This window comes from Aricia agestis, chromosome 13 (assembly GCF_905147365.1).
Source record: "Aricia agestis chromosome 13, ilAriAges1.1, whole genome shotgun sequence".
NCBI lineage: Eukaryota > Metazoa > Arthropoda > Insecta > Lepidoptera > Lycaenidae > Aricia > Aricia agestis.
In genome coordinates, this window is record NC_056418.1 from 15,625,671 (window position 1) to 15,769,849 (window position 144,179).

The following is a 144,179-nucleotide window of genomic DNA, read 5'->3' on the forward strand; positions in this document are numbered from 1 at the left end:
ATGAAGCCACTCACGGAAAATTAGCTTGTTAGTAATAAAAAAAAATGTTCTAGGGCTCCCGTACTATAAGTTTTAGGGTGTATGGCAGTGGGAAGCAGCTGTCAAAATGTCCGGCACTGGAAGACGAGATTCCTCCACTTACCGCGAAGAATAAAAGCGATGAAATTGAGCTTTACTTTTTACTTTTTTTTATTTTCAGAACTGGATACCTCCTAAAGTAACCGCGACCGAAACTCCATACTTACCGGTCGTTCTTACCTCTGTAAAGGCAACAAACAGGTAAACTTTCAGCTTTTATAAAATGAGGAAAGTCTAGCCGTCGCAGACTCTTGGTCCTTAACAAAAGTTATTTGTTTCTCGGCAACGGCTAAAAGAATTTTTATGAAATTTTTTAGCTTTCTTTGGGGTTTTAGGGAAATGCGATCCAGCTAAATCTTATCTCTAGAAAACCGTTTATTTTTGAGTTATTTAATTTGTTCATTTTTTAAGCCCGAGCACAATTTCGGGTTTTATATGTATTTATTCTACATATAAGCCACAATGGTTATGTGGTTCCGTAATAACGGTAGTTGGTAATCGGTATGCAATATACATGAACCGCCCGCCATTACAGGTTTCTCGCATTAAGATAATAATTTCCCGGTATAATATTCTGTGGTTTGTGGACTATTAGTCGAATTCGACATTTACTGTACCAGACTATTATATATTTTACTAATAGTATTTACTATCTCATGATAATTACTGATAAGTAATAATGGTTTCAGATAATGGTTCATTGGCGTAATTTAACTCACGCGCCGAACTCGCCGCATTTTACAAAACCTTCGCACGCACAGCAGCTGTCCCCTTGAAGATCAAATAAACGTCAATTTTACTCTGCCCAAAATGAAGTGTTGGAATCGAAATATTAGTCAGATTAATAAAAGTCAATTTTCATGATTTTTTGTTTTAATACTGCACCAGACCGATCATCTTCTCCAAATGGCTAATAGAATATCAAACACCCTCATTAATATGTTCACATAATTGTGATAATGGGCAGACCACACTGTAGACTCTAGGCCGTGTGAGCAATGAAAGCTCAGCGATGTTTTTTTTAGAAATCTGCGAGTTGCCAATCGAGGATCCCAATTTGTGTAAGTTTATCTTAATATACGAATATACGGCAAGTGCCAAGTTTCATACTTAGAAATTAGTTAAAATCAAGAATTTGGAAAATTATTGTTTGTTTCCTTTGTGCTTCTCGTCCTATCGCCTGAGTATTTTATTTTAGTGCTACCCTAATAGAAACAAATCAAAAACATTTCATTCCGTAGCTTTAAAAAGATATAACATAAAATGAAAACAAAATTGTACGAAATATTTTGCAGTTCGCTATTGAAATCTCCGGATCGCGAAAGTTCTGGCCGGCACGGCGACTGAAAGTTTGACTATAGGCTGTTAACTTTGCTTCGAAAGTAATAAAAAGTTGCCCAACTGAAAGTAGTTTTGCAGCTGCAAATAGATGTCAGGGCTGTGACATGCGACTCAACGTGCCAAGTCTTTGAACAGAACAACAAGGCTCTTTTGAATCATGAGAAACACCGCCATCTTGTAAACTGTAACTTGAGAGACAGTTTTTAGGGTTCCGTAGTCAACAAGGAACACTTATAGTTTCGGTCTGTCCGTCTGTCTGTCCGTCTGTCTGTCTATCCGCGGTTTTTCTCAGATACTATTAATAGGACCTACAAAGCTGTAATTTGGCATGAATACACATATTAAATATGCCGACAAAATGGTACATATAAAATCTTAAAAAATATATTTTTTTTACCTCCTCTACCTCCCCTACACATCAAGCGGGGATGGATATTTTCGCGCCCACCCCATCGTGTGAGGTGTCGTTGGATAGGTTTTTTTAAAAATATTATGGGTATTGATAGATCATTAATTTCTGATTTAGGGATCCATTTGTGAAATATTAAGTTTTAAAGTGGAAAAAATCATTAGAGTCCAGTGTGCCCTTCTCCAGCCAAACGGTTATTTCTGGACATGTGAAAAAATTCATGGGAGTAGAAAATATGCTGAATTTAAAAGGAAAACTATCACGGCTAAGAAGACTTCATAAGTTATTGAGTAATAGTCGATCAACTAAAAACTGTATTCGGCGAAGTACGTACTAAAGATAGAAGAATAAAGGAACTTTTCGTTCAAATCTCTTTAAAAGTAACTGAGATGATGTTAGTAGTGTAAAACACGTTATAAATGTACATTCATTGACCATACAAAATTTTTCAACAACTATCGGTACTACGGAACCCTATATTGCGCGTGGCCCGACACTTACTTGGCCGGTTTTTTACGCTGATGTCAATTTTGTGATTAAAAAATATATATTTGGCGTCCACATTGCATATTGTGTTAAGTTGGCTTTCCGATCTTTACTGCAAACAACACAAAGCGAGATCGCTTGCCGTGTAGATTCGAAACGGTACTTTCAAGTGTTCATAATCCATTACGATTTAGGTATTTTAGTAACCAGGACGTGGCCTTTGCCTATTCTTGCTTGAAATAGTACAATAATTGTAATTTTATAAGAAAAACATGAAAACTCAGTGAGGAAAACTTGACCATCGATTCTTTATTTTATATTTATAGGTACATACATCCTATAACATAAAGGACAATTCCTGGAGGCAATTATTTAGATGTATGCAAATGTACCGAATCTTCCTCAATATATCCGCGTTTCCTGCAGCCATGCGTGTGTAACGGCCAGAAATGAGAAGAGTGTACACTGTACACTAGCGAACGGGGGCGACTAACCCAAAATTGCCGATTTTATAATTCATTTTTATACTTCAAAATAAGCCCCGAATTGTATCATTTTCTGAACCTAGTATTACTATTATTATTATTATAAAAGTGAGTGTGAAGAGAGAAGGATGATGTTTGATTTTTTGGGTTAGTCGCCCTCTTAAGGGTCCCACATATTATGGATCCGGTCGGACTGACAGGCCGACATGTTCATGTACAGGTTCAAAAATCAACTGTATGAGGCGTAAATGCTTAGAGCACATGGCGAATTTTTGATGTTTCGATGACACAAACGTGCGTTTGCATCGATACAATCGCGAAACGGTTGCTAGCTGTAAGCTGTGTGCCCTGCATGATTTTTTTAATTAATCGCGATGCAAACTCGATAGAAACGCGCTTCAGCAACGGCACCAAAATACAGAGTTTGTATCGCTATAGAAGCGCGTTTCGAATGTGAATAGCGTGGGTAGTTCAAGCGTTAATCGCGACTCATTCGCGCGTTGAGCAAAACCCTTAACTTACGGCGACTTTTTGCATTTCTACAAAAAGTCGTCATAAGTTAAGGGTTTAACCTATGTTCAAAGTTCATCAAATGTCATCGGATCTCAGAATGAGTAGCCATTTTATCAGAAAATTACCAGTGAGCACTCCCCCTAACTTCTATTACATGTAGTGTCCGACTGAAACTGATTTTTCAGCCGAAACCGAAACCGAAACTTGGTAAAACATTTAAAATTACGATTATATTTTACTGAAATTTATTGATTTCTAACATAAATTACAACTTGTTAAACTAAAGAAAAAGTACCACATTGAATTATTTACTTTTTGCAACATTTCTTATAATGAATATTATTATTAATCTTAGACTCGAATATGTTGACTAAAAACTTTTTTGTACTATATTCCATCTTTTTATACGATTCCAAGTAGGTGCGATTTCACCAAAGAAATTGAACGCGCTTAGCGCACGCTTAACCGGTTCTTAACGTAACGCACACTTAATCACATTTCACCAACATGAACTAAACACGTTCACAGCAAATCCGATTTTTATCTTCTGAACGCCCAATATACAAGTTTTAACTTCATAAAACACATTTAAGTCCTGTCAGTGTAGTGTCATGACAGATCGAAAAAAAATTTGACGAAAAAAATGTTAGGATGACAGTTTCCACAGATGCGTTTGGTTAGCTTACTTATCGTTTCTTGCTATTTTGTTAAAAAAGAAACAACGTGACAAGGCTCCAAGTCCAAGATGATAAAAAACATATAAAAATTATCGCGTGACGTAACGAAAACTTAGATTTATTAATCGCGATTAAAAGGACAATGTAAAATTCATTTGAAACAAAACGAGATTTACGTCGCCGTATAAACGCGTTCATTGTTCAATGAGAACTTAGTTTAATAAAACGAAGTTTTAAGTGTGATTTGTAAAATTTCCCTTAATGTATTACAACGAATGATTACCCTAAGAAACAAGAGCAGAAGTTATTTCAATTCATTTTATTTAGGTGCGATTTCACCTAAGAAATAGAATGCGCTTAGTGCATACTAAATCGGTTCTAAACGTATAAACGCGTTTATAGCACCAAATTGCATTTCACCAACATAACGAGTTTTATCTTCAGAACGTCCAATGATGTACGGATAAACTTCATAAAAGCCGTTAAAGTCCTGTCAGTGTAGTGTCATGGCGAATCAAAAATCATTGACGAAAGACAGCTTTGGTAGATGCGTTTGGTTAGTTTATGTATCGTTTCTTCTTCGTTAATAAAATAACGTAACTAGACTCTAAAATGATAAAACCATGTAAAATCATCCCGTAGCGTCACATAAACTTAGATTTATTAATCGTGATTAAGAGAAGATTATAAAATCCATTTCAAACAAAACAAGATTTATATGCGTTTAATGAGAACTAAGTTTTATAAAACGAAGATGTGTGATTGGTAAAATCCTTCCTTAGACATTAACGATGTACTACTGAAAACACAATCAATTGCAGTATATTATTTTTATGGGAATCATGGACACGACCGCGGTCGAAGTTCAAAACGAAATTACTAAGCAAACTTGCAGTAGGCGTCACATTTTTTTTTGCTCCAGAAGGCGTTTTGCCGCTAAACCTGAAAAACATACTGAGGGCCGCAAGAGTAAAGCTTACGGAGAAGTGGGCTAGATAAGATTCTAGCAGGATAGGAACGGTCTAAAAGATTGCGTGTCCATAGTTAAAAGTTAATTTGAGATATTTAAGTAAAACGCGTGGTAATAGGAAAAGAGTGAGGCGATATGATTTACTAGATAAATTTCGCAAGATATATCCTAATATATCCTATAATCTCACAGTCAAACAAAATACTCAATATAATTAATTTATCATAGCATTTACTACATCGTTTGTTTGGGAAATATTGTTAAAATAGCACGTAATTTGCCAACAGTTATGTATATTAAATAAGCCTGCGTTTGTTGTAGAAATAAAATTCAATAATATAATTTCGATAACAATCAGTTCAGACAATTTAATGAAAATAAAACGAAGTGCTAATTTTTAATTTGGGACAAATCTGGAAAACATAATCTCAAAACACGATTAAATAGATGGTACTGGACTGAGCCGGGGCCTCGCTGGCAAGCAAGCATGAGTTAACTGCGAAGTTTACCGAACGACGCATGAGATTCGGCGGGACCGAAAGTTTCGGCTATATTTTGGCCGAAACCGAAACTAAGGCCGAAACTAGATTTTTTGGCCGAAACTGGCCGAAACCGAAACCGAAAGTTCGGTCGGTCACTAATTACATGTTTGGCAGCCTGCCACTAATACCAGATAATATATACAGCGGAGTTTTTCAAATCAATTACTCCACATCGAAATACTGTGGTCATACTGGATGTTATTACGTTGGATTTTCTACTTCACTACATTTACTTATCTTAACATCTATTGGTTTATTATTCTATGCTGTTATTTTTTTCTTTATTCAGAATAAAGTTAATAATTTACTACAACAACGTCCGTTAAGACACGACGTTGTTCGTAGAGTCCACATCCTGAGGATGCTCCGGTGTTGGGGCGAAACGCGCGTCGAGGTTTTCAACCTGCATGGTGGTGAGGGGCCTTGCACGGATTTGCCAACATTATTGCTTGTGTGGTGGTGGTGTTTGCAAGTTCTTGCATGCGAGTGTACGCATAGGCAGTGTGGGAGGAGGGAGGTGCTGTACGCATGCCTATGCGTACACTCACTCATTTACTTAAAGGTGGAAGTTGTTTTCGCGGAATATTGCTAAAAATAATAACAAACTAAATTTAAACTATGGATTTCCGCAAAGTAACGCCTGATTCCATTAACTATTTTGGCCTGATGTTGAAGGAAACTTGGTTTTCGTTGATAGGTGACATTTTACAAGTTGGCTGCGTGACATTTTACAAGTTGGCTGCATGACATTTTACAAGTTGGCTGCGTGGCATATTGTGTGGGCATCGCGCCTTGTTGGTATACCTTCACCAGAATATGAAGGATGCCATTAAAACTGCTCATAAAATATTTTATATGCTGCTCACTGATTTAATATATGTATGATGTTTTATGTATATAGACCGTAAAGCGATCCTTTATGACCGTATGTTTATTTTATTAAATGAAAAATACTCGTGTGGTCCATACGAGGTTTGTGACGCTTCAACGAACAATCAGGTTAATGTTTTTAGGGTTCCGTACCCAAAGGGTAAAAACGGGACCCTAAAACCTTATTACTAAGACTTCGATGTCTGTTCGTCTGTCTGTCCTTAAACTGTCTCGAGGCTTAAAATTAATATTAAAGGGGGGCTCCCATACAACAAACGTGATTTTTTGGCCTTTTTTGCTCCTAATCCATAATGGCAACAGGTACTCACTTGGATTATTCACAAAATCCTCAAATATATGTAAGTTTGTACTTTAATAAATAATTAATAATAATAATAATATAAAATAAATATTTAAGGGGGGCTCCCATATAAAAAACACAATTTTTTGTCTACTTCGGTGCGCGAGTCCGACTCGCATTTGACCAATTATTTATTGACATTATGTGCTGAAACCATATTATTATTAACCTAGAGTCTAGACCATTATTCGTAAGTTCTCGACAGGCCCTGTGACACTCCCTTGACACCCCTCATTTTTTTATTATTTTCAAAGGCTCTACTTATTTCAAGAATCTTAACGGAAAAAATAATGAACAAGCGAATGTACAGCGGTCAGCAAAGACCTTACTATTAATATACCAAAGATATTATTTACCTTTACATCGAGTAACCTTCCTTGTCTATGGCCGGTTATTGAAATATCTTTAAGATGTCCGTAAAAAATTTTTCATTGTGTACAAAAACCCTCAAAACGGAGATGAAGGATCACAACAGGGCTGAGATTAAAAACGTAATAAATATTGTAACGACAAAGTTGTTTAATCAGTCCCCACTCCAATTTGTTCCCGGCTCCCGCTGTTTGACCGTCGCGTGGGATTGGCTAAGATTATTCATTTGTAAATTGTACATAATATTTGACGTAATTTGTAGATATAGAACTGTGGTAAATGCACATTGATAGTGCCGAAATATGTATGCAAATGTGCACTTAAATGGATTGTTATGCACCAAAAGAGCCTTTTATATTACATAAATATTTAAATAAAATAAAATAAAAATAATGTTTGTTACTAATGAATAATTTATATATTAGTAATGGATAAGTTATTTTATCAAAATAAACATTTCACAAATAAAACTTTATCAGTACTGAAAAGTAATCTATAAAATCTATGAGTAATCTATATATATAAAAATCAATTGCTGTTCGTTAGTCTCGCTAAAACTCGAGAACGGCTGAACGGATTTATCTTATCTTGGTCTTGAATTATTCGTGGAGGTCTAGGGAAGGTTTAAAAGGTGAGAAAAATTCGAATAATTGCCGGGAAAATCCTCAAAACAGCATTTTTCTATTTCCCATACAAACGTTTTCTAAATAAAATGGAGAGTCAATTTGTAATTTATTACCGCTGCATAAAGTTCAAATTCGCGTGCGCGTTGGAGGACCTAATATCGCGTTCTGAAACTCAACAAAAGTGAAAGTGAATCGCGAACGCGACAAAATTGCATAGTCTCAAAATACATAGTACATAAATAAACACAATTTTAGCTAACTTCAGTTGTTACTCTGTCCGATTATTTTTTTATTTTAGCTAACTTAAGTTGTTACTCTGTCCGATTATTTTTTTAATAAGACTATATAGAAATCGAAAGATAAATCTATATATATAAAAATCAATTGCTGTTCGTTAGTCTCGCTAAAACTCGAGAACGGCTGAACGGATTTATCTTATCTTGGCCAATTTTGATGAAATTTTTTGTGTGTGTTCGTGGAGATTCGAGAATGGTTTAGAATTACAGTTTGGTCTACTGGAAAATGTTTTTTCAATTAATTTCTTATTTATAAGGAGTTGTTGATTTTGGAATGTTTTACATTAGATCCGGCGGACGGCGCTATCATCGCATTCAATATTATTCTATTTCAATTTTAGTTTGTCCTGACAGATGGTGCTACGATTAATTTGAAAAAAAATTTGTTATTCAATTCATGTGCTGATTAAAATATTAAATAAATAACACATAGGCTACAATTTTAACCGACTTTCAAAATGGGGGAGGTGTTATGTTCGTTTTCTTATATTCAACGATTACTCCGCCGTTGGTTAACCGATTTTCAAAATTTTTCTTTTGGTATATAGGGTATCATCCCAATTTGGTATTATATTCAGAAAAGTGATGATCTGATGAAGGATCCATAAGTAATCGAGGGAACTCCTCAAAACTTATAGGGAAACATATGGTGACTTCGGTTTCGTGAGAAGTATTCTAAGCATATGCTACCAACAAGTAAGATTTTGCACCGAGATATACCTGGTATACTGTGGTTCGGAAGGTGCTGAGAGAATTCCTGATTCTTTATAGATACAAGTTTGGGAGTTTCGGCGTTGTTTTAAGAACAGAAAGCATATGCTACTATGCAAATTACATTCTTCATCATCATCATCATCATCATCACTACCATATCATAGTCTTTTAGATCGAGACTCGAGTTTGTCAAGCGATAATTAAAAAAAATCTATATCTACCTAATATTATAAACCTGAAGAGTATGTTTGCTTGAACGCGTCAATCTCAGAAACTACAGGTCCGATTTAAAAACTTATCTCAGTGTTAGATAGATCATTTATCGAGTAAGACTCATCATTTATCGAGAAGGTTATATTATATTATTACTCTAAGACTAATACGACAGAAGAAACTCAGGAAAATGTGGGAAAAACGGGGGAAATATTTTTTATGGGAAAATGTACCTACGGATTCTGTAAAATTTCTAATTTACGCGGGCGAAGCCGCGCGGGACATCTAGTGTAGGTAAGTATATAATTCTTCATCGTACATGGCAGGCATGGATGATGGACTTGGCAGTTTATCTAGTTTCTATTGTGTAGGCTGACATCCTTTAAGCAAATGACATTATTGGCCAACGCGGGGATCCTCATTCATCATGCACGGCGTTGATGGATGGTATTATGTGAATATCCTTACTCTGAACACGCAAAAAATAACGTCTTAATTATCTTACCGTCTATCTTTTTGTGGCTAAAAAGTGTTAAAATATTTTTTTATGTTTTTTTTTAATAGAGCATAATGGCCTAAGGCCTGGAAAATTTAACACTTGAAAGCGATACCTACTAGCCAACTTAAATGTTTTTCATAATCTAGTATTTTATTTGGAAACCAGAAATCGATTAAAAAAAGCTTCGTCTTTCATCGATTATAGGGATTATTACGAAAAGGTCAGAGCAGAGGGCGCTACTAGCAAATACAGTAAAAAAAAGTTTTGTTCGACGTTTGACAACGTTTCTGTCAAAAAACGCCCTCTGCTTTGATCTTTGCATAATATTCCCTATTCATGGCATAAAAATATGATACCTACGATCCACAATTTAGCTTTATCCAACTAGGCTATTCATTAAAAAATATCTACAGTCCTCTTTACTACGTATACCAATTACATAGATGTTGTTAACATTAAATGACCCTAAACGACATAATATTATCAGTACGTACAGGCTGTTATTAGAAGTTCAGCCAATTTATACTAATGAGTGTCATAATTTCCAATATATTCGACACCGAAGGGCGGGCGGCGCCACCCTGGCGAGCGTCCCTCTTCGGAATGAAACAGCCTAAATTCAAGCAGAAAGTTTCAGAAGGAATTTGTATCACTGTGACATTTACAAAGATAAAGCAAAGTCAGTCATTTTATTTTCAAACTTGGTATTGTACAATCATAGAAGTTGATTCCTAGGCAGATGGGGGACCTACGTAGTTTGGTCACGTTACGTCAAACCCAGCCGACAGATCACAATTAACATTGAATTGACAAGATCCGACCAAATGACGTTGGTCTGTCAACTGCCTAGGAATCAATTTCCTCGATGGTACAATACTCTTTTATCAGCAAGTCTACAATGATGCCTACCACTGGTTCAGGAACTAACCGGACGAAAAGAGCCGGTGCAGCCTTAGAAACTCGCTAGCACATTTGCATAGTGATGTTTGCTATGAGTAGCCTACGCTATATTATAGTACCTAATTAAGTTCTATCCGGTTTTCCCAACGAATAGTACGACCGAATCGACTGGCCTTCCCGTATATGGGGATGAGACCTGTATAATTAAAACTTTTTGATCGGGACTTAACACGATATTCAAGTACTTTTTCTCGACGTTTCGGCCGTGTTGCAACCATAAAGTTAATATACCTAGCGGAATAGAGAAACAAAGGCCTGAGCAAGAGAGATGTCACTATCAGTAACACTGCGTGGTAAAAAGAGACGTGTGATACATGACAGCAGCATTCTTTTTTTGACGTCCAGTCGGCACGTGCCGCACGTAGACAATTTAATCTCATAGAAATCATGTTCAGTCATGCTTGTGTAAGTGTATACGTACACATATTTTTACGCACAAATGAAACCAATTTCGGTTACGTATGACATCACGAGGTTCGAGATTGTTGCTCTATTCCGCTAGGTATATTTACTTCATGGTTGCAACAGCCGTGATCACGATGGTAGTGAGAGTGGTGAGTAGGTATCAGTAGCATTACTACTTGAATATCGCGTTAAGAGGATACACCAGGGGCTACAGAAATGAAAAAAAAGCACGTGTAATATCTATAGCTGTCTCCCTTACCTCAAGCCTATACCGCAGAACGCGATAGAGACAACTGCAGAAAATCCAGAAAATCAACGATTCGTTGTCCTCTGATTCCTTCTCCAAAACTTAACCGATTTAAGTACTTTTTTCATTAAAGATTAAAAAAAGCCTTATCTGTGTTCCTATGTTTTGCTTTTTTTTGTATAATCTAGCCAAATCTGTTTTCTCCACGTTTGAACACAGCGGAAAATCTGGCCATTTTTTTGGGTTTTTGAACGTTCATATCTTATTTAATAATTAAATTATGAAAAAAAAGAAAACATAGGGACATCGTATTAGTGGCCGTAGATATTCAGGAAAAAAATTATAACTCTAAACTATTATACTAGCATTATCCAGGGAGGAAACAGGGGACAACGTTTGTATGGAAAAAAGGGCGGTGTGGACTCCTCTTAAGTCCCGATTAAAAAGTTTTAATTATAATGAAACGTGAAAGTTCAAAAATGAGACCTATATACTTTGGATTTTCAATGCCTGTAACATGAATGACAGAAAATCCAAAAAATAAATAGCCCATAAGAATCAACTAACAAGCTTAATATGTATCACCCTCCAGGGGGGTGAGTCAAAATCTTTTCGTTTTCGCTTCGTTATAGAATCGCCGATAAAAATGTATGGAATTGACAAGCGTTCGTTAATATGACGTTGACGTTCGACTCGTCTTATGTCAATTCCATACATTTTGATCGGCGATTCTATAACGAAGCGAAAACGAAAATGTTTCGGCTAAATGACGCACTAATTGTGCTTTATGACGGGATTTGCATATCATTACTGCCGTCTCATTACCGCTCTAGCCAATACCGCGTAATCATGCTAATTATGAAATATCAGCTAATTTTGTAGGTTACGTTAAAACTTACGGCCGATGGTTTTATTAAATGTTTAGAGCCTGTTTCACCCTGTATGGAGGTGCACACAATAAACAATTTAGTAGTATCGGTTGGTACTACTAATATATATTCTGTGGTATCAGCCAAAAATAATGTTTGATAGGCTACAAAAACTCAAATTTGGTCAAACTAAAACCCACCTAAAAGTCTGTATTCTGCGGAGCTCTAAGGCGCGCACCATCGCGTCGGCGCTAATAGGCCAAGATAATAATATGGTATGAAATTCTAGAAAGCTTTTTTGAATAACGGGCAGCGGTCTGTGCTGACAGTTCTTAAATTTTGGTGTCAGCGCTGACGGTCAGCGCGTGATCAGCGATACGGTGCACTATAATTACTGACCTCCATTATACAAGTAAGCTGGACTTATGATACCCTTTGAAATGACAGCTATTTTTTGTGCCTATTTGAAGCGGAATCAGCGCCCCCAATGCGGGGGAAGAGAACTAAATCTGACGTAAAAATGGCGTTTGAAAGTCACCATATTGGCGCTGATAGCAGTAGTGGGAGTACTCGGAACTAATACTAGTCTCTACAACCAATAGCGATTAAGCGGCCAATTGCAAGTTAAGTCAGATTAAGTTCTCTTCCCCCGCATTGGGGGCGCTGATTCCGCATCAAATAGGCACAAAAACAGTTGAGTATCATAAGTCGTACTTGTATAATGGAGGTCAGTGACGCCAGAGTAGACAGAATGATAGAGTATGCCGACTTAGAACTTATGTTGAAATTTTTTAATTTGACGCATTATGACGAAAATCGTCGCTAGGGTTTTTAACTTGTTAACTACGAATTTAAAAATATGACATATTCGATGGACGTGTTCCTCTTTGGTCGTATTGTTGTTTGTGTTTTGGCACATGCGATTAAAATTGTCAGAATCCAATTTTGAAATCTTTATTTTAAATATTTAAAAATAAATTATATCAGCCAGCGCGAGGCACATTCCGTTCATAATCCTAGTGAAACCGGACGAATTTGACAGATATTGAAACCTGTCCTTTTCTTTGCAGTCGAACTACTGGTCGTTATGTCTATTGTGGTGACGCGCAGATGTTTATTTTCTAAATTTAAATGGATTTGACAGATTTCAATTGCGTGAGACGTCATGCAAATATTATGTCAATTCATTTCTAAGGACGCGTTGCGGCCTGAATTGACCCTAACGATCGAATTAAAAAGTAATTGCTTGCCATCAGACGATCCGCTTGCCAGTTTCACCCGTTCGTAAAAAATAAGACTCTAGCCTCTACATAAACTTGATAAAATGGTTTCCGCGTAATTCGTCCCTGGAGGCAGTATAAACAAAATATGATATTATAAAATTTTAATATCAATAAGGGACGGGCCTGATGAAAGGGGCCGGTAATTTTGCAGCCTAAAACTCCTAAAGCTTTTAATAACGAAACCAATATTGTCAGATGTAATTATAAAGAAATAATAAGGCATTTATAAAAAGAACGTGAAACTTTTGTGTATGTACCTGCATAATTGTATATTTCTATTTCACTCGAGTGTGCGACGCGCAGAAGGTTGTGTTTATTGAAGTAATTAGAAAAAAAAAGTGTGGCACTCGGGAACTGCCGCGGTAAAGCTATTGCATATTTTTTTTATCGACTTATACAATTATAATTTGCAAACGTCTATACGTGCAACTATTTGCACGCACACAAACACCGTGCTGAAGTTTGGCAACGTCGCGTCGCACCAACTGGCACGGTGTGTTAGGTTTTTTCGTTACCGAATTTTTTTCGGTCACCGCGCTCAAAGCCCGCGATAACCTATTTTTGAAGCCATTATAATAACAAATGTAATGGCTTAAAAATTGAAAGTCTATAAAAAAGTATTCTCTGCTTCTGAGGTTTTATTGGCAATAATTACGTTTATATGTTTATTAGCGGCAGCGATTTTATTAATCGATTATTAAAAAAAAAATTAGGATACGCCCAATTATAAGCGTTATCTTTTACTTTTAAAATCAAAAATGAAAACGATATCTTGAAAAAATAAGACAGTTTTCAGCCTAGCCCCGCAAAAAAGCGGTTTGGGAAATCCAGTCTTATAACTTTATTAGCGGCAGCGATTTAATCGTAAATTAATGGATTAACGAAGCCAATCAAAAGCATCAGTCAATAGCCTAGATAAGCTCAATAGCCGAGAAACGGAGCTTTTAAGTTCGTGATGATACTGACTCGATAACAAGTTGAGGTGCAGGCCGCAAGCTGCAGGTCCTAGTTCAGAACTTATTGATTGAAGCGAAAAGTTCGACGGTCTGAATTGTGAAATATGTAGGTTTTGTGGTTTGTCTTGGGAATGATGGATAGATATAGACAATGTACAGAGGGTTCCTTGAAGTATAAACGCTGAAACAAAGCAAAGTGAACTTTAGGGTGTGCATGTGTCCCTTGTATAGGGTTTACTGTGAAATTAGCATCGTCAAAATAGTTACTTTCGACTTCTGTGTTTCTGCCCAGATGTCAGAAAATTGCCCTTATGCATTCACTGCTACTTTCTCAATCCATTCTTTAGTCTATGGAATAAGGAGAAAGTTGAAAAATACTTTCATCCTATCTTTTGGTTGCAGAATATAGGTAGTTGGATTCTTTTCGGTACCTATTCTCACGATTTTAAATTTATACATCTATTTCAGAAATTTACTTAGTATGTTTTAAAAATCAAAGCGTAATCAAAGAGTAGTTCAACAAAAAAATTTTTTTTGACAAATGGAAATATCTTACCTAAATAAGTTTTATAACAAAACATTTTTTTTTGTTTTGCAATAATTCAAAAGTTATTTCAAAATAAAAATTGGCCGACTTCGGCTTCGGCACTAAGCCGAGCGCGTGTGACGTCATAATGTTTTTTTCACCACAGAATAAAAAAAAAACAGTAGTACTAACATACCACGAATTGTATAACAAACGAATGTTTTTAATGGATGCGTACGTCTTCCAAACCCAAAGTTATATTATTAAAACTGGAAACCAAAACACACCTTCAGTACTTAAAATAGATTTTGTTTTACAATAAACAAAACGGGCACTTAAAACATTTCTTGCCTCGAAAGTGGTAGCTGACAGAGATAGAAAGGATTTCATACTTTGACTTGATGGTCCTAAAATATGGATGGTTTTATTAAATAGGACAGTGTTACTCATAAATTATATAATTAATAAGTAATAACCTATCAATGTACAAAAAATCAGCTCGTTAGGGTTCCGTAATCCGTTATAGGGTTCGGTAATTAACAAAACTTGGTTGACTTGGAGAGGTTATTTTCTGATGCTAGTAACATATTTTACGATGAAAAGCGTAATCATTTGTTACCAAAAAATGCTGAAAAGCTTTTATCCATCACAACTTACCACTGATCAATTTTAACTACTAGTTAAAATTGATCAGTGGTAAGTGTTGTAATTTGGAAATAAATACATAATTTTGAGTAATATAACGTGTTTATTTACATGATTTGGTATTCGGTATTCAGCCGAATAGTACGTATAATTCGGCAAGCAATAGCAAAAACAGAAGCCGAATAGTTGCCGAATATTCGTGAAATCTTAAGTCTAAACACACCATGCCGAAGTTCGGCAAGATTAAGCTTGTAATGTATTTGAAATTACCGATGACACACATGCCGAAATCACGTCGCGTTATAGCGTACAACCGAACTTCCGTTGAGCGTAAGTTCGGCAGCGATTCAGCGGTAATATTTTTTTTTTCGGCGTCAATTCGGCGGCCTTTCAGACACTGAATACTCGGACAAAGTTAAGCAACTGAATTTCCTCATAATTATTGTGTCATATCAGCCGAATGCGTCGGAACGTAATATCGGTCACGGAACTTCGGTCGCGTATCTTCGGCATGGTGTGTTTAGAGACTAAGTCCAAAATTATCCAAAATGATAGTAAATCAAGAAATGACAAAGTCCGTTTCTTATAAAAAAGAAAATTGTATTCTCAAACGTCAAACATTTCATCAAAACAAACTTCTGTTGTTTGGTAGAAAACGAATGGGGTCTTAAAAGTAGGTTGCATTAATGTTGCATTTTAAATACTAGAATCATGGTATTAAAATCCTGAATTCCCAATATTAAAATCTAGTGCAAATTGAAACATTAAAAAGACTTTAAAAATGTAAGGTTGAACTAAAAGCATTTTCTCTGGAGCGAGTGAAGGTAAAGCTAACTCTTTAGTAATTAATTGAAACATATCTAGGTGTCTGGGATCTAGACTTCGCTAATGTTTCTTCAGTGTTTTTAATTTAAAGCGGGAATTTATAATGTGTCTGATATTTATAAAGTATTTTAATGAATGCAGGACAGGTAAACGTGGACTTTTTAATTTAATCAAGGAAGTCTTTGATCTAAAGGAAATAATAATTTAATCGATTCATTCGCCGTAAGAGTTTTTATTTAGATCAAATAAGAAAATATTTTAAATTAGATATTACGTTAGTAATTATCCGACTACAGCAAACTAGGGAAGATAATGATTTTAGCCGTCTATGTATGTATTCCACCATGGCATCTAAACTATAATTACAATTTTACCAATAACTAATAAGGTAGCAATAGAATCGGTTGCAAACAGGTGATCAGGCCACATTATATCCAAGCATATTTAAAACTATATTTTACGTAAATTGAACCGGCTACCTCCGAGCCATATGCCAAGCTCTTAACCACTGAACCATATTCTATAGAGGCGTTAATTGCAACGGTCGTTAGCGTCCTCTACAAACAGATCTCTAGTGAATAATGTTCTATTCTTGCGTATTCATCACCGTTGATTAATATTTTATCTATGCAATGCAATATTAGTTTAATCCTAACACTAGGGTCGTATGTTCTTAAGACCCCGAAAGGGTCGATTAAATATTTAATTCACGAATAACTTAAACACTTATAGCTAACGCGAGTAGGCCCTGGGTTGGGTTCACATCGCCGAAGGGCGTAACTTACAATTTGGAAACGGGTTTTTTTTTGCATAAATAGAGGCTTCTTTAGGACCATGAATATGATTTAAAATCAATAAAATGTGGACTCTTTATGTAGCTAGATATTAAACTGACAAAAATTAGTAATTGCTCTTGATATGTTGTCAAATGTTAGTTACAACATCCATTCGTGTCTGTTTACGTGTGCGTGAAAATGATGTTCCTACGTACATTTATCTTAGAGCTCAAAATGTCAACGTGCCGATAAGTGCAGACTGAATGTGACACATGAAAAAAAGGATTCTGCACTTCAAATCACACATCTCTTTCTACCACGCAGTGTTACTGATAGTGACATCTCGCTTGCTCAGTTTTTTGTTTCTCTATTCCGCTAGGTATTAACTTTATGGCTATGATATTGCCTAATATGTAATTTCTAATATTTTCTATACATTAAATATTATTCAACTTCAGCAATATTCAATAATAATGCTAATATTAACGCGCTAAGTAACACGTGCAAAGAAATCCGACGCAATTCTGAGACAAACTTACTTGTGATATATTGCCGAAGTTTGTCATGTCCTTGTCTTACTTAGAACGCGTTGTGTACTTTATTACGTACACATCATACTATCGTACAAAAATGTATTTTACGTAAAGGAAATGCTAAGAAAAGACAATTCGATTCGCACTGCCGGAATAAGTGTAGCGCGTAGCACCTCTGTAGATATGCGTTGAATAGGTATAATAGCTCCCACACCGGTTTCGGTGACGGTAGCCGGTTTCATTGAAACCAGGCCAGCTACGCAGGAGTAATTTTATAATGCCCAAGTGTATGCGCAGTACACAAGAGCACTCAATGATTTCTTAGGTTTACGCGAGTATCATTCATTATATTACAAGGTTCAAACACTTACGGATTTTGTCGCAGAGCACTTTGATTAATCCCAACGTTTCGGCTACTTTACTGCGGCCGTGGTCACGGGTGGACTGAGGTGACAGGCGTCTTTTATTGAAGTTCTTCAACTACCCGAAGATTCATCAATTTTTGTTTGCGTTCCGATCTACGCTAAAAAATAAATTAAAAATATATTATTTGATATCAAAATGTAACGCTTGAGGTCTCATGATGACGCGCAATTCGATCTTTCAATACGCTATTACAAATAACAATCTTGTAGATCGATTGATGATTGAGAGGGTGGGTCTTCGCGGGGAAAATATAGGAAAAAAATAGGGATATCGAGCAAACTGTCTGTCGAACCTCCACCTTCGCGTCAATTTACAACAAATAGGGACCTCGAGCGTAGGGCTGTCACACGTGTTTCATCTCTTATATATAAAAATGGATTTTCAAATGTGTTAGTCGCGCTAAAACTCGAAAACGGCTGAACGGATTGGGCTGATTTTAGTCTTAAAATATTCGTAGATGCCCGGGGAAGGTTTTAAAGTGACACGAAGTTCACCGGGACAGCTATCTTATATATAAAAATGGATTTTCAAATGTGTTAGTCGCGCTAAAACTCGAAAACGGCTGAACGGATTTGACTGATTTTAGTCTTAAAATATTCGTAGAAGCCCAGGGAAGGTTTTAAAGTGACACGAAGTTCACCGGGACAGCTAGTCTTATATATAAAAATGGATTTTCAAATGTGCTAGTCGCGCTAAAACTTGAAAACGGCTGAACGGATTTGGCTGATTTTAGTCTTAAAATATTCGTAGAAGCCCAGGGAAGGTTTTAAAGAACACGAAGTTTACCGGGACAGCTAGTCTTATATATAAAAATGGATATTTAAATATGTTAGTCGCGCTAAAACTCGAAAACGGCTAAACGGATTGGGCTGATTTTAGTCTTAAAATATTCGTAGAAGTCCAGGGAAGGTTTTAAAGTGACACGAAGTTCACCGGGACAGCTAGTCTTATATATAAAAATGGATTTTTAAATGTGTTAGTCGCGCTAAAACTCGAAAACGGCTGAACGGACTGGGCTGAATTTAGTCTTCAATTATTCGTAGAAGTCCAGGGAAGGTTTTAAAGTGACACGAAGTTCACCGGGACAGCTAGTATAATAAAAAAGTGGATTTTCAAATGTGTTAGTCGCGCTAAAACTTCAAAACGGCTAAACGGATTGGGCTGATTTTAGTCTTAAAATGTTCGGGAAGGTTTTAAAGTGACATGAAGTTCACCGGGACAGCTACTAATTGAATTAAAAATATATAACCAAACATAGTCTCCTTTTGTAGGGTTCCGTACCCAAAGGGTAAAAACGGGACCCTATTACTAAGACTTCGTTGTCCGTCCGTTTTTCCGTCTGTCTGTCTGTCTGTATGTCGCCAGGCTGTATCTCAAGAGCCGCTATAGCTGGACTTCTAAAATTTTTACAGATTATGTATATCTGTTGCCACTATAACAACAAATACTAAAAACAAAATAATATTAATATTTAACACTGTATTTTTAGGTATTACACTTGATAGTAAATTACAGTGGGGTCCTCACATTGTTAATCTTGCAGGTAGGCTCAGTTCTGCAGCATATGCAGTCAGAAAAATTAGGGAAATTTCTGACGAAGACACGGCACGATTAGTATATTTTAGTTATTTTTATAGTAGATGTCATATGGAATCCTTTTATGGGGAAACGCTGCTGACATTAATGCAATATTTTGTGCTGCAGAAGCGAGCCATACGTTTTATTTATAAAATGTCTTCTTTAGAATCTCTGAAAGATAAATTTAAAGAAATTGGTATTCTAACTGTTGCTTCTCAATACATTTTGGATAATGTAATATATGTTAGAAAAAATATAAGTAAATTTAAAGTTAAAAGTGACATTCACCCTAGGAATACTAGAAATAAGCACAAGCTAGATATGCCGGTGATCAGACTCAGTAAAGTCAGTAAATCTTTTAAAGGGCGCCGCCTTTACAACAAAATCGCAGAAAACGTTCAAAATCTTTGCATTAATAAATTTAAAAAAGTAGTTAAAGAACGTTTGTGTGCCCAAGCCTATTATAAGGTCAATGATTTCATAAACGATGGCACACCTTGGGAGTAGGATGGCTTCTTGCAAGGCTACTTCTTCATTATTATAGGACTTACAATTATGTATGTGGATATTGTATATAATATTTAGTTACAAAATTGTAAACTTTATTTTAAAAGATTAATTTTTTCTCACTTTTTTTGGTAAAAAAGTGGGCCCCATGCGAGTTTCTTACGCCGGTTCTTCTCGCCGGGTTAGTTCCCGAACCGGTGGTAGGCATCATGTAGGACATTCTGAAAACATTTATTTTAAATTTATTCAGAAATAAAACAATTTTGATTTTGATATTGTAACGAATGAAAAAGCTATGCTATGTAGCAATAAGGTCGCGTTTGTGTGCTCTCGCCATTTTATGTCCTTTTATTTTATGTATGTTGTTATTGTAACTGTGATTGTGCACAATAAAGTATTCATTCATTCATTCAAAGTGTGTTGGAAAAAAATTGAAAAGAATACCTTACCTTAAGTCACATAAAGAGGAACATAATTGACACCTTTTCAACCAGCATGTTAAACAAGGCTAAGGAAAATGGACGATATTTTTGGCCAACCCTAATAAATTTATCACATTTTCTTCGACAAACACTCTCAGAGATATAAAATTCTGATTAGACCGTACTCAAAGCCTAGATTCCTACAACTAGAACAATGGATATTTTCTTTAAATGATGTTGTGTAATACGTGAATGTAAAAAACAAAGATTTCCAGAAAAGCGAAATACCACTTACTGATTAAGTGGAAATCTTGGTAACTATAACACCTACAGGCTACATACTTGGAGTTAGACAAGTTGATCCCTTATAATAGGCTTCTAAAATATGATGCCATCAATTTCGTCGCGCTGAAATATTATGTTTATCGCGCGGTAACCGTACCTGTTTACGCAAGAAAAACTATCATTGTCTTTTTTGGAACGAAGTTCCTTATCGCGCGTTCGGCGTTAATCTGAAGGCTAGACAGAACGATATTTGACCTTGATTTGACCTCGACACTTTTTAATCAGTACCTGCTTGTTAGGGACAGAGGGCGTTGATAGTAAGTATTCCTGTGCGTCAACTAGATGGCGTTTTTTTAGATAAACAGCAAGGCGTTGTTAGTGTTCCTGGGCGTCAATAGATGGGGTTTTTTTTTTAGAAGGTTCGAGTATGTACTTGCGCACTTCATGCCATCTAGTATTGAGTAGGGGATTTATGTTGCCTGTGCTCACTCGGTAAGTTTCGCTGGTTTGTCGCTAGATGGCACCACGTGTCCGTATACCATGTACCGTAACAATAACTTCGTTCCAATCGGGTGTTCCTTGACACCTCTCAAGTTTTTATCTTTATACCTTTCACCTAAAACGGTTAAGCCGATTAAGCGTGAAGACATAATAGACATATAGATGCACTTTCGCATAATTTTAGTAAACATAGACAACCCGCTAAAAATAGTAAAATTCCGATTGTAATTTTGAAAGTTGAACATACTAGGGCAAATCCAGCGCAACAGCTAGTTTATTATAGCATGCAACTTTGTACTATACATTATACATTCATGGTATATACCCTAAGACATTTTCATCCCTCTGTGAGCCCTAATGAGTGTGACATTAACATTAGGGCATAAATCTTGCCATTGAATAAATAATTACTACCGAACTCTGAACTTCACCCCGTAAGGCTTTGCTTCGGTAAAGTTATGTAAATAATCAGCACCGAAGACTTTTGGACTTTTCTTTGAATAAGCGATTTATTAGCTGGTTTTCTGATTAGTTTTGTCCACACTGTGCCTTTTTCTGTTCGTCAAGGGCATGCGTTATAGCGCAGTCAACTGCGAACGTGAAGCATGCCCGCGACGCATGCCCTCTGACCGTATCCAAAAACAAAAATGACAATGTTGGCGTTGCGTTCGTTGACGCATTCAGTTATTTAATGACAAGGAAGATGACGAAAATTTAAAACGAAAGCGCATAGTGTGGACATAGCTTTTGAGATACTTACCACCGTACTCAGAGACATTTAATGACAATTAAACTTCAATCCCATCAAAAACATCCTGTAAAAAAACCAAGTCTCGCAACTCAGTTTTTAGACCGTAAAAATTTATGAGATCCATGCAATACCAAGTCGGCTAATTTATTCAGTCCCTACCTAGGGGACCTTCTGTCTCAAGTTAGTACGTAAGTTATTATCATAAATCAATATTAAAAATCTTTTACGTTTTAAATAAATAGATCGACTTGGATATCGCATGATTAGATTGTTTAGTATAACACTATAAAATATCACACAGCACTACGGGCCTGCATCAATCGCATGGAGCGCAATAGATTAAACAATCTAATAATATAAAAATTATGTATTTAAATTGTAAGATACATTGTGTTTTCATGCGATGTCCAAATCGATCTATTTATTTTAAACGTAAAAGATTTTTAATATTGATTTATGATAATAACTTACGTACTAACTTGAGACAGAAGGTCCCCTAGGTAGGGACTGAATAAATTATAACCGACTTGGTATTGCATAGATCTCATAAATTTTTACGGTCTAAAAACTGAGTTGCGAGACTTGGTTTTTTTACAGGATGTTTTTGATGGGATCTCACTTCTTTTTGTAGAGTCCTACTTTTCTCCTTTTTGGTACCTTTTACTACTATAAATATTAAATATCAATAACGATTTTTATAAGAAACAAATAAAACTTACAATTATTAATAATAATATAATCATTTTGTATACAGTATTACTATACTACTTGCCTTTCATGACTATCTAATATTATTATATAAATGCGAAAGTGTATTTGTTTGTTTGATTGTCCTTTCTTCACGGCCTAGCGAAGCAACCAATCGACTTGATTTTTGACGTAGACTTAGTTGAAAGGATGAAGTCACATAGGCTACTTTTGGTTTTGGAAAAACGTCAGGTTTCCAAAGGAGGTTTACAAGCATATTCGTATTTTACGCGATTTTTGAATTCCACGCGAGCGAATCCTCAGACAAAAGCTAGTGCTTCATATATATAAATATTAAATACCTATGTCCAACTATTACTCCTTCGAAAATACGTACGGAAATATCGATGGTACCGGTACAATGATTCATAAATTGCAATAATTGTGACTTAGTAATCTTATGTACTTGTATAGTGTAATTGGATTACAAAGTTATTCACGAAGTTAGAGAAAGAAGAAGAAAACCGGACAGTAATTATTATGAAATGTTTATTAGGTTTTCTCTTAATTAAGACACTAAACACTAGCTAATTATCTCTATACCGACGATAAACCGGAGATATTGATGGTACGGGTACAATGATTTATAAACCGCAAATGTAACTTTGTAATCCTATACATTTATATGGGATTACAAAGTTATTTACGAAGTGAGTGTATCTAGAAAACTAGACATAAAATTTGAAATATTTGATTTTTTCCTTGATGTAGACACTAAACACTATTTATATTCTAAGTTTAAAGGTTCTATGTCTGCTAGAAGTGCCTTAGACTTTTGGTGATCGGTCAGTCAGTCAGTCAGTCAGTCAGTGACAAAATTAAGAAACTTTAACAAGTTACAGCTCTTAAACTACTGGTGCAAATTAAATAAAATTTTAAATATACCGTGTTTATACAATGCTTGCTTAGCAACTGAAAATTCAGGCTTGTTGGTTTATCCACAATGAAGTTATAAGGGGTCAAAAAGAGCCTGAATTGGTTCGAGAAAAGGATAGTACGGCCGTGCCGCTTTTTTGCTCGACTTGCACTGCCGTGCCCCCAGATTTAATGAAGATTTTGACAGATAATGTATGGGGCTTATAATAATATATGGCAGAATCTTCATTTTATACGTGGGACAGCCATGCTTCGGCACGAATGGGCCGGCTCAACCGGAGAAATACCACGTTCTTACAGAAAACCGGCGTGAAACAGCGCTTGCGCTGTTTCACGCCGAGTGAGTTTACCGGAGGCCCGATCTCTTACCCTATTCACTTCCCTACCTTCCCCTATTCCCTTCCCTTCCCTACCCTCCCCTACTACCCTATTCCCTCGTAAAGGCCGGCAACGCACCTGCAGCTCATCTGATGCTGCGATTGTCCATGGCCGACGGAAGTTGCTTTCCATCAGGTTACCCGTTTGCTCGTTTGCCCCCTTATTTCATTTAAAAAAATTACAATTAATTAATAAAAAATTGTCTCTGAGTACAGGAGTAAGACATAAGCAAGACGCCTCCGCCCTCCGTAGTCCAGAGGTGTAAAAGGCTCATAACGTAAAAACAATCATAATAAACTAATTGGTTATCACATCCTTGATCAAAAATTAAGAAACATATTTTTTTCTTTAATTCATAAAGGTCATACAATATCATAAAGAATAAGTCGCCCTAGAAACTTATTATAATACCATAAGTTGCAAATAATATTATTTGATTGAGTTTCAGTGTTTTGTTTATATTTAGATATTGAATACAACGTCGTTCAATCTAAATGACTTCTTAGTTGAATCATTATTTGGAACTTTGATCAAGTCCTTATTAGATTTGAACGGAGATTATTCAATTCACTTTAGTGACTGGTTTTGGTGAAATTCAATCAAATCCAAATGGCTCATGTCGTTGCGGCTTAAATAAACAGGATTAAGTCTGTCAGAGTGTAAATATGTGGGATATTTTAACAGTATCACACATAGAATATTGCTGACATAAATGCTGTGTGTATTGAGTCTTGATTATATTATAATTTGGAATTGACAGACTTTAATGTAACTTGCATGACATAACACTATATCTGTTAACACAATACAGACAATATGCATCTCAATTCTCACGGCATCTAATTGGGGTCATAGTTGTCTGGAATCTGAATTGACCTTTAGTGCCCTAAATTTTAAGATTCCAGACTGCAACGACGCGTAGATGCATTTAAAATATGGATTTGACAGATTCGCAAGACGTATCACACAATTGAAATCTGTCAAATCCATACCTTATGCCGCGCCGCGCCTCGCCTCATCGCGTTGTGGGAGGATCGCACCTGGAGGCAATTAAAAGAATTACAACATTATAATATTTTATTTTATTTTATTTTATATATTATATCATTACATTGTAACCGTGTTTACCAAATGGAAATATTATGTTACCTACTTATTTCCATTGGTGTGAAAAATAGTGCCCAGCTGACGGTGGTTTTTTTTTAATTTAATACTCATCCCCCCCCTAACGGTGTCAGGGCTTGTTGTTAACAATTAAGTTTTTGCAACATTATAAATCAATTTACATTAAAAATTGAATACATTACATTCAAATATTAAATTCTTATAAAATTATTCCAATTAAACTAACTAACGATTAATAATTAACAATTCAAATAAATAACATTCCGATTAGAAATTATCAATGTCAAAATTAAAAACAATAAAAATACAGCACAACATTTAACTACCCTAATATCACAGCTTAAGAATCACAATAACATACTCGAATTTCTCTTATTAGTAGCACACACTATTCTCTTACAAGAAGAGAGAAACAAATCCCTCTTTTTCCCCTCCAGGATGGCAGGCAGATTCTCACCCGTCACCGATGTGCCCAATCTTTGCTCAGTATCATATCTATTGCTAGCAAAAATTGGATACTCGAGTAACAGGTGAGGAACCGTCTCCTCAACTCCTGGCTGACACAGGCACGACGGATCCTCCTTCAACTTGAATCTGTACAAGTAGAAGGCGAATCCGCCGTGTCCAGTCAGAATCTGTGTGGTGTGATGTGTGATGTCTATCTTTTTGACTATCTTGTATGCAGTGGCAGCGCTTGGGAAAAAGAGCTTCGTGATTCCGGCCGTCCCTCCTACTTCATAACTCCTGTCCCATTCCTCAATCGTATCCTCTCTCAAGATACGCTTGACGAATCAAACAGGACACAGATCGTAGTCAGGTTTCCTTCTCAATCCCAGCGCGGCCTCCTTGGCTAGTTCGTCAACCCTCTCATTCCCCCTTAACCCTGCGTGCGCCTTAATCCAAAACAGGGATACCTCCCGCCTCTGCAAGGCAGCTTTTCGGAGGGCCGCCCTTGTTTGCACTGCCAGGGGATGAGGGGAACTAAGGGTATACGTGGGAGAGCCATGCTTCGGCACGAATGGGCTGGCTCGACCGGAGAAATACCACGTTCTCACAGAAAACCGGCGTGAAACAGCGCTTGCGCTGTGTTTCGCCGAGTGAGTGAGTTTACCGGAGGCCCAATTCCCTTCCCTATCCTCCCCTATTCCCTTCCCTTCCCATCCCTACCCTCCCCTATTACCCTATTCCCTCTTAAAAGGCCGGCAACGCACCTGCAGCTCTTCTGGTGCTGCGAGTGTCCATGGGCGACGGAAGTTGCTTTCCATCAGGTGACCCGTTTGCTCGTTTGCCCCCTTCTTTCATAAAAAAAAAAAAAGGTGACAGCTGACGGTAGTTAGAGTGCTGACTAATGACGTCATTTGTCTCACATCGATACTTTGACGGGTTAATTCAGACGAGGCGAGCCGAGGCGCGGCGTGGAATAAATTTGTATGCATTTAACAGATTTCAATTGCGTGAGAAGTCTTGCGAATCTGTCAAATCCATATAAATTTAGAAATGCATCTACGCGTCGCATTGCGGTCTTAATCAACCCTAAAGGTACTTTGGAAGTTACTCACAAGTTGGAACCGAGCGACACGCGACAACTGCAGACGACGTGTCGCCGCGACACTACTGGTTTGTATGTATTTCTATGAAATACCCTCCGCAGCTAGCGACACGCAGCGAGCGACACTTATTCATAGAAATACATAATTATATTATAGAAACCAGTAGACAAGTGACGCGACGACACGTCGCGTCGTCTGCAGTTGTCGCGTGTCGCTCGGTTTCAACTTGTACCTTAACTAAATTAATATTCCGAGCGGTTTTTGACCATGGCTAAATTAAAAAATATTATGAAAGAATATTCTAGTAACTCTTTAGGTTTAGGTAGCCTTTAAGTGAGCATATTTCCTTTTCAAATTGTAATTCACATGTGAAGACTTGTAATTGGTTCTGAATTGTAATTTTATCTCACTATTACTTAATTTTAATGAACTGTAAGTCTTCCTAACAAATAAAATAAAATAATTATTATTATGATACCTTATAAAGTGCTCAATTCTCATACAGGAATGTTAGTATCATTTTATAATACACCAAGGAAAAAACATGTAAATAATCACACAATCGAAAGCACGCAATAAAACAGGCGAAATTTATGGGATCTGATTCGCAAACAAAATGGCTGTGTTTAAGGGCGAAGAGAAAAAGTAAGAGCCAAGATTAAGGGAACGGCCCGTGATTACATCCCTTTGTTTATCCAGCGACCAGCGGTAGTTAACATTGATAGCTTTCTGAAGTAATCTTTAGTTTCTGGATGATTTCTGTATATTACAGTTACGAGGGATATTACCGTTTATATGAGATAAATCCCTTTTTTTTTTTTAAATAAAGGGGCAAACGAGCAAACGGGTCACCTGATGGAAAGCAACTTCCGTCGCCCATTGACACTCGCAGCATCAGAAGAGCTGCAAGTGCGTTGCCGGCCTTATAAGAGGGAATAGGGTAATAGGGGAGGGTAGGGAAGGGAAGGGAAGGGAATAGGGGAGGGTAGGGAAGGGAATAGGGTAGGGGATTGGGCCTCCGGTAAACTCACTCACTCGGCGAAACACAGCGCAAGCGCTGTTTCACGCCGATTTTCTGTATTGGTATTTCTCCGGTCAAGCCGGCCCATTCGTGCTGAAGCATGGCTCTCCCAATATCATCTCCTTATAGTCTATACTGACATCACGAAAGCAAAAAGTGTGTTATTAAGTTTGTCTGTTACCTCGTTTTGCAAGCTCAATTTTTCCTTGCATTTATTTACACTCAGTAAATGCCTCGACATAAAAGAGACACGTTCGATATTTTATAACAAACTAAAATACTTATAAATTCATCAAAAAGTTTTCGCCTATGTCCTCAATTGATGCCCTTTGACATTTCCACTATCGTTATAACAGTTTTTCTTGCGGAAATACATACGGTTCGCACGTGAACATTATGGACTCAGGACGAACACCTTTACCCTTAAACCATTGCACCGATCCAAGTGGAACTTTCCGGAAAAGGGTCATAGGAATATATTGCGAAAAAATGTACGCGTTTTTAATATTTTCGGATACTTTTGTATATTTTATGTTTTATGATAATATTATACTTAAATAGAAATTAATTTAAGATTTCGTTAATCGCGCTAAAACTCGAGAACGGCCGCACCGATTTGGCTAATTTTAGTCTTGAAATATTTGTGGAAGTCCAGGCAAGATTAAGGGGGAATTGATACGAAGTTAACCGGGTTATCCATACTAATATTATAAATGCGAAAGTGTGTCCGTCTGTCTCTGTTAGGTAACAGAGAGACAGTTCATAGGTTTGGGCTGAACTTTAATATGGAGATATTTTGAGTCCCGGGAAATTATATTATAGGTTATTTTTTATCCCGAAAAAATGTACGGTTCCAGGAGTTGCGGTCGTTGTCTAGTAATAAATAACACCACAATCTAAACTCTAAACCAGGGGTCGGCAAGTAGTTTTAGGTGGGGTCCGGATACCGTGAGAAAATTTTAACGAGATCCAGAAAAATTAAGTCCTATGTAGCTTTAAAATATTATTTTAATTAATACATGTATACGTAAACCTTATCTATGTATTAATAATTGATACTTGGTATAAAAACATTGCAATATTCCGCGGTCCGAGATGCGACCTTTGCTGCTCTAAACTGTAACAAAGCAATTTCTAGCCCCAACCTGAGTTATCCAAATAGTTACTTTAACCGTAATGAAGCATTCTCCTCTAGCCTCACTCAACACCTAACTCAAGTGGGGAGTGTTTTCATCAAGCCTTTGATCCACAGTGCCAGTGTAATTTGCATAATCGAATGTTCCATTTCACAGGCGGAGGTTTCAATATTACGTCAGAGTTTAAGTACAAACTAGCTAGGATTTAAGTGTGATGAGAAACTATTAGATCACTGGTCGACATTTGAGGGAAGAATTGGCGAAGGAGTTATCTACCATTGGATGTTGGCACCAGCGCCGCTCACTCACAGGCGAATTGAAATAAAAAACGACGGGACCTGCGATACCAGGATAGGTAAGGGTTTATCTAACTTAAAATGACTCGCCCCACTACTTCACTAACTTACGAAAATAAAAATGTTGTACTGAAAAATACGATTTATGTTACGTCATTTAGGTTAATAATTATTAAATGCTCATTTTGTGCGTTTCGGTATCGTTATCGTTTGCACGAATCTTGTCAGATCGGCCTGCAGCAGTCCAACTGAAACGATTGTCGTTTAATATTATGAGGGCCTATAACAGAACGCCGTATTGGCGTAATAGTAGTCCTAGGACTGTTTTAATTTTTTTTAAAACCGGTAGAGCAACAACTTTATTCGAAATGCATAATATTTAATATTCAAAAATTATATGTACGATCCCCTCTATGGAAAATACGTGAAAAAGCACCAACGATCGTCGCTTAGGTAACAAAGCCGCGTAAGTCAAGTTTGAAAAGTTTTCAGGAGAGACCAAAAACTTCGTATTTTATGAAATACGAAGTTTTTTCTCTTTCTCTCTCTCCTGAAAACTTTCAGGAATCATTTTAAATGAAATATTTTAAACTAGATGACGCCCGCAACTCCGTTGCACCAAAATTAGTTTATCGCGTGGGAACCGCACATTTTACCGGGATGAAAAGTATCCTATGTCCTTTCCCGGGACTCAAAGTATAGCTCTATTACCAAATTTCAGCAAAATCGGTTCAGCGGTTTGAGCGTGAAGAGGACAGACGGACAGATAGACACACTTTCACATATTAGTTTAAAATAAATAAAATTAAATGAAATGTCTTTAAATGACAAACAATTATTTTAAATGAAATGTCAAACGATTGTATAACAAAATATACGCAATTTTTGTCTCTCCTGAAATTTTTCAAATTTCACTTACGCGGTATTGTTACCTGAGCGACGCGACGGAAAAGCATAATTCAGGATATTATATGGATTCCAATTGAATAAAGCACGTACTGACTCCGCAATGAAGATAAGTGGAAAGACATGTTCCGAGCTCAGAGACCCTGCCAGTGTTTTGTCTCAATTTGAATAAGTTCTATTGATTTCAATGTTATCCGCCTTTTATGGTTCTACCCGCATTATAGGGGTAAAATCCCATTGTTTTTTATGGTTTTGAACCATTTAGATCGGCGTATATCAATGAAACTAATGGGGCTGACCCATATACGTAAGTATAATATAGGGTGAATAATTTTATAATGTTTTCAGATTTTGCAGAATACATCCCTGAAAATATTTTTTTCTAAATTAATTAACTTTCTCTAAATTCTTTCTTCATAATTCAAATTGGTTGGATATAGCATAAATGTAGAGGTGAAAAGTGTCGTCAAATGTAAATGTTATAAAAAATGTCAAATATTAATTAATAACAAGTAGAATAAAGTTATAAAGAAGAAAACAACAAAATCGACCCCTACAAGGATTTTAATTTATTAAACGCCTTTCCAAAATTTCCCTTCGCATGTCTATATAAAAGATTAGGGCATTTGCTCTCAGAAGACATTTGACGTGGGAGAGCCATGCTTCGGCCCGAATGGGCCAGCTCGACCGGAGAAATACCACGTCCTCACAGAAAACCGGCGTGAAACAGCGCTTGCGCTGTGTTTCGCCGAGTGAGTGAGTTTACCGGAGGCCCAATCCCCTACCCTTTTCTCTTCCCTACCCTCCTCTATTTCCTTCCTCACCCTCCCCTGTAATTCCCTTCCCTACCCTCCCCTGTTACCCCTTAAAAGGCCGGCAACGCACCTGCAGCTCTTCTGATGCTGCGAGTGTCCATGGGCGACGGAAGTTGCTTTCCATCAGGTGACCCGTTTGCTCGTTTGCCCCCTTATTTCATAAAAAAAAAAAAAAAGAAATATTGAAGGCTGGAGATGAGGTGAACTCCCAGATGGCTGTTAGTTTAGGCGACCTTTCCTTCGCACTCGACAAAAACCCACGGCCGAGTGAAGGGCACTCAAACTACACTCAAACCTGAGAGCCAGCTGACAATTTGATTTACGAAACTGGTGTGACATTCGCTCGCGTAAGGGTTGTATTATATTATATTAATGTGGGAAGGGAGCAAATTAATGTTATAAATAGGAAAGTGTGTGCCGCCGTACTCAAAGACATTTAAAAAACGGTTAACCTTTAATATACAGAAGATAAAGATTAAAAAAAAACATATAAAGAAGAGTGATAGATAATATATTGGCTATGGGGCTCATGTTAAAATTTTGAATTAATTACATAGAAGTTATTAATGTTCCACTCTGAGTGCGGCAGCTGTTACTCTCTGTTGTTAACAGGTACAAAATGTTATATCTTAAGAAAAGAGCGTATTCCCTCTTAAAAGGCCGGCAACGCACCTGCAGCTCTTCTGATGTTGCGAGTGTCCATGGGCGACTGTAGTTGCTTACCATCAGGTGACCCGTTTGCTCGTTTGCCCCTTATTTAATTTAAAAAAAAAAACGGGTTTTGTGCTAAAAACATATTTCTGTGGAACCCTACGGAAAAAGCAAGGTAATTTAAGAAATTATATTTTTTTTGCATCCGTTCACAAAATGGCGCACCTTTAGCATACTTTTAGGTTAATTGTTGCAAGATAATATGCAAACTGCTGAAGAGTAGATAGCAGAAAGAGTTAGCAGCTACGTATTCGTCGCAGAATGTTAAATGAAGGCGTCATAATACATAGTTACAAGCAATAAGAGGCATTTTAAGGAAAAATAGCATAAGGTACTCAAAATCACACCTACTCCAGAAGAAATAGATACTTACTCGATCTAAGAAATATTCGCATAGAGCTGAAATTTTTTACAGACGTTGATTACAATGGTAAGGTTTGTAATGATACGTGTACTGCGGGTGTCTTTTTAAAATAACTAGCTATTTGACCGAGCTTTGCTCGGTATTCGATAAAACACGAATAAAATGACATTTTCTAAAAATGATTCCTAGCTAGATCGATTTATCGCCCCTGAAAACCCCTATATACTAAATTTCATGAAAATCGTTGGAGCCGATTCCGAGATTCCAATTATATATATATACAAGAATTGCTCGTTTAAAGATATAAGATTATCCAAATAATTTATTACGTCGTTACAAATAAAGTTTCAAAATTCGCAAGTTTATTGTTGCACCCTTTGTGCAAAAAATGTCACTCAAGGAGAAATGTGAGAAATTTTCACGTTTTTGTCATATCTACACGGTAAAGTAACATTGTAGGGCTATATTAGATACTGTAACGAATGCTTAGCTGCTAGCTGTTTCTGCTTAACCCATTGATATATAGATGAAACAGTTGCAGTTTATGTAAGAATTCCGCACGTGTCGCGCTAGAAAACACAATTTAAGTAAGAAATATTTCAATACTTGTTAAGTATAATATTATAAGAAGTTCTTACAATATACAAAATATATAATTACCAATTAATATTTTGTAAAGTGTACCTAATGTCCTAATACCTAAATTAAAAATGCTACAGAAGGTACATAAAATCAAACAATAATATTAACATAATTAATTCTACTTCGTACACTACATTACTTCGATTTATTGCCATCAACGATATTCATATTTTGTAGGCATATGGCGGACCTACGTTATTCGGTCGGCCTATGGCTAAGTCGATGCTAGTTATGATCTCGATGTAACCCGACCAAATTACGTAAATTAACCACCTATCTATAAAACGATATCTCTGTCCCTTCATCAACCATGTTTTAGGATAACTTAAATATTAACAGAACGAAATGCAAATGAATACAATGGGACAATTATCGATAAAATTGGATTAGATAATTATTTTTAATTAATACTTAGCTCTCAAAAGATGAAAGTCCATCTTGAAAATCGTGAACATTAAGGTTTATTATACCGATTTTGCACCAGTCTTATAACATTTTATGATACTTATTATGTTTTCTTTCGTATTATAATTTACAATGTTTGTATTAACTAGCCTACAATAATTTTATAATGTAATATATAAAAATAAGTCGGGTTTTCCTTCCGGACGCTATAACTCGAGAACGCACGAACCGATTTCCACGGTTTTGCATTCGTTGGAAAGGTCTCAGGCTCCGTGAGGTCTGAAGAAAAAAAATTAGAAAAAACTTCAAGAGAAAAGCAGCTGAAAACAAGGAAAATCCTTTTTATGGCAAAACAACGTTTGCCGGGACAGCTAGTTTAGTATAATACGAGCTTTTGCCCGCGGCTTCGCTCCCGTTAAGAAGTATTATTATATACAAACTTTCATCCCCTATTTCCACCCCTTGGAGGTGGGATTGATCAAAATCCTTTCTTAGCGGATGCCTACGTCATAATATCTACCTGCATGCCAAATTTCAGCCCGATCGGTCCAGTGGTTTGGGCTGTGCGTTGATTGATCACCATGTCAGTCAGTCACCTTTGAGTTTTATACATATAGAAGATATGTAACTTATCTATAACTAACACCTATTTTAGTACTCAATGTTATAATATGAAATAAAGATTTGCAACATCATGCTTCTACTCGTATTATAAGATAAAAGTTTGTTTTTATTGTTAACTTCGTAATTTTATATTAAAAGTTCTGTGTAAAAAATTGCCTATTTAAAATGTGACAAAGATAATATTATTAAGTACACAATTTTAGGTACTTTTGCCGTAAAATCATTAGTATAAATCTTCTAAAGTTCCCGGGAACCAGACCGGGTACAAGACCAAAGTTTTAGATAAATTAATAACATGATAATAATATAAGTTACGCTAATATTTCCAAACTACCTTTTTATCTACACTGTATGTATATTAGTAGATAACGTCAGGTAGCGAATGAACACGATAAATAAAAATGTGTCAAGGGCTATTCTAATGAAATTAAACAAGTTAAATAATCATCATCATCCCTATAATACTTGATGTATTCTGATTCTGACATAATATAATTATACAGGGTGTAACAAAAACAAGTGATAATAGATTAGGGTGTGTACGTGTTTCCTGTAGAGAGTTCTCTGGGAAAGTAGCAGCGCTGAAAGACCAAAAATTTTTTTCACTTTTGTATGGGGAAACTCGTGACGCTCGGGCCCTTGTCCATACAAAAGTGAAAAAAAATTTTGGTCTTTCAGCGCTGCTACTTTCACAGTGAAATCTCTACAGGGAACACGTACGCACCCTAAAGTATTATCACTTGTTTTTGTTACACGCTGTATATTTTTATCAAAATGTGCAAGTTTATAAAAGTTAAGTTTATGAATTTAAGTTTGCTGGTCAAAAATGGTAGGGGAAGTCGCAGTGTTTGATATTTTGGTCTCTTTGGTTGAGCAAGGAGTGAATGGTTGGCAGTGATTACTCCGGATCACTATTGGTAGATTGCGGTAAGACGTACAGTTCGACAAGGCTTTAAATGAACGTGGCGAGAAAAGAAACTAACGCTTCTATCATACAAAAACGTCATTTTTGACATGTGTTTGACAGTTCTCCTTTACCAGCAGCGCCCCGTCCACATTCATTTAAAGCCTTGGAGCAGTTTATGATACGTTTATTAGCAGCCATTAAACTATGAGAGCACCCGAACGAATTACGTAGGCAGATGACAATATCATCCGCTTAAGATTTTTAAATGACGGTAAATAATGCGCATTACGCACTGATCGCCAGTTTCGCTTAGCGATCTTTGAGTTCAGCACAACCTATAATAATTCGATGCTGTTAAGCATATTTTGTGTATCACTAAATTATCGCACAATTTAAATTACGTATTGAGTTATGAATGCAGGCATGTTCTTTAGATCATTGAGAACAAGACTGCATTCTAAATTTTTGTGGGTTAGTACCCAAATGCTTAACAGCGGCCCAATCCCCTACCCTTTTCCCTTCCCTACCCTCTCCTATTTCCTTCCCTACCCTACCCTATTCCCATCCCTACCCTCCCCTATTACCCCATTCCCTCTTAAAATGCCGGCAACGCATCTGCAGCTCTTCTGATGCTGCGAGTGTCAATGGGCGACGGAAGTTGCTTTCCATCAGGTGACCCGTTTGCCCCCCCTTGTTTCATTTAAAAAAAAGTAGTACTTCTGTAATTAATTATTATCAGTATAATCGAAATTACCGAAGCTTAGCATAACTAATTAAATGTTCTAACGACATTCCAACTAAGATAGACTATTATTAGGTTTAGTATGATTGCTTGGGTTTCAGAGAACAATTCACTTGGCTGTGATATTGACAGGGATGCACTAAATCCTTGCTTAGTTAGTATTCGACTTCAACTCTATTTAAGCTAGTATTTGATTTTGATTTCAAGATAATCATAGCCACTTTTAACCCCTGACAAAAAAGAGGGGTGTTATAAGTTTGATTTTAAACGGTTTCATCAAATTGTTGGAGTATGAAAGATGCCAAAACATAATATAAAAAATATTATATAATAGGAAACACTACATTTATTGACAGAAAAAATATTAATACAAAAAAGAGTAAGACGATTTTGTATAGATGATCAATCTATCGACATAAATAAAAAACCGGCAAAGTGCGTGTGGGACCACGCGCAATATAGGGTTCCGTAGTACCGCTAGTTTTTGATAATTTTTGTATGGTCAATTAATGTAGGTGTAACAACGTGTTTTTACACTACAACATCATTTCAGTTACGTTCAAAGGAATTTGAACGAAAAGTCCCTTTATACTTCGCCGAATAATTTCTGTTTACTCGATCGACTATTACTCAATAACTTACAAAGTCTTCTTAGCCGTGATAATTTTCCTTTTAAATTCAGCAGACCCTACCGATTTTTTCCGCTTTGAAACTTCATATTTCACAAATGGATCCCCAAATGGGAAAATAGTCTATGAATCTCGAAATATTATTGAAAAACCTATCCAACGATTCACAAACGCTTGATGTGTAGGGGAGGTACCATAAAAAAATATTTTTTTAAGATTTTATACAAGTACTTACCATTAATTTGTCGGTGTTATTAATATGTGCATTCATGCCGAATTACGGCTTTGTAGGTCCTATAGTCTCTGAGTAAAACCGCGGACAGACAGACGAACAGACGGACGGACAGACCGAAACTATAAGGGTTCCTCTTCCTAGTTGACTACGAAACCCTAAAAATGAATTTTAAATTTGACTAGTCTCGGTAATGGCTGAAGAGTGAAGACATTTGGCTGATTTTAGTCTTGAAATATTTGTCCAGGAGTCCAGGGAAGGTTTATATTAGGCGGAAATACAAACTTGATCGGGTCATTTAGTTTGAATTATCAAAGTTTAAAAATAATTTTATATTTTAAGGGCCTGTTTCACCACTTTCTGATAAAGTGCTTAATAGACTATTCACAACTTTTTTGACGGATTCTCCATACTTGATCTGTTAAGTTAATTGGTGGATAGCCTTATCAGGAAGTGGTGAAACAGGCCCTAAATGTCAGAATGGCTCCAAATTACTGTAATGTGGCCACACTTTCATCCTGGACGTCTATAATATTTCCTTTAAATGCATAGTAAATAATATTCCCTTATAGCAGTAATGTAGTTTGGTAGCAACTAACAACCAAACTACATGTTTTTTGCTGATAAAACTGATAGAAGTTGATCAAATACCAAAATAAGTTACTAAATTATCAGCTAATATTTACCAACAACGTTACCCCAATGAACCGCAAAATCAATTAATAAAGTCTTTAATATGCGTAAGCATGATAAGTAATATCTACGTTATTAAAATACAATCAATCATAATCAATGTTAGAATTTTTCACAGACATAGATCAAGATAGATACTGCATGTGTACATGCTTCGCTTGCCATATCGCGTTCCCAAACGACGTGCAATGCTCGTCTTTCGAAAGTCTGTTCTTTAGGCCTAATTTCACCAACGTCTGTCAGTGTTAACAGCTTGTTAAAATGTTATGTCTTCTCTTTCGTTAGTATGAAAAACGAGAGAGATAATGTGATACTAATTCAAGCATTAACTTTAACAGACGTTGGTGAAATTGAGCCTTAGTCTGCTATCAGAATCGGACGTCAATCGGAATTTTAAAAATGCCTAAATACCTAAAAGTGCCGTATTGAGCTGTAGAAATTCAAATAGAAACGTTGGCCAAAATAATGGACACGATTCTTATCCTCGCTACGTTACAGTAGGTAGAAAAAAAGTGACACGCTCGCTTTCATACAAATGGAGCGACATGCGGTATCTATCTTGATCTATGTCTGTGGAATATATGTATAATATATATACATTATATATCATATAAGCATTAGAAGTATGTATTATAATAAAGGTTTAAATTATTGTTCGTAATTTAGTTTGAACAACGGTAATATATTTAGATTCAAATATTTTCAACGTTTAATTTCAAATAAATTACAATTTAAACTCGTCCTAACACGCGGATGTGAAATTAATAACCAAGTCAATGGAATGTTAATAATAAGGCGTTAATATTGGATTCATAATCATTCAAGCGAGTATTGAACACATAATACTAATACAAAATCTCTAATATTGAAATCATTTCTGTTATGGCACAATAAATAATCCAGAAAAATAATTTGCAGATATTATTAGCGGCAAAACTAAATTACAAGAAGCACTAAAATTAACTGGTATGGTAGTTAAGAAAGATGATTTTATAGGCTATGATTTGGGAGCCCCTGAACCTGACGACAACATGTCCAGCGGACACCAACATCAGCGTCTGCTCACAGTTTGGATTCATGTACCTCAACCTACTGATCAAGTTGTACAGCGGTCCACTGGATGGTATAAAAGATGAAGAGTATAGTGTTGATAAGAAAGAATATGACTTCATAGTGGTCGGCGCTGGAGCAGCCGGATGTGTTGTTGCTAATCGCTTATCAGCTAATCCTAAGTGGACTGTATGTATACTGTAATATAATATAATCATCATATCAATTATTGAAAGATACATAGTCGAATAATCGAAAAATTTTTATAAAACTTTATTACAATCATGAAAGTATTTTAAAAACAAATACGATCCATGATTTTGCAATTTCAAGTAAATAGTTCTGATGGTTTTAAACGAAGTTAGGAAAAAGAAATGTTAATATTAAGGACGTCGAAATTTAAATATATAAATAAGTAGAATGTAAATTACAGGTGCTCCTTATAGAAGCTGGACCTGAACAGCCAGAGGTTACATCACCTCCCGGTCTGTCTACAGTGCTTCTTCACTCAGATATCGACTGGCAATATAAAACTGAGCCCAACGGTAAAAGCTGCCTAGCTCGCGAGGAAGGTCGGTGTGGTTGGCCGAGGCAAGTAATAATTTATATTAAAAATAATTAACACTAAGAAAACCGATCGTGAAAAAAATTAATGGCCGTAACATAAAATTCGACACAGTATAATATAGGTAGGCACATGACGTATTAAGTAATAATAATTACAGATCATAACTATTTTTAAAAGTGTACTTTGTATTTTATAGAGGAAAACTTATGGGAGGCTCCAGCAGCATAAATTCTATGTCTTATATTCGGGGTAACAGAGAGGATTACGATGGATGGTTTAAGCTTGGCAATCCAGGATGGAGCTATGATGAAGTAAATATATTGGAAGTTTAAAATTTTTAGTTTAAAATACACTTACAATAATAATTGTGATTTTCAGGTACTGCCATTTTTTAAGAAGTCTGAAAAGAATCTTAATCCAAATATTGTGGATAAGGATTACCATGGATTTGATGGGGAACAACCGGTATCACAATATCCATATATCGACGGGCCGTCCAAAATGATTACAGAGGCTTTTAATGAAAAAGGCTTACCTTTAGTTGATTACAACGGAGCCGAGCAGGAAGGCAGTATGCAGGCTCAAGCATTCTCTAAAAACGGAGAGAGGGTTTCCACTTATTCTGCATTCATACACCCGATTCGCTACAAAAGAAAAAATCTTACTATAAAACCCAACTCGGAAGTTACTAAAATTATTATAAAAAATAAAAGAGCGGTCGGCGTCGTGGTTAAAGAATGTGAAAATAAGACATTTAATGTTCGAGTAAAAAAAGAAGTTATTATCTGCGCTGGAGCTATAAATTCCCCAAAATTGTTAATGCTTTCTGGCATCGGTCCAAAAAGTCACTTGGAGGCTCTTAATATCCCTGTTATCAAAGACTTAGCCGTCGGTGAAAACTTGCACGACCATGTCACCTTCAACGGAATCATCATAGCATTGCCAAACAAAACGGCAACATCGGTGAATAATGATGAAATTTTGAATAATGTTCAAGAATATCATGACATGGAAGTAAAAAACAACCCACTTTCTGGTAACGGTCCGGTAAACTCTATAGCATTTCTCAAATCCGAAGCCAATCTCACTGCTCCAGACGTAGAATATCAAGTCAACCATGTCACGCAATGGAGAGAATTTATACGAGAACCTATAGCATACGAAAGTCTAGCAATTCTCCCGTCGTCACATTACGATGGTGTACTTCCTCGGACCGAAAATTTACTACCGCTTAGTAGAGGATGGATTCATCTAGACCCCTATAACCCCTATGGACATCCTAAGATATATGCTAATTATTTTGATATCGAAGCCGATTTTTTGCCACTTTTGAGGGGAGTAAAGTTTCTATTATCTCTAGAAGATACGCGGGCTTTTAAATCTAATGGCGCATATTTCGTCCGAGAACCGTTGCCTGCTTGTAAAGATTACGAATGGGGTACAGATGACTATATTATCTGTTTAGCAAAATCGTATACGTCATCAACTTATCACCCTGTAGGTACATGTAAAATGGGTCCTCAGGAGGATAAAAAAGCCGTAGTGGATAACCATCTTAAAGTGTACGGTATACGTGGTCTGAGGGTGATTGATGCATCGATCATGCCTGTTGCACCACGTGGGAACACTAACGCTCCTACCATAATGATCGGCGAACGAGGAGTCGATTTCGTGATTAAATATTGGAAACGCTTTGGATGAACTGATTTCAAAACTGCATATCTTTCAACATTCTAGCATTTAATTATAATTTAGCTTTAAATTATAATAATAATCATTTGACTTTATACTATTTTTTAATTTACCTAGTATAGCGTTCCTTTTTTATTACGCTGTATAATATCCAAATTCCAGTAGACTTTTAATAAATAAAATATCAATTTTACAGCTTTATGGCACACATAGCTGAGAGTCACGTAGGAATCCTTTTATGACCTATTCACAAACATTTCGCTTCATTAAGTTTTCATAAATTGAGGATCATTTCTTGAAAACAGTTTTGCTAGAATAAAAATAATATTTTTATATTTTTAATAGTATGTTAGTATTTTGATACAAAATGGCTTTTATTAATAAATTAACAATATAATACACGAGCTTTTGCCCGCAGCTTCGCTCGCGTTAAGAAGTATTATTATATACAAACTTTCATCCCCTATTTGAACCCCTTGGGGTTGGAATTTATCAAAATCCTTTCTTAGCGAATGCCTACATCATAACATCTACCTATGTATATATATATATATATATATATATATATATATATATATAGCATGTTTTTGGTCGGATTTTGTTAACAATGAGCGTGCAGAAAATATTATTAATAGCCTAATAAACAATTTAAATTAATAGCCTGAGATAATAGCTTTCGCCATTATGCCTGACATTAATTGATCTATCAATCCAAATTTCCCTAAAATAGATCGATTTAATTTCACACTGGCAGTAGACGTGTGTATAATGGACATCTGGGAGCCCATTAATCTAACTGAAACATGTCCAGCGAATTCTAATATAACCGCCTGCTCGCAATTCGGCTTCGTCTACCTGAATCTGCTGGTACAACTATTTGGCAGTTCCATCGAGAGGGAAGAAAATAAGGACGACGGGGATGATCTGTTTGATTTCATTGTTGTGGGTGCAGGTGCTGCCGGCTGTGTGGTGGCGAGCAGGCTGAGCGAGAACCCTAAATGGAAAGTAAGAAATAAAATTGTTTTTCACGGCGTTATGTGTGTTTTTCAAGTGATTGCAATAATTAGAAAATTACTTTTACTTAATTACTTTTTTTAAGTAAGGCAGTCCAAGGTAAGACTATAGTTTTCTTTTTGGGATGAAACGTAACCTTTGTGTTATCAAAAGCCTTACTACTATTATACCAAATTTTATAAAAATTCGTTTCGGAGTCTTTGCGTAGAGCAGAAACAAGCATAGACACTCTCACAAACATAATCCCTTTAATATTATAAGCGTGATTTATGTTTAATATTTATATTTAATATATTATTATAAGTGTGATTTCATATCTTATTGATTAATATTCATAAACAATTTTTTTATTACGTTTCTAGCAACACTGGTATCATTGATTTAATTTATGGCAGGTACTTCTTCTGGAAGCAGGTCCTGAACAGCCAGAGGTAACTTTAGTTCCAAGTCTGTCATCAGCTCTCCTCGGCTCCAACATAGACTGGCAGTATACTACGGAGCCCAATGGGAAGAGCTGCCTCGCCCGTCCAGGTGGAAGGTGCGACTGGCCTAAGTAAGTTAATTAAAAACTACAGCCTAATATGAAACCTCTCTCTTTTTTAGTCGGTTTAAAATTAGCTAGCTGAAGAAAATGAAACAGTTTATAGTGCTTCATAATTTACTTTGCGTATAATTAAAATACATGTTTTATTGCTCGCCTACGTTGAAACAGGAATTTATGTGGGTAACTCCAGGCTTAAGTGCCTTAGCACAGCTCAAGTTAATTTTATGTACTCACTATATTCACATTACTGTTAGGAAGTTTTCTGAGTATAATATGTGTTTGAGATTGGATACTGAAATAAGTATCTTCAAATGTGTAAAGAACATAAAAATGATATTTAATAATAATTATTATGGTCAAATTCATTTACAGAATATTATAATATCAGAAAATTTAATTCATAATGACTTATATTGTGAAGTTTGTGACTCGCATTGTTTTTATGACAATAGTAAAGTAAGTAATCGTAAAATTCATATTTTCAGAGGGAAAGTTATGGGTGGCTGCAGTAGCATTAACTCAATGGCATACATTCGAGGAAATAGAGTCGATTACGATTTATGGGCCGAACTTGGAAATACGGGGTGGAGCTTCGAAGAAGTAAGGCCATAATTGATAAACATTCATTTCATTTTTTTTATTCTAATGAGAATGGAAACTTATCTATAAAAAATACTTCATACAATTACAGGTACTGCCATTTTTCAAAAAGTCCGAAAGGAATCTGAACGAAGAAGGTCTGAACAGGAGGTATCATGGAGTTGACGGAGAACAGTACGTATCCCGATATCCCTACGTCGATGAACCTTCCATCATGATGACAGACGCATTCCACGAACGAGGACTCCCATTTAATGACTATAACGCCGCTGAGCAAGTAGGAACATTGCAGGCGCAAGCCTTCTCCAAGGGTGGCGAAAGAGTTTCAACCAATTCCGCTTTCATCCATCCGATACGGTACAAGAGAAAAAATTTGGTAGTCAGAACTAACTCCGTGGTAAATAAAATAATCATTGAAAATAACCGAGCCGTAGGTGTAATGTACGAGCACGAAGAAGTGATATATAGCGCTTTCGCTACGAAAGAAGTCATCCTCAGCGCCGGAGCTATCGATTCTCCGAAATTGCTAATGTTATCTGGCATCGGTCCCAGAGACCACTTAAAAAGTCTGAACATAACTGTCATAAAGGAATTAGCAGTCGGCGAAAACTTACAAGATCACGTCACTTTTAACGGAATTATCATAGCGCTACCGAACGATACGTCTACTTTGGTGAAAAACATTGACATGCTCCAGGAGGTTCGGGAATACAAGGAGCAAGCAATAAAAAGTGGTCCCATTTCTGCGAACGGAGCGGTCAGCTCTATAGCGTTCATCAAAACTGAACCACAACTTATAGCTCCAGACATACAGTTTCAAATCGATCACGTCACGTTCAGGGAAGAATATTTGCGTGAACCAGTCCTTTTTGAGAAATTGGCATTTTTACCAACTAGCTTCTATAACGGTCTAATGCCTCGGGTGATGAATTTAGTTCCCAAAAGCAGAGGCTACCTTCATTTAAACTCGACAAACTCCCGTGATCCTCCAAAGATCTATGCCAACTATTTTGACGATCCGGAGGACGTTTTGACGATTCTACGAGGGGTGAGGTTCCTTTTGACTCTAGAAGACACGGAAGCTTTTAAATCGTTCGGCGCGTATTTCGTTCGGGATCCCCTGCCAGCCTGCAAGTGTTACGAGTGGGGTTCTGATGAATATTTCATCTGCGCCGCGAAATCGTATACAGCCACGACGTATCATCCGGTGGGATCATGCAAGATGGGTCCCGCGTGGGATAAGAAGGCGGTAGTCGACAATAAACTTAGAGTCTACGGCATCAAGGGATTACGAGTGATCGATTCGTCCATAATGCCCGTCATCGTTCGGGGGAACACCAACGCACCGTCGATCCTGATCGGGGAGAGGGGAGTGGACTTTATCGTACGTCATTGGAAGTTATTCGAATACTTTCCTTGGCAACTAGGCCGAAGGAAGCATACACCGTGAATAATAAACGATTTGAAGAGATTTCGTCTTCTTTAATGACCTCGATAAGCAAGCAAGCTGCAACGAACTATCCCTTTACACATGCTGATATTTAACGCTCAAATTGCTTCGCCCAACATTATGCTTAGGTGTGGCCGCATGTCAGGCTCGATGTAAATAATTGACACACATATCCAAGTTCATAGAGAGATTCTGTGTCCGCAATCAATATGAAGTTTGGCAGGCGGCCAGCGGGCCAGCTCATAAATTGTTCGAGTCGCCCGCGCTAAAGATATTGGGCAGGTGACATTCAACTTCCTAAATTGATTTCCCAGCTAAGCCCGACAAACGATTTTACCGATAGTTACTGGATGTTGAATTTTAGTTAAACCTTAGACAAGATTTATTAAACTTTAATTTAATGAAAGTTTTGACATAAAAATTAGCAGGCCTATGTCTGTCAGTACGAATATCGACGTTAAGGACATTAAAATAACATTCATATCAGCGAGCCTTGCACAGCGTTTCTTATTTTTCTTATAAATTTAAATGTTATTTATTTTTAAATAAAATATTTAGCACTTCGTACAGGGGACTAAATAAGCAACAATTTTTTTGTATATTTATTTTCCTTAGTTCAGTGTATTCAGCTAAAATGTTGAGAGTATCGGCTAGCTTATGGGGGGTTCATGGGGGGTTAGGTAAAGGGCCTGCGGGTCTTGTATCAGGGAACCTTCGTGGCTACCGTGACTTATGCTGCAGCATGTTGGTATGAGCGGATACTGGTTCCTAATCAGACCCCATTTTGTTAATCATTTGCGATTATTCTGATGGTTCAAACGTATTTATGTTAAAATTTTGTATGCGGCTATAAAAATGTTATGGTGTGACTGTGGAAATGAATATAATATTATATTTAATTTGAAACCAAAATATATTCGCAGTGTGGCTCCTAATTCTTTAAAATGGTACCTGAAAATCGCTGATATTTGTGAAAAAAATGTGCAAGCGTCCATAAACAGTGTTTTAATGTGAAGCTATAGATGAATTTTTTAACTTGCAAGACTAGAGATATGAAATTGCGTAGTCTACATTTTTGAAACACGTAATTTTTGAAGGCTAGGAATGATTTTATTAAAACTTTGCCGATCCGTATATTTACATTTTTGATTCCGAGCATATAGAAATAAAATATTTGATCATCTCACGAGAACACGTTTGAAATTATTTTCTTTTTTCCTGATTATTTATTTCCGTATATTTTTTAAGTACATAAATTTTTATATAGCAACTAGCTGTCCCGGTGAACTTCGTGTCACTTTAAAACCTTCCCTGGACTTCTACGAATATTTTAAGACTAAAATCAGCGCAATCCGTCCAGCCGTTTTCGAGTTTTAGCGCGACTAACACATTTGAAAATCCATTTTTATATATATAGATATGATCGAATATTTAGAAAAACTGTGATTTTTTTTTACTTTTTCTTTTTTTGATATAGGGCACGTGCGCAACGAAGGTGGTGCGAAGTGCGAACTATCACCAATTCGAAATTTGTATTCTATTCTTTACTTGACATGCACATGCACATGCACTTCCTGAACGTTTCCTATAAAGCTAACAAACATAGCAGTCGTAGTCAATGCATAAATGAAATTCAATAGATGTCTATGTAATCTTTTCTCGGGAGTAAAATGTTCTGTGACAGGGTTTCAAAAGCATTTGTGCTCGGTTATCGCAGCTAACACGCTTTGACGCCTCATAGATTGACTATACACTATACTAGCTGACCCGGCAAACGTTGTTTTGCCATATAAATAATTTTTAATAATGTGAACAACCCTTATTAGTTATTACTTAGGGGTATGAAAAATAGATGTTGGCCGATTCTCAGAGCTACTCAATATGGTCACAAAATTTCATGAGAATCGGTCAAGACGTTTCGGAGGAGTACGGGAACGAACATTGTGACACGAGAATTTTATATATAAGATTTTCCCTGGAATCCGTAAATTGTTCCGCAATAAAAAGTACCTTTGTTCTTTTCAGGCTCTACACTTAATATAATGTATCAAATTTAATTACAATCAGTCCAGCGGGGCTAAAATGGACATATTTAGCAATTCCTCTCAAGCAATTCAGCAAATGATTTGTCAAAACTGTCACACTGACAAAATATCTCAAATTAGTACGAATTACTAAATATGAATTGCAAGCAGACTTGCATTTTGTGATTTTAAAAGAATGAATCATAACATGATTCATAATATGATTCTTCAAAGCGACCATTTTAGCCCCGCGGTAGTTTAAAAGCCTATTCGATGGAAACTAATAACCTTTATTTCGTCTAATATCAAACGCGTACCTACCACATGAAACTTTTATAATGCCCTTTTTCTTATAAAATCCTGTTTTATTTTCCAATTTTGGGTCAATAAACTAATCCAAAAATAGTCTGCATACTTTTTCATATAATTCAAAGTTTTCTTTGCCAAAAACCATTTTGTTTTTGGCAAAGAAAACGTTTGTGATATTGGAATTTGTTCGTTACTCCGCGTTTACCTTTTGAAGTCACTTTTACTTAGCAATTGCTTTTAAGCGCTTTTCGCATGTTCCAATAACTTTCTTTATGAATATGAAATTAAGATATAAGTTCAAAGATAATATTATTAGGTACGTACCTTTGCAAATTCTATAATACGTTCCGCGGACAGCGCGGCTCCGCCTGCGTTTTCACGAAAACCGTACAGTTTCTCGCAAAAAATGTTCTTTTATCGCGCGGGAACCGTACATTTTTCCGGGATAAAAAGTATCCTATGTCCTTTCCCGGGACTCAAAGTGTCTTCATACCAAATTTCGTCAATATCGGTTCAGCGTTTTCGGCGTGAAGAAGTAACAGACAGACAGAGAGACACACTTTCGCATTATAATATTAGTATGTGTAAGCTTTATGTTTAGTTTATATAATAATTTACGTTAAACCTTAATAATATATTTAATTATCTCGGTATCAATAAATATTTCGTGATGAAAATGTCGTAGAAAATGGTAAATGTAATGGTAGATGTTTTGATTTCCGGGAGATTGATTCTAGTGATACAATTGTATAGAATACATCCGGTCGGGGAAAATGAAGGTAGATGCCGTTGACGTACGGAAAAGATGGCAGGCTAAAATCAATCTTCAAGAAACATTAAAGTCTTAAATGCATGATTATGGAATATTAAGAGCATTTTGTACGTAACATGGAATAATAAAGAGTTTAAGACATAAGTATTGAAGTCTTTGATTATATATGGAAGGATGGATTGTTAGTGGTTTAGAGAAAGGGTCAACTGTGATAGAATTGCAAAAGTATCAGTTAATTATTGAAAGTTACAAATTAAGTAAGTATTATTGACGAAATAGAGCTGATAAAAGCAAAATACTAGACAGTAACGACTAATTATATTCTTCTCAATATTGTCAAATGACATCCGATATTTTAGAGGAAATAATATTTTCCACGCTGGACCATGGTTAATAATTGTGATTCTCACCACGCTAGAAGATATTTTTAGCAATTACAATCGAACATAGACAAATATACTCAACGGTCACTGGGTGCCAATGTCGCAGAAGGCAGCCTTCAAAATATGCTATTTAGTTTTCATCGAATACGCTTCAAATCTACTATACTCCACTCGGGCTAACTTGTCGCTAGCGGTCATTGACACCCTGTCAAATACTTGTCATTTTCCATATAAACCGCGATTGACAATGAAGTGTCAGATATTGTAATCGTGGTTTTATATGGAAAATGACAAGTTTTTGACAGGGAGTCAAGTGACCGCTAGCGACAAGTTAGCCCGAGTGGAGTATAGAACGATTTCGATGATATTTTATAGCTGACTACGTAGAAAGACAGAATCAACTTTTTTAGCAGAAAGATAATAATATTGTATTTTTCATAAACTTGTTATACTTTACTGCATGGGTGGACCAAGTTGTTATGTATGAGGAAAAACCTCCCTTAAACGGTGATCCCCCTGCTGACTAATATCGTGCATATATCGTTCTTATCGTTGTTTGTATATTTTATGTGGACAAAATGCGAATAGCCTTTTTATGAATAAGGAAAGAGCAACATGCGAAGATATTATAGCTATAGAAATCGTTAGTAATAGTCATGAAGTATTGCCAAGCTACGTTATTAAACATGAAAATATATAGTACTTAAAAAAAGTTTATATTTAATCATAAAAAATATAAAAAAAATGTTCATATCTTTTCACTTTTAAGACCACATTAAAATGATAATTTATATATTTTTTCTTGTTCAAAGTTTAAACTGCGCTCTAGCTATTATATAGGACGGCGCTCATCGACAACCGTATGTTACATCTACATTCTTAGTTAGACTAGCAATTTACTTTCCAACTATCATAAGGTAGATGACCCGGTGAACTTCATATCACTTTTTTCTTAATCTTTCCCTGTACTTCCACAAATATTTCATTTAACCAAAATTAGCCAAATCGGTTCAGTCGTTTAACGAGCCTAACTAGACAAAAATCATTTTTTTAAATGAAATAAGGGGGCAAACGAGCAAACGGGTCACCTGAAGGAAAGCAACTTCCGTCGCCCATGGACATTCATCCATCAGAAGAGCTGCAGGTGCGTTGCCGGCCTTTTAAGATAGAATAGGGTAGTAGGGGAGGGTAGAAAAGGGAATAGGGGAGGGTAGGGAAGGGAAAAGGCTAGGGGATTGGGCCTCCGGTAAACTCACTCACTCGGCGAAACACAGCGCAAGCGCTATTTCACGCCGGTTTTCTGTAAGCCCGTGGTATTTCTCCGGTCGATCCAGCCCATTCGTGCCGAAGCATGGCTCTCCCTCGTTATAAACGTCATTTTTATTTACGTATATTTATTGTTGTCTTTATTATCCATAAAATTAATATACGTAGTGGAATAGAGCAACAATCTCGAGCTGTCAAACAAAACCGAAATTGGTTTCATCTGTGTGAAAAATATGTGTACGTATACACTTACACAAGCATGATTGAACATGATTTCTATGAGACTAAATTGTCAACGTCTGGCGTGCCGACTGGACGTCAAAAAAAGAGTGCTGCTGTCATGTATCACACGTCTCTTTTTACCACGCGTGTTACTGATAGTGACATCTCTCTTGCTCAGGCCTTTGTTTCTCTATTCCGCTAGGTATATTAACTTTATGTTATTATCATACAGTGACTTTTAAGAGGATACAACAGGGGCTAGAGAAATGAAAAAAAAGTACGTGTAATATCTATAGCTGTCTCCCTTACCTCAAGCCTATACCGCAGAACGCGATAGAGACAACTGCAGAAAATCCAGAAAATCAACGATTCGTTGTCCCCTGATTCCTTCTCCAAAACTTAACCGATTTAAGTACTTTTTTCATTAAAGATTAAAAAAAGGCTTGAGCTGTGTTCCTATGTTTTGCTTTTTTTTGTATAATCTAGCCAAATCTGTTTTCTGGACGTTTGAACACAGTGGAAAATCTGGCCATTTTTTTGGGTTTTTGAACGTTCATATCTTATTTAATAATTAAATTATGAAAAAAAAGGAAACATAGGGACATTGTATTAGTGGCCGTAGATATTCAGGAAAAAAATTATAACTCTACTAGCATTATCCAGGGAGGAAACAGGGGACAACGTTTGTATGGAAAAAAGGGCGGTGTGGAATCCTCTTAAGTTTGGCCCAAAGCGCGTCTGTCGTTAGTTTGATACAAGATAAACTAAAGTAGCTTCAGACTACAAGGAAACTGTATAACAAGATGAAACTAGATGTAATAATACCCCCACACCGGTTTCGGTGACGGTGGCCGGTTTCATTGAAACCAGGCCAGCTACGCAGGAGTAATTTTATAGTGCCCAAGAGTGTGCGCAGTACATAAGAGCACTCTCTATTCCTTTACTCTCATACTCCCTGGGACGGAAGACCGACACGACTGGCGAGAGATCAGGCGCAGGTCCGACTTTTTACATGCCCATCCGACGCATGGATCATCTTACTTGTCAGACAATCAGGTGATCAGCCTGCATTGTATAAATAAATAAAATAATAAAATAAAATATCTTTTTAATCAAAATGGGTATCATGATACACTTTTTGAAAGTCAGACGAAGAAACTACGTTGCCTACCACCGGTTCGGGAACTACCCTGTAGCTGTGTACTGTCCTAACCAAAGTTGGAAATAGCATGTTTCCAACGCGGGAATCGAACCCACGACCTCCCAGTCAAGAGCCACGCTCTTAACCACTGGACCACGGAGGCGTGACTAGAGGTATAATAATTATAGCATCGATATTCAGTTACACGATACACAAGTTACAAGCTAACCGATACGATTCCATTGTAGTAACTAGTAACTTGTATTTTGGCCGCCAGCCAGCGTTCGGAAGTTCGGACGTGTTAGATATTCCCCAATTATTATATTCGTATAACATAACTAGTTGCCCGCAACTTTATTCGATCGGAAATTCGTTTATTATTATTGTATAAATATATACAATGATAATAAACGAATTTCCGATCGAATAAAGCAAAGCTCGGTCAAATAGCTAGTATTATTTATTAACACTAGCTATTTGACCGACGTGAAACAGCGCTTGCGCTGTGTTTCGCCGAGTGAGTGAGTTTACCGGAGGCCCAATCCCCTACCCTATTCCCTTCCCTACCCTCCCCTATTCCCTTCCCATCCCTACTCTCCCCTATTACCCTATTCCCTCTTAAAAAGGCAGGCAACGCACCTGCAGCTCTTCTGATGCTGCGAGTGTCCATGGGCGACGGAAGTTGCTTTCCATCAGATGACCCGTTTGCTCGTTTGCTCCCTTATTTCACTAAAAAAAAAAACTAGCTATTTGACCGAGCTTTGCTCGGTATTCGATAAAACACGAATAAAATGACATTTTCTGAAAATGATTCCTTGCTATATTATACTAAATTTGGAAAATTGTTGAGCCGATTCCGAGATTCCAATTATATACATAATATATTATAATATATTGTATATATAAGAATTGTTCGTTTAAAGATATAAGATTATAGAAGGTGTAACAAAGCTAAGTGATAATACTTAAGGATGACGAGTATGTGTGCCTTATGTATAATTAACTTTTAAAGTAGCAGCGCTGACAGAGCAATTATTTTTTTGTGATTTATATAGGCAAGCGCCCTAGTAGCTTCATGAATTATTGACAGAGCAATAAATTTTTCATAAATTATTAATGAATTTTCCCATACAAAAGTAAAAAAAATGTTACTCTTTCAGTGCTGCTATTTTCACAGTGAACTCTATACATAATATAGGAGAACTTTAGGGCCTAAAGTATTATCACCTGGTTTTGTTACACCTTGTATTACCGATAGTTGTGACTCTTTTAGCACATATTAACAGGATACAGGAGTATAAGCCAGCTGTAACTTGTGTCATTAAAAATAAAATCAGCCAAGTGCGAGTCGGACTCGCGCACGAAGGTTTCCGTATCATTATAGAGCAAAATTAGGCCAAAATTTGTATTTTTTGTATGGGAAATTTGAATTTTATTTTGATTTTAGTATTTGATAGATATACATATACCCTTAAATTAATTATAATATATATAATTTACTCTCTACTTCCTTAATCTCTATTTTTCCTATACTAAATTATTCATCTGTGGTCACCGCTGTTGGTTTTACATTTAGTAAATATTATAATTGCATACTTTACTAATATTCATGTAAGACTGTTTGGAGACCCCAATATAGGAAAATAAAAATAAAATAAAATACATAATCTGTGAAAATTTCAACTCTCTAGCTATTACCGTTCTTGAGTTACAGCCTGGAGACAGACAGACAGACAGACGGACAGACAACGAAGACTTAGCAATAGGGTCCCGTTTTTACCCTTTGGGTACGGAACTCTAAAAATCAGCTACTGTAACTGAAACCGTTATGGGGCATTATTATATTTTATATTACTAACCCTGGCTTGCAGCTCTGTCATAATAAGGGAACACTTATGGGATAGTATTTTGGGTAGCGTTTAAGTCGAGAGCCTAAACTTTCACTTATAATACCACAAGAGCTTCAAAATTATCGGGTATTTCCCGATAGGTTCGTTGCAAACAAATGAGAGGAAAAATCACTCGCGCTTCGCGCTCGTGATTTTTTAACCTGAAAAACTTGACGACTTTATTTGTTTGCAGGGAACCTTGAGGGAAATGCCAGATAATTTTGAAGCTCGTGTGGTATTCGGAGGATTATTTTTCCGTCCCAAATGTCGGCCAATAGAATTAGAATTTGTTTTTTATATATAGCAACTACCAGAGAAAATTTTCAAAAAATAATCAGTATAATACCATGTAGGTTGTACCACGTGACGTCGAATGGTGCAATTCTATTGGTCGATATTTGGGTCGGAAAAATTATCATACTAAAGCTCATCGTAGGTACTTCTACTAGAAGTAACCAACATGCATATTATGCAAACATACCCTTATCATCAAACTTTCGCCTTAAGAGGGCTAATAAAGCAAAAAGTTGACGGTGTTCTTCCCTTACACTTACGCCAGTCTTTCATAATATATGTATATAATATACTTATATGCCAGTTGTAAAAGAACGACGCCGTATCAGCGCCAAGTGGGTTTTTTCTAAATAACTCGATAAATATACAACATTTAAAAAATCCGCTAGTAAAGTCCCTCAGTAATAGAATTTAATATTATCTATGTAAAATATTGAATCAGTTGAATGCGCCGTTTTGAAAAGAAACGAAATATTCCTATTTTGGTGCATCTTTGTAATTTTTTTGTAGGTATCGACAAAATTTTATTGTGTTTTCGCTCTCACACAGACCCTCGCAAATATAATGTAATAGCTATGTAAAAAGAAAAATCTATTCGTAGCTTATTATCAAGTATAAAAATGAATTATAAAATCATATATTTTGATTTAGTCGCCCCCTTAATAATAATTTAGTGATGGTGTGATGTGATTAGTTACCAATAGGGATCGAACCAGCGAGCGCCTCCAATCAAACTTCTTGTCTATATCATTAGCATATTCTATCCATACGATTACATTTGAGCTTCCTCACGCCTCGGAGCTTTCAATTATTCAAGTCCCAAGCTGCACTGGTGAGCTTTTCCGTGGACTCGACTTAATTAAGCTAAAGCTGTAAAAAGGTTTTTAAACTTTAATTAAGTTGGCTCATCTTATCGATAGAAATCGGCCAAGTGCGGGTCTGGCTCGCATATAAACGATTCCGTACCGTTTTAGAGCAAAAATAGGCCAAAAAACGTGTTTTTGTATGGAAGGCACCCTTAAATAATATTAATTAAATATTTTTATATTCAGTATTTTTTGTTACAGCGGCAACAGAAATACTTACCTGTGGAAATGTTAGAACTCTAGCTATAATAGTTCTTGAGATACAGCCTGGAGACGGACAAACAGACAGACAGATAGAGGAACAGACGGACAGAAAATAAGGTTCCGTTTTTACCCTTTGGGTACAGAACCCCAAAAATTGTGTTATTTTTTTTATCACAAACAGCTCAATATCTTTTTGTACGGTATCGCTACAGACCTACAAGGATCTTGTTGTGATTGGATGAGATTGTCGTGGACAAGTGGATATAGGTAAACAAGATGTATCATACCAGTTTTCAAATCGGCCACGCCCAAAATCCACAAGAAGTTAGCGTGACTCAGATGTCTCTTAGGATACTATTACAACAAGGTGGGTTCAGTTTGACGTGAAGGTGATCGCACATTTATTAGCACGTATTCATGTATTAGTTGGGGAGGGGAAGAGGGGATTTCGGGACAAGCTCGAGCGTGTCAGATTATGCTTGTATAAACTTCCGACATGTGTCTAGTTATCATGGTATAGAAATCAGATTTCTCAAGTGGTGGGTTAATTTTTTTTTTTTTTTTAATATTGAAATATCATCGGATCTGTCAGATTAAGATAGGGGATGTTTAGTATACCCCAAAGAAGCTTCCATATAAAGCACTGATGATTCAAAGGTAAGGTAAGCCTGTAGGGTCATTTTAAAATTTAAAAAAATATAAAGCTTCATATTTTTCTAACTAAAGCTTCGCAGTATTTTATTTTGCACTAAACAAAATGATTAAGTCCATGTCTAAAATATATGTACAATTTACCTAAATAAGCAATTTTTTAAATATATTTTCTTTCTCAAAACTTTAAAATGGCTGTAGTTTCTGAACCCACAGGCGGTGCGTTCAACGCGTATGGCGCGTACGGTGCTGCCAAGTGTGGGATCACCTTAAACGAGCATCGTAGGTACGAATACTAAACTACAAAATAAACAATCATTATTTCAAAGCATTTCTAATATTAACAATACTATCTACATAGAATCACAACATCGGCGGCAGCAGCATGTCGTCTACAGTGAAGTCGGCGTGGTCGGTGACGGCAGAACGCGCAACGTAGCGCGTGGGGTGCGCACGCGCTTGCACCGACACCGCGCACCAGTCCGCACCGCCGCGCACGCGGATGAGCGCGAGCGCCGTGTGAGAGTCTGTCCATCTGAGGTGAATGTTAGAAGTAAATGCAGAGGAGAGCCATCAACCTAAACATTCTTCATCAACATCATGAATATAATCCATCTTAGGTGAATGACAATGACAGCCGGCGCCGTATGAGAGTCCATCTGCAGGCGTAGCATGGTCACCATAGAAACGGTTTCTTTCTACGGAAGAATCGACATACTGACAGATTTTATCGACAAAATGGCGTATTTTCATTTATCTAACTGTCACTTTGTCTATTCTTCCTGCTGGGGTGAATAGGGAATTGGTGGAGAGGGAGACTAGAGCTGAATCATTTTAAGCTTTTATCGCGGGCTTTGAGCGTGGCGGCGAATCAAGAAATTCCGTAACGAAAATAATTTTAACACCCTCCACTCCATCTGGCACAGGGGTGCGGCGTTGCAAGCCGTCCATCGTCTTTAGTAGACTTCGGCAAGGTGTTTGTGTGCATGCGACTAGATGTAAATGCTATGCAATAGCTTTACCACGGCGGTCCCCGTGTGCCGCACGTATTTATGCTAGAGGCATCAAATGGCTCGCAAGTTGAGCGGTATGAACTGAAAACAGAACCACAGTTACTCTAAGGCCATCTTCATACTCGACAGTCGACACCACAAATCGGGCGCTTGCAGGCATGTGTGTGCGCGACGATTGAGAGGAAAGCCCATAATATGAAAAAAATCTAATTATATTTTCAAATCACTTACCTGCAGGTGTACTGCAGATAAACATTCTGCCTCTCTCCGGGGGCCAGGGTTAGTTTCTCTGGGTGTATTTTGAAATTCTCATCCCCCGAAATGTAAACTGCCACTTCGACTGTCCTGGTGCCTAAAATATATTATTATTATTTTTATATTTTTATGCTTTTATACAAAATTTGACAAACGTTCTATTTCCTTGATAAACGTTCTGCCCTGACTATGAGTTGCAATTATTGATAAAAAAATGTGAAGATGATAATGAAAACTACTCATAAGTTAGATAACTGATCATAAATTGTCACGTTTACATTCTGATTACCCCAAGATAATCAGAACTAAAACGTAAAAATTGCAATTACTTACTTACCTGTTTCTCTTTTCTCTTTTCTTTACGTTACTAAAGCTATCAATAGTTCTTGCCTAGCATACATACTACTAAGTAAGATAAGCACAACACATACATACAATTAACATACTACTTGTACTCACGGCTGGTGTGTGTGAGGGTGAAGTATGACTTCTTGGCGTGTCCGTCGCTGACGAGGCCGAAGTCGATGAGAGCGGGCTCCGCAGCCAGGACCGGTCGGTCTACGTGCAACGTTAGAGGTATATTCTGTGTACAAATAAGAAATGACTACAGTTAAAAAAAATACATACTATTAACAAAGCAAGTAACTGTTATAAGGTCTGTGTGTACTATGGTTGATAAGCCTCTTGGCAGCTAAATAAAACAACCCGAAGAAGACTTGTCAGACTTTTTTTAGTATTGCACTATGTAAATAGTTTTATCACCATTCCTAAAATCTTAAACATGACTGCTATAGTACCTTGTGTCTGAAGGTCGAATCAAACAAGCCGTTCAATAGTGTGTGAAGTAAATGTCCATACATATTACATACGCACACTCGAGACAAGTTATATCCTTCTTTTTAACCAAGTGAAAGGAATAATATTTACCAGCATCTCTCTACCCTCCTCGTCATAGAAGTATAGAGGTGTAGTGTTGAGGATATCCGAAGGATACTGGTCTCCGGGCTCCGGGACCACATGCTTTGCTTCTAACTCTAATTTGACGGAGACCTGGTACCAACAAAAAAATTGTAACTCTCGAAGGAGGCCTTTGCCCAGCGGTGGGACGCCATCGGCTACTAATAAATAATAATAATAACTCTCGATACCCGACAAGCACTAGACAAGCTGGTGATGATAAGTTCCTTCGAGACCAAAATAGTATCATATCAGAGGCCGTACCCAAAGTCCCTTTCGTTAAAAACGATGACGAAATTCGTTATCAAAATGTATGGGATTTGACATTAGTCTTCGCAAGCGAAATGTCATTTAGCGATGACTTATGTCAAACCGCATACATTTTGGTAACGAATTTCGTCATCGCTTTTAACGAAAGATATTTTGTCTAAGAGAGCAGTTTGGAAAGGAAGAAAGAAAGAATATTATAACCTCTTTGGAACTGTTGGGTAGCATAACTAATTCGGTTGTTTCTTTTTGAAGATCTTGCTTTTCTTCATTGTTTCTAGCGCTGTTTTGATCACATTTATCTTCTTTTACACGCCATGGTTCCTTAGTTTTAATCGACAACGTCAGGAAACCATTTCCAGTGTTTCTGATTTCTAGTCGCCTGCGTTTTCTGTAAAGGAATCGTCAAGCTTAATGTTTTTTTACAAAATACTTTTGTTTGAATAAGATGTAACAGTTATCCAATCATCGCTATTGAAAAGATAAGTTCCTGTCAAGAAATCTCAAAAATCTGAGCATCAGTCGTACCGGATGACGTCATCAGGAGATAGATCCAGTGCACAGATCTCCACAGTCACTTCAGTCTGCGACACCTCGAGGTGTGGAGTGCGGGCGGACGTGCGGAGTTTTACCAGCTGAGCTGGTGGAGAGGGGCGGAACCAGTCCTCACTGAAAATCATTTTTATTTTTCTGCTACATTTTATTGTAGAGTGCAACGATTGTTGGGCAATTCGTTCATCGCACTCGAACCGTACATTTTTCTGTAATTAAATGTGTAAAAATGAAGAGCTAAAAAGACCTAAACAGGTTGTTATGGTGAACACCGTTATCCTTGAAACCATCAAATGAGCCCGTCAAAATGAACAACTTTTTCTATGAGAACAATACTGGGAACTCAAAAAAATGCCGTCCTCATACCCATACAAATTGCCCGGATCGGCAATTTGTATGGATATGAAGACGGACCGTACCTATCTACACCGCGATCCCTGGTGTTCTGTGAGGCCTTGTTGTCAATCGATTGATAGATGCACACTGGCTTCAGCACAAACTGATTAAGCTAATGGCACGCCAGTGTATGCTAATTTTACATTTTTTTTAATCGTAGTAAAGTCAAACTAACCCCTGACTCTGTACTGGCGTAGACCTGACCACGAGCGCGGAGGGCGCAGAACTCTTGTCGTCCGTAAGGCTGACACTCCAGTGGACTTTTTGATGTTTACCAACGAGCACGTATTCTGGTTCCACCTATAAAAATATAACTACTCAGCTGCAGTGTAACCATGAAGAGGTAATAGAAGGACTAAAAATTGTCTGTCTGTATGTATTTACTGTGCATAATATGCTATGAGTAAGCTTATGATAAATAAGTTGGTCTGATTGGTCCAATAGACCTAACGGAAATGTACTAAGGAACTCACACGGTAGCAAATAGAATCCTGTCGGCCATAGTCGTCGTCCAGAAACAGCTCAATACCCATATCGGGATGGAGGCAGTTGTTTGGAGTAGTTGTGTCAATGGTGTCGCTACCTGGAATTATTTTATAGGTGATACCCAAAATTTATTTATTTTACGGGAATCGTACATTTTTCCGGGATAATATCCCATGTCCTTTTCCGGGATTCAAAGTATCTCTATACCAAATTTCAGCAAAATCGGTTCAGCGGTTTGGGCATGAAGAGTAACAGACATACAGACAGACAGACACACTTTCGCATTTATAATATTAGTATGCATGGGTCCCAATGGGACACTATAGGTCTGAGATGTAAATATAATACCTAGCTAATATTAATATTGTGATAGTGATTTTTATGGTTTACCATTCTTAGCACACAGGCATTTTGAAGAAACCTCATACAGTCGAAAGTACAGGCGAAATGGCAGTTTCCTCTCACTTGGTGCTGAAATAACGATTGCCATTACATGTTCATCAGTAAAAGGTATATCTCTTGAGATTACTTTGCACAGTGCACAGGCAGTCAAAAAATATACAGGTAATAAAACGAACCTTTAATAATTTAAGGTGCGTATGAGTGCCCTATACAAGGTGTAACAGTGTAGACTCATACACATTCTAAAGTATTATAAATTTGTTTTGTTAGGGTTGATTCACACCGCAACGCGACGCGTAGATGCATTTCTAAATTTATTATATCTGGATTTGACGGATTCGCAAGACATCTCACGCATTTGAAAATTGAAATCTGTCAAATCCATATAAATTTATGCCGCGCCGCGCCTCGCCTCGCCTCGTCGCGTTGCGGTCTGAATTGACCCTTATACGGTATACCGTGTGTATTGAATATAGAAAATATATATAGTATGCTTTTTCTCACCAAGGTCTTTCACGACAAAGGAGTAGACGTGTATGTCGGCGCGCGTGTGGTTTGTCGCTTGAAGAATTCTCTTCGGATCCGTAGAAGCTAGCCTGGTTTAAAAGAAATGGGTTTTAAGAAAAACAAAATGTTAAAAAATTAAAAACATGAAACATACCTACAGCGAATATAGTTCTTAGATACTATAATTGGTCTATCTTAGGCTTCGGCCAAACCTACGCGTCAGTAACGCGGGACGGGAGCGTCTGCAACGCGAAACTGGTGTGCACATCTGCGCGACTACGCACACTCTGCCGTCGCGAACGTCCCGCTCTGCCGACGCGAACGTCCCGCGTTGCAGACGCTTCCGCTTCGCAGTCTAAAGCTCTACAGTTTACACTACCTTTTATTAAAATACAGGTAACTAGATGACACCCGCAACATTGATGCACAAAAACTCGTTTATCGCACAGTAACCGTACATTTTTCCTGGATAAAAAGTATCGTACTATGTCCTTTCCCGGGACTCAAAATATCTCCATGCCAAACTTCAGGAAAATCGGTTCACCAGCTTGGGCACTTTTTCATATCTACTGTGCTGTGTCGTACCGATGATAAGAAAAGTGCCCATTATCTAGGCCAACGTTTCTATTTGAATTTCTACAGCTCAATACGGCACTTTTAGTCATTTAGGCATTTTTAAAATTCCGGTTGACGTCCGATTCCGATAGCAGACTAAAGAACAGGCTTTCAAAAGACGAGCATTGCTCATCGTTTGGGAACGCGATATGGCACGCGAAGTACATACACATGCGGTATCTATCAAGATCTATGTATTATCTATGTATTAAAACAAACATTAATTTATAATTAAATAGGTTAATATGTAACATAATGCTGTAAAATGAACCGGCTGTAATTTGAGTATTATAAACGGCGATAAATTAGGCAGTCAGTGTTGCCCGCCGATAGCGATAACAAACGACACCGATATTACAACATAAATCGTTAACCTTCAAATATTACCAATATTGTTACCAGCAATAATATCAGTATTAAACAATAAGCCAAATTTCATTAGCGAGTTTTAGACCGAAAGCACACAGAATATAGTGAGGTCTGAGCTTCGTCAAACAAAATGAGACGCAATCTGAGATAGAAATAATCGGCCAAGTGCGATTTGGACTCGCGCACGAAGGGTTCCGTACCATTGTAGGTAGGTAGGCCAAAAATTGTGTTTTTTGTATGGGAGCCCCCCTTAATTTTTTATTTTATTTAAATATTAGATGTCCCGCGCGGCTTCGCCCGCGTAAATTAGGAATTTTACAGAAACCGTACATTTTCCCCCGTTTTTCCCACATTTTCCTGAGTTTCTTCGGTCGTATTAGTCTTAGCGTGATAATATAATATAGCCTATAGTCTTACTCGATAAATGATCTATCTAACACTGAGATAAGTTTTTAAATCGGACCTGTAGTTCCTGAGATTGACGCGTTCAAGCAAACATACTCTTCAGGTTTATAATATTAGGTAGGTATAGATTTTTTTTAATTATCGCTTGACAAACTCGAGTCTCGATCTAAAAGACTATGAAATGGTATAATATGGTAGTGATGATGATGATGATGAATGTAATTTGCATAGTAGCATTATAGCATATGCTTTCTGTTCTTAAAACAACGCCGAAACTCCCAAACTTGTATCTATAAAGAATCAGGAGTTCTCTCAGCACCTTCCGAACCACGGTATACCAGGTATATCTGGGTGCAAAATCTTACTTGTTGGTAGCATAATATGCTTAGAATACTTCTCACGAAACCGAAGTCACCATGTTTCCCTATAAGTTTTGATGAGTTCCTTCGATTACTTATGGATCCTACATCAGATTACCACTTTTGTGAATATATTAATAATAATAATAAAAAATTTATTCAAACATAAAAACAATACACTGCACACACTAAAGCAAAAAAAAAAAGCAAACAATAAACCAAAAGAAAAAATAAAACAAACAACAAACTACAAAAAAAAAATATGGCATCATTAGGCAGTGCATAATTGTATAATGCCGAAAAAGATACCCACTCAGGTGTATTACCACGGCGCAGAACACTGCACCGCGGTACCTGATCTTCCGTGGTTCCTATACATATTACGCCTGACGCACGACAGATTCAACATAAATAATAATAATATATAATAATACTATACATAATATAATAATACAATAAAATAATAAAACATCATTTACAATACTTAAATAAGAGTACGGTAGCTGCTATTTACGATACGGCACGTCATAACACCCGCACGGGCTGCACCTGTGACGCAACGACATTCCAGCTTCAGGAGATAAGGGCCTATTTCCCGCGCTTCAAGTTCGTTTCGTTCGTCAAGTTCATAGCAACTACCGAGTATAGTGCTATCAATAAATAATTAAATATATACATTTAAGACGAAGGGACTATTATGAAATATAATACTTATAGTGCGGATTATACTGTAAAAAGAGTATTTTACATCAATATATTATATATTATTAGTGACATGAAATATACTACTTTATTTATTCTGTTCACTCTGTTTATATAAATAATAGAACTATTAGTGTACATTCAGTCAACATTTTCAATTCCTTTCAGGGACCGAAAGTTATGTTTTTTTTTTTTTATGAAATAAAACGAGTTATGCAAACGAGCAAACGGGTCACCTGATGGAAAGCAACTTCCGTCGCCCGTGGACACTCGCAGCATCAGAAGAGCTGCAGGTGCGTTGCCGGCCTTTTAAGAGGGAATAGGGTAATAGGGGAGGGTAGGGATGGGAAGGGAATTGGGGAGGGTAGGGAAGGGAATAGGGTAGGGGATTGGGCCTCCGGTAAACTCACTCACTCGGCGAAACACAGCGCTAGCGCTGTTTCACGCTGGTTTTCTATGAGAACGTGGTATTTCTCCGGTCGAACCGACCCATTCGTGCCGAAGCATGGCTCTCCCACGTATAATATGTGAACCCATTTTCAGTAACCAGCAACAACATAAAATATCTATTATTTTGATGCCAATTTTAAGCCGGTACACCTGGCAAGCATCTTCGAACTTCCTATATCTCCCGGTTTCGGCTTGAACCACAACCGGTAAGTGATACCTATTATTTATTATATTGATATAAAAGATTATTACAATCATAGACTAAGGTATTCCATAATCTATGATATTTAGTAACATTAAACATAAATATAATTTGATACTATTGAATTTTATTAAATTTAAATATATTAAATATATTATGTAAAGATTATATCTTTTTACTATAGAGATTGTAGTTGCTCGTGTGACAGGAGTGTTTTCAATTTTAATTTAAACGTATTTTTTGTTCTCAGAGCTCGGTAAGATGGCGGAAGAAGGCTGTTCCAGATCTTACTTGCCAGGTATCTGAAGCTACCTCTAAATGCGGAAGAATGATGACACGGAGTATCAAGCAGATATGCCGAGCCTCTGGTAATTGCCTGTCTCTCACTAGCCCAGTGCAGTTTCTCAAAGAGGTAGGAAGGTGTTTTTGATTTTATTACTCCGAATAATAGTGTAGCAAAGTGCAACTTCCTATGGCCATCCATTTTAAGCCAACGCAAGTCATTTATAAATGGCGTCACATGTTCTCGTGGTGGGATATTACAACAATATCTAGCACATGCGTTCTGTACTTTTTGTATTAGACGCTTGGACCTTGATAGCAAACAGGGACCTACGGTAGCATCTGCATAGTTAAGAGGATTCCACACCGCCGTTTTTCCATACAAACGCTCTCCCCTGTTTCCTCCCTGGATAATGCCGGTAGAGTTATGATTTTTTTCCTGAATATCTATGCCACTGTTAGCATGTCCCTATGTTTTCTTTTTTTTCATAATTTAATTATTAAAAAAGATAAGAACGTCCAAAAACCCAAAAAAATGGCCAGATTTTCCTCTGTGTTCAAACACCCAGAAAACAAAACTGGCTAGAATATACAAAAAAAATAAAACATAGGAACACAGCTCAAGCCTTGCTTTAATTTTTAATGAAAAAATTACTTAAATCGGTTAAGTTTTGGAGAAGGAATCAGCGGACAACGAATCGAAGATTTTCTGTTCTTTTATTAGATCTTTTGTCGTTTTTTCTCTATCGCGCTCTGCGGTGGGAGACTTGAGATTGGTGAGACAGCAATACATTTTCAAATACCTATTTTCAATTTCTCTCGCCCCTGGTGTATCCTCTTAAGGTTGGAGAGTACTAGAGATTCACACAGGGTAATGCGTAGACGTTCCGGGATAAAGTTCCTTGTTTTATATAACATTTTTAATCGTTAAAAACATCTACTAACCGACTTTGCCACGTATAATACCAAATTGGGATGATACCCTGTATATCAAAAGAAAAAATTTGAAAATCGGTTAACAAACGGCGAAGTAATCGTTGAATATAAGAAAACCCCCTCCATTTTGAAAGTCGGTTAAAATTGTAGCCTATGTGTTCTTCTGATGTATAAGCTATATTATTGTAAAGTTTCATTAAAATCCGTTCAGTAGTTTTTGCGTGAAAGAGTAACAAACATCCATACATCCAAACAAACTTTCGCCTTTATAATATTAGTAGGATTATTATTAAATATTAAAGAATACATATAACTAAGAACTTTGAGAAAAAGTCAAGTACCTACCTGTTGCCATTACTGACATAGAGAAAAAAAGGCAAAAAAAAATCACGTTTGTTGTATGGGATAAATTAAATATTATTTTGTTTTTAGTATTTGTTGTTATAGCGACAACAGCAGATATACATAATCAGTGAAAATTTCAGATGTCTAGCTATAGCGGTTCTTGAGTTACAGCCTGGAGACAGACGGACAGACATCGCAGTCTCAGTAATAGGGTCCCGTTTTTACCCTTTGGGTACGGAACTCTAAAAATTAAAACGAATCAGCAGGAAGGCATACATTCAGGGGAACCGTATTTTTTTCCGGGATTAAAAGTATTCTATGTCCTTTCCCAGACCTCAAAGTATCTCCATACCAAACAGCAAAATCAGTTCAGCGGTTTGGGCATAGGAGGCAACAGACAGACACACTTTCGTATTTATAATATTAGCATGGATAGTAAATAATACTTACCACACAACGGGCAGAGTGGTGTTGTCACTGATGGCGAACTGGAGAGGAGCACCGAACACCTCTATCCACAAGTCTATTACCAGTGGCTCCAACTTCTCAACCTGTTGACAAAATTATCATTCAATTCTGGAATCATCATTTGATTAGATTCGTCAATTTTTTGTTTCTGCAGGGCGATTCACGATTCCCGTTCGACACGGATTCGGTCATTGGTCAATTAGCGTTTATTGGATGTCGCTAGATGAAGTTTCCGAATCCAAGTCGAATTGCGCATTTTTAACCGACTTCCAAAAAACGAGGAGGTTATAATATATTCGGCTGTGGATATATTATTTTTTTTGTATGTTCAACCACTACTCTGCCGTTTGTGAACCAATTTTCAAAATTTTTATTTTGTTATATTAGGTTTCGCTCCAATTACGAATGCTCACAAGTTTTATCGATCAGACGTTTGTATATTCTAAATGTCACATTATACAAACACTCTGAGCTCACATATGATCCTGATATACATACCAAACGAAGATCAGATAAGGTATGCAGTATACCTGAACACAAAACTGTGTTTTATACGCGTCATATATCCTTCCTTGCATCATATATCTACAATAGAATAAATAAATTAATAAATATCTACGACAAAACACGCAGCAAATGTAAAACTCTCGTTAAAAAATGGCTCCTTACACTAAATTACAATGAATCAGAAGACCTAATAAAAATTATAAATTAGTATAATATTCCATATAATATGTGTATATGTGTATTTATCATAATATCATGTATTAAGACTTAAGTATATGTATGTATATTGTTAATAATATAATATTATTCTTATAAAAATATAAAACTATAACAAAATATATTACTTACTTACATAAAAATATTAATACACATAATATACAAACATCACACACACACCCACCCACACACACACACACACACACTCACAAACACACACACAAACACACACACACACACACACGAACACACACTCGCGCGAACACCTTTTACTGTATCTGCGGGTGGAACCTGGAGTCCTGAAATACAGGGTCACCTAGTTTAGGCTCCAGTTCACACAAAGATTTAGCTATTGAGTATAATATTTCATGTACCTAATTATCTTGTAAGTTCCTGTTGTGTGAAGAATAAAACATTTTTTTTTTTTTTTTTATTAATTTGGTCCCATTTTCACAAAAGTGATCTGATGATGGGGTCCATGAGTAATCGAGGGAACTCTTCAAAATTTATATGGAAACATATGGTGATTTTGGTTTTATGAGAAGCATCCTAAGCATATGCTACCAAAACGCAAGATTTTGCACCAAGGTATACTATGGTTCCGAAGATACTAAGAGAACTCCGGATTCCTTATAGATGCAAGTTTGGGGGTTTAAGCTTTGTTTTAAGAACTGAAAGCATATGCTACTATGCAAATTACATTTATCATCATCATCATCATCACTACCATGTCAGGGTCACCAATGTCACAACCCACATGGTTGTATATGGATACAATATACACACAACACCATAAAATATCATCAGTCATAACGTTATGTCCTTATTTGGTACATTTCAAAGCGATTTTAATACAAAAAAATATACATGTTGTTTCATAATACATATTTTAATATTTCAAGTACCACAAAATTGAACATAAGTAACAAATTCAACCTTTACTCCAGAGCATAAGGCACACATTTGGGTTGACTGGAGGAAACGGGGCACTATGGAAAAAATACTCAGAAAAATTTTTCGTCAAAATTTTAACCTCTTATAACCACCATTTTTGAATATACCAATCGATAGGGGGCGCCAAGGGGAGCAAAAACGCTCAGATAAACTTTTCTCAAAAATCAACCCCTGTCGAAAGACAGGCCGAAATGTGACCCTCGTTAGCACGGAGAAAATACTTAAAAAATTTTGGACGAAAAAATTCAACCAAAGGCGCCAAGGGGAGTTAGAAAGCTCAAATAAACTTTTCTCAAAAATCAACCCCCGGCCAGATACAGGCCGATATACGAACCTCGTTAGTATGGCGAAAATACTTATAAAAATTTTGACGACAAAAATACAACCCCCTATGACCCCCTGTGAACTTTGTTGAATAAATGTTTATTATTATTATTATTATTATTACCACCCTTTTTTATCATACCAATCGATAGGGGGCGCCAAGGGAAGCAAAAAAGCTCAGATAAACTTTTCTCAAAAATCAACCCCTGTCGAATGACAGGCCGAAATGTGACCCTTGTAAGTATGGCGAAAATACTTTAAAAAATTTGGCTAAGGTTTAGGAACCTACGTCAATTAAATGTTGGTGACATGGGTTAAGGAGGATTGTTTTGGGTGAGAAAAACTCCTACTTACCGTTTCCACCGCCAGTAAACTCTCCGTTTAGAAAAAATTCGCATTTGAGATTTTCGTAATTTTCAGATAAGATCATCTGTTTTCTGATGTTTACGAAGTATTTTTAAGGCATCTCAAGGCTGTGATGAGTGGGTCTTACTTAACTACTCAGCCACGGATACCGAAGGGGGGGACGGGGGGGGGGCACAGCCCCCCGCCAAAACAAAAACAAACACAATCTAGAAAGTCCAAAAGTAGGTTAGGTTAGGTTGGAACTTAGACCACAACACCCAGACATAGGAGTCCCGTGTAGCGGGGCTCCGTCGACTTTATAAGTTATGTGGCGTAACTTTTCCGTGTACGAAGATGTTTCCTATCAAACATACGACGTAGCCTATTCTGAGTTTTGAACTCTTTGAATTTTAATCTTAAGTTTAATTTAATACTGAGGTAATATATTTTGTAAGACTAGATTCTGTCAATTTTTACTTTGCATAACTTGAACAAGATTCCTCTTCTCATTGCACTGAAACTTGAAACTCAAAGCTGTATAATAATTGAGTAATTTAATATCCAATTAAAAATTCTTAAGCAAAAGGAGTTTCTTAGAAGGGTAAGTAAACTCTTCGTTTCATTGGAAAATTATAATCATATTATTATGGTATCTTATGACTTTGTTCTCAAGTTTCATAAAGTAATGCCACAGTGTAGATAAAATCTAGACTGTGGCACTACTATACGTGGGAGAGCCATGCTTCGGCACGAATGGGCCGGCTCGACCGGATAAATACCACGTTCTCACAGAAAACCGGCGTGAAACAGCGCTTGTGCTGTTTCACGCCGAGTGAGTGAGTTTACCGGAGGCCCAATCCCCTACCCTATTCCCTTTCCTACCCTCCCCTATTCCCTTCCCTTCCCTACCCTCCCCTATTACCCTATTCCCTCTTAAAAGGCCGGCAACGCACATGCAGCTCTTCTGATGCTGCGAGTGTCCATGGGCGACGGAAGTTGCTTTCCATCAGGTGACCCGTTTGCTCGTTTGCCCCCTTATTTCATAAAAAAAAAAAAACTGTGGTAGTGGTTTATGTTTGAATACTGCCAAATCTTCAATATTATTACCTCGATCGTGGGAATCACAGATACAATAGATTTTCAATTATTGTTATGCGGCACCCGGATGCCGCTTGGGAGTTGATAGGTTATTTGATGCCAATCAATTGTATAATCAGCTTATGTCCATCATTATCACCAAAATCATCATCATTATCACCACCACACTAATCATCACCATCATCTTTGACTCTACATTTATCAGCGTTATCTTCATCAACGTTGTACTACCATCATTTTCTTCATCGTCATCATCACCACACTCACCATCACCAGCAGTCGTTCTCGGTACACGCCCCACGTGTCACCGTGGACGGTCACCACCACCTCTCCCCTCCCCCCCGCCCGCACCACCATACTCCAGGGGGTGCACTCCACTGCGATGCCGCTATCGTGTAATAGCCACTGATCTGGGGGAATAGTAACATTTAAAAGTACTGTCAGAGAAGTTGATTCCTAGGAAGATGGCGGACCTAAGTAATTTGGTCGCGTTAAGTCAAATCCATCTGACGAACACAGCTAACATTGAATTGACGTAAGCCGACCAAATGACGCAGGTCCGTCAACTGTGTAGGAACCGATTTCCTCGATAGTATACACTACAGTGGTCGTGTAAAACTCTCCTTCGAATGTATTGACTCGTAACCTAGAAACAACATTGCACAAAATCTTTCGAACGGAATAAAAACAATAGTAATCTGGATGGAATCCGAGATTCCAAATACAAATTTGCTCTTATAATATTATGTTCTACAAATAAAATAGAGTTGCGAATCGAAATAAATTTATTTATATAAAAATATTCAATACACGGTAGCCATTTAAAAAGAGTTTAATCTTCAACACAGAATTGTATGAAACATATCGTAAGAGAATTTTAGCTACGTGATAAGTCTGAGCCAAAAAGTATTAAGGATGAAGGAAATGTAATAGAATTGACCTTTTCAGTTCTACTAGTTTCTGCATTCTGATATTATAAATGTGAAAATGCATCTGTGTCTATTTGCTTATTCCTCTGTCACCTTCCATTACCACGGCAATATTTACGATGTTGTAATTTCGCTGAAATTTTCCTATGGAGATACTTCTACCTGAAAAGAACATGAGATCGTTTTCATTTCGGAAAATGTACGGTTTCCACTCTACAAACTTTTTGCGCAAACAAAATTACGAACAATATTTAATAAATATTATAGCTTGCTCGGGTTACAAGTAGTTTTATTTATACACAAGGACAACTACTTTTAATCAAAATGGCGCCCGAAATATCAAAAACAGGATATTCTTTATAGCTATTTAATCCCTGTTTGGCCAACTTCGCCCCAGTTCCGGGATAGGGGCTGCTAATTGTAAACAGTCTAAACTACATTCACATTTATTTTACCCTCAACAGGACCTTGTTTTGATGTAATAAGTTCCACTTTTATGGAAACAATGCGTTAAAAATATATCTCAACGGATAATGACGCCATTTTGTCACGGATTAGTAAATAGTTTCTACATTATTTTGCCAAGCTTCCGGAATTCGGACAGATATTGCTTTTTTTTTAGTTTGGTTTTCTCAGTTATAATAATTATTATATTTCTAAAAGATCACTTTACAGTTTACAGTATGTAATGGTTGAAATCAGAAGTTCTAGCACCGCCAAATTGTACGCCGCTGCCCGCTATAAGTAACGTACGTCATTTTTAGGGTTCCGTACCCAAAGGGTAAAAACGGGACCCTATTACTGAGACTTCGATGTCTGTCCGTCTGTCTGTTCGTCTGTCTGTCTGTCTGTCTCCAGACTGTAACTCAATAACTGCTATAGCTAGACAGTAGACCTCTGAAATTTTCACAGATTGTGTATTTCTGTTGCCGCTATAACAACAAATACTAAAAACAAAATAAAATTTATATTTAAGGGGGTCTCCCATACAAGAAACGTTATTTTGTGGCCTTTTTACACGTTATCAATAATGGCAACAGCTAGACACTTGAATGTTTTATAAAACATAAATAAAATAAAATTTTAAGGGGGGTTCACATACAAAAACACAATTTTTGGCCTATTTTTACCCTATAACGTTACGGAACCCTCCGTGCGCGAGTCTGACTCGCACTTGGCCGATTATTCATACTAAATATTAAGTGCGTCTGTCACCTCTTCACGCCCAAACCACTAAACCGATTTTGCTGAGATACCAACTACTAAAAAAATGTACGTTTTCCGCACTATAAACGAATTTTGTGATTTGTGAACGGAGATTCGGGCATCATCTAGTTCAAGATAATTATAGCCGTTTCACACTCACTAAGGACCGGGACACAAAAACACGACACGACGTCGTGTCGTACCACGACGCGACGTCGTTTCACGATGCGACGTCGTACGACGTCGTGTCATAGAAAATCACGTAGAAATTCAATGATGAGTTTCTACATTCGTCGCGTCGTACGGTACCCTAAGGGTCGTACGGTACACAAAAACACGATACCGTATATCGTGGCACGTCACGATGTCGCGTCGCAGTTTTTTTACTATGCTCGTCGTGGATTCCCACCACACGACGTCGCATCGTGAAACGACGCCGCGTCGTGGTACAACACGACGTTGTATCGTGTTTTTGTGTCCCGGCCCTTAGTCACAAATGTTAAATTAAATCGATACTTTTTACTTCAAATTTTTAGGGATGTTTATAAATTACCATAAAAATAACAAATAGCACAGTAACACAATCTCCCAAGCCCCTTTGAATCCTTGAGAGTAATGAAATACAAACAGATACACCCTCGGCCGTGGTATCGTAACTTTTGCGGCTGCTGTAAAAAACGGACAAGCGCGAGTCAGGGCAACAATCATTAGTTCTGTACTCTGTAGTCAATACGTTAGCTGTTTTGTATGGTCATTGATCATAGCTTTTTCTACCTAGAGTGGTGGTAAAAAGACGCCATGGACAGGTGTTATAGCACACTCATCCGCCAAAATTATAGTAATATTGTCATTTTACCACTTTTAATTCTCCAAGAAACAGGAGTGTTGTCAGGCGGGGGTAAACATCGGTAACTTTGAGAACTTTTTCGCAACTTTTAAAATATAAAAGAAAATTTTCTCAAAATAAAATCGCTCGTATCGGAATATAATACTTTTAGGTTCGGTAAATACCTATTTACCTAGAACAACCTTTAAGTTGTAAAAGCCTGACGAGAATTAAAATGGACAAAACATTCTACAGAACCCAAGTAAGGGACGCGAAGCTTAGCAATTAGATTTGAAAATAATTTGTGATTTCGAGTCTAAATATAACAGAACTCTTTGGTAATGTTGAATTTTCACTCGAGAATATATTTTGAAGGGAATTCCTTATTCCAATACTCTGTTATATTGACGGAAATACTTCGAAAGTTATCGTGTTATTAGTTATATTATAATACTAGATGTCCCGCGCGGCTTCGCCCGCGTAAATTAGGAATTTTACGGAAACCGTACATTTTTTCAATAAAAAATAGCTTATGCCCCTACTCCCTTCACTTGGTCTACTCTATATCTGTGCCAAATATTGCCATAAAAATTGGTCCAGTAGTTTGTGAGATAAACTCTTTCTAATATTTCCCCCGTTTTCCCCACATTTTCCTGAGTTTCTTCGATCGTATTAGTCTTAGCGTGAATTATCACGCTAAAATAGAGATAAAGCCTATAGTCTTACTCAATAAATAAGCGAATAACGAATAAAAAAAATTATACTGGTTAATATTATAAATATAAAGCAGACAGACATATTATATTCTGTCTGTCTGTCTGTCTGTCTGTCTTATGTCTTGTTGCTTCGCTCACAAACCGCTAAACTGACTTTGCTGAAATAGGGTATGGAGCTACTTTACGAATAAAGAAATTAATAACGAATTTATCTTTTCTTCGATCGTACTTTAGTGAATAGTTATTGATTACAGCAATTTAGGGGATGTTCGTCACTTTACCGAGAGCCCCGAAGTAAACCTTGAACTTGTCTCGCCCGCGCCGCCCACCAGCCAAGTTTTTGCATTTACCCAAAGACTAGGGACGTGACAAACTCACCACATGCAGGGTTGCCGATTTGTTTTCAATAAAACAACATTAAAAAACAATAAAACAAAAAATATTACGCAAAGGTCCGAGTAGAGGGCTTTATCACAAACAGTAAATAATGCTAACAAATGCTGGTATTGCCTTTAACGTAAAAACATTGCAGTACAATATCTTATTACCTCCGCGTTCCATTTAGCGTTATAAACGATCAAAACGCTCAAAATAGGAGGCATTTTGAGCGTTTTTGTCGTTTTTTACGCTAAAATCTAAATGCAACGCGGGGTACGTCTGTCATCTCAAACAAAACGCAAGCACGTCAGGGGGGGGGGGGGGGGGGCAAAATCTTTTCGTTTTCGCTTCGTTAGAATCGCCGATGATAATTGACATAAGCGTTCGTTAATATGACGTTGACGTTCGACATGTCAATTCCATACATTTTGATCGGCGATTCTAACGAAAATATTTTGGCTCACCCCCCAGGTCAGTCGGTGTTTTCGCCTTGATACCAGAAAAAGGGCTCTACCACAAAATTCTGTTCTCATTTTAACGTTACACTGAAAAAAATCTTCTAGTGAGACAGAGTTAGACTGATATATTGTGTTATAAACGCCTTTTCACTCCCAATCCTTGTGTTTGTGCTAGCCCTTAATAAATCCATTGGTATTCGAAGCGAGTAGTACGCATGAGGGCTTTGAATAGAATTTTCCTAAGTGAGTATTTACTTACAGCATCCGAACTGTCGACTGATCGGAAACATTCCAACCATTTACGCATCTATGAGTCATATCGGTTTACTCAGATATATCTAGAACCGTAACTGTTTTTTCGCAGTAACTGTCTTTTAACTGTTCCCATAAAGGCTCCCACACATAATTGCGAATTCGAATCGCATCGCAAATATCTGCGGCAAAACTCATGTTAAAAATATTAAAATGCGATGCGATGCGAATTCAGAGTTTTGTGTGAGAGCCCTAATATACGGTAGAGAGATGCGGTCAGAGTTCCGACTGATTGCAGCCTGACCTGACCGGACTCGTGCACACACACTATGTAATGAACTAACGAATTTCATCAGGTTGTATTTATATGCTTCAGTGCGACAGATCTGTTTGGGCGTTACACGATATCACAAGCAATAGGCATGACGATTTTTTTTCTTGTTGGTGGAATGGACTATTAACAAATAGAAATATCGGTGAAAAAATGACTCTGATAGCTTAAAAATTCAAAACTCACATAAAATAACCTTCCCAAACCCTCCATACAAAATGTCAGCTAACTGTGACGTCACGCATAGCTAGTATGTACGCATCGCGGGAAGATTTTGTTCGATAGCTTTGTTAAATGTTGCATTTATGAAAGTGGCCTTGTGAGATAAATTGTTATAAATTGCATAAATTATCGAATGGTATGCAAAAATTAAGGAATTTCATAAAAAAAAACGACTTAACTATCCTACTTTGAAGGCTCATAACAAAAAAAATACATAGGTAGGTAAGTATATGAAGCTGAAATGGGAATACTTATTTTTTATCGCTGTCTTGATTTTATTTAAAATATCAGCTAATCTTTGGCATTGTAATCATCCATATTGTCTGTAACGATTAAGTTAAGTGTGGTCGTCGCGCCGCTATAAATTACATACAATTTCTTGTGATTTTGTTGTGTAGCGGTTTGCGATCATACCGGCCGGATTGATCAATGATCAGCCTACCCAAATATGGGTTTTTAGATCGCCAAAGAACCCTAAAACCTATCACGCACTTTTATCACCAATATCGTGCTATACATTAGAACCTCATCACAACCCATATCAATATCATATTGATTCCCCGTTTACGACTACATGTCCCGACTCCGGTAATAATAATGTGCCCTCAATCGCGAACATTTTTATGCTACATCATGACAGTAAAAGTTTTTTATCACTTCATATGGATAGAGAACTGTCCGTCTGGAATAGAATATTTAACTAAGAGGAGTCTCGAATCTAACATTGCTTTAATGTTGGGTTTTTTACACTAGTTTTGCACGAGTTGTTTGCGAGAGGTTTTACCTGGAACCGACGCTTTTCTCTCGACAAAACTCAACCTGGCCGACATAAAATTTAATGCGGTAGAAAGAGGAAGGATAATATTACAATCCTACGTCGCGCCAGACTACTCTACTCTCCACTCGTCTTACAAATTTTCGATCAAGTCACGTGTGCTGACAATAGTGTTACGGACACACAGAGCCATCTAGCGGAAAACTAGCGAAACTGATCAGGGGACACACTACACATAAATCCCCTACTCGAAACTAGATGGCGCTAGGTGGTACATGCTCGAGCCTCCTAGAAAGTTCCCATACTTGTTTACTTGTTTACGTGAATCGGGAACTTTCTTGAATTCGTCTCGCCATATAAAAAGCCGCAGGTAGACGGCCCGGCAATTCAGTTCGTTTCGAGCTATCATCAAGGCGACTTCGGAGTGAACACAAGTGATCAATAGTGAGTGAGCCAGTGAAACCTGCGACTTGGCTACGACCTAGGACAGTGATAGTGCTTAGTGATTGGACCTAGTGATTAGTGTTTGGACCTAGTGTGTGCTTGTATGACCTGGACTTAGTGAATAAAGTCTTCAAGAGAGTCAGCAGGTCTTTCTCTCCAAATCCTTGAACCCTAGCACGTAACAATAGTTTAACATTTTTGACCCATCCCGAAAAAAGTGCACAATGAATAAGCTGCTAAAGAAGTTTTCACTTCCAAAGTAGCCTATACTCCTGGGTCTTGGTACCTTGGCTAGTACTTAATATAGAATATTAGCTTACCTTCATTAGGATACTTCTGTGTCTTCCGTTGTCGAGGCCACCTCCTCACGGCCAGGACTACTGCAGCATCAACAAGAGACACGTTGCGGACGACCAGGCTCTTGGAGCTGACTGCGATTAGAAAAGGTGGAAATTAAACGTTGAAGAATTTTAGTTCAGCTAAGTTTTTACTGGATATGTAACAATTAACACGGTTTAAAATTGTTATGAATAATTAATACTGGAACGAAGTTCCTTATCGCGCGTTGCGAAAGGGGGCTAGACGGAAAAAGTTGTAACGACACTTCTTAGTACCTGCGAAGTAGGGGCAGAGGGCGTTGATGTGGCGATGACGTCAACTGGCGAAAAAATTAAAATTCTACCATTCCTCTATGGCGGGAAATCTGATTTTTTTAGCTGGGTGGGGTGGCGGTACTCTTCATTAATTTTTTTTTTGTTTTTTTTTTTATAACTTCGTTCCATCCGAGTGTCCCTTGACACATTTCAAGTTTTCTATTGTAGTTGTTGACCACCAAGTTACTCAACTTGCGTTTTGCTTATTTCAAAGTAAGCTATAGCTTACCGGTATTAACAGGCGCTCCAATGAACTCCATGGAATAGCTAATGTCTTCGCCGAGTTTCCGAATGCCCGCGCACCGATCACCACTATTGTATACTGTAATAAGTACAGTCATCAAGCAGGTAACAGACCGTCAGACATAATATTTTGGTATTTATAATATTAATATGGAGTATGGACATTGGACAGTAGATATTGATAGCTTCTGTAGCATAATTTAATAGAAAGTTTAGTGACTATGGAGGATTTAAGGTTGTAGTATGAAATATGATATGGTTACCAGAAACCGTCCCAGTCCTGTGAAACTCCTCAAGCATATCTTCGTGTGTCCCTCCAGAGGACTCCTCGGCAGGAGGCTCTGTCAGTATGACGATCCGGGAGGCTCCATCACTGAGTGGTATTTCAATGCGCACTTCGATTCCCTATGAAAAACGATGACATCAAAACAAATTCAATAGGTTAGGAATTAGGAGTTCGGAGGAGGCGAATCTCCTGATGGTTATCAATAGCAGCTTCTCGTGCATCAAAACCAAAACAGTGTAACACCTGGACATAAACACATAAATCTCTGTTACGTAGTTAATTCAACCAGTAAACTACAACGCAATATTAGCATTGCTTGATAGCAGTTTTCTGTGAGGCCGTGATATTGTTCCGGCCAGTCCATTCGTGCCAACTATCTTCCACGTTAAACGATGGCCTCTATATATAACAAAAACATCTACATGCCAACAGAGTTTACCACAATATTACCCTCGGTTTCGGATTTGCAGTCGGGTAAAGAACCATTTATCAACAAGAATTTAGCTCTAACCTTAGTAATTTTTATTAAAACAAATTATTTCTGATGCTATCCTTTTATTACGAAACAAAATGTTTCGCAAGGTATTAATCTTCAATAACGGTTTATTTCGGTTCACGTCTCACAACAGACAATAATATCATCTAAATATGAAATGTCTTGGTTATTTTCCTACACAATTCCGATTCTCAGATTTGTCAACAACACAATAGAAAACATTTTAGTATATTGAAGTATGTGTCGTCTTTATTTGCCCATGATCGACATCGTTTGTCCGTACTATCTAACGGCCGTTCCCAATATTCAATCTATCTCTGGTTTAACATACAAGTTACAACCGATCGCAGCTAACATTGAATTGACATAAAATATATGTCTCTAATGTCTAATGTGAGCTATTCCTATCTCTAGTAGGGCAAAACCAGAGATAGATCAAATATTGGGAACGGCCATTAGACAGCTCGCAATCATGTTATCCATCATGGGACATTTATAAGTAATGCCTTCAGCAGGCTTAGCATAACAACAATAGAAACGACATACTGAGAAAGAATCGACATACAGACAGATTTTAGTGATAAACTGGCGGATTACCTTGGTCAATCTGTCGTTTTATCTATTCTGCCGAAAAAAGAAACCGCATCTATGGTGACCATGCAAAGTCTACAGGAATCGTAAATGGAATGTCACGTAGAAATGTAAAGCTCATTCATTTTATTTCCCAATCTCGAAAGAGAAATTAAAGTGACGCCGCGTTGAAGTAAAACACCGTGTTGGATATGTTTTAGATTGCTTGTTTTCTATGAGAGGCTGGTCCGGCCACTTATAGAAAACAAGCAATGGAACAGCAAAAAATGGAAAGGGCGTAAGCGACAAAATGGTTTTTGTCACGTAATTTAAAAACCATAAATACATATCATGTAAGCTTTGGGCAAATCATAGTGTCTGCTTGAACCAATCTATGTACAAATTTTGGAAGCTTAAATCACTCTCCTCTGTTGGCAAAATAGGAATCCCTTTTTTTACAGAGGTCTTTTTGATTGATTATTCTGTGTCTGTGAAGTTGACCAATCGTGTTATGCTATGGGTTATTAAAAGACAAAGACGTGATGAATACTGACAATGAACTTTAATTTCTTAGCTATGACTAAATTGCTGAGAAAAATCGATATCGCTATCGCAGCCAAATTATCAAGGCGTCGTCGCCGTACCGTTTTAAAATTGAGAAAATTTCCTATACGCAATATCAGTACACAATTTGAAAAATTCTGCTCGATAGAAAAAATCTCAAAGGTGACTGTTATAACGCTGTTTTTCATAATTAAATAACAAAAAATGTGGTATATGTGTCGTAACGTAAACGATTTGATATATTTGATTTGTGTAATACTAAAAACAAAAGGTTTTTACTCCTATTTTCTATTATCAAGGCACGCGGCGAGCGCGTAACAGCCACTGTACAAGGCGCGCTGATATGAATGTTATTTTAATGTCCTTAACGTCGATATTCGTACTGACAGACATCGACCTGCTTATTTTAGGGACTACTGGGCCTTAAACCCCGAGACCGCACTAGGGCGTTTTACCACGAGCCACGGCCCACGACACGACACCACGAAATGCGGTGACGACTCCGGGCAACATACATTTGTATGTATTGTTTTAAATACTATAATATGTAATGATGCCACAAATTTACTGTAGGACACACAATTTTCAGTTTATAGATGACAAAAATTCGCTATGACGTGATCAGATTTTTTCACGTTTTTTTGCGGTGACGATTTATCGACTGTACAGAATTTGCACACTATTAAGAGGAGTCCACACCGCCCTTTTTTCCATACAAACGTTGTCCCCTGTTTCCTCCCTGGATAATGCTAGTAGAGTTATAATTTTTGTTCTTGAATATCTACGGCCATTAATACAATATCCCTATGTTTTTTTTTTTTCATAATTTAATTATTAAATAAGACATGAACGTTCAAAAACCCAAAAATGGCCAGATTTTTCGCTGTGTTCAAACATCCAGAAAACAGATTTGGCTAGATTTTACAAAAAAAAAAACAGGAACACAGCTCAAGCCTTTCTTTAATCTTTAATGAAAAAAGTACTTAAATCGGTTAAGTTTTGGAGAAGGAATCAGGGGATAACGAATCTTTGATTTTCTGCAGTTGTCTCTATCGCGTTCTGCGCTATAGGCTTGAGGTAAGGGAGACAGCTACAGATATTACACGTACTTTTTTTTCATTTCTCTAGCCCCTGGTGTATCCTCTTAACCGCACGACCCGATATGCCAGTTGTCTGTTGAACTACCTAAGCGACTGCGGTATCGCCGCTGAAATCGTCACTCGTGGGAAAACGTCCAACCGAGACTGCCTGTGTGCCATTTGTCTTGTAGTTTTTAAATTGTGTCATGCCATGGCCAGCGACATGATATTATGATGCGATTTCATAGAGCTACAAACGTCAGTTCTATGAATCGTGAGGTGTCGTGTCGCGTCGCGTCGCTCCCGCATAGTGCCGCGTATTGAGCTTACTTCAAGGGCACCATCTTTTCAACGGCCCAGCGGGGCTAAAATGGTCAGAATTAGCAACTCCTCTCAATCAATTCAGCAAATTAATTGTCAAAACTGTAAAACTGACAGATGTCAAATTAGCACGAATTACTAGACATGAATTGCAAGCAGACTTGCATTTTGCGATCTAAAAAATATGAATCATATTATGATTCATAACATGATTCTCCAAAGCGACCATTTTAGCCCCGCAGTTTTCCGGAAGTCAATTCAAAGTACATAGTAGTAAAATTCACTTACAGCTATAGCAGCTACAATCGGTAGACACAGAGGCTGAGATGAGTGCTGTACCGCCGCCTTGCATACAAACACTCTCTGACGACACACCGAACAGGGCAACAGTGTCACCTGGAGAAAAGGTTATAAAAAAATCATCAGAGAAATAATTGAGTAATTTTGTAGAGCAATATTAGCAAGATGTTAGCAGAATGCTCATGATTCGGCTACATGCAAAAATACTTGGATGTAATTAAAAAGTCTTTCCGATCAACACGGTAAGCGCCCGCGACATTGTACAGCAACGCCGCCGAACTGCTGTGCCGTTCGGAGTGTTAGGTGTTAGGTTAGGTTTAGGCACAGAATACATCATTAGTAAGTACCTTTAGGTTTAGGTTTAGGTTAGTTAGGTTTATTTTCATTACGGAATTTCTTGATTCGGTCGCCGCCCTCAAAGTCCGCAAGAAAAGCTATGCAATAATAGCTTCAAACGATCTTGTCCAATTGTATTATTTTTGTTTAGGTATTTTTCAATCTAAATGTCAAACGACAATACATTGTGCATTGGTACTTTTTCTTCGGCCAGCCCAACTGTTACATAGTTCCTGAGTACCTCAACTCTTTAATCAGGCTTCGTTAATACTCGTCTCTGGCCGAGCGCCAAATTGGCATCCACAGTCCACACTGCCTGCTCATTATTGTGATGCCGAGCTGCAATTGTTGGGATAATTGGATACCACGGATATTGGCTGCTATGTTTAATATTATCTCATGGTAAACCAAGAGTTAACACTATAGCCCTTCATGTCAGGGCTTGTATTAATATATATTATGTGGTCAGGGCCGGATTTATATTTTTTGAGTAATTGAGTATACATGTATATTATATAGGCCACTTTAATTTCGCCGCCCCTATAAACGAACTCTGTCGCCATCCTAGGACGCTGCCGACCCCTAGGACGCCATAGAACGCTGCCGCCAATAGGCCATGGCCTATACTGCCTGTACATAAATCCAGAGCTCCTTCATGTGAGAAAATACCGCACCCGCAGCTCGCTAAACCGTTCACGCGTGAATATCTTCGCACGAGATTCGTACACATGTTACGATATAACTATGCTGTCCTTTCCCGAAACTGAAAGTGTCAGCATACATCACCGTAGCACCTTCGTCGTGGGTATCGTAGACATAATAGATTTTCAATTGTTATGCGGCAGCCGGCTGCCGCTTGGGGATTGATAGGATAGAAGAAGAAAATCTTCCTTTGCCTCCACGCATTATTCCCACATTGGTGACCTTCAACAGAACACGCCTCCTTCATCATCATCACTGCCCAGTCCCCGCCCCTCCGCACCGCGTCCTCTAGCCGCAACGTAGCGCGGCCTGGGCGCGTATAGCCAGCGCTATTATAACTTATCTATTGGGATTTGGGAACTCATTCATTAACAGCAGGATTTTGAGCTTTTATTTTGATAGTGTGTAGGAACTTCGGTAAGGCTCGTGAGCTTTTTTCTTTACCTAAGTAGGGCACCTAAATAAGGAATAAGACATAAGATGAACTCAAATAATAAGAAATCTACTTATCATTTGAGTTCATCTTATAAACCCAACTTTAAGTGGTAACAGCACAGGAAACCAATTACTGCAGTAGTCTAGCTCTGACGGCTGTGGTGAATGTTGAGTGGGGTGACAGCACAATCATGTAATATTCACTCCGGTGTAAAACCTGATGGGTGTCACAGGGAAACCACAATACATGAGTAATCTCGACGGCGTGCGACGAGCCACCTCCACACGGATGCGATCCATACTACTATAATTATAAACGCCAAAGTGTTGCTGTGTTAATTTTTTTTTTGTATGAATAAGGGGGCAAACGAGCTAACAGGTCGCCTGATGGAAAGCAACTACCGTCGCCCATGGACACTCGCAACATCAGAAGAGCTGCAGGTGCGCTGCCGGCCTTTTAAGAAGGAATACGCTCTTTTCTTGAAGGTTTGCAGGTCGTATAGGTAGGTAGGTAGGTTCGTTCCAGAGTTTTACAGTGCGCGGCAGAAAGTTTCGCGAGAAACGCACCGTGGAAAGCTGCCACTCAAGGTGATGAGGATGGTATATTTTTCGCGTGGGACGATAGCGAAAAGTTGCAGGTGGTATGATTCCTCTAAACACCCATTAGATTTTGATGTAAAGTATGAAGACACGTCTTTTTTCCACATAGGCTCCCTAGAACAAATTTTCGTGAGTTTTGATAAGACGAACTTTCCTCTGCGAAAATTCTCGAAAGTGGTAGCCAACAGAGATAGAAAGGATTAAAAATTTATTCGGAACAAAATTTTAAACGCGAGTAATAATTTACGCTGAAAACCTCAAATCGCACTGGTTAGTTAGCAACATAGTTGAAATACTAACTTTCAGTTTTATACCTGGTTAGTACTGCGTTTGTACTTTGTTGCTCGCTTCCGTGAAATTTAAGCTCAATATACACCATTCACAAATATTTTACCTCAGTTTAATCTCTACGTCAAAGCCATAAGGTTTGAAATCTCTTAACTTCAAGGTAAAATTATTTTAAACGTAGTTATTTCGTTTCAAACTTCATGTTGTAGTTGAGGAAAATCGAAAAAGTTTTTAACGATGTTTTAGATATTATTATCGCAAAGAGTTTAGTTAGTGTATGGTGTATCTTGCTACGGAGTTTTTTTAAATTAGATTGTTATTGTAAAGTTTGGTTACATAATAGACTGTGGTAACTGGTAGGTATATAGTAGGTAATAGGTATATTAGGCTGCAGCGCTGGCGATACGCTTAGCTTGAAACGAGCAAACGGGTCACCTGATGGAAAGCAACTTCCGTCGCCCATGGACACTCGCAGCATCAGAAGAGTAATAGGAGAGGGTAGGGAAGAGACTAGGGAGGGTAGGGAAGGAAATAGGAGAGGGTAGGGAAGGGAAAAGGGTAGGGGATTTGGCCTCCAGTAAACTCACTCACTGGGCGAAACACTGCGCAAACGCCGTTTCACGCCGGTTTTCTGTGAGCCCGTGGTATTTTCCAGTCGAGCCGGCCCATTCGTGCCGAAGCATGGCTCTCCCACGTCAAACTAGACTATACAAATCTCAAATAAAAAGTCGTACAGCGCTGCTATTTTCACAGTGAACTCTATAGTCTATACAGGGAACCATACACACCCAAAAGTTCACTTAGTTTTATTATATCTTATATTAGTCCGCGATAAAAAAAATCGATTGATCTTTCGATGGTTTCATTAAACTATCTCTGAAGGAACAAAATTTCATAAAAATGTAGTGATTTAAGCGTCAAGACGTAACGGACAAACAAACACTCATGATGATGGTGATGGTGGTGATGATGATGATTGCTACGATATTATCTCACCGTGACATCAACCGTCTCGTATCCTCCGACTTCCGTGACGTTGGGCGAGAACGCCACACGCAGGACGTTATCTGCAACACGGAGGAACGATAAAACATGGGAGGAAGGCGGCGTTTCCATCAGAGCGTTGCAAAGAATATTGTTTTAAGAGGTCAGACTAGCCCCGCGTTCCACTTGACGTTAAAAACGATCAAAACGCTCAAAATACCTCCTATTTTGAGCGTTTGATCGTTTTTAACGTCAAGTGGAACGCGGGGTATGTAACGAATGCGTGGATTATCAAAAACACATTCCTCCCAACGTGGCTGCGACGGTAATGAGCTCATAAGAGAGATGGTAATTTAGCTTTTTAGCGCCTGGCTCAATGCCAGCTTTGGGCCAACGTGTAGAGGCCTACTTGACCATAAAGTTGGGAGCCGCATTCCGTACTCTACACGATTATACCCAATAAACTGACCTAATAGCTTTGTCCACACTGTGCCTTTTTCTGTTCATCAAGGGCATGCCTTATAGCGCTGTCAACAGTGAGGCATGCCCGTAACGCGCGTTGAAATCGTAGCGCACGCTATGACACTTTTCTTTCAACGCGGGTGGATTTTGACGCGCGTCACGGGCATGCCACATCTTCCCTGTTGACTACGCTTTAACGCATGCCCTTGTTGAACAAATAAAAAGGCACAATGTAGACAAAGCTATGGGTTGGTCCAATCATTTTACTTGACAGGAAGTGACTACAATTCACAAAACTCGGACATTTTACATTGGTGGCTTTGTTTTAGACATGCATCAAACCATCTCTGTATGCCTAAATCCTCGCCATCCAGCCACAGACGGCGTGACAGCTGTCACTTGGAGTTAGCTTGACGTGTATTAATGCGTGTCGCTGATATCTTTGTATCCGGACATGGAGGTATGTAAAACATACATAAATATTAAATACTCTTTCCAGAATCCAGGGCCGGATTTACATTTTTTATGAGAAATATAGGCCACTTTAATTTTGCCTCCCCTATGTACGAACTCTGCCGCCATCCTAGGAGCATCCGCCCATAGGCCTATACTGCCTATATTATATAAATCCAAAGCTGCCAGAACCCATACTAATATTGATGCGAAAGTGTCTGAGAGTTCCTTTCTCAATTTAGGAACTGCCGCGATAAAGCTATTGCATAACATTTTTATCAACATATTAATTATGAAATTATAATTCACATACGTCTAGTCACACGCACACAAACATCGTGGTCAGATTGCGGTGTGTTAGGTTTTTTCATTTCGGAATTTCTTGATTCGGTCGCCGCACTCAAAGCCCGCGATAAAAGCTTTTAAAACATGAATTTTAAACTCCTGTAACAAGTCACAAGGACGTGGGAAATTCGGTATGAAAATGGAACAGACGATTCATATCATGCAGCTGGAAGGCAAACATTACCAGAGCTCTTTACTCGATAGCCGACTAGACACCTAGATAGAAGCAATACTGAGAATGATGCATTTTCAGCAAGGAATTTTCTAGAGGACCTAGCAACGTTATGAAAACAACATAAGTACCTATAGCTTGACCTGTAAAGCTGTAAAGTCGACCCTCGTAGCATATCTACTCCTAGCATACTAAATGTATGCTACGAGTATGCTACGAGGGTCGACTTTACAGCGGTCAAGCTCTACTACCAATAACATGCTTTAATTGGTTCAAAGGCAGTTTACAGACCTACGGTCATTTGGTCGGGTTATGTAAATTCAAACTAAATTGTTATTTCTTTATTGGGTTTGACATAATTTTGACGTGGGAGAGCCATGCTTCGGCACGAATGGGCCGGCTCGACCGGATAAATACCACTTTCTCACAGAAAGCCGGCGTGAAACAGCGCTTGCGCTGTGTTTCGCCGAGTGAGTGAGTTTACCGGAGGCCCAATCCCCTAACCCCTACCCTATTCCCTTCCCTACCCTCAACTAGTCCCTTCCCTTCCCTACCCTCCCCTATTACCCTATTCCCTCTTAAAAGGTCGGCAACGCACTTGCAGCTCTTCTGATGCTGCGAGTGTCCATGGGCGATGGAAGTTGCTTTCCATCAGGTGACTCCTTTGCTCGTTTGCCCCCTTATTTCATAAAAAAAAATGCGGCAAATTACGTAGGTCCAATATTTTTGTGCCAATGAATAAAGCGACTAAATCTTTATAATTGTACACGCTTACAAGTGTGCGCGAGTGCTTCCGCTCTTTTCTCGCCTCACCAAAGAAACTTTAAACTTTTAGAAAGACATCTCAAAGGTATGGGATAGATAGTAGGGATAGGTTAAAGGTAGGTTAATACATGTCATACTATAAATACCTTCAGTTGTCTCCCAACGCAGTAAGGTCGACACGGGTGTGGTGTTGGTGATGCTGAGCCGGTACTGGGTGCTGTGTCCAGTCGACAGCACAGGCGGGCGCAGCACAGCACTACCGTTGTGTCGCGTACCTGAGGATCAACCAGAAATAAGTTCACCTGAAGCCGATAGCACGGTTCAGCACTTTGGGCCGGAAGAGATCATTGTGGCTTGTGTTCAATCAGCATTATAGTATTTTTACATTGTAATAATTAATAATTAATTAAATATAACAACTAATGAGTAATATTAATACTGCAATTTTATAGTTGTTATATTCCGCGAAGCCATGTTAAGACACGCCTGGTTCGTGTTTGTTAAATGTACTATATCAATATTTTTAATGAATAAGTACTTAAAATATATAAATTATAATATTATGAATTAAGGGCCTGTTTCACCACTTCCTGATAAGTGACGAATAGGCTATCCACCAATTAACTTGACAGATCAAGCATGGAGAATGGAGAATCCCCAAGAATATTGAAAAAGGGCAAAGGCATAGGCCTCCGGTAAACTCACTCACTCAGCGAAACAGCGCGAGCGCTGTTTCACGCTAGTTTTCTGTGAGCCCGTTGTATTTCTCCGGTCGAGCCGGCCCATTCGTGCCGAAGCATGGTTTAACTATGTGTAAAAAAAAAATGGTGACAACGTCGTTAAGCTAAAACAAAAATATTCATCCACACATAATATCTGTAATAAATCTGTCAGCAACGACCTTCATAGCTATAATCTAATTATAGCACTTATAGTGGTGTAGGTACTGGTATAGCAGTTTCTGCCCCAATACCATCAGTCATTAGTCATTACCCCGCTGCGGTTTATTGGCGAATAAATCTCGTTCCGCCAATATTTCCCGCGTTTCCGATATTGAACTAATGGGGGCCTTTCTAAGGGTTGAAACAACGGGAATATTCGAGTTGAATTAGAGGCTTCAACAAAGCCATAATCTAAGATCGAGCGTTCACTTGAGACGTGACTGTCTTAAGGCTATTGCAATACGAAATATTATTATAACTTCTTAATATTATTATGGTTTACGTTAAGTGTCACTAAATAAAACATTTTAATATGTCTTCAGTGTGTTTATTTTAGTCCACATATCAAATTATAAAGGGTTGCAATAAGACCTAATAATTCTACTACACGACTGACGGGGCTATGGCGCGGGACCAGTGACCACTGGTGTATGCTCCAGGCTCCAGCGCACCGGGCTCATGCGACATGCAAAAAAAATGTGTTCCCTACATTATGTATCGCAATAGTCTAAGGGCCTGTTTCACCACTTCCTGATAAGGCTATCCATCAATTAACTGGACAGACATTTATCTGTCAAAAAAGTTGTGAATAGCACTTTATTATGCACTTTAACAGAAACTGGTGAAACAAGCCCTAATAGTTTTGTACAGCAGTAATCTGTCGTAAGACTATCGTGCCTCAAGTGAGAACGAGCTATAGCGCGGCTTAGTGCTAACCTACGACTTAAGAGCTACGACACGACAGCCTAGAGTCAATATTGATTCTTGAGTCCTGACCATAATATAAAATAAATCTGGCACAGTCATTCAGTCAGTGAAACTTGCTTAAGTCTATTTCAAGTGAGCGCATTTTCATGTTTAACATTTTTTTTCGTGAATTATCGGCAATCCGCCGCTGCCGCTCTATACAACACACATAAAGATGCATACACACAAATAAATTACAATTTGGCTTTGACTGTCATGTCGTTAGTGAGCGAAAGCCCTAAGTGCCTTAATATCAATGAACTATACAGAACTAAGCGACAATTACGCTTCTAGGAATATCAATCAAATACGGCAGCAATACAATATTAGATATCGAGGAACTTGGAACTACAAATAATACAACATTATAGTCTACAAACAATAAGACTAATATATTATATATAGTCCTCGTAACGCATAATCGCAATAGCGTTGCTATGGTTACTGAATGGCTCAACATAATCGCCTATTCACGTGTTATGATCATCAATATAATACCCAATCAAAATTGAACTATTTCGCATTGGTTCGTAATATTTGTCTGTCTCCACTGCTCGACGACATTTTGTCGTTGCGATGTGGTGTGGTTGTGGTTGTCGTGTGGTTGTGGTACGTGTGGGTTGGCCCTTAAGTCGCCAAAAATATTGGGAAAATTGAGGGGCTCTAAGCTGCCGTTAAAGAAAACCATGGGGAAGGACTTTTTATGGCAGGAAAATATACGTTTTCCGTGGTTTTTCAAAGCCGGCGGAGCCATGAGCAGCGTCTGAAACATTAGACTGCTTTACCATTACCTTTATTTACATCAGCAAACCACTTACCACCATCACTTAAGACTCTCAGCACTAAACGCGGCTCCAGAACCCTGTACGCCACTACAGCTGCACAACCTTTGGTGAAGTCACCGTCATCACCATCAGTGCAGACCTGGACCAGGGTCGCCTGCCAGCCTTCGACCTGTCATTTAAAAAAACGATTCATCTACAATCAGTGCGCTACAATTCGTTCATCGCGCGGGAACCCTAAATTTTTCCGGGATAAAAAATATCGTATGTCCTTTCCCGGGACTCAAAGTATCTCCATGCCAAATTTCAGCAAAATCGATTGAGCGGTTTGGGCGTGAAGAGGTAACAGACAGACAGACAGACACACTTTCACATATTTTGTAATATCAATAATTGTTTTAACTTGGTTATAATATTCCTATTCCAAATAATATTAAATACTTTGACCGCTATTGATGCTTAGATTTTGCTAGGTCACATGTTTCTATACAATATTATTCTACCAAGCACTAGGACTTACGCAGAATCTGCCTTACCTTCATTGCCTGTGTCTTGTACTTCAACACTACCTCCTCATCCACATCCAGTGTACCAAGGTATGGGTTCACCAGGCAGTCAGGACATTGGTCGCCGCAGACGCAGGGCTTCGCTCTGGTGGTGTCCTTGGTGTCAATTACGGTCCACCAGTGGAGCTGGAAGGGAATGAGTACGAAAAAAGGCAGCTGGTAGGTTTAGCATGGAACGTACACCCGTTCTCTTTAACACAGTCAAAAATCCACCCAGCTCGATTGACCCCTCACCACCACGCCAATGCCACAATATATAAAGGCAAAGGTAACATCATACCCGAAGATATCGTAAAATGTCGGATCTGCTGGGTGCCACACACTTGGACCACAATGGCTGAAAACATTAATATAAAAAAAGTCCTAGGCGTGATGGACAGTTACAATGTTTTATAATTTGAAAAAAATATATAATATTATTGGTGTGGAAACCTATATAATCAATTGTAAATAAAACAATTAGTATGAAAATGGGTCAGGGGCCCTAATTAATATTAGGGCCCCTGCCCCCTGACTTGTCTGTCTGTGATCATTATGACCGAAACCACCAGCCTTCTCGTATATTACCATGGGTTCTTTTAAACTTACCTACTAGCGTTTAGAGTGGCAGATATCAAGATGTACACTTTTCGGGCTATCAAATTTATTTCAGTACATAAATTATGTAACCACAACATAGTTCTTTTCTCTATTCCCAAGAAACCTCCTAGCTTCAATTATTCTGTCAAGTGCCCAATTAGGCTGATGGCTGTCTTAAAAATAATCGCATACTGAGATTTCTGAGATATTATTCAATCGTAGCTTTGACAGCACAGGTTTGAATTCCTTTAATTCCGTTGGATCCACAAAGTCAATATTCCCTTTGATTCTTTGATTCCCTAATGAAAGGACTAGGGCTCCTTAGTCCTCTCAAATGAATATTCGATGCGTGTTATTTAAATAATGACTTGGGCAAGAAATGTATCATAATATTACTAATAATATCAATGTTAATATCCGTCTGTCTGTTAATTACCTCTTCACGCCCAAACCATTGAACCGATTTTGCTGAAATTTGGCATGGAGGTACTTGAGTACCGACTCCCGGCAGAGAACATAGGATACTTTTTGAGCCGGAAAAATGTACGGTTCCTACACGATAAACGATTTTTTATTAAAATGCGTTATTATGTTCCGAAAACGCTACGCACCACAAAGTAACGGAACTTTGTAGTGCAATGTTTGCTCTAACACTCTGAGAGTTGATGACTACTTAACTTTAATGTATAGACGTTATTAACATGAATCTTTAACACCTTTATGTTAAACTCTTCATTCAATTAACCCATCAAGCCCCATAAGCTCACCGGTGAGCGAGACACAATAGAATAACAATAGATTTCCAAGAATCTACGATCGAAGGATCAAAGTTAAGTAAAAATTATTTTCATGTTTTTTTACTTTACTCAAAAGTCTAAGGCTTCAGAATCAAAATCAGCGAGCAGCGGGGCGGGGGCGGCAGCGGCGCGGGAGCGGCGCGTTCCAATGTATAGATTTATATGGACCGGTTCTCGAAAACAGTGGCGCGCGGCATACTAGACGGCTTCCCGCGCCCGCGCCGCTGCCGCTCCCGCCCCGCTGTCCGTTGATTTTAAGGCTGAAGGCTTAGTTAACTTACCATTCTACTGGTATCATTCCGCAGCACCAGCTTGGCAGTGACCACGGCACCGGGCGCGACCGTCCCCGCCCAGGTGTAGGGCGGTGACAGTGACGGGAACTGCGGTTCGGGGCGGCTCTGTATGTGGGTTGATGCACAGGATCCGTCGACTAATAACCTGGGAGTTAAGGATAGAAGGTGAATAGCTTTGTCCACACTGTGCCTTTTTCTGTTCGTCAAGGGCATGCGTTATAGCGCAGTCAACAGCAAACGTGAGGCATGCCCGCGACGCATGCCCTCTGACCGTATCCAAAAAACAAAAATGACAATGTTGGCGTTGCGTTCGTTGACGTATTCAATTATTGAATGCGCCAAAACGAAAGTTGAATGAAAGAAGATGACGAAAATTGAAGACGAAAGCGCATAGTGTGGACATACAATATCTCCAGCATAGTTAAGCCTCATGCACCGAGTTCCGAAATTCTCGATTCTTGTAAGAAATTATTGACATCGCTTAATGTAAAGGATATAGTCATTTTGGCATTTGGAGGTAACGACTCAAATCCTTATAAATTTCTATCAAACTTATGTAATACTACACTACTACATTTTTAAAAATCAGAACGTTTTTGTTATTAATGTGCAATTTAATCCGTATGTTAATGAAATGTTATTTAATAATAATATTAATTCTATTATAAAAAATTATAATAATTGTTACTGTGTTAATTTTAGTAAGAGTAACATGTTTTTAAACAATCGTAACCGTTTCACAAAAATGTTAAGCTTTAGACTACATGTTGAAATAGACTTACTTTCTTACAGCAGACAGTTTTTAAAATGTAGTAACGTACAATACACAGCTTTGAGACATTCACATCACAACAAAAATGGCGATAACTGTATACTTAACAAGCCTATCTCATCACCGAAAAAGATAAAAACTTTAAAGCAGAAAACAATGCTGTCATATTTTAACAAAATTAAAACGAACGGAACGATACAAAATTTAAATACCTCTGATTATACAAGTAAGAAAGAAAATAATAATAATATGCTTTTTCTCAAATAAAAATATTACATTATTTCACCAAAATATAGCAAGTATCTTAAGCAAACAAGATCTTTTCCAAGCGACACTTAGTGATCTCCAAAAAGAACTTGATGACGTAGACATAATTTGCTTATCTGAAACTTTCATAAAGAAAGGATCCATTAGTAACCTAAATATAAAAGGATATACTGTTGCGTCCTCGTTTTGTAGAAATGAACGGAGGGGAGGTACATGCATTTTATTGAAAAAAAACTTAGATTTTAAAATACTTGACATAAAAGAATCGATACCATATATATTTGAATGTTGTGCTGTTGAAATATTACAATATAATTTAATAATAATTTGTATATATAAAACTCCTGACTCCAATGCTATGATTTTTTTAAATAATTTAAAATCTCTCCTAAATCGTTTATTACGAAGAAATAAAAAAAATGTTATATTATGTGGTGATTGGAATATTGATCTGTTAACATGTAACAAATATACTAAAGATCTGATAGGTATTTTGTCTAATTATAATCTTACGAACCACATTATTAAACCTACTCGTAAAAATTCTTGTCTCGACTTAATTGTTAGTAACTTATCAAGAATTGTGGGAGCGAATACTCACTATCTTTGTCTATCAGACCATGAAACTGGACAGAGCATAACTTTTAACTTGGATATTATAGGTAAATGTAAAAAAACACCTAATGTTTGGTTTGAAAAAAAAAGAGATATGAATACTGAGAACCTACATAAATTTCAATCCTGTATGTCTGCTTTATCTTTTGCAGAAGTTTTAGAAGACAATAATACTGAAAGCGCATTTAACAAATTTCACGATATTATAAAGCTGTTCTATGACCTTCGTTTCCCGATTATTAACGTAAAAAAAGTTAACAAGCCAATCAAAAATTCCTGGCTCACGAAAGGTATAAAAAAATGTTGCATAAATAAACGACGATTATATTTAAAATACAGACTTGATTCATCTAATAGAAATGTAAAAAAAAAATCATTATAAGGACTACACGAGAATTCTTAAAAAATGTATTTTAGCTGCTCAAAGATCAATCAATACTAGTCTAGTAAAAAAATCAAAGAATGCTTGTAAAACTACTTGGAATGTAATAAAAAATAATTCTCAAAATAAAAGTATGAATAAAGGAATTCGTGAAATAATACTAAATGATAGTAAAATTACTGACATCCCAACAATTTGTAATGAATTCAATAATTTTTTTTATTGACATATCTAAATTGAATAAAATTGACATTTCTAATAAGTAATACGAATTCATTTAATCATATACCTTTTTTTTTTTTTTTTTTTTTAGTCGGGAAATGCCATTATGCATCCCCGGCAGTGCTGGGGAAGACAACCGGGGTATGTGGGACTCGCTGCGGCCGATGAGATGGTAAGTGACCGCAGCTCTACCCACTAAAACCCGACCGTGTTCCTTTCTGCGCCGCTACTCGCAGAACCACGGGAAATGTGGGGCCACCGCAGTTCTATCAGCGGGCGTCTGCCTGGTCGTCAGCAGACACGTCTGATCGAGGGTGTTCAGACACCCTCCAGGCCTAACAGAGACCCTACTAGGGCTTGTTTAGGTCATTCCTCTGTATTTACGTCGCGATGCACTGGAACACATAGTGCGTCGCGACCCGCTCGGGGGCTCTGTACAATGGACATCGGCGTCCCCACACCGATGCCCCGAGCACCCCGGCTATGGCGGAACGTTTCGGTCGTCATTATTGACCCTACGTCGCCTTGGCCGGCTACGTCTTCGAGGGTCGAGCGCCTCCCGCTCGCGTATGCGCTCGGCCTCCTCTTTGGCAGCCATTACATGCTCAGCAAAGTCTTCAACCGCCCTCCATCCTTGATTGCTGCCCAGCATCGAGCGAACCAATGCTGGGAGCGAGGTGTCATATCCGATAGCGGCCGTGAGGGCCGCACGTTGTCCATTCCAAGAGGGACAGACCGATACAGTGTGCTCGGTCGTGTCCCTGTCTTCGTCACAGTGGTGGCATCTTGGGGTCTCTTCCCTTCCGACGATCTCGCACAGGTACCGACCGAAGCACCCGTGCCCGGTCAGCACCTGTGTGAGGCGAAATGAGAGAGTTCCATCCTTGCGATCAAGCCACTGTCTGAGTACTGGGCGGATGGCCAGAACTAAGTCCACGCTGGCTTGCGGCTCTTCTAGCCGCTCTTGCCACAAATCAATTGCCATGTCTCTCGCATCGCTCCTCCACCGACGTACGGCATCCGGTAGGGGGTTGCTGCCCCCCGCGCGGACCGCAGCGCAACGCCAGAATACATCGGCGAGGGCACGCGCATCCAAATCCCAGGGGATGGCCCCCGCGAGCAGGCAAGCCGCATCTTTGGAGATTGTGCGGTAGCCGCGGACTGCCCGGATGGCCATCACCCTTTTTAGTCTTCCTAGCGCGAGACTGTTTTCCTTGCGCAATCGGTCTGCCCAGATCGGCGCCCCGTACATTGCCATTGAGCGCACGACTCCCAAATAAAGTCGCCTGCAACTCAGGCTTGGACCCCCGAGATTTGGGAGCAGCGAGGCCAGGGCACCTGCCGATTTTGACACCTTCGTTTGGAGCTGTTTGAAATGCTCCCTAAAAGTCCATCTTCCGTCCAGGACGAGACCCAGGTAAGTCATAGATGGAGTGACTTTTATCTGGATCCCGCCAACTACTATCTCCAGTCCGGGTGGTGGAGGGTTCCGGGGCCTGTGAAAGCACATAGCCTCGGACTTTTCCAGGGCCACTGTCAGTCCTAGTCCGCGGATCTGACGGACGATCTGAGCGACTCCAGCCGTCGCGCGGACCACTGCCTCATGATATGTCTTGCCGCGGCTGATGGCAAGAGTGTCATCCGCATAACAAATTTTCTCGACGCCTGGTATATCGGCGCCAGAGAGCACTTCGTCGTATCCTAAGTTCCACAGGGGTGGTCCAATAGCTGACCCCTGTGGAACGCCGCAGTCCACCTCTTCTTCCTCCCATCCATCTTGGGTTGGAAACTGCACGGAGCGATCCGACAAGTAATTGCCGACAACCTTGCGCATATACCTCGCAACACCGTGTCTCCTTAGTCCTTCCTTGATGGTTTCCCAGGGCAGGGAGTTGAAAGCATTGGAGATATCCAGTGATACTGCCAACACTACCCCACCCCGGGAAACCTCTTCCTCGACAATGTCACGCAACCGTGCGACCGCCCCCATCGTGGATCGACCTGAGCGAAAACCATACTGGTTTTCGCTCAGATTGGGCCCGACGTTCTCTAGATGTTTGGAGAGACGCGCCGCCAGGATCCTTTCCAGCACTTTACAAATCTCGTCAAGAAGCACGATAGGTCGGTACGCCGACGGTTGGTCTTCCGGCTTCCCGGCTTTCCGCAGGAGCACCAGTTTTCCCGTTTTCCAACGCTGCGGTACTCGTCCCTGGACCAAACAGTTCGTCATGAGGGAGAGCACCTGCGGCTCCAGCTCCTTTATCGCGAGAACCCAGACGCGTCCTGGAATGCCATCAAGGCCGGGCGCCGTGTTCTTACGGGCCATCCTTTGGATCGCCGCCGCCAGCTCCGCCGAGGTTACGGGCGGTATCTCCTCTTCGCCGTCAAGGGTCTCCTCCCGATGGATCATTGTTGGGGGTGGGCTCCACTCGGCCCCCGATGGAAATAGGGTCGCAATGACCCTGTTGCGGAGATCCGGTTGGAGACTCTGAGTGAGCGGTGGGGCAGCCGGGCGCAGCTTTTGGCGCACCCATTTATAGGGCTTGCCCCAGGGATCCTCCTCCAGCGTCCGTAACCACTCATTCCATGAGTCCGTCTTCGCCTGTTGTATGCCATCACGGAGGGCGACGCAGGCTGCACGGTACTCGTCATATAGGCCGTCCTCTACGTGCTGTAGTCTATTCCGGCGTCTACGGTAGCGCTTGTAGCGACGCTTAGCTGCTGTGCACTCCCGCTGCAAATGTTGCAGTTCAGGGCGCCACCAGTATGTTTGGCGTCACGGCTTGTAAGGACTCACTCGTGGCATTGAGGCGTCACAGATGTTGCGTAATGCCTCATTGAGCCAGTCCGCGCATTCATCGACGTCGTCCGAGGGGAGCGGCGCCCATGACGCGACAGCAGCAGCCTCTTCCAGGAGGTCGCGGTCCAGCCGTCTTAAGGCCCATTTCGGGCCGCCATTGGATGGAAGTGGGCGACCCAACTCCGACGCGCGTGCAGAAGCGTCGAAGCGGATGTACCTGTGATCCGACAAGGTTTCCGTTTCCTCGTCTACCCGCCAGTTGGTGATGTGACGGGCAAAGTTCGAGCTGACAAGGGTCAAGTCAACGATTGACTCGCCCTGTCGGCGAACACAAGTACTGACAGCGCCTCGATTTGCCACCACCAGCCCCACGGAAGCCATCCAGCTTTCAACAGCGCGGCCTCTAGCGGTCGTCGCCGGGGAACCCCAAAGCCTGGACTTTGCATTAAAGTCTCCGGCGACAATCACAGGACCCGTTGCTCCGCTGATAAATGCGGTAAGCCGCATGAGAAAGGCTTCGAAGTCTGCCAATGGTCTATTGGGGGAGAAGTAGACCCCCACCGCAGTGAGGGCCCCCAGACATGCGACAACGAAGCCTCTACCCCTCGTCGTTTTCCCCGGGGATAGGGGGCCGATTGTGGGACCGAAGACCAGAGCAACCGTCGAGTCTATGTCACCGATCCAGTCGCTTCTGGGAAGGATACGGTACGGTTCCGATATGAAGGCGAGGTCAATCGACCACTGCGGCATACTCTGAACCATAATGTCCTGCGCCCGGGCGCAGTGGTTCAGATTACCCTGCAGATAATGTGTGGTTGCCGTTATGAAGCTTCCATAGGGGCCGCTCCGGTCCCAGTGCCTGCCGTAGGTGGAATGACGGGTTGATGGGACTGCTTACTCTTTTTAAAGCTCCTCCTCTTTTTAGGTGCCGGCTTGCCGCATAGTTTACTGCCGACGCTGTGGTCAGCCGGCTTCCCGTTCGCTTCACATAGCACACAGTGCGGTGCGTTTACGCACTGCGCAGCCGAGTGATCTGGTTGACCGCAGCGGAAACAAAGTTGGCTGCGATCGGTTTCTTTCGAGCAAGTGGCCCGGGTGTGCCCGGTCTCGTGGCACTTGTAGCAGCGCATGGGGCGTGCAGACAGGAGCACCACCCGCACCACCGTCCATCCCACGCAGATCTTCGTGGTCGGCTCCGAGACCTTCATTGCGACATCGACTGGACATTTCACCCAAGACAAGCCGCGTCCATTTCTCTGTCGTCGGATTTCTCCAACTTTTATATCTGCCGGAGCGCAACCGCCAGATCTGGCAATGGCTTCCGCGATTTCCGTCGCCATTGCCGTATCATCCAGCCCCATAATGCGCAATTCAGCGCACTTCTGGGGTCTGGAGATGCGGACGTCTTCTTCGCCCAAGACAGCCCTTAGCCTTGCCGCCAGGGCATCTGCCTTTTCTTTACAGGCCGCACCTGAGACCTCATATAATCGGGCTCCCGTTACGGCCTGTTTGAATCTGACAGCTGGGATTTCCATGGCTGACAGGTCCACTTGTCCTTTCGCTCTGTCTAATATGTCTTTGTAAGACATGCCACGTTCTCTTGCACCCTGCTGCAGCGTTATGACGACCGCCGCAGTCTTAAAGGCGTGTAGTTTTCCTTTCCTCTTCCTTTTCTTTTTCTTAGGAGCTTCACTCTGTTGTCTTCCTGACTTTTCCTTTTATGCACCGTTACCTTCTTCTTTACTACCGCCGACCATTCTTGCGAAGGGGCGGGTCGTGGCGCCGCTGGTGTTGATGCGGCGTCTTTTTTAGCTGCAGCCGCCTCTATGGCAGCAGCAGATTTCTTCGTCTTCCTTTTCTTCTGAGCCGGGCCAGGGTTGAGTGGTGGCTGTAGTGTTGACACCTCTGGTACCGGCCCAGGTCTCTCTATTTGCGGCGGTCCTGCAGGTGTTAAATCAGGCGTTGCATTCTTTTTTCTGTCCACTGCTAGTGGGGGACGCAGGCGCGGCTCCGGTAGGAGTCGGGCCTCTAGACCCTCTAGTCGCGCATCCAGACGAGCGCTTGATAGTGAGACCGCCTCTCGGATCGCGCGCTCCAGCATTTCCTCGAGTGAGGGCCCCACCGGGTCTATCTGCGGTCGTACTTTATGGAGCTCGCATCTGAGGGTCGCAAGCTCAGCCTTTACTTCGCCGAGCTCTCTGGAGAGCCGTTTGTTGGCCTGTTCCAGCGCTCGTGTCTCCTCCGTTTTAGAACGCTGCAGGAGTTCCTCGGTCGCATCTCGGATTGCCTTCGTAGCATCCTTCAGATGCTTCACGTATTGACCGCTGAGGTTCTTTGACTTGGTGGCTACCGTGGAAATCACCTCTAGGCTCTTGGTGCTAGTAGAGCCTAGTATAGCCGAGGTAACCTGTTCCTCTTCTTCCTTTTCTGACATCGTCACGTCCGTGTAAAAGGAAGCATCCGACAGCTGGTGTGACTGTTGCTGCGGAAGCTCCTGTGCCATCTCCGATGCGCGCTGTTCGGCCTCAGCCTGTTTAGCCTTACGCTCTTCCCTTCTCTGATGGAGACCTACGTACTGGCCAGTGGTGGGTGGCCTGCCCCTACCGCGTTTGGTATGCCTCAGGGGGACCACGTCCTTTCCCTTTTCAGAGTCTTCTTCGACTGCACTTCCGCGCCTCTTAAGGAAGCGACGTCTGGAGTGCTCCATCTCCCTCTCTTGTCTCTGAGAGCCGGTCGTCTCATTGCCGCTCTCTTCCTCAGCAGAAGTTCTACCTTCCAAACCGAAAAACTTACTACTGCGGGAAGACACGGGCGTCGTCGCCCGCGATCTGCCTTCCAATTCAACCATCCGTTTGGTTTGCACATTCGGTGTCCGTGTAGTGCACCTGAAGTCGTCATTTTGGAGGGCAAGGGTGCCCCCAGGAATATTTACTACATCCGCCACCGGCGCGGTTAGGTGCGCCGGTTTCGGACGTTCGCGCGAAATCGCGCCACTACTTCCACTCGCCGCCGCAGCGGCCTCCTCACCCTTCAGCGCATTTTGTGCCGGCCCCGTATACGTCCAACAGACCCCCTCTTTCGAGGAGGTGTGGGATTCTCTGGCGTCCACCGGACAACCAGAACCCACCCGGGGAGTATTTTTCAAGATACGCTCTTCCATAATTGATCAATTAGGGGTGAGTCTGCCCCACATCCTCAGTGCGTGGTCACCCACCTGCATTGCACCCCTTCACCGGACGTCACCAGCTTAGGGTTGGGGGCCCACAGGCCCATCCATCTCTCAATCACTCACTGAATTTTACACGCAAACACACAATATTGTATAGAAGAGTTAAAATAAAAGGAAAGATAGTGTAGAAAAAACGGTGAAAAGATAGTAAAAACAAAAATAAAATATGCAAAAGGAAGAGTAAACTAATAAAAAGAAAGAAAGACAGAGGAAAGACCGGCGTTCAGCCATCCTGAGTACCTGACTCCGTGTAAAGGGCGGGGTGGCGTACTCAGGCGCCCAGGGACACGAACGTGGACGGACCGGTATCGCCCCCATTTAATCATATACCTAATAACCCAAAATCTATTTATTTGACTCCAGTAAATGAAAATGACATATTTAAAAAAATTCAAGAACTAAAAAATTCGTTCTCCACAGGACATGATGGAATATGTACAAGAGTGATTAAAAAATGTGCCAAAGAACTTTCCTTACCATTGGCACATATTATAAATCTGTCGATGAATCAAGGACATTTTCCTTCCGCATTAAAAATTACAATTATTGTAAAGCCATTACATAAAAAAGGTCCTTCAGACCTATTAGGTAATTACAGGCCTATATCCATCATACCAATTATATCAAAGATATTTGAAAAAGTCGTATCAGATAAAATCCAGACATTTATTTCTTTGAATAATTTGCTTAGCAAAGAACAATTTGGTTTTAGAAAAAATAGCTCTACAGCCCTTGCCTGCTTTAACTTAGTTAGATACATCTCTGAAAGTCTAAACAAAGGAATTCATGCCTTGGCTATATTTCTTGATATGAGCAAGGCATTCGATTGTGTTGACAAGAAATTACTTCTTCGGAAGCTTGAGAGATATGGAATAAGAGGAATAGCTTTAAATTGGATAGAAAGTTACCTTGATTATTTTTCCGACCCAAATATCGACCAATAGAATTGCACCATTCGACGTCACGTGGTACAACCTACATGGTATTATACTGATAATTTTTTGAAAATTTTCTCTGGTAGTTGCTATATATAAAAAACAAATTCTAATTCTATTGGCCGACATTTGGGACGGAAAAATAATCCCCCGAATACCACACGAGCTTCAAAATTATCTGGCATTTCATTATAAGTGAAAATCGCCAACAAAGGGTCGAAATAACTGTCATAGAAAATAACTCCAAGAAAACATATACCTCTAACTTCCTTACTAATACTTGTGGCGTTCCACAATGAAGTGTATTGGGGCCTTTGTTATTCCTTTTATACATTAACGATCTACCTATTTTTACGGACCAAGAGTGTATACTGTTTGCAGATGACACAACACTGATAATTAAATGTAAAAATAAAAATATGCTAAAAACTATCGCAATTAAAGAGTTAAACAAAATAGTTAAATGGTTGTATAATAATAATTTAAATATTAACATAGAGAAAACAAAATTTATAAAATTTCAATCTATAAATAAAAAAGAAAATAAAATTGACATCACCTGTAATATAAACAACAAAACTAATTCAATAGAGGAGGTTAATATGACAAAATTTTTGGGAATAACTATTGACAAGTACCTTAACTGGAAAGCTCACGTTGACACTATTGTAACAAAATTAGACCGGTTTGTTTACGCTCTCAATAGATTAAGACAAATTGCATCGAAACAAGCTGCCTTGACTGCTTATCACGGATATGTGTCCTCAACTCTACGGTATGGAATTATACTATGGGGCAATTCAACCGATACTACTAGAGCATTTATGGTCCAAAAAATGTGTAAGATCTGTATGCGGCGCAGGGTATTTGGACAGTTGCAAGCCGCTGTTTAAAAAGTTGAATGTACTGCCTTTGCCTTGTCTTTACATTTACGAAACGGCTATATTTGTTTATAAACATATATACTTATTTGCTAAAAACAAGGACTGTTCTAAATATAGAGGTAGGAAACGTGAAAACTTGTGCATTCCTGACCAGAAACTAGCTCTATTTTCTAAAAATGCATACTGCATGGCTATCCGTATATATAACAACTTACCTAACGATTTAAAAAAAATGTCATTAAACAAATTTAAAAATAATTTATTTCAATTACTATTAGCCAAAATGTATTATACCATTGACGATTTTATTAATGATGATAATATAATATTGTAATAATTATAAGTAACATTTCATCTTGACAATTTTTAATTTATTTTTTGCATATTTGTACTGTTTGACATTTGATTAATTTATTATAATTTTTACTAACAATATTGTACTGCAACCTATGAATAATAACAACTAACTGCAACTAAATATTATGTGTCAAAGAATTAAGAAAATTAAATGTAACTTTTATTTCCACAATATTTGCACGTCGAGATGTATCCGACAAAACATGAGCTCTATTTCTCATTGTACCATCTAATATTGTCATTACCATGTTTTTGCAAATAAACGTTATTATTATTATTATTATTATGGACATAGCTAATTAATTAAAGACCAAGTTTATAGGTAACTTCACATTGCATTGTATTGGTGACGCACGCTCGAAGCAATAGTTTATGGAATGTAGATATTAAGCAATTTTAAATGAGCCATACAAAACTAAAGTTTATTTACACAAGAAAAGAAAGCCGTTGACGAACCAACATCAAACTCTTCTTCATACCTGATATCAACATCGTCATTATCCTGCAGTGGTACCACCACAGTAACCGTGGTGGTCCCGTTCGGTACCAGGCGTATCGGTGACATTGGCACCGGTGACTCCCAGGTCCCCTGTGCCCCACACACTCCGTGCAACTCGGTGACGTTGAGGGTTAGTGGGATAGATTGTACCCTTGAAATTAGGAAAGATTTGGTTATGTAAGTATTTTGAAAATTTAACCCAAGTAAAATATTACTCTTGATTATTTTTACTTATTTTTTTTTATAAATATAATTTATTGTGCACAGGAAATATAACAATATAACAGTTTACACAGAAAGACGACACAAAGGATCTGCTTATTTCTAAAAGAAATCTCTTCCAGCAGCCCTACGGAGAGAGATAGGATTAATACAGCAGATAGGACGTGCACGAATATGGTTTATTACTTGGTTTGTCATAGCGAAGAAAAAAATATTTGGTCTGTGAGTTAAACTTTACCGTTTTCTTGTATTTTATAACTTCCAAAGATTGCTATAAAATACAACAAAATTTACATCGTTAATCTTTACTTACAAATATTCTTTACCAATAGAGCTGTTGATAACAACGGTCTTTGGCCTTTGACAGTCAACGCATCATGCCTTTGTTTTCAATTTCAATTACGAATTATTTATTCATTTTACGTACCAGTAATTTCTGTATAATTTCGAAACATTTTTACACAAACAAACTTGAAACGTGGCGATTCTGAGAATACATTCCGGCGTTATACAGTTTGAAATTACAATTAATTTCACTTTTCAAAGGATCTGAAACTACAGTATAATAGCTCCCACACCGGTTTCGGTGACGGTGGCCGGTTTCATTGAAACCGGGGAGTAATTTTATAGTGCCCAAGTGTGTGCGCAGTACACAAGAGCACTCTCTGTTCCTTTACTCTCATAACCCAGTGGGACGGAAGACCGACACGACTGGCGAGAGATCAGGCACAGGACCGACTTTTTACATGCCCATCCGACGCATGGATCATCTTACTTGTCAGGTGATCAGCCTGCATCGTCCTAACCAAACTTGGAAATAACATGTTTCCAACGCGGGAATCGAACCCACGACCTCCGAGTCAAGAGCCGCGCTCTATACCACTAGACCACGGAGGCGTTAACTAACTACAGTACAGTTTACACAAACTATATTTCGTATTCAGAGAAAACTTGTGATACACAAAATTCAGTTCTCAGTAAGCAGTTTCGTTACTTCGAAATTGCAAATTAAACATTTACAAGCTGTGAGTTGTGACTAACTTGGAGATATTTATTACACATTTTGTAACAAGATTATATATCAGAATGCTTTGGTCTCGGTCATAATTTTAACAAGAAAAAAACAACTTCAAACTGTATAATGGGACCACCTGTGAAGTACCTCTCTTGCCAGCAAAAAAAAAACGGTGAAGTTATCCGCGAACAAACATAAAGAAATTTCGAAAGAAGTACGGTCGAATTGAGTAACCTCCATCTTTTTTAAAGTCGGTTACTTAACCCTAGAGTGGGCGCGTTATTCTGTGAAACGTTAGTGGGCGCGTGTGGAGCATTTTGCCGCCCCTTTTCTTTAGGTATTTTTAGTAGGAATTATGCAATACCATTAATTTATTTTGACACGATTTAAATAACACACAAATAACAATTGAAAATTCGCCATATTTATTAAAATCTGTTTTAAAGACTTTGGCTTACAACACATTTTAGGAAATTTAATATTTTTACTGATTTTTTTTTACTTTGTTCTAAATAACACCCTATAATACTGAAAAAAATTAGGAAAAAAGGATCACAATTATATGTTTTCCTTATCTGCAGGACATGTTTTATCTGAACAGTCTTCACAAAAGTATAAGCAATGTTCATTGCACAGCAACATTGGCCATCTGTAAAACCCTTTTTAGTGCACATATTTTCAAAGATTATATTTCATTTTCAAAGAAAAATAGGCAATAGAAGATTCATCTACCTTCTTGGAAGTCTGCTTATACAAATAGAGTAATTTGGTTCCTCAAAGAAATATGAAATGTGTCTATGGAAGACCTTGTGGTCATATATTATGACTTGACTGGCACCATAGCAATTAATATAGCATTTGAAAGAAATCTTTCAAATACTACATTGCTACTACTTAATACTTTTAAATTGTATAATTGAAATTGTTTTTACAACCAATCCACCATAAAATAAAGCCAGTATTGCAACTTTGGAAAAAAATTATGTGAATTTTTTACCTACGTCAGTGGGCGCGCGGTGAGCAATTTGCCGCCCCGCGACACCCGATGGTAAGAACCTTAACTTTAAGCGGGCCCCCGTGTTTTGATGGGGTCCAGCTTTTCAGCACGCATAGCTAACGAGATTAGGGGCAGCTACTATAAAGTGCAAGACTACTGAGCTATTGTTTTACGAATTATTAACGTCTTTTCAGCGCGGGCGGCAAAATGCTCATAGCGCGCCCACTCTAGGTTAAAAATCGAAACTAACGCAGCGATATTGTAAAATATCACTTGTGAGCTGTTGTGACGTTAAATGCAAGTCTTTCACTGACATAATGGCCGAATGTTGGTAGTAGGTCGGTAGGCCTATTTCATAATCGGACGCTTAAAACCGAGGGATAGAGAATTAACCTTCCTTTTCCATCACCATCACATCAACGATGAAAATAACTTAAGTATAGTGACATAATTTACAATCAAGGCCGTAGGGCCAAAATATAACCTTGGCAGAACGACCCAAAGTTACACATAGAAGATTATTCACAAAACTTATTGATGATTGCCAATTCTATTACTATCTATTAAATACGGGCACAGAATATAATGAGGATAGCACCATGATAGATGGTGTAACAAATGTAGCTTATGACCTTGGGCATCCTCAACTGGCAGTGAGCCAAGGGACCCCCTGATTTATAACACTACCCCCAATAATGGCTGACATTGGAAAAAACAGCTTACAACGAAATATGGCGCTAGATATCGCCCCTGAATATATGATAGTTTATGTTACAAATATGTGATATTATCTAAATCCTTTACTTATATTAGGATATTTACTTAGTCGTTGACCATTTTTCGTTTATCGTGCGGCAATAATAGTTTTCCGGGAGAAAACCTACGTAGTTTTCCAGGACTTAAATATTATGATAGTTAAATTATTTTTAAGCATAACAAGCTTCATTAAAATAGGTAGGTATAGCGTTTTAAGATTGACGAGGTGACTGACTTTACATTTTTTATCCATCCTTTCATCTACAAAATAGCCATACTCACAAACTTACTATTTAATGTGGAGCGACGCTAGTGAAGGCTTTCAAGGGAATTTAAAAAATCTTTAACGTTATTCAAACGCGAAAATGAAGCCTCTTTGAAACTTTAAGTGTTTTCCACCAAAAGACCAAGACTACTTTTGACTTCGTTGCATACCTTCTTGAGTAGTGTATGTCGAGGGCGGGCGGATGTAAAGCCACGGTAACCGGTGCCACCTCCCACCACACTTCCAGCTGGGCGGATAGTATGTCGCATAGTACTCGAGTGCGTTTCTACAAGTGTTAGAACGTTATAGTCTGGCGGACCACGTAAAGCATCGCTAAATAACTCAGTGTCAACTAGAGATATTATGTTCTTAATACTCGTCTCCACTTACGCAAATATCAGCTGTCGCCTGGTAGGTCCATTTAGGAATTTGCTTGGACTATGTTGAAATTTATAATCACCAGACATTTTAATTCTTAAAATAAAAAAGTTCTAACCTTTGCCAGACTCGGTACAGTTTCTTCATCAATATAATCCTTCTTCAGAACGTCAACATCTGACGATACACTTTCAACAGGAACCTCCGTCAAAATCAACCTAAAAAACAACTATTTGTAATATAACTTTAAGGCCAACCTACTGCAGGAGACATTGAACTTAATCGTAGATATGGAGGTGAAATAACCTGACACTTTCTGAGACATTGTCGGATAAAACTGTAAAATAATAATTATTAAAGTATATCGAGATCAAAACTAACATTAGCACAGATCGTTGGACGCCCAGGGTCTGTCCCGCGCAGTAGAGGCGAATTTCCACTGATATACTGGACCCAGGAGGGAGTACCCCTCTTGAAGGCTTCGGGTAAACGGACTGGGCAGGCGGGCTTGACTGAAAGAAATTTAATAAGTGCAATATTTTCGCAACTTTACAAAACAAAAGCCCGACTGCACTGAAGCTCAACGCCGCACGTATTACCAAGACGAACGATAAGATACCTCTGCTATGCATAACATGATGTTCTGTTGCTTATAAATTAGAAAATTCTTTTAGGATCAGTCTGCAAGAGAGTAGCGCGTCATTATGAAGCACGCCGAATGAAAACTCATGAACATTTCCTTTCTGGGTCAGTATGACGACAAACCGTAATCATAATAGCTTTGTCCACACTGTGCCTTTTTCTGTTCGTCAAAGGCATGCGTTATAGCGCAGTCAACAGCGAACGTGAGGCATACCCGCGACGCATGCCCTCTGACCGTATCCAAAACTTAAAAAATTACAATATTGGCGTTGCGTTCCTTGACGCATTCAATTATTGAATGCGCCAATATGAAAAAAGACGAAAATTGAAGACGAAAGCGCATAGTGTGGACATAGCTCGTTAATTGCAAACAAGAGAACCAAATACCGCAAAAAAGGTATCATCAGCAGTATTTTTTCATTAACATCTAATGACTCCAAATAAATGCCAAAGTAACCAACGTAAATGCCAATGCCAAGTGCCAAGTGCCAATGTAAATGAAATAAAACTATTTTGCTAATATTTTAAAACCTATCATTAATTTTATGATGATGATTGATGCTAGCTAAAGTAAAGTCATAATACATGGAAATGTTTGAAATAAGCTTTCAAGTCAAAATTCACAAGGCAACTCCTTTGATTCAATTTCAATCCTTTCAAGAGCTCTAGACCTTCCTCTACTGCTCATCCTTTACAGAACAAAGCCTATTCAGACGTCTAGTACCTACTTGGCTTTAGACTTAGATATATAACTAGAATAAACGACCGTAATATTATGTTACAGTTTTAGTATATATTTAGTAGTATAAGTTTATAATATAAGCATATTATAAAGTTTAAATAGCCTCAACCCATCAGTCCGTGAGGTCATGACTCATGACATTTTGTCTTGTAATTATTATTTTTAACAAAAAATTAAAACCGACTTCCAAGGTAAAAACTATAATAACATCCTTATAATATGAACTAAAAAGTATTAAATAATAATTTTTCCTATCTAATAGTGCCTTTTTCCGAATTCGGCTAAACCTCGACTATTTCTGTACTCAATCTTCATCATTTTGAAGTCGGTACCGGATAGCTGAATCTTTAGTTCTCTGACAGAATATTTGAAACTTTTGGAACTGGCACCGACTTCAAAATTATGAAGATTAAGTACAGAAATAGTTGAGGTTTAGCCGAATTCAGAAAAAGGCACTATTAGATAGGAAAAATTATTTAATACTTTTTAGTTCATATTATAAGGATGTTATTATTGTTTTTACCTTGGAAGTCGGTTTTAATTTTTTGTTAAAAATAATAATTTCACTCTTTTTAGTTACCTACTAACCATCGCGTAAGAAAATACTTCAACCCCTTAATATTATCTTAATCTTGGTAAATGTTTACAAACCTACCCCAATTTATTTGACAAACTACTACAAAAGAAAGTCGACGGAGCCCCGCTACGCGGGTGACCAAAACACCCAGATATAGCCCCGCTATATCTGGGTGTTGTGGTCTAAGTTCCAACCTAACCTTACCTACTTTTGGACTTTCTAGATTGTGTTTGTTTTTGTTTTGGCGGGGGGCTGCGCCCCCCCGTCCCCCCCTTCGGTATCCGTGGCTGAGTAGTTAAGTAAGACCCACTCATCACAGCCTTGAGATGCCTTAAAAATACTTCGTAAACATCAGAAAACAGAATATGATCTTATCTGAAGATTACGAAAATCTCAAATGCGATTTTTTTCTAAACGGAGAGTTTACTGGCGGTGGATACGGTAAGTAGGAGTTTTTCTCACCCAAAACAATCCTCCTTAACCCATGTCACCAACATTTAATTGACGTAGGTTCCTAAACCTTAGCCAAATTTTTTAAAGTATTTTCGCCATACTTACAAGGGTCACATTTCGGCCTGTCATTCGACAGGGGTTGATTTTTGAGAAAAGTTTATCTGAGCATTTTTGCTCCCCTTGGGGGCGCCAAGGGGAGCAAAAACGCTCAGATAAACTTTCCTATCGATTGGTATATTCAAAAAGGGTGGTTATATGAGGTTAAAATTTTGACGACAATTTTTTCTGAGTATTTTTTCCATAGTGCCCCGTTTCCTTCAGTCCGACCCAAATGTGTGGCTTACGCTCTGAAGTAAAGGTTGAATTAGTTACTTATGTTCAATTTTGTGGTACTTGAAATATTAAAATATGTATTATGTAACAACATTAAGTATATTTTTTGTATTAAAATCGCTTTGAAATGTACCAAATAAATAAGGACATAACGTGATGACTGATGATATTTTATGGTGTTGTGTGTATATTGTATCCATATACAACCATGTGAGTTGTGACATTGGTGACCCTGACATGGTAGTGATGATGATGATGACGATAATGAATGTAATTTGCATAGTAGCATATGCTTTCAGTTCTTAAAACAACGCCTAAACCCCCAAACTTGCATCTATAAGGAATCCGGAGTTCTCTTAGTATCTTCGGAACAATAGTATACTTTGGTGCAAAATCTTGCGTTTTGGTAGCATATGCTAGGATGCTTCTCATAAAACCAAAATCACCATATGTTTCCATATAAATTTTGAAGAGTTCCCTCGATTACTCATGGACCCCATCATCAGATCACTTTTGTGAAAATGGGATCAAATTGGAGTGAAACCTATTATAACGAAACAAAAATTTTGAAAAATCGGTTCAGAAACGGCGGAGTAGTGGTTGAACATACAAAAATAAAATAAAAAAAAATATATCCACAGCCGAATATATAACCTCCTCGTTTTTTGGAAGTCGTTATAAAGAAAATCAGTCAGAATACTAATAATCCAAAATGTTTGATAAAATATAATTCGTATTGTAGGTATGAGAATTGGGCCCCTAGATAATATTATGTTTTCGCAGGCCGCAATGTAAATTATAGCTTACGTTTGATGAAGCCAACAAATGAAATTATTCACTGCGGTCTTACCCCCAAATTCATTTTCACTCTTCCATTATCTTAATTATAATTCTTTTGTTACACAGGTTTATATTCTTCTCTTTCATTTTGAATATAATTTTGAAAACTAGACTAACAAATAACAATGTTACGTCTAAATAGAAATTGTGTAGCATTTTATCTTGCTACGTAAAAATTTATGAAAAATAATTTTACCCTTTGAACACAGCAACCTAATTCTCGTATTAAACTTAAAGTGGGGTGCACCACGGCTGCACCAACTTACTTTAACTTTAACCATAACAAAATGTCAAATGAACTGTAAAATCTCTGGTTAAATTCCAAATTAAATTTAAGAATGAAACGGCTCAATTTCGCTTGGTAAAGCTCTGGTTTCCTCCAAAAGCGGCGCCGTCAAGCAGCGGCCGTAATACAGCGGTGAATGACGTCACTAGAACGTTGTCCATGCAAGCAATATGGCGCGGTTTCCTAGAGAACGGTAATTGACACCGTTCTCTAGGGAACCGCGCCATACCGCCCACATAGACAACGGTTTTAGTGACGTCATTCACCGCTGCATCACGGCCGCCACACGACGGCACCGCTCTTGGAGGAATGTTAATGTTAAATTTGACGTAAAACTCACGGTGTAGTCGTAATAAATTATTTTTTCCTGTCAATTTGTACGGATAATTCATTTTTTTAATCTCTCATCCCCATTAACTTTCACAAAATATGTCACTTGGACATTTGTCAAGTTCTGCGGTTATTATTATAGTTATTGCTAACTGTAACTAACGAAGCTTGTGGTGCAAGTTGCAACCCACCCTCAGTCTTTCAAATGTCTATCATCGAAATAATATAAGCGATATCTATTGTATTTAAATCGTCATCCAATTTTAGAGTTTTAAGTAGTTTAGACGTCTTACTTAATCTACAGTGACCACTTACCGTAACATCCGGCTTCTCGCAGCAACAAGACGTGTCGTTGTCCGAGCTGCCGTCGAACGGACACCCGCAGTTGCTCCACGGACGAGCTCTCCAGTAGTACTTGTAGGGTACTGGACTGGAAAATATTTGGGTAAAGTAAATCGTGTGGTTGCCGTGAGTTTTTCCGCGATGAAAACTAAATATTTAGGTTCTTATTAATTGCTTCTCCCTCGCAATGATAACAGAAATTCTACCAATAATTTTTTTTTTAATGAAATAAGAGGGCAAACGAGCAAACGGGTCACCTGATGGAAAGCAACTTCCGTCGCCCATGGACACTCGCAGCATCAGAAAAGCTGCATGTGCGTTGCCGGCCTTTTAAGAGGGAATAGGGTAATAGGAGAAGGTAGGGAAGGGGATAGGGGAGGGTAGGAAAGGGAATAGGGTAGGGAATTGGGCCTCCGGTAAACTCACTCACTCGGCGAAACACAGCGCAAGCGCTGTTTCACGCTGGTTTTCTGTGAGAACGTGGTATTTATCCGGTCCAGCCGGCCCATTCGTGCCGAAGCATGGCTCTCCCACGTAATTTCAAGCATAATAATATGATGTCCCTTTTGGAAGCCAACAGTAACTATAATAATATATCTCAATAAAGTCTTAAGCCTTAACCATCAAATAATAAGTACGGTCTACGGACTACGGTACGTAAATATATACCTGCCTGCCTGGGTGATTGTGATTAGAATAATGAGAGTTCATGACTTTGAACCTTCATAAAGCAATTATCAACTATATAAGGTCTTCTCATACTACATCTACTCATCCTATCAACTTGCAGAAAGTCCTTGAAATTACAACATGCTACGTAAGTTTGTCAATTTAATGCCGCTACATGAACGACAAGTTGCTGCTAAGTCGTTCACTAGTTTACAATCCATACTATTATTAAAAATGCGAATATCTGTCTGCCTGTCTGTCTGTTATCTCTTCACGTACCTCAGAACCAATGTTAAGGGGTATGGCGATATTTTGAGTCTCGGGAAATGACATAGAATTTTTTTTTCCGGAAAAATGTACGGTTCCAACGTGATGAACGAAATTTAGCGGGATAAAGTTGCGGGCAGCGTCTATTGTTTAACAAAACAACTCCTGAGGATCAGTGTCGATGCATTAAGATCACTCAAAAGTTAAAACTGATACATTTTATACCAACTACACAAGAAGATACAGCCGCCAGCTCTTTGGGCTGCCTGTTCTAATTTTGAATAAGTCATATTATAACAGCTATAAATGCATTGCTTCAACGCGCCACGTTGTGTTTCATCCTGTTTGGAACAACAAACTGCCAAATAGTCATCTACATGTCATGTTCTAGTTTCCAAGGCTCAATAAAGCGATTATTTCCAACCTGGCATTCTCCAGGGTGATGGTCTTTATCAGCTCTCCTCTCGGGGCAGTTCTCCCAATGTGGACGTAGTACTGGCAGGCCGGATCCTCAACACCGGTCAGTATGTCATAGTCTCTTTCATCAGCCTAAAATGACACAGGTTATTTTAGAACTTAGGTCTATAATAAAAATAGCTGGAGAGATACAAAATACAAGACCGGAGTTTGTGACGATTTCATATGTTTTTTTTTTTTAATTTCTCATCCCCCTAACGGTGTCAGGGTTTATTGTTTACATTAAATATTAAATACATTACATTCAAATATAAAACTTATAAAATTATTCCAATTAAACTAACGATTAATGATTAACAATTCAAATAAATAGCATTTTCATTAAAATAATTATAAATGTCAAAATTAAAAACAATAAAAATACAGCACAACATTTAACTACCCTATTATCACGGCTTAAGAATCACAATAACATACTCGAATTTCTCTTATTAGTATCACACACTATTCTCTTGCAAAAAGAGAGAAACAAATCCCTCTTTTCCCCCCCCCAGGATGCCAGGCAGATTCTCACCCGTCACCGATGTGCCCAATCTTTGCTCAATATCATATCTATTGCTAGCAAAAATTGGACACTCGAATAACAGGTGAGGAACCGTCTCCTCAACTCCTGGCTGACACAGGCACGACGAATCTTCCTTCAACTTGAATCTGTACAAGTAGAAGGCGAATCCGCCGTGTCCAGTCAGAATCTGTGTGGTGTGGTGTGTGATGTCTATCTTTTTGACTATCTTGTATGCAGCAGCAGCGCTTGGGAAAAAGAGCTTCGTGACTCCGGCTGTCCCACCTACTTCGTATCTCCTGTCCCATTCCTCAATCGTATCCTCTCTCAAGATACGCTTGACGAACGAAACAGGACACAGATCATAGTCAGGTTTCCTTCTCAATCCCAGCGCGGCCTCCTTGGCTAGTTCGTCAACCCTCTCATTCCCTCTTAACCCTGCGTGCGCCTTAATCCAAAACAGGGAGACCTCCCGCCTCTGCAAGGCAGCTTTTCGGAGGGCCGCCCTTGTTTGCACTGCCAGGGGATGAGGGGAACTAAGGGTGACAGCCTGGAGAGCCGATCTGGAATCGCTAAGGATACCGACCTTCGCCATTCCACTCTTGCAGGCTATACTTACTGCTCTTTGGAGCGGTAGAAGTTCTGCTTGGTAGACGGTGCAATACGGTGACAAAGCAAGCTTGACGGCCTTAGTCTCGCCTTCACCCTTCCATACGGAGAGTGCGGCTAAGACTCGACCCTCAATCTTGCTGCCATCCGTATAGATCCTATGGATGTGGCTGCTAACCACATCAGCAAACGAGTCCTCATCTACCATCCCGAACCTCAGCTCTACCTGTTCTGCCGGTTGTGGGTCCTCAATCGCAGAAGCCATTCGTTCCACCTCCCTGTCCCTCACTGCCGGGTATGACACCCCTTCTTGATCTCATAAAGTCTCGATGCTTCGAGTATTCTGAGATCAAGAGGGAGTATCCCAGCCAACAGCAGCGCAGAGTTCAGGGAGACGGTCCGATACGAGTATGTTTTGCAGATCTTCAGTGCAAAACCCTGTTGAACGTAGTTGAGCCTTTTTTGGACCCCCATCTTTTCCACGCTGGATGCCCACGCTGCCGATGCATACAAAATACCTAGTTGTTTCTATGACCGCCGTATAAATAATCTTAACTACTTGGGGGTTAAGCCCCCAACCTACTCTAGCGGCCTTGGCAAGCTGCTTGTAGCGCGTGATTGCCTTTTGGCAAACGCTGCTTACGTGGGCGTTAAACGTCAAGCTTTTGTCAATGATAAGGCCCAGAATATTTATCTCATTGTAGAACTTGATTTCCACACTCCCCATTCTCAAGCGCGGTGTGTCGTATTTAAGTCGTCTAGTAGACAACAATGCACAAGTATTTTGTGGTGCGAAGTTAAGCTTGTTAGCTGTTCCCCATTTTTTTATTATAATCTGTTGTTTTCTTCTAGGTTCCTCATCAGCGCGTTTTCTTCAGTGTTCGAGATTGCATCGGATGGCCGGGGGGGATGTATAAGGACCTTCCCCGGCCCTCCATTACTCCCGGCTCTAACACTGGCGAGTTCAACCTCTAGTTCTTTTATTATTTGGTAGAGCCTGTCTATAGCGGCGAAGGCTGCTTCTTTAAGTTCTATCTTAAAGGTTTTGGAGCTGTTTATACAACATTTTGCTCGCTCTAGACAGGTTCTACCTTCTCTTGTCCAAGGTTTGTTTGCGGCAATGGGGCTCAAAGTTTTTCTACAATTTTAACATTTTTACTTGTTTTTTAGGTGCTGATGGTTCCAGATTTTGTTTTCCTTTTTTAGGAGGTGTAACATTGCTTATAGCTATAGCTTCCAATTCGTCAATACTATTCCGCGCAGCGGAGGGCCTTATCGGCTGCGACAGGGCTGCGCCCACCTCGGCCTCGTTCCTATTCGTTGATGATACTATAAAGGTGTCGCTGGCTCGGTTTTGGGGAGTGCGTATCATTTTAACCGGGGGATTGGTCAAGGCAATTTGAAAATAATTAAAAGAAATGTCAAATGTTATAAATTAAAATTAAACGCAATAAATATACAGTTGCAAAATAATATTCAATTAAAATAAAAGGGTAAATGTCAATAAAATAAATTAAAATATCAATTAAAATATTGTCAAATAGTAAAATGTCAATTAAAACTCCTAAACTAACAGTTTCCCCAATAGGGGGTTAACTTTCTTTTTTTTTTTAATTTTTTTTTTATTAAATAAGGGAGCAAACGGGTCACCTGATGGTAAGCAACTACCGTCGCCCAAGGACACTCGCAACATCAGAAGAGCTGCAGGTGTGTTGCCGGCCTTTTAAGAGGGAATACGCTCTTTTCTTGAAGGTTTGCAGGTCGTATCGGTCCGGATATACTGCTGGTGACAGTTCATTCCAGAGCTTTACAGTGCGCGGCAGAAAGTTACGCGAAAAACGCACTGTGGAAGACTGCCACTCATCAAGGTGATGAGGATGATATGTTTTTCGCGTGGGACGATAGCGAAAAGTTGCAGGTGGTATGATTCCGAACAATTCCTCAGAGCACTCCCCGTGATACAACCGATAGAGGATGCAGAGTGAAGCTACATCTCGGCGTAATTCCAGGGGGTCCAAGCTGTTTGAAACACTATGGCAGTCAACAATTCGAGCAGCCCTTCGTTGGGTACGATCCATAGGGAGCAGTTGGTATTTTGGCGCCCCTGCCCAGAGATGAGAACAATATTCCATATGAGGCCGAACCTGCGCCTTCTGAGAAAGAGAGAAATAAAAATGAAATTAAGAAGTCTCCAAACTCTACGGCCAAATTAAAAGCGTTTGTGGGCTCCATCAAAAAAGTACTTCATCGTGAAAGAATGATCGAGGATAAAAACACCCTTTCTCGGATCAAGGCTTCGTCACAAACAAATCGGCAGGCTTTAGCAATGGAGGCTTTTTTGAGGGAACCATCTACACAAACACCGGCAAATAAAAACAAAAGATATAGGGCCGATCTCGGGCAAGTGCTCCCGCCAAAACTCAGACTGGCCCAGAACCCCGAAGATCATATAATAAATGCCTTCCTCGAGTTCCAGGCGATAATAAGAGCAAATAAGACCATAAAGCTCTTGACCTGCAATAAGATCATGCAGGCCTATCAGCGGAAAAATCAAAAGCTGTTAGAAGTGAGACTCGAGGATGCAAAAGCTGCCATATACGACAATGTCACCTCCACAATAATTGCCGGGGCGATGACAGGGCAGTATATGGCGGCGTTAAGTGCCGACTGCGGATTCGTGGTTCTGGACGAGGATGAGACAAAACGCACGGGAACTCTCAAATTTATCACAAAATCTGAGGATCCAATAGTGGTAATAGCGGAATGTACCAGAATAATGCTGGAAGACAGGATACTAGAAATGGCAGAAGTCCCCCCCGAATCCAGCATGGACTGGGATATATTCGCGAAACCTATCAACTACTCGTGGGTCAATGGAGTTCCTGGATGTGGGAAGACAACTTGGATCATTAATAACTTCAATGAGGAAACAGACGTTATAATAACAACGACAATCGAAGCAGCCGAGGATCTAAAGCAAAGGCTATCGCTACGAACTGGCAACAAAGTTAAAGATAAAGTTCGTACCATGGCCTCTTTGCTGGTAAATGGGACAAAAGAAACCTACAAAAGGTTGATAGTTGACGAGGCCCTCATGAACCATTTCGGCTCAATCGTCATGGCGAATCAGTTAACAGGCGCCAACGATGTCATCCTCATTGGAGATTTTAACCAACTCCCGTTTATAGAGCGTGAAAACCTCTTTAAACTTAATTACACTCGTCCAAACCTGGTAACCAGCATCACCCAGGATTTGTCTTGCACACACAGGAGCCCTATGGATGTGGCATACGCCTTAAGCATGGTCTATAATAACATCTATTCATCGAAGGAAATTGTACGGTCCCTAATGCTAATGAAGTATACAGGAGCGAGAATACCTAAAACCAATCTAAATACCCTGTATCTTGTCCACACACAAGAGGAGAAAGCAGCCCTCACTAATACAGGCTATGGATCGGGAACGGACTCTCGCGTCCTCACAATCCATGAAGCTCAGGGATTAACGAGTCCCTCGGTGATCATCATACAGACCAAGTCCCGAAAGCTGGCAATCCATGACAGCGTTCCTCATGCAGTTGTAGCCATATCCCGGCACACTAACACCTGTGTCTATTACACTGACACTGATGGAGACGCTGTGGCAAGCTTCATAAAAAGAGCCACGGAGGTGTCAACCGAACACATAAGAGATTATAACATAAAAATGGCTATAAAAGACAGGAACGATAAAGTCCTAAGCCACATGGCGGGTAGATTCGACACAGAACGATATCTTTTTAACACCCTAGAAACTCCACCCAGCTTGAGTGACCCCTCTCCACCAAGCCAATGTCACAACATCTAAAGGCAAAGGGTGGAGCAGCATAAAATCTAAGGAAATCGGAAAATGTCGGACCTACTGGCCGCCACACCGACTGGGACCTCACCGTTCAAAACATATTATTATTATTAGTAATTTATAAAACAATAAATATATATTTATTTATTATATGTATAATATATTATAGTCTATTCTACTAAGTATATATATAAATATAGATTACTTATGTTAAAAAAAAAAAAAAAAAGTGTCCATGGCGTGATGGACCACAATTAATTAAAATTCATAATATTATTTCAATTATCCTTGGTGCGAAAAATCTAAATAATAAAATAACAAAAAAAGGATATGGACGAACAGTTCATAGACGGCCACAATTTTATAATAAAAAAAAAAAAAAAAAAAAAAAGAACCTGCGCCTTGTAGAGTTGTAGGCGTTGGTCCGGACTGAAGTACTGTCTCGCTCTGTTAAGAACACCAAGCTTCTTCGAGGTTAATTTGGCCTTACCCTCAAGATGATATCGGAACTGGACTTCGCTCGATATGTTGACGCCAAGTATCTCAATGCTAGGGGAGATGGTTAAAGATGTGCCCTCGAAACGAGGATAAATGACCATTGGTGACTTTTTAGTGACCTAAACTAGCTACGATAGATATATTGTAGTGTGTCTAAGAGTCCCTAGGCGCTAACAAAACTTATATAAATATACCACTATCGACTACACTAAAAATAGTGCAGTTCGTCTTTAATTGCAATCTAAGAAATAGCTCCAATAGGAGGCTACTGCAGGTCTAGGCTTATTTACAACGTGTACCGTAGTTTTAACCTAATTTGGTGGATGCGGTGGTTTCTCGCTGGTATTGTGGCGGTGGACGTGCCCAAAAACCGCAGCTTCCTGCAGATAAAGCCAGTAGTATCTGACTAATAAGACGCTGTTGCAGCTGGCGCGGGCGTTGCTTCTTAGCTCAGCTATTTTCCAAATGCGATTTACTCCCCGTTGGTGGTGTATAATTTTTGTGATTCACGCATAAAAGAGCTTGCTTTATAATTTTCACAGGCGTTTTCTCATTAATAAAGGCACTCTGCTTTTTATCCACAGTTTTAAGTTTGGGTTTTGCTATATATTTTTGCCAGGCGCTCGAATGTTGGTAAAAAAATAATGATATGTAGGGTAGATAATTAAATTATTTAGTTGAATAAGTCCCTTTTGCGATATAAATATTGTCTTAAACTCACATATAATTTGCAACCCAGTTGGCACACACTGTTGTCTTCGCCTGGTTAAATTTTTTTCACAAACAAGTCACTTTTTGTACTTCAAATTTATTTTTAATTGCGGAGCAATACTGAGTCGTATTAACGCCGGTAGATTATCCGATTTCAAATGTTCCGAGGACTATCAATACTAATATTGTAAATGTGAAAGTCTATATGTCATGTCTGTTTGTTATATCGTTATGGCAAAATGTCCCGAGAATAAAATAAGATAAGGGAAGCGAAAAAACAACGGTTTCCGCGCGATAGTTAAATTTTGGCGCAAAGAACATCTCTAAACGTAAATAAACATTATTTACTGTTTAGTCACAGATATCAGAAACAATATCTCTATGTGTTTAGTCTTGCAGTCTGAAAAATCATTTGACAGACAAAAACTACCACTAATCACTAACGACCGCTATGTAAATGATGGGCTTGTCATTTAGAGTTCTCGCCTTCAATCGTATATGATGGGGCTCGTACACCACAGCATCAGCAAAGAACCGCAGTGATCGTACGATAGCAGTAGAAGACACGATCCGGAACAGCGTGGTATGGAACCCGACAGTAAAGGGACAGCAAACCACCGCAGCCGGGACCGTACCATTGGCGTAGCAGGAGGGGGATATGGTGAAACAGTCGGAAGATGCTATGGAGTTGCCGCTCTTGTCTTTTGATACCTGAAAAATTCGTGTGTAATGAGACTGATGATAGTGATAAAAATATTGATAAAGAAAAAGGCGAAAATGATGAAAAAAATAAAGATATGGATAGATAGAAATCAATAATTACAACAAAAATTTTGACTATAACAAAGGTGTTTGTGAAAAGTTTAATGATAAAACTGCAGCGGCGCTAAAATGGTCACATTTAGCAATTCCTCTCAATCAATTCAGCAAATGAATTGTCAAAACTGTCAAACTGACAAATGTCAAATCAGTACAAAAATACTGAAATGAATTGCAAGCATTGTTGCATTTTGCGATTTTAGAAAAATGAATCATATTATGATTCATAATATAATAAAAATAAATAAAAATTGTTTTATTTCCGAATACATTTGTAACAAATACTTTCAGAACGTTGATGCTAATGTGCCTACCACCGGTTCGGGAACTATCCCGGCGAGAAAAACCGGCGTAAGAAACTCGCACGGGGGATGATTCTTCAAAGCGACTATTTAGCCCCGCAGTTAGTTCGCGCTTAAGCGCAGATCGCGCTTAAGCGCGAGAGCGCGTTATCAATTAGAAAGTCCAATTATAAAGCCGAATTCATAATATTGCAAAGTTATAGAATTAAATCATATTATATTACCTCGGCCTGTAATATTGCTTTATTCAAGCCATTGTCGTCGGAGGTGAAGTCAGACCAGCATTTATCCGAGATAATGATAAACTTAGCACGACTATCAGAGTGGAAAGTGATAGGGACTCGCAGAGTGTTGCTGACGAGTGTAGCTCCGATGTAGATCGTATTGTTCTCGCATCTAGCAATACTGTCATTGACGATCACTAAAAATTAAGAGAATTTGATGAATGCAAAGGAGATTTTAATATACATTGTAGTATAAACTTGTATTATAACTAGTTGCACAAAATATTGTTGTTTCTAAAGAAGAAGCAAGTGATTTATTTAATGGTCAAACAGCACATAATAATAAACAAATTATAAATATTGAAAATTTTAGTTAAACTTATCACAGTCATGAGGTGGGAAAGCTTGCTTAAGCTACGCGTGCACTGGATCGGAATCGGAGCGTACGGAGCGTACGGATTTGTTGCTTTGTATTGATTTGTATGGTACTCGTCTACGTCTCGTCTCGTCGTCTATGGGTCAATTTATATATTTAGTGCAGAGTCAAAGCGCATCGAAACAAAGTATCAAAACTGAACATAGCAAATCCAACCTGAACTCCAAAGAGTTAACGCACACATTTCATATTATATACATTAATAACTAAATTGCCGATGCGGAATCCGAATGCAGTGGACGCACCCCATCGGCATTTCGTAAATGACGACGCTCCGTACGCTCCGATTCCGATGCAGTGGACGCGCAGCTTTATAGATCCCTTCCAATAAAAGCGATAGCCATATATTTATGCCAGAGCGAAGAAGAAGTTAAAAATTAAAATAAGGTACTTTTTACATGCATCTTGAGATATTACCGTTTAAGACTGGATGCTTAATATAACACAATATCGGTATCTTCAGATCCTGTCCTTCAGTCCTTATCACCACCTTATCTTCTATCTTCAATGGAGTAATGGGCCTGAAGTGGATCCTTACGATAGCATCACCGCCAGACAGGATGACCAGCTTGGAGCACAACTCAACTTGGAGCAGGTTGGAGGACGGGGGCTTGACGGAGACGCGAAGTTCTGAGGGTGACTTGTTGGTGATGCGAAGGCGTTTCTATTATGGATAAGAATATTACAGTATTTACCTCTATATTGAAACGAAAGTTTTATTTTTTTATGAAACAATAATTAGGGTTTTCAGTTGTCTACTTTTTTGATAACTTGTTTACGGGAAAGACGATTTGACATGGGGTGACAAGGAGAAAATATTATATCCAACAACTTTTATAAACGCGAAAGTTTATAAGAAGTCTGATGGATGTTTGCTACTTCTACGCTTACGTTAAACGCGTTAGCCGATCTCTGAAACTGAAAAAGCATTTACGCAAAAACTAAACTTAAAAGTTGTCTTAAGCTTAACTCATCAATCATCAAGCGGCAGCCGGCTGCCGCATGAAAATTGAAAATCTATTGTGTCTGCCATACCCACGATGGAGGTGCTACATTAGAACGAATCTTAATTTTGAAATAGATCGAATGTTACTTTATTTACTATGTTGTTACACAAGAAGAACCACATGTTGCATAGACATTGCAATATAATAATAATAATAATAATATCTATGGACGCTTCACACCACGTCAGTCTGGCCCCGTGCTAAGTACCTAAAGGACTTGTGTTACAGGTACCAGACAACGGAAATATATTTAATACTTTTATACTATACATATATTTAAGATTTTTATTATGTCATACACATATTTAATACACATCCAGACCCGGGAACATTGAAAACTTTTTGTTCCGTCGGCGGGATTCGAACCCGCGACCCCCGGCTTGAGCTACCAACGCGCTCACCACTGAGCCACAGAGGTCGTCATCACATATGCTTATTACTTACCGTGTACGACTTCCCGATTTCAAAGTTCACAAAACTGACAGTCGGTGGTGCACAGACGATGTTGGTGGTAGAGGTATGACGAACTCGTGGAGTTCTGGTCTCATCGCAAGTCACTGTAAAACATATTTTATTTCAGACTCTAATCAAATATTTTTATTTTTTTCTCGGGATAATATTATGACAAGAGTCGGGACTTATTACATTCAAGAATAATTTGAAAAGTACTTTTTCGCGTAAACTTAAGAAATCTTCATACCTCAATTTAATATTTTTTTACGCTTAGTACTACTGAACTGATTTTAATTAAATTAAGCATTAGAGACCGAGTCCCGAGAAAAAACTAGGAAAGTTACAGTTCTCGGACGCATTTTGGCTCAACGAAGTTGCGGGCAATATTTTCAATATTTTCAGCAGTTTCCAAAGAAAATTTTGCCAAAGCAACAAACAACTTCGGTTAACATACGATAAATTCTCTCCCAGATTAATTTACCAATCCCAGCTTGAGCGGATGGTTGCGTGAGGCCGTGTAATAGGACTCTCCATTTACCAAATAGATACAGACATGGAGTAAATGTCGGAATGAAAATTCACCAAAACTATTATGAGTAAACCAATACTCTGTATAAATATAGACGCTAATTGTTATACAGAGTGTAACAAAAATTTAGGGTGTGTACGTGTTCCTTGTAGAGAGTTCACGGTGAAAGTAGCAGCGCTGAAAGACCAAAATTTTTTTTCACTTTTGTATGGGGAAACTCGCGACGCTTGGGCCCTTGCCCATACAAATGTGAAAAAAAATTTTGGTCTTTCAGCGCTGCTACTTTCACAGTGAACTCTCGACAAGGAACACGTACACACCCTAAAGTATTATCACTTATTTTTGTTACACACTGTATACGAGTATAACAACTAGCTGTCCAGGCAAACGTTGTTTTGCAATATAATAATATCCCCTGTTTTCCTGCTATTCTCTTAAAGTTTTTACCGATTTTTTTTCAATAGACCTCAAGGAGCCCGAGACCTTTCCAACGAATGCAAAACCGTGGAAATCGGTTCGTGCTTTCTGGTTTTATAGCGTCCGCGTCAGGAAGGAAAACCCGACTTATTTTTATATATCAAATAATCATACAAAATAGTTCAAGTAAAACGTTTGTATGCACAGACATCTGGCTCACTTACTCTTCGCCGCACCAAAGAGACCTAAGGGCTTGATTACACCTACCGAATAGTGGCAAGACAGTGTCCTCGGCCAAGCACTCGGCATGTTTATTATGGATGTTCTCGGCCGAGGGCACTGTCTCTAGGCCACTCTACTCGGTAGGTGTAATCCTCAAAAATAGGACTGCACTGTGCCATAGTAAAAAGAGGGGAAGTAAGTTATCTTCATACAAAGGCAACGCGCGCGGCTTGTATGTGTGCGCCATAGTATCAATGCGTCGCCACGTACGGCACACAACAAAATCTCGGCCAGTTTTACTAGGCTGGTACCGTCGAGATTTTGTTGTGTGCCGTACGTGGCGACGCATTGATACTATGGCGCACACATACAAGCCGCGCACGGTGCCTTTGTATGAAGATTACTTCCCCTCCTTTTACTATGACTGTGCCTACCCCCTCCAACTTCGGCCAGCGATCTTATTGTTGTGCACAGCCTACACTATAACCATATTATCATATATCAGATACCATGTTTATCCACTACGGTAGGTTGTATGTCCAGCCTTTGTTCTCGTCGTTGCTCCCAGCAAATATTTGTCCCGTCTTCATATTGCATTTCGAGTATTTTTCGGTCTGAAAAGATATAAATGTCGCAGCCAACTGGTTTGAATAGCCGTTCAATCAAAATGGCGTTGTTCAGTCAAAGGGCTAGCTGCCCTTTGACTGAACAACACCATTCAATCACACTAGCTTTTTAATTATCCGTTTCAGTGTCAGTTTCATGATGTCTGCGGTCCTACGATGCGTCTTCTAAATAACTCTACAATTGGCCATGGAAGCCGGCCCATTTTTAGGATAGCAAACATACTACATGTACGTATTGAACACCGTGTCCCGTGGGGTAAAAACTTACACAGCGTACATTTTTGCACAGCGAAAACGGATGACTTTTCGCCTACTACGAGTCCACTACCATTTAAGTTGTGTGCTATACTTAGCAGACCGTACTTAAAAGGAATAATATTATGTGTTTTCAATATAAAAAATATTATTGCAGTTTTTATGAGTGTGGGGTAAAAATGTACCCCACGATGTTACTTAAGGGTTAACCAGTCGACTGCGACATAATAATTATGTATGCGATATTAGAGGTAGAAAAAAATAGTAAAAAAAAATAGTAGAGTTTAAACTACGAATAATAAAAACTAAATTTAAATAAAGTAAAACTTTGTTCCTTCAATACCTTCAACAAATAATCACATCTTTCAACAAAATTGAAACTGAAGCAAACATCTGGGACCAGTAAATAATATGAAAAACTTCATCTCGAGAAATGAGAACAAAATGTACATTCTGTAGACAAACATGTATGCAGTTCATACATTGCAGAACGATTGTACAAACTAGGTAGGGCTGCCTTCACCTAACTTGTCATCGCCGCGCCGCGCGCCGGCACAGAATATAATTATATTTTATACTCCGTATCACTGGTCAAACAAAAAAAAAAAAAACCGGACATCTGGCCGAAATGTGGTTATTTCCCCGGACACCTCTTAAAAAGTATTCAATATTATGACCTGCTAATTTTGCTAAAACATCTTCTTTTTCCTACAAAAATTTGTAAAAATCTGATTTACTCAAGTCCTTAAAATCGTACTTGATTTTGATCAGAGAAGAAACCGTGTGGATTTCTCACAACAAAAATGTCCGGATTTCAGCCGGACACTATTCAAAAACCCGGCCTGACGCTCTTCAAACTAGGACAAATCCGGGGAAATCCGGACGGATGGCAGCCCTACACAAAGGTTATTCGTTGAAAATTTTATAGAATGTTTACTATTTAAAATACTTACCTCGCAGTTTATTTCTTCTATTAGTAATTTGCTTAATAATTTTATAAAATTACATTTAAGTTCTAAAAAAGAGTAGTAAATACGTCAAAACACTTTTTATTTTGAGAAACTGATGGTAAAATGAGCAACTGACATTTTTAAATGAGTTATTTTTTTAGTGTTGCCGGGAAATACTTAAATAAATATTTTATTTTATTATATTCAGTAAAAACTAATAAAAATTATAACACTATTTACAGCACCACTGAAACTAATCAAAACTAATAAAAATTATAATTTATAAATATTATGTGGTTTTTAAAATATAATTGAGGCAAATGGGCATGGTTATAGTTACAGTTATGGTCAAAGTTATGGTTATAGTTAAAGCTAACTTTAACTTTGACCACAGAATTTGACAGATAACAGCTGGTCCGACAAGGCTTTAAATGAACGTAGGCGGGGCGCAGCTGGTAAAGGAGAACTGTCAAAAATGGCGTTTTTGTATGATGACAGCGTTAGTTCCTTTTTTCGCCACGTTCATTTGCTCGACAAAGCCTTGTCGAGCTCAAGGTTGTCGTCAAATATCGCGTCCATTATTGACTTTAACCAAAGATTTGACATTTTGCATTGTAGTTAAAGTTATAGTTATAGTTACAGTTATATTTTAGGTAAGTTGGTGCAACCCACCCTAAGTCGTCGTTGATTGATCGGCCAGTTGAAAAAAATCGGAACTGGGATAAGAAAATTCCGATCACTTTTTCTGTCCCTGTTCACACAAGATAACTTATCTTATCTTAGATAAGCTACTTTGGGTCACCGGATCTTACCACTAAGTTTTGGCTAAAACATTTAATTTTCTGGGTGAATTGATTACTTTTGAAAAGGGTACCTACCTAATAATGTATAATGAAAAGTGTTTTGTTTCCCAAATTCACTTTTGCGTTACACGCGACCTTTTACCGTTTTAAAAGGGAACAAATATAATGACCACCAAAAAATGCTCTGATACCCTAAACTTGTTTACCAAAAAAGATATTTTCCACCAAAAAATGAAAGTCTAAAATTGCAATACTACCAGCTATTTTAGTCACGGCTACACTTATTTGAAGTGTAATCGAACGCCAAATATAGTAAATGATCACCAAATATAGTAAATGATCACCAAATATAGTATATGATCACCAAATATAGTAAACGATCACCAAGTATAGTAAATGATCACCAAATATAGTAAATGATCACCAAATATAGTATATGATCACCAAATATAGTAAACGATCACCAAATATTATAGTAAACGATCACCAAAGCTAGCAAATCAATGCGATATTTCCGTCCAAATAAATCACTACGATTGACTCCATATTATGTTATATTTATCAGTTTGGACCTGAAGAGATAACAGAGGGACACCTACCCCTTTCCAATTTAAAATATTAGCATGGATGATGAGAGTTTTACATACTACATAATATTATTACAAATGTGAAAGTCTGTCTGTCTGTCTGTCTGTCTGTAACCTCTTCACGCCCAAACCACTGAACCGATTTAACTGTTTGGTATGGAGTTATCATTATAATAATCTTATATCTTTAAACGAGCACTTCTTGTATATATATAAATAAATATATAATTGGAATCTCGGAATCGGCTCTAACGATTTTCATGAAATTTAGTATATAGGGGGTTTCGGGGGCGATAAATCGATCTAGCTAGAAATAATTTTTAGAAAATTTCATTTTATTCGTGTCTTATCGAATACCGAGCAAAGCTCGGTCAGATCGCTAGTGTTATTATTATTTATTTACGATAGTCAAATAACGAGATGTAATTCTTTTGTTTCTCATTTTAAAATAAAAACGTAGTTCAAATTTGGTTTTTATTATTTACATAATATTTTCCGGTTAGCAAAATTTTTTTTGTTAATTTTTCTTTAATAGGATAGCAAAATGAAAATACTTTGGTTATAATTTTACATTAAAATGATAGTATGATGTTGGTGACCATTTACTGATTTTGGTGATCGTTTACTATTTTTGGTTTTACAATGATTTATTTGGAGTCATTTTACATAAAATATAGGATAGCGGGATGTTAAATCTTTGGTTATCATTTTACATTAAAATGGTGGTCTGTATTTTGGTGATCGTTTACTATTTTTGTCTGTGAAATGCAATGAGTTTCTAAAATACATAGAATATCATTGGTGAAATGTTACTATTTCTGGTGATCTTATTATTAAGTTCGTGAAAGTTCCATCTTTAGTCCACTATTGAAACTACAAAACAAACGACAAACATAAACAACTTGAAGCTGCACGGTGAGGACTGAGGACTGAGGACTAAGGTCGCGGACAACGTAGTTCGAAGCGTAGAGCACAGATGGCACTGATTAGCATTTTTTAGGGTTCCGTACCCAAAGGATAAAAACGGCACCCTATTACTGAGACTTCGATGTCTGTCTGTCTGTCCATCTGTCTGTCTCCAGGCTGTAACTTAAGAACCGCTATAGCTAGACTTCTGAAATTTTCACAGATTGTGTTATATATCTGTTGCCGCTACAAAAACAAATAAGTAAGTACTAAAAACAAAATAAATGTAATATTTAAGGGGGGTTCCCAATTCCCATACAACAAACGCGATTTTTTTACATTTTTCGCTCGGTATCAATGATAACAACTTACAGGTAGCCTGAAATGTTCACAAAATAATCAGTTTTATTAATACTTTAATAATTCATAATAATAATTAAATTAAATTAAAAATTAAAGGGAGCCCCCTTTAATTTCTAATTCACAACTGTTACGTCAATGAAACGCCGAGATCCCGAGCAGACTGTTTTATTAATTGTTCACAATTACCCACAATATTACAAGTACCCACATTATACATAACACCTCCCTTCCTATTATAAACTACACTTAAACATAAAATTAATGGTACGGTTGAAGTTATACACTATTAGAAAATATTTTAAATGTTAACAACAACAACATCAGTTTCTTGTTTTTTAACCAACAGAAACGAATACATAACACATGCTTTTATCTTAAAGTAATATAGTAAAAGATAACAAGTACATGAATACAATATATATATATATCTATAATCTATGTAGGTTTTTACTTTTTAGCTATCAAAGAGCAATTAATTAACAGCATCTAGGTACTAAAATGAGTAGATTACACACTATAAGAAACTTATGCATAATATCTTAAGTTGTCGAGGTAACTTCTGCAATAATTAAGTAACTGTTATAATTATAATCTAAATATTATTTTATATATTGAGTCACTGCGGAGATATTAAGGTATATTGTTACTTATGTTTTATTTTTATTTATTTTTTGCAAGCATTGCAAAGCCGCCTGCCGTCGCGTGCGACCCTCAGATTCTCCCGGAGGTGACGAGACCTCATCTAGGTCGTCCCTCGCCAAGTTGGACACCGGCGGGGTCCGGACACCAGACGCGGACGCCTCCTCGTATTCATCTCCACTATCTTCCCCCTCGACGTTCACTTCCGGCCCATCGGGTGTTTTAATTTTCGCCAAAGAAAAACGCGACGGATGACTTTTATTAGCCACTAATTGGTGCCTTTTATGCACCTGACCGTCGTTCGCTTTGACCGCATACGACTCGGGGCTCTCTCTGTCGAGCACGACGCCCTCGGACCACTTCCGGTTACGGCGGGAGTAATCCCTGAACAGGACGGCATCCCCGGGCACGACGGTCCGCGAGCGGGCGTCGCGGCGCCGCTCGCTGACTACCTGCCGGTCCCGGACCAGCTCCTCCGTGTCGGGGCGCAGCAGGTCGAGGCGCCCGCGCAGCCGCCGCCCCAGCAGTGCCACAGCCGGCTCGCGACCGGTCGTGCTGTGCGTCGTGTTCCTATACGTGAATAGGAATCTACTCAGAGCGGTATCGTCGTCTACGTTATCGACGATAGCCTTTTTTAACGCTCTTTTTACCGACCGCACGGCATTCTCGGCCGCGCCGTTGCTTGCGGGGTGGTACGGAGCGGTGAGCGTGTGCCTGATTCCGTTTTTCTTAAAATAAACGGCCAACTCCGCCGAAGTAAAAGGAGGCCCGTTGTCGCTAACGACTCTTTTCGGAAGGCCGAAACGAGCAAATATTTTTCTAAAACTAGAAATCAGCGTCGCCGCGGACGTGCCACTGACTCTCTCGGCCTCGATCCACTTGGAATGCGCATCGATAATAATAAGATAGTACTTGTTATTGAACGGTCCTAAGTAATCGACGTTGAGACGCGACCACGGCTCGGCCGGCCAGGGCCACGAGTGCAGCGGCGCGGGCGGCGGCGCGGGCCGGACCGCGCGGCACGCGGCGCACTCCCGCGCCGTGCGCTCGATGTCCTCGTCCAACGTACTCCACCACACGTAATTACGAGCTATCTGTTTCATCTTCACTATACCGGGATGCCCTTCGTGAACTTCCTGTAGCACGGAACCTTGCAAAACTGTAGGTATTATCACTCTGTAGCCCCAAACTAGGCAACCCTGATCCATACTAAGATTTTCTTTTCGCAAAAAGAAAGATTTAAATTTTTTATCGACCGTCAGGGGCCAGCCGTACATAACATAGCCACAGACCTTGCTCAGTATGTCGTCTTTCGCCGTCTCAATTTTAATATCCTTAAAACTGAGCGGGAAATCTTCTTCGACGAAATTTAAGTAGCTAGCCGCCTCGTCCTCCCGCTCGTTTCGACCGCTCGACGAACTCAAGGGGAGACGTGACAGCGCGTCGGCCTGACAGTTATCAGCCGATCGCACGAATTCTATAGTGAAGTTGTAGGCGGCTAGTAGCACTGCGTAACGTTGAAGTCTACTAGCTGCGGTCGTCGGAATGCCCTTCTTCTGACCGAAGATATAACTGAGCGGCTTATGATCGCTCCGTAATATGAAATGTCTCCCGTATAAATATTGATGATGCTTCGTCACCCCGAACACGATAGCGAGAGCTTCCTTATCGAGTTGGGAGTAATTACGCTCGGCCGCGTTGAGCGTCCGCGAGGCGCAGCTGACGGGTCGCTCGCGACCGTCCGCGCCGCGCTGCGCCAGCACCGCGCCTAGACCGTACGCGCTGCTATCCACCGAGAGGACCAGCGGCAGCGCCGGATCGTAATGAGCTAGCACCGGGGCGCTACTCAACACTCGTTTTACCCTATTAAAAGCCGTCTCGCAGTCGTCGGTCCACGTCCACTCGGCGTCTTTTTTAAGCAGATCATACAACGGTTTTAAGATATCACTCATATTTGCACTAAACTTCGCATAAAAATTGACGAGACCCATGAAACTCTTCAACTGCGTGACGCTGACGGGCCGGGGCGCCTCGACGATCGCTTTGACCTTTTTGAAATCAGTGTGTAGACCGTTCTTATCAATGTTGTACCCTAGATACGTTACACTATCTTTAAAGAATTGACATTTGTCAAAATTAATGCGGAGTCCGTTTTCTCGGAGTCGGTGTAGAACCGCCCTTAAATTTTTGAGATGACTTTCTCGGTCTTTCCCTGTGACGCATATGTCATCCGCGAACACGGCAGTAGACGACAATCCACTCAGCGTCTCCTCCATGATTTTTTGAAAATTCTCGGGAATACATTTTATGCCGAAAGGTACCCGCCGATATACGAAAGTTCCTACGTGCGTAGTGATGGCCGTCATCGCCTGAGATTCATCATCGAGGAGACACTGCTGGAAAGCGTTAGATAAATCGAGCTTCGTATACTGCTCCCCGCCGCCTAAAGTTGAAAATATTTCCTCGATTCGCGGGAGCGGATAGTGGAAATCTTTAAGAATCGGGTTAATAGTTATTTTGTAATCGCCGCAAATACGAATACCTCCATTCGATTTAACGACAGGTACGATAGGAGTCCCGTAGTCCGAGCGTTCTACCTTATAGATAACGCCCTCGCGCTGCAGCCGATCGAGCTCGCTCTCGACGCGCGCGCGCAGCGCCAACGGCAGGGGCCGGGCTTTTATAAAAACCGGTTTGCTATCTTTTAAATGCAAACGAATGCGCGATTTAAAAGTACCTAATCCCTCCGCAAAGACTTCAGGAAATTCTTTTTTTAATTTTGAAGCTATCGAATCGCTATCGGTCGTATTAATGTTGTGACGTTCTACGATACTTAATTTTAATTTTTTAATCCACGTTCGACCCATTAAAGGCGGGCCGCCGTTCGCCACGACGTACAGCTGAAGCTCCGCCGAGTTACGTCCACAACGCACATTAACATTAATATAACCGAGAGTTTCGATGGTATCTCCAGTATAAGATTTTAAAATTAAAACATTTTTATGCAATTCTATGTTTCGAAAATATTTATCGTAAAACTTTTGTGATATAGCAGATATTCTACTTCCCGTATCGATTTCAAATTTACACTTAAAATTATCATTAATGATCAATTTAATATAGTACGGCCCGTCGCCGTCGCCCCCCGACACTAAGTTATAAAAGTAGTTTTCTTCCTCCTGGCTATCACTATCAACATTATTAATAAAGTACTGACCTTTCGAAGTCGACATACCGGAGAATCGGTCGTTATCACTCCTGTTCAGGCACATCACCTTTAGATGACCTTTGACACCGCACAAATCACACGTTAAGTTTTTATATCGACACTTGTTCGGCGCGTGAGTAGCCTTCCCGCAGCGTGCACACGGCGCCCGTGCACCGCTCGGCCCCGCACCGCCGGTGCTCGGGCCCGCGCGACCGCCGCCCGGCGCCGCACCACCGCCGCTCGCACCGCCGCGCCCGGCCGCTCGCACCCGCACCTGGCCGCCGCCGCTGACGCGGTGCAGCGCGTCGTATCCCGCGCCTCCGCCTGCCGAAGAGCTCGCCGTGATCGCGTGCCTCTCCGCCGCCTCGAGCGCGCTCGCCAGTTCCACGGCCCTCTTGTAGTCAATGTTTTTCTCCGCGAACAATCTCGAACGCATTTCCTCGCTGTACAATCCGGAGACGAACTGATCTCGAAGGTTCTCTTCGAGCTTCGCCCCGAAGTTACAGGTTTTAGCCAAATGCTTTAACCCTTGAAGGTACAAGCGAATGCTTTCTCCCTGCTGCTGCGTTCTTTGTCGAAAAATATGTCTCTCGGCTATCTCAGACTTCTCAGGCTCCAGATGAACTTTGAGAAGAGTAACGAGTTCATCGAACGTTTTATTTTCAGGATGAGCGGGGGAACACAAATCGCACAATAGATTGTAGCACTCACTACCTACTAAGGTTAACAACGTGGCCACCTTGAGACTGTCATCGATTTTGTTTAGCGAGATAAACTGTTTTACGCGACGCACATAACTGTCCCAATTTTGTGATTCCACGGAAAACGGTTCAATTTTACCGATAGGCATTATTACCACGAATTGCACTTATAATAATTTATAGCAAATACCGACTGCGCCAATGTTACGTCAATGAAACGCCGAGATCCCGAGCAGACTGTTTTATTAATTGTTCACAATTACCCACAATATTACAAGTACCCACATTATACATAACAACAACAACAAAGAACACATTTTTTTTCTTATTTTTCTCTATAGTTGTACGGAACCCTTCGCGCGCGAGTCAAACTCGCACCTGGCTTGGACTTTTTACTTTTTTTTTTAACTACTTAAACAAAAATATTGATAAAATTTGTAATATTTTATGACAAGTACTTACTCGCTTGTGGTACGGCAAGCATAATTCACCGTCCCAAAATACGAAATTCCTACTAAAAAGTGCCCTGCGGTCTGTAAAAACTCCCGCGAGGTCTAGGGCTAAAAGGGTAAAGGAATATTTAGCTTACATTATGTTCTTTGTGTTATTTCTGACCCTTTTCAGTTTAAATTACAAGTCAAATACTTTCTCTTTGTCTTGTGTGAAGACACAAGACTTTTAGACTTTAGTATTCTGTAATTTACTATTTTCAGAATACTTACAATATTAACGGCCGCTCTCAGGGATATTGAATCTATTATTATATATTCTATTATATTGATTAGAGTTGCAGAGAGAATGTCTTGACAGATTTAACGAAGAAACAGAGCATCGTTACAAAGCGATGGAAGACATTCTAATTACATATTTTGGTGTTGTTCAACCTAAAACTCTGCTTACGTCAACACACGGACGTAAAAAATTTTTTTTACGTCCGTGCGTCAACAGAAGAAGAACTTCGTGAAATGGTACCAAATTTGACAAAAATCTATGACGAATTTTGTGCAGATAACATTTTAAATATCTAACGACTGACATCTTGAGATCCTGTGCCACCTGGAAGCCGCCAGCATTTCCCTTGAAGAAGCGGTCAAATGGACTACCCTGGAGTCTAATTAGACCTGAGAGCGCTACACTTGGAAGTGGAACAGACTATATTTATTAAGAATCAGTGTTTCTGTGGCTTCTTGTGAAAGAAGTTTTTCAATGAGCCAAACGCGTCTTACCAATCTTTCCATATTGTGTATTGAAAAGGGCAGCCCTAGAAGACAATTAGTAGCAAGCGATTATCGTAAACGCTAACAAAATGTATGCGATTTGGTCATCGCCTAGTTAGCGAATTCTAATGTCAAATCCCATACATTTTGTGGCGTTGGCGTATACGACGTAAAGTGACGTGAGCACGTTTAGTACCTATTTGAGGTTTTATTTTGGTCGCTTAATAGAAAGCCTTGGTGCTACGCCGCCACTGCATCCGCCCCCCATTAACGTAAAACGTTAAGGATATGGTTTAACTTTCATTTAGTCAACTGTAATATAAAAATAAATCAAAACCTTTTAATTTCATAACAAAAAAACTTTATTCAGCAATAAAGTTTTTTTTATGAAATTAAAAATTGAGTTGAATGAAATTAAAGGGTTCCGCAGGCTGCTGCGGAATGATGGGCGAGATCAACTCGCACTTGGCCGATTTTTAACCGACTTAAAAAAAGAGGTTATCAATTTGACGCTTATGTATGTAATATTTTTAGAACTGCCCAGTTTTTGTATAGTTACTATTAGGGAATACTGAAAGTTTTTGAAATGACGTAATTTTTTAAAGTCAGTTTTATCTTTTTAAAATACTATTCTTTTAAAATTCACGCCGTAATTCTATAATAAGTATCCTGCTCGATGCTTCCAATGTTGTATAATCTATCCCATAACTGACCGATTCAGTTCGTTGACTGTATTTACTCTCACTTCGGACGTCGCTTCGGAGTTATATTTTCGAAGTTGACATTGAATTTTCTAGTCACGGAAAATATATTTGGAAGATATTTTAGTTTTGACGAGTACAGTGGCTTTAAAATATTATCCGCTGCACGAGCTCAGAAAATTGTATATCTTATGTTACGGGTAAAGTAGGACGCTGGGTAAAAAGCCCACCTAGAGACTGGAAATGGGACAAAAAATATCTTATATATTTAAACGAGCAATTCTTGTATATTATATATAATTGGAATCTCGGAATCGGCTCCAACGATTTTCATGAAATTTAGTATATAGGGGGTTTCGGGGGCGATCGATCTAGCTAGGAATAATTTTTAGAAAATCTCCTTTAATTCGTGTCTTATTGAATACCGAGCAAGGCTCGGTCAAATAGCTAGTTATTAAATATAAAACGTTGTCCGCGATGTCGATCGTAGGAATTTCCCACCACAAAAACTATGTTTAATGTTCTTTCCCAGACCCCACTACTCAAGGTATTTATATAGTTTTCATGAAATTCAAATTCTATAATTTTAGACGTGAAAAACTGTTTTAACATAACTACTATCCAGCATAGACAGGTAAACCTATGTTCGTATTTATTATAATTAGTATTGCAGTATGAATTTGGTACTTTGTGTCTACGGATAATATAGACGTTGACTTAAAGACCATCTCTATCGTGCGTGTTAAAAACTCGATATCTTGTACAATATAAAAGCTAGACAAAATAAGTTTTACCCAAAATCGATTTTTACCGTAGCGTGTATCAAATTTTATGTGTGAAATGCATAATATAATGCAGGCGTGAGGCGAGCCAAGAGGGCGGAAAATTTATCATATTGGAGATTGTATGAAACTCTTTCGTAGTTGGTAGCCTATGTCCAAGTTGCTATTTATTTTATTTAAACCTCAACCTGTAAGTAAATCAGTGAGTGTACGCATAGGCCTGCGTACAGCACCCCCCTCCTCCCACACTGCCTATGCGTACACTCGCATGCAAGAACCTGCAAACACCACCACCACACAAGCAATAATGTTGGCAAATCCGTGCAAGGCCCCTCACCACCATGCAGGTTGAAAACCTCGACGCGCGTTTCGCCCCAACACCGGAGCATCCTCAGGATGTGGTCTCTACGAACAACGTCCGTCAAAAATAATAACATACTAAAGTTTAAGCTATGGATTTTAGCAAAGTAACGCCTGATTCTATTAACTATTTATTTATAATTTCAACTTTCACCAGTCAGTTACGGATACTTGTAAAAGTTCTTAAAATAAAATAATACAGACCTAAGGCACCTTTACGAGTCCGGTTGGGTCGACTGGCTTCCACGTACATGGGGGACTTAACTGTAGAGTTTACTAGCTACATCACAGATATAGATCAAGATAGATACCGCATGTCCCTTCATTTGTATGAAAACGAGCGCGCCACTTTTTTCCTATCTACTATGATGTACCGATGATAAGAAACGTGTCCATTATATAGGCCAATGTTTTTATTCGAATTTCTTCAGCTCAATACGGCACAATTAAGCATTTTTAATATACCGATTGATGGCCGATTCCGAAAGGTGAAGCGGAGACTAAAGAAAGCCGAGCATTGTCTGTCGTTTGGGAACGCGATATGGCATGCGAAGTACATACACATGCGGTATCTATCTTGACCTATGTCTGTGAGCTATTATATCAATGTAATAGAAATAAAACAAAGTATAGAAGATCACAATAACGGAATTCTCTTACTATCTGGTAGATTTGTAACAGTATCGTGGATGTAAACGCGATCCCCAGCGGGCGAACCAAACAAGATTGTCTGCATTGACACAGTTTAAAGTACAGTACTCTATATTTTATAACAGCTAATGCGTTCACAACAAAAATGTTCTGCAAAACTGGTATCGCTAATCACCTCTAGACTCAGCAGTCAGCAGGTTTCGCAAAGACAGATGCGTGATTAACCAGCTAAATGATATAAACCAGCTAAAATCCGAGCTTTGTATGGACACGCATCGTTTTTCAGCGTGGTAATAATCTTTAATGCAGTTTTTTATATATTTTAATAGTAACCAAACCTTGAGTGACCGATGATAACACATCAACATTTAGTTGATCTACATTAAAGTTACCAACAATAGTGTTGAGGTTGTGGGATATACTAGGGCTCGCTTCGCCCACCCTGATTAAAAACAGAACGCAGACAAGTACAACACTAATTCTCTCTTACACAAATTCGTGATTGCTATTTTTAACCGACTTCAAAAAAGGAGGTGGTTTCTCCATTTAACCGTATAATAGTTTATTGTATGTTTGTTCGCGGATATTACTTACTCGTTTATGAACCGATTTTGATGATTCTTTTTTAGTCAGAAAGAGGATATTTCAAAGGTGGTTATGGGACCACTTTTGAAATATCATAATAAGGAAATACTGTTTGAAATAGTTTTTTTCGTTAAAATTATAACAAGGATGAGTGATACTACTGTATAATGCATTTGTATTGTAGTATTGAAGCTTCGTCTGTTGGCTTGTCGAACCTTCGCGATTGGCTTGCGCGAATCCAATACATTGTTCCTTATTGACTGCTGCACATGGCTGCACGGTTAAAATGTTCTGCTTTATTCCGACTACGGCTAAAGACCGTTTACAATTATTTTACCTCTAATGTAAGAGAACCTGTATTTTTTTATTTAACCATTTATTGCAGGCAACTCTGCCCTGGATATTAAAAACAGGTACCTTACGCCTACGCGCAATAAGTAAGTCTCAATTAATAAATCTACTAATAATAATTAATATCCATATTTACTAATATTATAAATGCGAAAGTGTGTCTGTCTGTCTGTCTGTCTGTCTGTTACCTCTTCACGCTCGAACCGCTGAATCGATTTTGCTGAAATTTGGCATGGAGATACTTTGAGTCCCGGGAAAGAACATAGGATAGTTTTCATCCCGGAAAATGTACGGTTCCCGCGCGATAAACGAGTTTTGGCGCAACGGAGTTGCTGCCCTCATCTCGTTATGGACTATATTTTACTACCTAAAACAAAGCTAAAAGCATTATTATTGTTTATTTTATAAGTTGAACTTTCGTAGGTATGTAAATAATTTAAGCACAAAACTCATTCCACGCCATAATCAAAGAGGCGAAACTATAAGGGGCCTATGAGTTATTAGTCATCGCTGTCTGATAGGTCATAACTTATGACCTATCAGACAGAGAGCGGTCACGCGTTCAGGCGTTCTGCGTTCGAGCGGTCTGTCACACAGGAGGAATTCTGACGCGGTCAGCGGGGCTAAAATGGTCACATTTCGCAATTCCTCTCAATCAATTCAGCAAATGAATTGTCAAAACAAAAATTCAATTAAAAAGCTAGACGTGTGATTGAATGGCGTTGTTCAGTCAAAGGGCTAGCTGTTTGACTGAATTGTTTTTTAAACCAGTTGCCTGCGACATCTATATAACTTTATACAATTATACAAATAACGCAAAACTGACCGCTTGAACTTTCTTTTTCTCTTTGAAGCTCTTTGTCTGATAGGTCCCTCAAAGTTTTCAGTTGACCGCGTGCGGACGCGTAGACGGTTCCGAGAGTTGAGTTCCATTTTTTCCATTGATTTTATAGTTCCGTAACAAAAGCGTAGGAAGTATCAAGTAAGAGAAAAGTAGTGAAAAAGCCTACTGAGACTTCATTCTACATCCATTCAGTCCTTAGACGGTTTGTCTACCGCCGCCGTCCATCGAGAATGAGATTGTTTTAGGCCGATAAAATGACACTATATGAACTAGGGCCTAGGGCCTATGCTAAGCTATAGGTTTCATTTTCTAGTGACAGTCTGGCGAACCAAGCCAGAGCAAAATGAAATCATTTAGCTTTTATCGGCCCAAAATAATCTCGTTCTCGGCTACCGGCAGCGGTGGTTAACAAACGGCCATTTTTTTTTAAATAAGGGGGCAAATGAGCAAACGGGTCACCTGATGGAAAGCAATTTCCGTCGCCCATGGACACTCGCAACATCAGAAAAGCTGCAGGTGCGTTGCCGGCCTTTCAAGAGGGAACAGGGGAGGGTAAGGAAGGTAATAGGGAAGGGTAGGGGATTGGGCCTCCGGTAAACTCACTCACTCGGCGTAAAACAGCGCAAGCGCTGTTTCGCGCCGGTTTTCTGTGAGCCCGTTGTATTTATCCGATCGAGCCTGCCCATTCGTGCCGAAGCATGGCTCTACCATCTGAGACTATAATCACCTAATGCACAGACAGACGAAAAAAACCTTTAATATGCGCTTCGTGTTACACAATGTGTTGAGTACATTTTTTTCCGCATACAAATAGCAAAATAAGTATTATTATACTGATTTTACTATTTGTATCATATTTGATAAATTCAGGACCTTCATATGCGTAGGCTCTATTTAAAGACATACATAGTTTGGCGAATCGAATTTCGCAATTTTCGAAATTATCGGCTCAACCGAACTAAGGGCGCAGGTGTCTTTTACTTTACAAATAACATGCCTTGAATGTAAACACATCCTCCTTTGAGAAAATAAAGTTTTTAGGTATAACTATTAACTACATCTTGGAACAACCATCGAAGTCTTAGCCCGCTAGTCTGTTCGTTGTAGATTAAAGCGATAATTTTGGAATGATAACTTTTTCAGAGAAGTTGATTCCTAGGCAAACGGAGGACCTAAGTAACTTGGTCGCGCTATGTCAAACTCAGCCGACAGAAATCACGACTTGTTTTGAATCGACTTAACTCGACCAAATGACGTAGGTCCGTCCACTGTCTATGACACAGAATATATACGAGTATTAGTAGTACCAACCTATGAATGATTTTCTTCGTTGGTAACTTTTGAAATAGATACAACAAGAAAAATGCACGCACGTCAGCATGGCTAAATATGGTGCCGAACTACGTGCCGAATTTATATTTTTATGAGTGTAGACCAGGGGTTCCCAAACTGTGCGAAATTTAATTAAATTTCGAATTAATCTTTTAAAATAAGGTTTACAATGTTGTAACCTAAAAAAAAATTAAGTTACAACATTGTAAACCTTATTTCAAAAGATTAATTTTTTCTCACTTATTTTGGTAAAAAAGTGGGCCCCGTGCGAGTTTCTTACGCCTGTTCTTCTCGCCGGGTTAGTTCCCGCACCGGTGGTAGGCATCATGTAGACGTTAAGTTTGAGTTTATGCGCCGCGGCGCCCTGGTGCGCCGTAGAAAGGCAAGAGGGGCGCCGTGAGTCGAGTTAAAGATGTTTATTTATGTATCTTTTTCTAATAGCTAGGTCTACCTAGCTATTAGAGGGTGCCGTTACAAAATGTTGTGAGTCGTGACGTGCAACTGCGCCGCAGGCTGAAAAAGCTTGGGAACCCCTGGTGTATACCACTTTATTTCCACTGCCCCATCATGTACAAAATCTTTCGAACTATGGACGCTGCCACCCCTAGGCCGCGGCCTATACGGCCCATTATAAATCCGGGGCTGGCTAAATATTTGTGAAGATGATGTTGAACTTAAATGCAGTTACTACGTGACTAGAGTACAAAGTCAGTTAGTTTAGCTCACAAATTGAAACAATTCCTATTCCCGTTATTTTTAATAACGAAGGATGAAATCTCATCCGGGGTTTCAGAGGGATTGTATTGGAATCGCATCCGGCACTACTTTACTACTGTATCATACGGACGAGATTAAATTTTATAACTTTTGAGCTGTAACTAACAAGGTTAGAACAAATTGTATGGTATGCTGGACTGGAAGTGTAGAGTTTATTGTTCATTAATCATAGCCTTACAAAAACAGAAATACAATTATATTTAGTTAACTAAAGGGCTCAATTTTTAGAATTAATACTTCGCATGCCGTCGAAACAAAATTAGAGAGGAATGAAACCAGTAGATTCCTAAGACATGTTCCTCATTTATCTTTTTTCCTAAAGAAGAAAATTCGTATTTGATAACTTTTTTATTTTGTAATATAAAACCGACATTTTAACCGTATTCGGAGCCATAAAAACATTTCCTATTCGCAAAAGTATCTCCATACCAAACATCTAAATCGTGAAACGGTTTAATCCTTAACATAAAACGAGTAGACAAATTTTTTTAACGTGGTATTAAGTAACTAAGAATTTCGCTATTCTTCTTTTCATATTTCTTTCCTTCTCATTCAACAACATTCACAGCATAAAGTGGCCAATACTCTGAAAATTTCTGTATGTGACTATCCATAGGAATTTATAATTTGCCTATAACATAAACGCTGATACCGGTGTTCCCCGCAGCTGGTACCACTCGAGCTGAAATTCATGGCACACTAGAGTCTATATCTAGAATTAGGACATCCAGTGCGGTCTAGTGCTTCGTTAAACCTAAACTTTATAGCCTACATGCTGGTTAGGCGTTTCATATCTGGAGATAGGCAATGTAATTTGGATAGGTGTCTAGAATCTTTAGATTTTTGTGAACATATACATTGTGAACCTGTTTTTACTTGCCTGCAACTTGGATCCCTAACAAATTACCTATAAGTATATCGGAAATAATATAAAACAAATACGTGTGGCACTCGGGGAATACCGCGGTAAAGCTATTGCATAGCATTTTTTATCAACTAATGCAATTATAATTCTTATGCGTCTAGTCGCACGCACACAAACATCGTGCCGAAGTCTGGCAATGCTGCACAGCTGTGCCGCGACCGATCGGAGTGGAGGGTGTTAGGTTGTTTTCGTTACGGAATATCTTGACTCGGTCAAGCCCGCGATAAAAAATTAACATCTTAGTAATTATTATCATTTTGATTCTCGTGACTAAGGTATCAACGTACCTCTGTGAAAATTTACGTGGTATGAACGTGAAGAGGTGACAGACAGTCATAAACATGATTTGAAAACTTGTGAACCGTGAAACTCAGAATGCTAAATTCAAGAGGCAGCACTTGCTGGTAAACGCACGGTACAATGTAAACACATATTATAGTAGAATAAATATAATATTATAATTATTCATAATATGAGAATCCGCATGAATCGGGACAACGCACACCTTAGGCCCACAAACAAACCATGTTTAAGTTAACTCAGTGTTGAAGTATAAAAAAAGGAAAGGTAAGAACTTCGTAGGTAAGAACCTTTCCTTTTTAGGGTTCCGTAGGCAAATGGCAAAAAACGGAACCCTTATATATTCGTCATGTCTGTCTGTCTGTCTGTCTGCCTGTCTGTCTGTCTGTCTGTCTGTCCGTCCGTATGTCACAGGCATTTTTCTCCGAAACTATAAGGGCTATACTATTGAAACTTGGTAAGTAGATGTAGTCGGTGAACCGCATTCAGATTTTGATACAAAAATGGAAAAAGTTTTTAGGGGTCCCCATAGGTACAACTGAAACAAAAAAAAAATTATTTATGCGTGTGGGGTATTTACGGATAGGTCTTTAAAAATCATATTGAGGTTTCTAATATCATTTTTTTCTAACCTGAATAGTTTGCGAGAGAGACTCTTCCAAAGTGGCAAAATGTGTGTCCCTCCCCTCTAACTTCTAAAGTAGGGGCATGATAATTCTAAAAAAAATATATGCTGTACATTACTATAAAAACTACCAACGAAAATTGGTTTGAACGAGATCTAGCAAGTAGTTTTTTTATACGTCATAAATAGTAAACCTTAATTTAACTTCATTAAATCATCTGAAATAATATAAAAATAAATCAAAAACCTTTGAATTTTATAGAAATAAACCTTATTACTGCTGCGGAACACTTCATGGGCGAGTCCAACTCGCACTTGGCCGGTTTTTTAATATGAACAACAAAAGAATTAATTATATTATAATAATATTATTATTATAATGTAAATAATTCTTCACCACCATCTGGATTTATAAAACCAGATGGTGCCATAAATTAATGCAGTATGGCGTCCACGTATTCCTGTGTGTAGCGTTTGATTTCAAGGCACGGCTGAGCTACCCTACTGTATCTGTGTGGGTCGAGAATTCACTAGGTACTTCGTGCACCAGCCACCACACAAAGTTTCTGACATTGACATACCATCTTGTATCAATCTAGAAACACTGGAGATTTTTCAGCTTGCAAACAAAAAAAAACAGGATAAATTTGGCCAACCCTTTTGGATGTTACGATGCCACGGACAGACATACAGGCAGATACGACAAACTTATAACACTGTTTTCGCCGTCGGTTCATAAGTAATTCCCGCGATACACAAATTGATGCGCAGCTTGCAGGCTACTTCTCATAAAGTTTCGGTAGAATTTTTAAACGATATCCCCACGTATGATACGTCGACGGTATTGCATTATGCCACGTTCATAAATATGTAGCCTTACGACATGTCCACACTCTACTGTCTACAGTAAAACTGTGGTCACTAGCAGGGTTGCCAGATGAGTGCAAGTGAATTATCGTACCAGCGGTGTTCGAAAATTATCGTACCAGACTAAAAAAATATCGTACAACTGCCAGAACCGCGTGAAAGTTGAAACACGCTATTTCACAAAACAAAGGTTTTTTAGGAAGTTGTGAAACAAGCAAAGAAAAATTTCATAAAAAATATTCTAATCAACAAACATAAAATATTTTTTTAAATTTTAATTTTAACCTCCAACACTCATTATAAGTGTGGGATCATCTGAATCACCTTCTTCATCTGTGGAAGAGCCAGGCGCCGCCTTGCCGGACTAAAATTTAATTTTCTACTCATTTAATAGATTCGAGGGGAAGTCCCAGACCATAGACATTATTTTGTTATTTTTGATGATTTTATGGCACTGGATACTAGTATTTTTACATAACTTCGGACTAGGGTTGGAAATTATTCGTACTTTTGCGTACGATAATACATATTGCATCGTACATCGTACCGGGGGCGAAATTATCGTACATGTACGATAATTATCGTACGTCTGGCAACCCTGGTCACTAGGATTACTTGAATAAATGTAAAAGTTTTGCTTCCGGTGAAAATTAAACTTGATGTTAAAGTAGTTTTTATTATTCGTAGTGTTAAAGGTTATTATTAGACGCTGTCCCGGCAAATGTTGCTTTGCCATAAAATGATTTTCACCTGACCTGACCTGCGCGGTCCGCACATTTAAAAAATATATATTTATTAAACAAAAGTAAGAAATTACGGAAATTACAAAGATCTGATGTTTGAAGTGAAACTGGTGCAAGCTATTGATATTAAATCCTGAAGATGTTTATCAGTAAGTCGAGACCACAGAAATGGATATAGTTAGAACTGCCATGTGAATGTACTTCGCGTGCCATCGCGTTCCCAAACGTTGTACAATGTCAAAATTTCGAAAGTCTGTTCTCTAGTCTGCGCTCCACCGTTATCGAAATCGGACGTTAATCGGAATTCTAAAAATATCTAATTGTGCCGTATTGGGCTGTGGAAATTCGACTAGAAACGTTGGTCTAAATAGTGGATACGTTTCTTTTCATCGGTAAGTAATTTTATTATTAAATCATGTGTCCTTTATTTTAAAATCAATCGTTTAAATTTTAATCGTGGATGGTTGTAGTTTTTACCATGAAATCTACGTAACTGCGTGTGTACCGCATGATTCATAATACATTGCCGCTTTAGTTAGAAAATTATAGAGCCCGTTCTGTTTGTCCGCTATTGAGCGCGCAATGGAAATAAAACAATCGATACTTTCACTCATCGCTAGTGTCCGACCGAAGGTCTATTTTTGGCTGAAGCCGAAGCCGAAGCCGATTAATCGGCAATAGCTACAACCTTCGGCCGAAGCCGAAGCCGAAGGTTTATAATCTTAATCGCTCGACTCTCAGTTATTAATTTTTAACCGACTTAAAGAAGGAGGTTATCAATTCGACGCGTATCTATGTAATATTTCCAGAAATGCCCAATTTTCGTGTATGTTAGTCTGTAATCTGTATCAGCGTCTGAACAAATGTGCCAAATCACAAGTGTATGTATGTTTTTATGTTTGTGTCGCATATCTCTGGAACTACCATTCCGATTTCAGCTTCTTTTTTGTTCCACTAGGTATTGTTCAACTTAGGGAATAGTGTAAGTTTCATCAAAATCGGTTCGATAGTTTTGGAGATACGGAGTTTTAATTCTCAATTACGTATAATTTTGAAGTCGGTTTTATCTTTTTTTTTAATACAGTTATGTTCAATATGTCTACAGGCTACTATTAATTAAGTACTTCAAAACTTCAATATTGAAGGTTTACCTATATATTGACTGTCTCATAGAGAAGTTGATTTAGAAATGATAATAAAAGTTTGTGATTTCGTTTTTTTATTTATTACTTAATAATTTGTGGACTACAAATAATTAATTAAGTTTAAGTAATGATTTAAATGTGTAGTTCGAAAACGGATGAGAATTCGGCAAAAGTGTATATTATAATCAAAATTATAGAGAATTTAATAAGTTTTTTTTTTCATAGTAGCAGTATTTCACAAATAACAATAATTAGACCAATCAATCAGTCTTTGTTTTACTCGACTAGACCAAAACTAGAGTAATAACTAATAAATAAAATAAACAAATACTAACTTCTTAATAAATAATTAAATTATTTATTATGAAGAAGAAGAAGAAGAAGACTCTCAGTGGCCTCTGCATACACGACCGATCCGTCGCTCTCTCACGACTCACTCAGTCTTTCGTTCAATTTCGACGGTTGCTCGGACCTTCGGCAAAGCTTCGGCTTCGGCCGGGTTTTAGGCCGAAGCCGAAGGTTTCGCCGAAGGTGGTTTTTTTGGCCGATGTCGGCCGAAGCTGAAGCCGAAGCCGAAGCTTCGGTCGGACACTACTCATCGCTTAGTTTCGAGGTACAGTCAATATTCTCATTTTTCTGTGAAATGAAGCAAATAGTGTTGTACATATTCTCGATTCTAATTAATCGATTTTCGAAACCGACATGAAACAGGAATGATAATGTTCGCTTTGGGATATTTTGTGACTCGGTAATTATATTTTATGTAATACTAGCTGTTGCCCGCAACTTCGTCCGCGTGAATGTATGTTATTAAAATCGAGATTTAGAAAATTGAACACCCATCTACGACTATTTTATTTGGATCTATATTACATACGAAATATTTAATGCACCACGAAAATATACTATACTTAATAATTAAAATTGTAACTGAGCTAGCTATAGCTAAATTTATATTGGAATTTGTTGTGTTAGTCTGTTGCCAATAATAATTATGACAAAAACGCTTGAAGGCACGGATTAAGTTCCTAAAGCGCTATCCACGATATCACCGTAGTATGCGACATCAGATTTACACTGTAGGTTGTCTAGCATTGTCAGTAGTTCTTTCGTCTTGGCAGAAAAAACTCTCCCAGAGAACATGATGAGAGGTTTATTCAAACATACTGCCTTCGGTCGTACATATTCTACCATTTCTACCTATGTGCTTGACCGATGCTAGTAACTTAGATCCGTAAAGTTTGACTTTAAAATTTCCATGGCCGGTAACGAATTGAGTGGTCAATATCCATCCAGGGTTTGGATAATCGTTTACGAATATTAGGAAAAGTTTTAAAGATCGACCTTTGCTAGAATTGCTAATCACTTTGGTTGTCGTTGTAAATTTCGAGGAGTTTCTTCAATTCCATTACTTATCAAATCACCGTTTTTAGGGTTCCGTACCCAAAGGGTAAAAAACGGGACCCTATTACTATGACTTCGTTGTCTGTCCGTCTGTCTGTCTCCAGGCTGTATCTCAAGAACCGTTATAGCTAGAGTTCTGAATTTTTTACAGATTGTGTATATCTGTTGCCGCTATAACAACAAATACCGAAAACAAAAATTTGTCCGTGGGAGAGCCATGCTTCGGCACAAATGGGCCGGCTCGACCGGAGAAATACCACGGCCTCACAGAAAACCGGCGTGAAACAGCGCTTGCGCTGTGTTTCGCCGAGTGAGTGAGTTGACCGGAGGCCCAATCCCCTACCCCCCCTAGAAATGCCGCAGTTGAAAAACAATTTGTTACCCCAGGAGGGTACCAACTGCGTTGGAGAATCCCTCTCTGGACGTCCATGCTCAGGAACCCCTGGAACTGAACGTGGACGTCCAGGCTGCCCCTCGTATTCTGAGGACGGCAAAACTGCGCTCCAATCTGCTCGGGGCAAGAGCAAACACACAAAGGCACCCCCCTCGATATTAAACATGGACTTTTGTAATATCAGGGGATTACACTCCAACCTTAATGCCGTCCATTACCACCTTGAGACGGCAAGGCCTGCTTTGCTCTTTTTAACCGAGACGCAGATATCATCTCCGAGTGACACATCATACCTTTCCCACCCAGGGTATTACCTCGAGCACTCCTTTCTACCCAAAGCTGGAGTGTGTGTGTATATCAGAGATGATATCAGCTCTCGCCGCCTCAGCAATCTTGAGGTCATGGACCTATCACACTTATGGCTCCGCATAGATTGCGACGACCACCCTCGCGTCTATGCGTGCCTATATAGGCCCCATAGTGGTGACCCCGAGACGGACCGACTCTTGGAGCACCTACAAGCTGCTTCAGATTTTGTGCAGCGGCAGATCCCATCCGCAGAGATCATAATACTTGGCGACTTTAATGCCCACCACGCCGACTGGCTCAATTCCAGTAAAACTGATCACGCGGGGAGATCTGTCTGCAACTTTGCCCTTGCGAACGACTTGACACAACTGGTTACTACGCCTACGCGAATCCCAGATGTGGATGGTCAGAATCCTTCCTTGTTGGACCTCCTACTGACTTCAAATCCTGACGGCTACCAAATATCCGTAACCGCACCACTTGGTTCATCGGATCATTGCCTTGTTAGGAGTTCTGTGCCACTTACGACGGTGTTAAGACAGCGCGCTGTTAAATACCGTCGTGTGTGGCACTACAAGTCAGCAGACTGGGATGGGATGCGGTCGTTTTTTGCATCCTATCCTTGGAGGCACGTGTGCTTCTCGCCGGATGATCTCGACAACACTGCCAACTCTGTTACCGATGTGGTGATGCAGGGGATGGAACTTTTCATTCCGACCTCTGTAGTGCCAACTGGCGGCAGATTTCGTCCCTGGTTTGGTTCATCCCCCAAAAAAGCTTCTCGCCGGAAGCAGGAGGCTTACCAATCCTGGGCCAACGCAGTGTCTGCTCGGGATTTAAATACCAGCACATATAAAAAGGAGTACAACCTTGCCTCTAGGTCCCTCAAGAAAGAGATTACTCGGGCAAAGCAACAGCACGTCAATAGAATTGGCAAGAGACTTGAGCGCCTCCCGTCGGGAACCCGTGCATTCTGGTCTCTGGCCAAAGCTATTGAAGGAAATTTCTGCAAGCCAACCCTACCATCCCTACACGTAGGAAATGGATCGTTGGCCCAGGACGCAAAAGACAAAGCCGATCTTCTGGGCAAGCTCTTTGCGTCAAACTCGACCCTGGGTGACGGGGGGCTGAAACCGCCGACCATACCGCGATGCACGAGCATCATGTCGGATATACGGTTTCATCAGCGCTCAGTGCGAAAAGCCCTCTGTTCCCTTGATATCCAAAAGTCGAGTGGGCCTGACGGAATCCCGCCTATTGTGTTGAAAAAGTGTGCTCCAGAGTTGGCTCCGGTCTTGACGCGTCTTTTTCGGCTC

The 144,179-nt window shown here is 38.9% G+C and overlaps 3 protein-coding genes and 1 pseudogene across 3 annotated transcripts; 2 read left to right on the forward strand and 2 right to left on the reverse strand.

The window, feature by feature from the left end:
- The first annotated feature begins 37,727 nt into the window (after positions 1-37,727).
- On the forward strand, positions 37,728-40,073 carry LOC121733190 (annotated as a pseudogene).
- Positions 40,074-40,253: 180 nt separating this feature from the next.
- On the forward strand, positions 40,254-43,661 carry LOC121733351 (glucose dehydrogenase [FAD, quinone]-like). The gene is made up of 5 exons (XM_042123565.1): positions 40,254-40,272; positions 40,811-41,058; positions 41,463-41,620; positions 42,097-42,211; positions 42,303-43,661. The coding sequence occupies exons 1-5, from the start codon at positions 40,254-40,256 to the stop codon at positions 43,659-43,661; spliced, it is 1,899 nt and encodes a 632-aa protein (XP_041979499.1).
- Positions 43,662-54,017: 10,356 nt separating this feature from the next.
- LOC121733183 lies at positions 54,018-121,374 on the reverse strand. The gene is made up of 33 exons (XM_042123354.1): positions 121,348-121,374; positions 120,023-120,127; positions 118,337-118,449; positions 117,303-117,549; positions 116,450-116,646; positions 115,591-115,815; positions 108,891-109,015; positions 107,504-107,618; positions 103,367-103,497; positions 103,104-103,203; positions 102,778-102,893; positions 99,333-99,503; positions 88,379-88,535; positions 86,692-86,847; positions 86,192-86,327; positions 83,832-83,960; positions 81,501-81,571; positions 78,132-78,239; positions 74,791-74,932; positions 74,514-74,606; positions 73,952-74,062; positions 67,362-67,504; positions 63,633-63,733; positions 58,515-58,606; positions 57,999-58,079; positions 57,596-57,705; positions 57,298-57,422; positions 56,703-56,843; positions 56,379-56,565; positions 55,878-56,000; positions 55,410-55,533; positions 54,927-55,047; positions 54,018-54,217 (listed from the first exon to the last, which is right to left on the reverse strand). Exons 2-33 carry the CDS (start codon positions 120,108-120,110, stop codon positions 54,046-54,048), a joined length of 4,251 nt encoding a protein of 1,416 aa, XP_041979288.1. The 5' UTR covers positions 120,111-120,127; positions 121,348-121,374; the 3' UTR covers positions 54,018-54,045.
- Positions 121,375-124,650: 3,276 nt separating this feature from the next.
- LOC121733352 (uncharacterized protein K02A2.6-like) lies at positions 124,651-125,745 on the reverse strand. Its single transcript, XM_042123566.1, has one exon. The coding sequence runs from the start codon at positions 125,743-125,745 to the stop codon at positions 124,651-124,653; it is 1,095 nt and encodes a 364-aa protein (XP_041979500.1).
- Between the last annotated feature and the right edge of the window lie 18,434 nt (positions 125,746-144,179).

Coding starts and splice junctions, on each gene's coding strand:
- LOC121733351 (XM_042123565.1), top strand. Junction 41,059..41,462: donor GCGAGAACCCTAAATGGAAA/GTAAGAAATAAA, acceptor AATTTATGGCAG/GTACTTCTTCTGGAAGCAGG. Junction 42,212..42,302: donor CGGGGTGGAGCTTCGAAGAA/GTAAGGCCATAA, acceptor ATACAATTACAG/GTACTGCCATTTTTCAAAAA.
- LOC121733183 (XM_042123354.1), bottom strand. CDS start 120,110: ATGCAATATGAAGACGGGACAAATATTTGCTGGGAGCAACGACGAGAA. Junction 83,961..86,191: donor GAGAGTCTTAAGTGATGGTG/GTAAGTGGTTTG, acceptor GTTGATCCTCAG/GTACGCGACACAACGGTAGT. Junction 78,240..81,500: donor ACGAGACGGTTGATGTCACG/GTGAGATAATAT, acceptor CCTTTTCTCCAG/GTGACACTGTTGCCCTGTTC.
- LOC121733352 (XM_042123566.1), bottom strand. CDS start 125,745: ATGAAACAGATAGCTCGTAATTACGTGTGGTGGAGTACGTTGGACGAG.